The following is a 144,179-nucleotide window of genomic DNA, read 5'->3' on the forward strand; positions in this document are numbered from 1 at the left end:
CTTATCCGATTTTTTTGAACATGCCGATTTTACTACTTGAGCCTCTAGAGGGCGCAACTCTTATCCGATTTTTTTTGAACATGCCGATTGTTCTACCTGAGCCTCTAGAGGGCACAACTCTTATCCGATTTTTTTGAACATGCCGATTGTACTACCTGAGCCTCTAGAGGGCGCAACTCTTATCCGATTTTTTTGAGCATTCCGATTGTACTACTTGAGCCTCTAGAGGGCGCAACTCTTATCCGATTTTTTGAGCATCCCGATTGTACTACTTGAGCCATCTAGAGGGCGCAACTCTTATTCAATTTTTTTAGCATCCCGATTATACTACTTGAACCTCTAGAGGGCGCAACTCTTATCCGATTTTTTTGAGCATCCCGATTGTACTACTTGAGCCTCTAGAGGGCGCAACTCTTATCCGATTTTTTTGAACATGCCGATTGTACTACCTGAGCCTCTAGAGGGCGCAACTATTATTCAATTTTTTTGCATCCCGATTGTACTACCTGAGCCTCTAGAGGGCGCTACTCTTATCCGATTTTTTGAGCATCCCGATTGTACTACCTGAGCCTCTAGAGGGCGCAACTCTTATCCGATTTTTTTGAACATGCCGATTGTACTACCTGAGCCTCTAGAGGGCGCAACTCTTATCCGATTTTTTTGAGCATTCCGATTGTACTACTTGAGCCTCTAGAGGGCGCAATTCTAAACCGAATGGGCCAAAGTTTTGCACAACGACTTCTCCTGTGATCTTCAACATGGATGTTTAAATATGGTCTGCATTAGTCCAAACCCGGATATAGCTCCTCTATAAACCGATCTCCCGATTCTACTTCTTGAGCCTCTAGAGGGCGTAGTTCTTATCCGATTCGCCTGAAATTTATACAAATTAATTCCAATTAATTTAGGTCAGTGTGGATTGTAAATGGGACATATCGGTCCATTTGTTTTGAATATTGGACCCATATAAACCCATCTCCCGATTATACTTCTTGAGCCTCTAGAGGGTGCAAATCTTATCCACTTTTGATGAAAAGAGAACTTTATAAATGCGATTCAGGGTAGAGGGTATATAAGATTCGGCCCAAACGAGCTTAGCTTAGCTTTTACTTGTTTTCCTTTTTTACTCATGTTGCTGCTATTTTATTGCCCACAACTATGATGGTTACATTGAAATAGAGACAACATTATAAATAACATTGTCAGCCACAAAAACAATAGCCCAGTGGTCAGCGTGGTCACCAGCACTACCAACAACCACCACCAGCTAACCACCTGATCATTGGCCAACAGAGTTCATGGTGGGCAGCAGCAGTTAGAGATTTTATTCTTCGACTGTGTCTCAGTGAAGTGAAGGGGAAAAACTCTAGGAGAAATTCAAAGACCCAACAAAAAGTTGGGGGGGCTGTAACTGTGACTGGGGCTGGAATCCAATTTGAAAATAGTATAAAAGTCATTAAAACGCTATAAATTATCTTGCTACAAAATAATATGTTAAATAGAACCCCCCCCCCCCCTGGGGTGCATGCTGCAGTTAACAGTTGCTTATTATGCCGTTCCCCTGCCTGCCACCACGAATGGAAATGGGCGTGTGAGTGGGAACAACAAATAAGCCGGGACGGTTGGTGGTGGCTATCACTCAATAGGTGTATCATAGCAGGCTAAATATGAAGTCTGGCTGATGAGCCAAACGACAAGACAAGACAAGACGAGGCGTATAGCAAAGTTTAATGGTTAACAAAATGACAAAACGACAATCACATAAAAAACAAGACGGCACTTAGAAATTTTTTTTTTGTTTTTTTTTTGAAAATTTTTTAAAAATGAAATGACAAAATTTCGGACTGACTTAAAAATTTACATTTAAAGGTGAGAAATTATGTAAAATAATTAAGAAGATATTGTAACGGACGGACGCTCCATCTGTCGGATGGCCCCCACACTGACAGCAATGCAACACATGGAAATGTGGTTAACATGAGCCGATCTGTCGATGATCTCTAATCGCTATTGCATATAAAAATATTTTCTGTTTTTTTTTTTTTTTATTTTTCGGCAAGTGGAGTGAGTGCATGAGTGAGTGGGGCCTAAGCTCTCGTATGGAGCTGATCACACCATCAACTACGGCACCATACCACGCCAACATCGCCATCGTCATTGCCATGAAAAGCTTAAGGTACCCATCTCACACTAAATAAATGGATGGATGGATTTTTTCTTGACAGTTGGAGCACCATTACATATTGAGCCGATATTGCCGCGGTCGCTTGCCGTCCGTCGTCCGTCGTCCACTCACCCATTTTGGGACCTGTTTAACCACCTGTGTAGTTGGCAATTTGTCAAATTGTTTAAATACATATTTTGAACGATTGACATTTTTCCATTTGTTATTAATTCGAAAATGTCATTATTGGTATTAAATCTTAAATCGTAAAGCCCGTTGCGGCCTCAGCACTCCGCCCACCCCCCCAAAGCCAAAATCCCCCCCTGAGTCTAGCTAATGTAAGAATTTCATGCAATTTTAAGTTAATTTGAAATTATTATTAAAATATAAGCAACGTCAACTTATGATGATGTTGAAATCTCAGTGGGCTATGGGAAATTTGGAAAATGAGGTTAAGGTACGCGATTCAACATGGGGGGGGGGGGGGGAAGAGAAAGTGCTCGATAGCTTCGATGCCAAACCAGAAAAAGGAATATTAAAACAAGTAAAAGCATGGCATGTACGACCGGACCGAAATTTTCCCCAAATACTTCATATTATTGGGTTGCCCAAAAAGTAATTGCGGATTTTTTTAACTTTAATCAAATATACTTTTTTACACTTTTTTTCTAAAGCAAGCTAAAAGTAACAGCTGATAACTGACAGAAGAAAGAGTGCAATTACAGAGTCACAAGCTGTGAAAAAATTTGTCAACGCCGACTATATGAAAAATCCGCAATTACTTTTTGGGCAACCCAATAATATGAAGTATTTGGGCAAAATTTCGGCCCGGCCGAACAACCCAATAGTATAGGTCGGTTGGGGTGTAAATGGGCCATATCCGTCCATGTTTTCATATCGCTGCCATATAAACCGATCTTGAATCTTGACTTCTTGAGCCACTAGAGGGCGCAATTCTCTTTCGATTCGACTGGAATTTTGCATGAGGTGTTTTGCTATGATTTCCACGAACTGTACTAAGTATGGTTGAAATCGGTCAACAACCTGTTAAAGCTTGTCATATTAACCGATCTGGGGTCTTGAGATCTTTGGCCTCTAGATGGCGCAATTTCAATCCGATTTGGTTGAAATTTTGCATGAGGTGTTTCATTATGACTTCCAACAACTGTGCTATGAATGGCTCAAATCGGTTGATAACCTGATATAGCTGCCATATAAACCGATCTGGGGTCTTGACTTCTTGACCCTCTAGATGGCGCAGTTCCTATTCGATTTTGCTGAAATTTTGCATGAGGTGTTTTGCTATGATTTCCAACAACTGTGCTAAGTATGGCTTAAATCGTTCCATAATCTGATATATCTGCCATATAAACCGATCAGGGATTTTGGCTTCTTGAGCCTCTAGAGGGCGCAATTCTTATCAAATTTGGCTGAAATTTTGCATGAGGTGTTTTGTTATGATTTCCAGCAATTATTTTAAGTATGGTTGAAATCGGTAAATAACTTAATATAGCTGTCATATAAACCGATCTTGAATCTTGACTTCTTGAGCCTCTAGAGGGCGCAATTCTTATCAAATTTGACTGAAATTTTGCATGAGGTGTTTTGCTATGATTTCCACGAACTGTACTAAGTATGGTTGAAATCGGTCCACAACCTGTTTAAGCTTGTCATATGAACCGATCTGGGGTCTTGAGTTCTTTGGCCTCTAGATGGCGCAATTCCAATCCGATTTGGTTGAAATTTTGCATGACCTATTTCATTATGACTTCTAACAACTGTGCTAAGAATGGCTCAAATTGGTTGATAACCTGATATAGCTGCCATATAAACCGATCTTGAATCTTGACTTCTTGAGCCTATAAACCGATCTTGCATCTTGACTTCTTGAGCCACTAGAGGGCGCAATTCTCTTTCGATTCGACTGGAATTTTGCATGAGGTGTTTTGCTATGATTTCCACGAACTGTATTAAGAATGGTTCAAATCGGTCCACAACCTGTTAAAGCTTGTCATATGAACCGATCTGGGGTCTTGAGTTCTTTGGCCTCTAGATGGCGCAATTCCTATCCGATTTGGCTGAAATTTTGCATGACGTAATTCGTTATGACTTCTAACAACTGTGCTAAGAATGGCTCAAATCGGTTGATAACCTGATATAGCTGCAATATAAACCGATCTGGGGTCTTGAATTCTTGAAACTCTAGAGGGCGCAGTTCCTATCCGATTTGGCTGAAATTTTGCATGAGGTGTTTTGTTATGACTTCTAACAACTGTGCTAAGAATGGCTCAAATCGGTTGATAACCTGATATAGCTGTCATAAAAACCGATATGAGGTCTTGATTTCTTGACCCTCTAGATGGCGCAGTTCCTATTCGATTTGGCTGAAATTTTGCATGAGGTGTTTTGCTATGATTTCCAACAACTGTGCTAAGTATGGCTTAAATCGTTCCATAATCTGATATATCTGCCATATAAACCGATCTGGGATTTTGGCTTCTTGAGCCTCTAGAGGGCGCAATTCTTATCAAATTTGACTGAAATTTTGCATGAGGTGTTTTGTTATGATTTCCAGCAATTATTTTAAGTATGGTTGAAATCGGTAAATAACTTAATATAGCTGTCATATAAACCGATCTTGAATCTTGACTTCTTGAGCCTCTAGAGGGCGCAATTCTTATCAAATTTGACTGAAATTTTGCATGAGGTGTTTTGCTATGATTTCCACGAACTGTACTAAGTATGGTTGAAATCGGTCCACAACCTGTTTAAGCTTGTCATATGAACCGATCTGGGGTCTTGAGTTCTTTGGCCTCTAGATGGCGCAATTCCAATCCGATTTGGTTGAAATTTTGCATGACCTATTTCATTATGACTTCTAACAACTGTGCTATGAATGGCTCAAATCGGTTGATAACCTGATATAGCTGCCATATAAACCGATCTGGGGTATTGAATTCTTGACCCTCTAGAGGGCGCAGTTCCTATTCGATTTGGCTGAAATTTTGCATGAGGTGTTTTGTTATGACTTCCAACAACTGTTCTAAGTATGGGTCACACCGGTTGATAACCTGACATAGCTGCCATATAAACCGATCTGGGATTTTGGCTTCTTGAGCCTCTAGAGGGCGCAATTCTTATCAAATTTGACTGAAATTTTGCATGAGGTGTTTTGCTATGATTTCCACGAACTGTACTAAGTATGGTTGAAATCGGTCCACAACCTGTTAAAGCTTGTCATATGAACCGATCTGGGGTCTTGAGTTCTTTGGCCTCTAGATGGCGCAATTCCTATCCGATTTGGCTGAAATTTTGCATGACCTATTTCGTTATGACTTTCAACAACTGTGCTATGAATGGCTCAAATCGGTTGATAACCTGATATAGCTGTCATATAAACCGATCTGGTGTATTGACTTCTTGAGCCTCTAGAGGGCGCAATTCCAATTCGATTTGGCTGAAATTTTGCATCACGTGTTTTGTTATGACTTTCAACAACTGTGCTAAAAATGGTTCAAATCGGTCCGTTACCTGATATAGCTGCCATATAGACCGATCTTGGATCTTGACTTCTTGAGCCTCTAGAGGGCGCAATTCCAATTCGATTTGGCTGAAATTTTGCATCACGTGTTTTGTTATGACTTTCAACAACTGTGCTAAAAATGGTTCAAATCGGTCCGTTACCTGATATAGCTGTAATATAAACCGATCTTGAATCTTGACTTCTTAAGCCTATAGAGGGCGCAATTCTTATCAAATTTGACTGAAATTTTGCATGAGGTGTTTTGTTATTATTTACAACAATTTTTTAAAGTATGATTGAAATCGGTCGATAACTTAATATAGCTGTCATATAAACCGATCTGGGGTTTTGACTTCTTGAGCCTCTAGAGGGCGCAATTCATATCCGATTTAGCTGACATTTTGCATGACGTGTTTAGTTATGATTTCCAACAACTGTGCTAAGTATAGTTGAAATCGGTCCATAACTTAATACAACTGTCATAAACCAACCGATGTGGGGTCTTGACTTCTTGAGCCTCTAGAGGGCGCAATTCCTATTCGATTTGGCTAAAATGTTGCCTGACGTGTTTTGTTATGACTTCCAACAACTGTGCTTAGTGAGGTTTAAATCGTTTCATAATCTGATATATCTGCCATATAAACCGATATGGGATTTTGGCTTCTTGAGCCTCTAGAGGACGCAATTAATATCCGATTTTACTGAAAGTTTGCACCACGGCTTCTCCCATAACTTTCAACATATGTGTCAAATATGGCCTGAATCGGTCTATGGCCTTATAAATCTCCCATATTAGCAGATATCCCTATTTTACTTCTTGAGCCCCTAAAGAGCGCAAATTGTAATCGAATCGGCTGTAATTTTACAAAGTATGTAATCCACTATGATCTCCAACGTCCAATTCAATTATGGTCCGAATCGGACCATAACTTGATATAGCTCCAATAGCATAGCAATTCTTTTCCTTCATCCTTTGTATGCCCAAAAAGAGATATCGCAAAAAAGAACTGGACAAATGCGAGTTCTTAGTTCTTAGTTTGCTGCCAACAATGGCAGCAATATTCAAATTTACGATTATTTAGATCTACTTTTAGATTAAATTTTTGCCACTACGTACCAATTGAATTATTAGTGAGACCCTCGAACTTTCTTCATAACTTTGTTGTTAGTATTGTCGCAATTCAATTAATCACTCAAATTGTTTTCTTTTTTTTTTTGGCTTTGTTTGCCTACTAACCTGCGGTCTTGATCACAAAACAAAAAAAAGTATAACGATCATATCTACAATAAGAATTCCTGGAAATTAGATTTGTTTGAATGAAACACAGATTCCAATGGCTAATAATGTTTATCATAATATACGGCACACATATCTTGTGTGAATAAAATTTATGAACCCATTTTTGTGATAATCAGGCGCCCGCCCGACACAAACAAACAACAGATTGTGGCATTTCGTTTTCATACCCATCACCATAGGATGGGGGTATACTAATCGAGTCATACCGTTTGTAACACCTCGAAAAATTCGTTTGTTTGTCGGCTCAAAGATGACTGAACCGATTTCCTTGAAATTTTCACAGATTGTTTAGGTTGGTCTGGAAGGAAACATAGGCTATATAATTTTTTGATATCGGAAGGGGGCGGACCCTCCCCTTTACCCCAAAAGTACCAACCAAAAATAGAAGTGGACCGATCGGGACAATATGGGACTCAAATGAAAGGTATTCAGGAGTAGAGTACGAATTTTATTTTAAAACCAAAGTCCAAGGACCTAGGGGGCCGCCCCAACCCCAAAACCCCTTAAAATAGATATGTTCGACAATCATGACATTATGGGACTCAAATGAAAGGTATTCGGGAGTAGATTGCGAATATGGTGAGAAAGAAGAAATAGGCCTTATGGTTTTTTGATATCGGAAGGGGGCGGACCCTCCCCCTTACCCCAAAGGTACTAACCAAAAATAGAAGTGGACCGATCGGCGCAATATGGGACTCAAATTAAAGGTATTTGGGAGTAGAGTACGATTTTTATATTAAAAAAATAGGTCCAAAGACCTAGGGGGCCGCCCCAACCCCAAAACCCCTTAAAATAGGTATATTCGACTATCATTACAATATGGGACTCAAATGAAAGATATTCGACAGTAGATTGCGAACATGGTCAGAAAAGGAAAAATAGGCCTTATAATTCGTTGATTTTGGAAGGGGGGCGGACCCTCCCCCTTTACCCGAAATAAAAAGTGAACCGATCGGTATAATATGGGTATCAAATTAAAGGTTTTCGAAAATAGAATACGAGTATGGTATTAAATTTTGGGTCTACCTACCCATCAGGCAGCCCTAACCCCGAAATTCCCCCAAACAGACATATTGGACGTTCATGTCAATATGGGCCTCAAATGAACGGTATTCGGGAGTAGAGTATGAATCTGGCGTACAAAATCAGTTTGAAGTATAGGGAGTCAGCCTACCTCCCAAAAATGCCTTAAATGGCCATAATGACTATACTCAAAAACTGCTGAACCGATTACATTGAAATTTTCACAGATTGTGTAGGTTGGTCTGGAGGGAAACATGGGCAATATAATTTTTTGATATCGGAAGGGGGATGATCCTCCCCCTTACCACAAAAACGCCATCCAAAAGCAAAAGTGAACCGATGGGCACAATATGGTTATCAAATCAAAGGTATTGGAGACTAGAAAACGAATATCGTATTAAAATTTTGATCCAAGTACTCAGCGGGCCGCCACAACCCCGAAACTTCTCTAAACAGATATATGCGACGTTCCTATCAATATGGGACTCAAATGAAAAGTATTCGGCATTAGATTACAAATATGGCATAAAAAATGGGCCCGGTTCGGCTAGTTATATATATATATATATATATTCTAGATCGTCTCGACATTCTGAGTCGATCTAGCCATGTCCGTCCATCTGTCTGTTGAAATCACGATAGCGGTCGAACGCTTAAAGCTAGCCACTTGAAATTTCGCACAGATACTTATTATAAATGTAGGGCATTGGGAATTGTAAATGGGCCATATCAGTTCAGATTTAGATATAGCCCCCATATAAACCGATCTCCCGATTTGACTTCTCGAGTCTCTAGAAGCCACAATTTTTGTCCGATTTAGCTGAAATTTGGCATGTAGTGTTTTATTATAACTTTAAACAACTGTGTTTAGTACGGTTCAAATCGGTCTATAACCTGATATAGCTCCCATATAAACCGATCTCCCGATTTGACTTCTTTAGCCCCTAGAAGCCGCAATTTTTATCCGATTTGGCTGAAATTTTGCACATAGTGTTCTGTTATGACTTCCAACAACTGTGCCAAGTACGGTTCAAATCGGTCTATAAGCTCATATAGCTCCCATATAAACCGATCTCCCGATTTGACTTCTTGAGTCTCTAGAAGCCACAATTTTTATCCGATTTGGCTGAAATTTTGCACATTGTGTTCTGTTATGATTTCCAATAACTGTGTTTAGTACGGTTCAAATCGGTCTATAACCTGATATAGCCCCCATATAAACCGATCTCCCGATTTGACTTCTTGAGCCCTTACAAGCCGCAATTGTCGTCCGATTTGGCTAAAATTTGGCATGCAGTGTTCTGTTATGATTTCCAATAACTGTGCCTAGTATGGCTCTCATCAGTCCATAACCTGATATAGCTCCCATATAAACCGATCTCCCGATTTGACTTCTTGAGCCCTTACAAGCCCCAATTTTCGCCGAATTTGGCTGAAATTTGGCATGCAGTGTTCTGTTAAGACTTCCAACAACTGTGCCAAGTACGGTTCAAATCGGTCTATAACCTGATATAGCTCCCATATAAACCGATCTCCCGATTTGACTTCTTGAGCCCTTACAAGCCGCAATTGTCGTCCGATTTGGCTAAAATTTGGCATGCAGTGTTCTGTTATGATTTCCAATAACTGTGCCTAGTATGGCTCTCATCAGTCCATAACCTGATATAGCTCCCATATAAACCGATCTCCCGATTTGACTTCTTGAGCCCTTACAAGCCGCAATTGTCGTCCGATTTGGCTGAAATTTGGCATGCAGTGTTCTGTTATGACTTCCAACAACTGTGCCAAGTTCGGTCCAAATCGGCCAAGAACCTGATATAGCTCCCATATAAACCGATTTGACTTCTTTAGCCCCTGGAAGCCGCAATTTTTATCCGATTTGGCTGAAATTTTGCATATAAGGTTCTGTTACGACTTCCAACAACTGTGTTTAGTACGGTTCAAATCGGTCTATAACCTGATATTGCTCCCATATAACCCGATCTCTCGATCATCCTTGTTTGGTTCCTAGAAGCTTTAATTTTTGCTGGTTTGACAGAAGTTCGGTATCTAGAATAAATTTATTTTGCATAAAATTTTACCAGAATCCTTGGTGGTGGGTTCCCAAGATTCGGCCTGGCCGAACTTAGCACGCTTTTGCTAGCTTAAAAAATTTCTTTTAATTTTTTGTTCTTTTTGTTGCTTTTCTTTTAATTTTTCTGAAATGTTGACAAATTAGGTGGAATGCACTGCTGGTATTTGATGGTTAGCGGAGGTCATTGATTTGTTAAATGCAAAGCACACCATTCGATTATTTGCCCAAGAATTTATGATGGAGCTCCTTAGCGATGGCGTAAGTGAAAGTGTGGCGTGCAGTCATACCCTAGGTATACCTTAAAGTGTGCTCATGATAAAGTAAAAGCAAAAAAAATATATATTGATTGGCCAAAAAATGTAGGCCAAGTGCAAATATTTAAGCATAAAGTAGGTGGCATTTTGAGATAGTATCCACATGTTAATCATTAGTATGGTTAAATAAGAGATAAGTTCGCCAAAACCTCTAAACGGTTTAGATAAAGTGTTAAATTGCATATCTAGCCTTCCAGATGGCTGGATGACGACTGTTCACATCCGCTCTATCAGACAGGTTCTCAAAGAAATGAGAACCTAAAGTGAAACTCCTTCTGACTGCTAGTGCGGGACACACACACAGAAGGTGTTCTATGGTCTCTTCTTCTTCAATGTCCCTACAGCTTCTGCAAAAGTCGTTACTGGCAACCATAAGTCTGTCAGCATGTTTTCCGATTAGATAGTGACCTGCCACGACGGACACAATGACTGAGATGTCTGTTCAAGCCAATGACAGCAAAGCGGTAGACCTCTTCAAATCTAGATTAGGCCACATAGTTTTGGAATGCTCACAGCCCCCTCTATGTGATCATCCACCATTCGTTGTCCTTCGCGCCTGGTCCTGAAAACTTAGCTTACATGTCGTTAGAGGCATATCCACAAATTCCAGTATCCCTGGAATGTGTAGGGTAGTTCCTAGTCTCGCAAGTTCGTCCGCTTTGCAATTCCCTGGGATATCTCTGTGGCCCGGCACCCACAACAGGTGAATTTTGAACTGTTCAGCCACCTCGTTGAGAGATTTGCTACAATCGAGGGCGGTTTTTGTATTCAGAAATATGTTCTCCAGGGATTTAATGACTACCTGGCTGTCTGAGAAGATATTTATGCCAATCGTCGTAAGGACATTATATCTCAGCCATTCCACCACTTCCTTAAATGCAAGGATCTCCGCTTGATACACACTACCGTTCTATATCTTTAGAGTACGATATGACCAGTTCTAGATCTTTAGAGTACACCCCAAAGCCCACCTGGTCGTTTAGTTTGGAACCATCCGTATAGAAGTCTATGTAACTTCTGATGCCAGGGATATCGTAGTTCCAATCGGTTCTATCAGGAATAGTGGTACACTACTTGTTATCAAAAAGCGGCTCAAGTAGAGAGTAAACCACACTGCCTGAAACACTGGATATTGTATCAAGGAAAAGATGGTGTCCGTTGCCGCCACATGACCAAAGCTCCCATACCCTCACGGCAATTTGTCTAGCCACAATATCCAGGGTCTTTAGATGTAACATTAAATTCAGTGTTTCAAATGGTGTCGTCCTAAGTGCGACTGTGATGCACAAACAAGCCATCCTTAGGATCCGATTGAGTATTGAACAGTAGATGGATTTTTGAAGCGCCGTCCACCAGTCCACAACACCACATAGCTTTATAGGTCTGACAACTGCAGTATACACCCAATGCATGATGCGCAGTCTAAACCCCTCACCATTTGCCAATGGCTCTCTTGCAGATGTATAGGGCAAGAGTGGCCTTTCTTGCCCTTTCCAAAATGTTGGATTTGAAGTTCAATTTCCTGTCCAGCAAAACACCCAGGTATTTTGCACTTCATGTAAGAGGAACATTCTCTTCACCCAAGAAGACAGGTCCCACAACTTGTATCTCCTGCTGAAAAGAACTACTTCTGTCTTACATGGATTTACACCTAGACCACTTTTGGTAGCCCACTTGCTGTTGCACGTAGAGCTGCCTGAAGTATTGGGTTGCCCAAAAAGTAATTGCGGATTTTTTTAAAGAAAGTAAATGCATTTTTAATAAAACTTAGAATGAAATTTAATCAAATATACTTTTTTTACACTTTTTTTCTAAAGCAAGCTAAAAGTAATAGCTGATAACTGACAGAAGAAAGAATGCATTTACAAAGTCACAAGCTGTGAAAAAATTTGTCAACGCCGACTATATGAAAAATCCGCAATTACTTTTTGGGCAACCCAATCGCAACCGCAATTGCCAGGTCACCAGCATACACTTTTACACCTTTCTCTTGCAGAGATAATAACCTCCTTTAGGCGTACCTCTGCTGACCCATCTTTTTAGATCCACAGATCCCAACCCTGCCGTGACGCAACTCTTATTAAGTAAGTCATTAATAAACTTTCTTATGGTAGAGTTGATGCTTAGAAACTCCTTTACCTATAGAAAAGGGTACTAAAACTACCCAAGCCCTATAGGAAAGGGTACGAAAACCACCCTTTCGCTATACGAAAGGGTACAAAAACTACCTTTCCCATAGTAAAGGGTGCTAAATTAGCACTTTCCCATAGTAAAGGTGCTAAAACTACCCTTTCCTAAAGAAAAGAGTACTAAAACTACCCTTTGCTAATAGGAAAGGGTACTAAAACTACCCTTTCCTAATGTGAAAGGGTACTAAAACTACCCTTTCCCAGAGGAAAGGTAGACTTTCCTTCAATATGGGAAAGGGTAGTTTTAGTAAGAAAGAGTACTAAAACTACCTTGCCTATGGGAAAGGGTACGAAAACGACACTTTCCCTATACGAAAAGGTACTAAAATTACCTCTCCTATAGGAATGGATACTAAAACTACCATTTTCTTATAGGAAAGGGTGCTAAAACTACCCTTTCCCTATAGGAAAGGGTACTAAAACTACCCTTTCCCAGAGGAAAGGTAGACTTTCCTTCAATATGGGAAAGGGTACTTTTAGTACCCTTTCCTATAGGGAAAGGGTAGTTTAAGCACCCTTTCCTATAAGAAAATGGAATGGGTAGGATACCAAAACTACCCTTTCCCAGAGGAAAGGTAGACTTTCCTTCAATATGGGAAAGGGTAGTGTTAGTATCCTTTCCTATAGGGAAAGGGTAGTTTTAGTACCCTTTCCCATACGAAAAGGGTAGTTTTAGTACCCATTCCTATAGACAAGGTAGTTTTAGTACCCTTTCGAATAGGGAAATGGTCGTTTTCGTACCCTTTCCTATAGAGAAAGGTTAGTTTTAGTACTCTTTCGTAAATGGGAAAGGGTAGTTTTAGTATCCTTCCTATAGGCAAGATAGTTTTAGTGCCCTTTCCTATAGGCAAGATAGTTTTAGTACTCTTTCGTAAAGGGGAATGGGTAGTTTTAGTATCCTTTCATATGGGGAGAGGGTAGTTTTAGTATCCATTCCTTTGGGAAAAGTGCAGTTTTAGTATCCTTTCCTATAGGCAAGATAGTTTTAGTACCCCTTCGTATAGGGAAAGGGTAGTTTTAGTACCCATTCCTATAGGCAAGATAGTTTTAGTACCCTTTCGTGTAGGGAAAGGGTCGTTTTCGTACTCTTTCCTATAGGCAAGTTAGTTTTAGTACTCTTTCGTAAAGGGAAAGGGTATTTTTAGTACCCTTTCCTATAGGCAAGGTAGTTTTAGTACCCTTTCCTATAGGGAAAGGGTATTTTTGGTACCCTTTCCTATAGGCAAGGTAGTTTTAGTACCCTTTCCTATAGGGAATGGGTAGTTTTAGTGTCCTATCCTATAGGCAAGGTAGTTTTAGTACCCTTTCGCATAGGGAAAGGTTCGTTTTCGTATCCTTTCCTATAGGCAAGGTAGTTTTATTACCCTTTTCAATAGGCAAGATAGTTTTAGTACCCCTTCGTATAGGGAAAGGGTAGTTTAAGTACTCTTTCCTATAGGGAAAAGGTAGTTTTAGTACACTTTCTTTTAAGGAAAGGGTGGTTTTAGTACACTTTCCTATAGGAAAAGGGTAGTTTTAGTATTCTTGCCTATAAGGAAATTGTAGTCTTAGTACTCTTTCCTATAGGGAAAGGATAGTTTTAGTACCCTATAAGGAAATTGTAGTTTTAGTACTCTTTCCTATAGGGAAAGGATAGTTTTAGTACTCTTTCCTATAGGCAAGGTAGTTTTAGTACCCTTTTGTATGGAGAAATGGTAGATTACGTACACTTTCCTATAGGAGAAAGAGTAGTTGTAGCACCCTTTCCTATGGGAGAAGGGTAGTTTTAGTACTCTTTCCTATAGGGAAAGGGTATTTTCAGTTCGTAGTAGTTTAAGTACCCTTTCCTCTGCAAAAGGAGAGTGTTAGTATCCTTTCCTTTAGGAAAAGGTAATTTTAGTACCCATTCTTCTGGTTAAGGGTAGTTTTAGTACCCTATAAGGAAATTGTGGTTTTAGTACTTTTTCCTATAGGGAAAGGATAGTATCCTTTCCTATAGGCAAGATAGTTTTAGTGCCCTTTCCTATAGGCAAGGTAGTTTTAGTACTCTTTCGTAAAGTGGAATGGGTAGTTTTTGTATATTTTCATATGGGGAGAGGGTAGTTTTAGTATCCTTTCCTTTGGGAAAGTAGCTTTAGTATCCCTTCCTATAGGCAAGATAGTTTTAGTACTTCTTCGTATAGGGAAAGGGTAGTTTTAGTACCCATTCCTATAGGCAAGGTAGTTTTAGTACTCTTTCGTATAGGGAAAGGGTCGATTTCGTACCATTTCCTATAGGCAAGGTAGTTTTAGTACTCTTTCCTATAGGGAAAGGGTAGTTTTAGCACCCTTTCTTTAAAGGAAAGGGTAGTTTTAGTACACTTTCCTATGGGGAAAGGGTAGTTTTAATATCCTTTCCTATAAGGAAATTGTAGTTTTAGTACTCTTTCCTATAGGGAAAGGATAGTTTTAGTACCCTTTCGCATAGGGAAAGGTTCGTTTTCGTACCGTTTCCTATAGTAACCTTTCTTTTAAGGAAAGGATAGTTTTAGTACACTTTCCTATAGGGAAAGGGTAGTTTTAGTACACTTTCCTATAGGGAAAGGGTAGTTTTAGTATCCTTTCCTATAAGGAAATTGTAGTTTTAGTACTCTTTCCTATAGGGAAAGGATGGTTTCAGTACCCTTTCCTATAGGTAAGGTAGCTTTAGTACCCATTTGTATGGAGAAATGATAGTTTACGTACACTTTCCTATAGGAGAAAGGGTAGTTTTAGTACCATTTTCTATGGGAGAAGGGTAGTTTTAGTACCCTTTCCTATAAGGAAAGGGTAGTTTTAGTATCCTTTCCTATAAGGAAAGGGTAGTTTTAGTACTCTTACCTATAAGGAAAGGGTAGTTTTAGTATCCTTTCCTATAAGGGAAGGGTTGTTTTAGTACTCTCTCCTATAGGAAAAGGGTATTATCAGGTCGTAGTGGTTTAAGTACCTTTTCCTCTGGAAAAGGAGAGTTTTAGTATCCTTTCCTTTAGGAAAAGGTAATTTTAGTACCCATTCTTCTGGTTATGGGTAATTTTTCGGACATCTTTGATAACATTTTCTAAGGAAAACGCTAGTTATCGTACCCTTTTCTCTGGAAAAGTATAGTTTTAGTTCTCTTTCCTCTGGGAAAGGTTAGTTTAAGTACAGTTTCCTTTGGAAAAAGGTAGTTTGGTACTCTTTCCTCTAGTAAAGGTTAGTTTTTTAACTCGTTCCGCTGGGAAAGGATAGTTTAAATACCCTTTCCTCTAGGAAAGAAGAGTTTTAGTGACCCTTCCTTTAGAAAAGGATAGTTTAAGTACCGCTTGCCTCTGGTATAGTTTTAGTTCTCTTTCCTCTGGGAAAGGTTAGTTTAAGTACAGTTTCCTTTGGAAAAAGGTAGTTTGGTACTCTTTCCTCTAGTAAAGGTTAGTTTTTTAACTCGTTCCGCTGGGAAAGGATAGTTTAAATACCCTTTCCTCTAGGAAAGAAGAGTTTTAGTGACCCTTCCTTTAGAAAAGGATAGTTTAAGTACCCCTTGCCTCTGGGAAAGTGTAGTTTTAGTACCCTTTCTTCTGGGAGAGGGTAGTTTTAGTACCCTTTCTTCTGGGAGAGGGTAGTTATAGAGTAGTTTTAATAGCATTTTCTCTGGAAAAGGGTAAATATTGTACCCTTTTCTTAGAAAAAGGGTGATTTAATTATCGTACCCTTTTCTCTGGGAAAGGGTAGTTATCGTAGCCTTTTCTCTGGGAAAGGGTAGTATCGTACCCTTTTCTCTGGGAAAGGGTAGTTATCGTACCCTTTTCTCTGAGAAAGGGTAGTTATCGTACCCTTTTCTCTAGGAAAGGGTAGTTATCGTACCCTTTTCTCTGGGAAAGTGTAGTATCGTACCCTTTATTCTGGAAAAGGGTAATTATCGTACCCATTTTCTCTGGGAAAGGGTAGTTATCGTACTCATTTTCTCTAGGAAAGGGTAGTTATCGTACCCTTTTCTCTGGGAAAGGATAGTTATCGTACCCTTTTCTCTGGGAAAGGGTAGTTATCGTACCCTTTTCTCTGGGAAAGGGTAGTTATCGTACCCTTTTCTCTGGGAAAGGGTAGTTATCGTACCCTTTTCTCTGGGAAAGGGTAGTTATCATAACCTTTTCTCTGGGAAAGGGTAGTCATCGTACCCTTTTCTCTGGAAAAGGGTAAATATTGTACCCTTTTCTTAGAAAAAGGGTGATTTAATTATCGTACCCTTTTCTCTGGGAAAGGGTAGTTATCGTAGCCTTTTCTCTGGGAAAGGGTAGTTATCGTAGCCTTTTCTCTGGGAAAGGGTAGTTATCGTACCCATTTTCTCTGGGAAAGGGTAGTTATCGTACCCTTTTCTCTGGGAAAGGGTAATTATCGTACCCTTTTCTCTGGGAAAGGGTAGTTATTGTACCCTTTTCTCTGGGAAAGGGTAGTTATCGTACGCTTTTCTCTGGGAAAGGGTAGTAATCGTACCCTTTTCTCTGGGAAAGAGTATTTATCATACCCTTTTCTCTGGGAAAGGGTATTTATCGTACCCTTTTCTCTGGGAAAGAGTATTTATCATACCCTTTTCTCTGGGAAAGGGTAGTTATCGTAGCCTTTTCTCTGGGAAAGGGTATTTATCGTACCCTTTTCTCTGGGAAAGGGTAGTTATCGTACCCTTTTCTCTGGGAAAGGGTAGTTATCGTACCCTTTTCTCTGGGAAAGGGTATTTATCATACCCTTTTCTCTGGGAAAGGGTAGTTATCATACCCTTTTCTCTGGGAAAGGGTAGTTATCGTAGCCTTTTCTCTGGGAAAGGGTAGTTATCGTACCCTTTTCTCTGGGAAAGGGTAGTTATCGTACCCTTTTCTCTGGAAAGGGGTAGTTTTAGTTTTCTTTCCTGTCTAAAAGGTTAGTTTTCTACTCTTTCCTCTGTAAATGTTTAGTTTTCTACTCTTTCCTCCGGGAAAGGGTAGTTTTTGTACTCTTTCCTCTAGGAAAGGGTAGTTGTTTACCCTTTCCTTTAGAAAGACGAAAGTGTAGTTTTGTTCCCTTCCCTTTGGAAAAGACAAAGGATATTTGTAGGACCCTTCCCTTTAGGCAAAGAAAGTGTAGTTCTAATACTCTTCCCGTAGCGAGAAGAAAAGGTAGTTTAATTCCCTTTCATCAGGAAAGGAAAAAAAGAATCCATTGTTTTTATACCCTTCATTTTAAGAAAGGATAGTTTAAGAGCCCCTCCCTTTAAGAATGGGTAGTTTTAGTATCCTTTCTTCTAAGAAAATGTTGTTTTAGTACCCTTCCCTTTATTAAAGGCTGTTTTAGTACTTCTCTCTTTTTTTATTAAGGTGTAGATTTAGCACCCTTATCTTGGAGAAAGTGTTATTTTAGCACCCCTACTTTAAGAAAGGGTAGTTTTAATACACCTACCTTTAAAAAGAGAAGTTATATTGGATTGCCCAAAAAGTAATTGCGGATTTTTCATATAGTCGGCGTTGACAAATTTTTTCACAGCTTGTGACTCTGTAATTGCATTCTTTCTTCTGTCAGTTATCAGCTGTTAATTTTAGCTTGCTTTAGAAAAAAAGTCTAAAAAAACGTTTATTTGATTAAAGTTCATTCTAAGTTTTATTAAAAATGCATTTACTTTCTTAAAAAAAAAAATCCGCAATTACTTTTTGGGCAACCCAATATTACCCCTACTTGTAAAAAGGGTAGTTTTAGTACCCTTCTCTGCGATAAAGAGTAGTTTTAGTACCTTTCAATACCATTTCCTTCATTCATGGGTAGATTTAGAACCCTCTCTTGCGTCTGTAAACCGAATTTTTGTCATTTCTAAAACAATCCAAGGCGCTGAAAAATCCATGGTTCGGAAAATTGCATGTTTTTATTTATTGAACATAATCTCCTGTCTTTTTTTCTCGAATGTCTTTCGTTACACTCATTTTATGGAGAAAATTATTCTCGTCCAGTTTTAGCCTTTTTGTGTATACATACCTTTGTATTAGCCTTAATTATATGAACTCAATCTAGATTGAATTTCCAATACCCCTTTTACCCCAATATCGGTTCCCTCGTTTTGATCTTCCCAAAAAAATGAACTACAGATCTGTATTGTACTATAATTTTTTCATATTTATTTTCATTTTGTTTTAATTTTGCATAACCTTTATGTACGGCATTATCGACATCATTATCATCATCATCATCATCATCGACTTGGTAACTTTCATAAGCAGTATTCTTTATATCGATATTAACATCATCATTCTTGTGTAGTTGATCATAAATATAATGAACATTAATAAGATTAATATTATTATTATTTATAGTATTAGTGTTAGTAGTTGCAGTAGTTGTAGTAGTAGTTGTAGTGGTAGCATATTTATTATCGATAAATTGCTGCTGCTGCTGCTGCTGCTGCTGAAGCTGTCTATACATATTTTGGCCAATGGAATAGCCCGTTGCCAATGCAGGTGCAATCTCAGCTTGCTGATGATGATGGTGGTGGGGGTGGTGGTACTGGCTTCGGGCTAATGTCTTCATTGTGGCCTCATCAATGTCATTATTATCGTTGTCATTAACATTATTATTATTATTATTGTAAGCAATGTGAAGCGATTTAACGGAGGCATCATTATATAAACTGCTGTTACTAATTATTATAACATTATGGCTAATATTAACATTTGTCTCCTCTAATTTATGGCTGTTAAGCCTGTTGACATTTAGCTTTCTCATAAATATGCTGCTGCTAAAGCTTTTCGAGCTTTGTTGGTGGCGTTGCTTGGAGGCAACTACAGCTGCTGATACTGCTGCCGAAGATTTAAGACTACTTGGTGTACTGCTTTTTATATTGTTTGGCTTATCTCTTAGGACATTTTTCTTTAATAATTGTCGTATGCTTTTAGTTTGTTGTTGTTGTTGTTGCTGTTTTAGAATATTCATTTTAGAATTAGAGCTAGATTCGTCATCGTCATCATCATCATCATCATCATCTTCAACTTGTTTACTTATTCGATTATTATTTAGATAAATTAGCTTTAAGCGATTTACCAACAAATGCTGCTGTTGTTGAAAATTATTGTCTTCTCTTATGTGTTTACTATTATCATCTAAAAGTCTATTGGAATTATCGATATCAACAACCATCACCCAGCGGTTATTGTTATTGTTATCGTCATCGCTATGAATGACATCCATAGCATAGCTGCTCTCGCCATTGTCATTCGTCTCATTGCTGTTATCATTTGTTTGTTTATCGCCGCCGCCGCCGCTGCCGCCGCCTTCGTTGTATTTCTGCAGCAGAAGAAGAGTGCTCTCATCGTTGTGAGGAGAGGTCGCTTCTCTCGCATCGTTGTTGTCATTCGCATCACTTGGTGGATGTTCGGCTTTTGCTTTGAAAAAAGCCGTTAAGGATTTATTGCTGAGGTCGTCACCATCATCATCATCGTGGCTACTAAGACTAACACGACGATGCTGACGACTTTGCTGACTAGTAGTTGTGTTAAGAATTAGGCTAGTATCTCGTTTATGACGCCGCCTTGCTATATCGGCGCCATTGGAATGTGGGCGAAATTCTTTATGTGAAGCAGGTTTATAGGGAGCAAATGTGTGGGGAGTAGTTGTAGGAGTTTTTTTTAAATCAGTCATAACATTTAAATATTGTTGTTGTTTTTGTTGCTGCTGTTGATTATTATTGTTGTTGTAGCTGCTTTCAAGCGACGATATATTATCATTGAAGTTATTTGGCAAGGCAGGTATTGCATTAACATTACTATGGGCAGCATTTTGAACATGCTGCTCTCTCTCATACTCTCTGAGAGCACCAGCGTCATGAGCATACACCTCATGTCTTAAATTATTATGCCTATGACTATGACTATGATTATGGCTATGGCTATGGTGACTATTATGGCTATGGGTACAACTAGGACTATGGCTATTTTTTCGGCTGCGACTGCTTCGACTATGGCTGTTGCTGCAGCTGCTGTGGTTGTTACTGTTGCTATTATCCTTAGGGGTACTATTTGAGTATTTATGGTTTTTTGGCTGTACAATATGTTCAGGTGTTGTAGATGGCGCTGCAGCGCCCCTACTTGTAGACAACATCATCACTGGAAGTTGTTGTTGTTGTTGAGGGCTATTTGGCTTTTGATGGTAGCTATGCTCATGTTGGTAACTTCTGCGCTCCTCAGCAGGCCTATCATAAAAGTTTGATACTTTACTTTGACGCACTTGCATATCCACAGGCTTTTGTTTTTTCCCAGAGCCCGCCCCACTATCCTCTTCATCATCATCATCATCACCATCACCTTCCTCCTCTTCGGAGTTTTGATTCTTTCTTCGAGCTTTTTTCCGCCGGCTGGCAGCCAACATGGCCACAATATTTAGGGCCGAAGGTGCCAACGAAACTGTAGCCGCCAAAGAGGTGGCCGACACCGAGGCTGAGGCCGTGCTAGAGCTACTGCTGCTGGCATGTGGAGGAAGTGAGGATGAATTTGGGGCTGGCGTTGACTCGGAGGATATTAGATGTGGATTTTCATGTGACTCGATTTGCTTGCGTTTTCTTTGGTTGTGTAGACGCCTTTTTCTTACGTGCTCTTCTCTTTGAAATTTTCGTCTTCTGCTCTCTTCTTCCCCAGCCTTGTGCGTCGGCTGAGGTCGTATCAAGTTTTTTGGCTGCGGTAAAGAGGATGCTTCCGCTTGACGCTCTCCCAAAGACTGCGAAAATCTGTGATGATGTTGGTATTGGTGATGATTACGATGATGATGATGATGTTGTTGATTTCTATGCCTACGTGCTGCTCCGTGTTCCTGTTCCTCACTAGGCCAATTTTCCATTTCTGCAGCTCCAGCCAGATTTCGAAAGTGTTTACGTTTCTTGGCCACATAGTTTGAGGATGGCTCCTCCTCCTCCTCCACATCTTCCTGTTCATGCTTCCTCACTTTTCTCTTCTCTTCTCTTTCGTCTTCATTAATACTTGTGGCAAGCTCCTTATTTCTCACTCTATGATGGATGCGTGTACGATATATTTGTGATTCCTTCGCGGTGTTTGGTGGTGCTTGTGTTGTGGTGGTGCTGGTTGAGGAGGTGCTGCTGGTGGTAAACATAACGCGATCAAAATCCTCTGCATTGATTTTGACAAATTGAAAACAAGCTCGCTTCTTAATATTGGGTCGTTTCATGCGTCTGGGTCCCACGGGCTTAAAGTTGTGTGTAAAACCCACACGCCATGAACTATTATAGGCATTGGCATAAAGAAAATAGCCATGATCCATAGTTTCAATGAAATGACAATTGGGATTTAATTGTTTCTAAATGTAATGAAAACAAAGAGAGAGAGAGGGGGAGAAAGAGAGGAGAAAAGACATGGAATTAGATACATTTGGAAGTAATATATGAAAAAAAATGCTCTGCCGTCTATCTTCCATTCATATTTCCTGCAAATTTTCCTTAGTATCCTCCTCTTAAGGAATTGGTTGGTTTACTACACATTCTTTTGAATAGGGACAGTTTTAGTACACCTTACTCTTTACCTAAGGAAATTTTAGTACTGTTATCTCAGGGAAAGAGTGGTGTTAGTACTCCGCTTGGAAAGATAAGTTTCTGTTCTGTTTTCTTAGGGAAAGGGCAGCGTGAGTGTAGCTTCCTCAAGGAAAGGGTAGTTTTAGTACTGGTTCCGCAGGGCAAAGGTAGTTGTAGTACTGTTTCCGCGGGGAAAAGGTAGTTTTAGTACACTTTCCTTTGAGAAGTGGTTGATTTAGTAGATTTTACTGAGGAAAAGGGTAGTTTTAGTATTTTTTTTTTCTTCAGGGCAAGTGTAGTTGTAGCACTGTTTCCTCAGGAAAAGGGAGGTTTAATTAAGGTTCCCCAAGGGAAAGAATAGTTTTAGTACTATTCCCTCTTGGTAAAGGTAGATTTAGCACATCTTCTTTGAGAAAGTGTAGCTCTAGTGCCCTTTCCTTTGGGAAATGATAGTTTCAGTGCCAATTTTTAATAGTCTATCTTCCTTCTCTTAGAGGAAAGGACAGTTTTAGTATCCCCTCTTTTCAGGAAGAGATAGTTTTAGTACATTTTCATTTAAGATTTAGGAAAGAACACTCTCTCATTAAAATAGGGTAGTTTTGGCACCCTTTTCAAAAAAAAAGGGTAGTCCTAGTACCCTTTCGTTTAGTAAAGGGTAGTTTTTGCACCCTTTTCTTAAAAATGGGTAATTTCAGTCCCTTTCTTTAAAGAAGTAGGATAGTTTTAGTACTCTTTCTTTTAAGAAAGGGTAGTTTTAGTGGATTTTTTAGTTTAAGTACTCCTTTTTTTAGAAAGGGTAGTTTTAGTACCCTTTATTTTAAGACAAGGTAGTTTTAGTACCCTTTCTTTTATGAAAGGGTAGTTTTAGTACCCTTTCTTTTATGAAAGGGTAGTTTAAGCACCTTTTCCTTTAAGAAGGGGTAGTTTTAGTACACTTTCTTTTAAGAAAGTGTAGTTTTATTTCCCTTTGTATGAAAAGGGTAGTTTTAGTACCCTTTCTTTTAAGAAAGCCCAGTTTTAGTACCCTTTCTTTTAAGAAAGCCCAGTTTTAGTACCTTTTCTTTTAAGAAAGGGTTGTTTTAGTACCCTTTCTTTTAAGAAAAGGTGGTTTTAGTACCCTTTCTTTAAGGAAAGGGTAGTTTTAATACCCTTTCTTTTGAGAAAGGGTAGTTTTAGTACCTTTTCTTTTAAGAAAAGGTGGTTTTAGTACCCTTTCTTTTAAGAAAATGTAGTTTTAGTACCCTTACTGTTAATAAACAGTGGTTTTAGTACCCTTTCTTTAAGGAAAGGGTAGTTTTAATACCCTTTCTTTTGAGAAAGGGTAGTTTTAGTACCTTTTCTTTGAAGAAAGGGTAGTTTTAGTACCCTTTCTTTTAAGAAAGGGTAATTTTAGTAACCTTTCTTTTAAGTAAAGTTAGTTTTAGTACCATTTCTGTTAAGAAAGGGTTGGTTTAGCAGGTTTTTAATTTTAGTACCCTTTCTAAGAAAGGTTAGTTTTAGTACCTTTTCTGATGAGAAAGCGTAGTTTTAGTACCTTTTCTTTTAAGGAAGGATAGTTTTAGCACCCTGCTACTTATGCTGTTGCATGGCTTCGAAGCATGGGTACTAGCGAAAGGATATAAGGTAGTACTTGGAGTGTTTGAGAGAAAATTCCTCCGAAAAATATATGGACCAATTTGCCTTAGTGGAGCATATAGACGTCGTATGAATCACAAGCTGTATGAAGATGATAGCAAATAGTCAAACGTATCAAAATACAACGGTTGCGTTGGCTACGTCATGTTGTTAGAATGGATAAAAAAAAACTCTAGCAAGGAAGTCTTTTAAAGGAGAACGTGGTAGTACACGCAAACTAGAACAACCAAGAGCCCGATGGAAAGGTCAAGTGGTGAGAGACACCACGAAACTTGGGATCAGAGATTTTAGAAGGAGCGCAGAAGATCGAGGAGCTTGAAATGCTTTTCTATGTTCGGCTAATGGGACAAATGATCTGTTATGACAGACAATTTAAGTAGTTAAGTACGTTTTAGTACACTTTCATTAAAGAAAGGGTAGATTTAGGGTTGATTTGGTACCCTTTCTTTTAAGAAAGAGTTGGTTTAGTACCCTTTCCTTTGAAATGTGGTAGATTTTGTAACCTTTTCTTTGGAATGTGGTAATTTTGTTACCCTTTCCTTGAAGAGGTGGTATTTTTGGTAGCCTTTCCTTTGAGATGTGGTATTTTTAGTACCCTTTCCTTTGAGATGTGGTATTTTTCGTACCCTTTCCTTTAGGATGTGGTAATTTTAGTACCCTTTCCTTGAAGAGTTGATATTTTTGGTAGCCTTTCCTTTGAGATGTGTTATTTTTAGTACCCTTTCCTTTGAGATGTGGTATTTTTCGTACCCTTTCCTTTAGGATGTGGTAATTTTAGTACCCTTTCCTTGAAGAGTTGATATTTTTGGTAGCCTTTCCTTTGAGATGTGTTATTTTTAGTACCCTTTCCTTTGAGATGTGATATTTTTGGTACCCTTTCCTTTGAGATGCGATATTTTTGGTACCCTTTCCTTTAAGATGTGGTATTTTTTGTACCCTTTCCATTAGGATGTGGTATTTTTTGTACCCTTTCCTTTGGGAAGTGTTACTTTTTGTACCCTTTCCTTGAAGAGTTGATATTTTTGGTAACCATTTCCTTTGAGATGTGGTATTTTTCGTACCTTTTCCTTTAGGATGTGGTAATTTTAGTACCCTTTCCTTTGAGATGTGGTATTTTTTGGTACCCTTTTCTTTAGGATGTGGTATTTTTTGTACCCTTTCCTTTAAGAGAAGTTCTGCTCCAATTTCCTTTGGAAGAGGTTACTTTTAGTAATATTTTCTTCAAGAAATATGAATTTCGGAAGACTTTGCAGTTATAGGCTCTATTTTTTTTTTATCCAGATTGTTGCTTTTACTTACCTTTCCCATTAATTTTTCTTTGTGAAAGCACAAATAGAGGTCGACCTCTTTTACATACAGAGCGATTTTGAAAGTGTCGCTATCGCTATCGACAACACTTTCCATGGTGAAGGATTCTGCAAACAAACAACAAAAAAAAGAAAAAACCCCCAATGAGTTGTAAAATCGATAAATTCCTCAAAAGTCAAGGCATATGAAGTTATTCACCACAATATGTGGTTAATAACTTCATGTGTATATATGAGTGTATGTGTGTGTGTATATATGAGTTAAGTGTGTAGTGTGATATAAATGTGTGTGCTTTCTGCTTTGCTTTGTCTTTTGTAGCATTTTTATAAACACACGACACTAAATTAAAGCGTGATAAACAATAATTGGCGTGCACGCATCTGGTATTTGGTATGAGTGCAGGGTGGCTGGCCAATTAAGTCCATTGTCTGAAGTGGAGTCATACTGCAAAAAAAAACAGATGGTGCTGCTGCTTCGTCTTCCTTAGCTTTACAATTGCAAATGAAAACACATGTACAAGTGGTAACGTCGACACTCATTATAAACTCTCAAACTATGTTTGTTAATCGATAATGTTTTAATGAATTTAGATATAGGTCTAGCAACGAGGGTGGCAAGGGAAGTGTTGAAAAAAAAGTTTGATCATTGTTTATCTTTGGGAAAATCACTTTTAATAGAACTTTCATTATTAGAATTTTAGTTAAACTTCAACGGGGGACTTAAAGTTATCGATTACATGAGAAGCACGATGAGTTTGTCTTTTTTATATGATCAAGGGTCTAAACTAAATGTCTGCTGTTTCGTCTATTATTAGGTCTTCAGGTGACTGTACATTTACTGTGCTCGTGATAGTCACACCACATGCATTCAGACAGCGCGCGCCACTATATCTCTATGGCTTTTGCCATCATCATTTAAGTGATTTAGGGGGCGATTAACTTTTGTAGCCCCCACATGTATTATGAAATTCTTGTAATTGATGACTTATTGTTGTTATTTTTGAAATTGAAAATTATTCGTGGTATATTTGGAAGGAGCTTAGTGCAATTTATATATAGCAAATGACATTCCAAAAATATACATAATGTGAATAAATCCCCTCAAGAAAGGATTTGGGGTTTTATCAAAACATTGGTGTTTTCGAACACAGCGGTTTCCAAGGAAAGTTCAGCAGCAGCGACACCACACATGTGCGCCATACCAAAATACAATGGCGCTGGAATTTTATCAAACAAAAACAATTTTAATGGGTTCTTTATCGTGAAAAAGAGTTAAAATCCATTATCGTTGTTATTTTTCATTCATATTTTGCTTTTATTGTTGGTCTAGCCAGATCTGCAATCCAATGGCCGGAGGCCCCCCTCCCACACCATTAGGGGTTGAAGGGAGAAACTGTTTTTATTTTTTTTCCATTGTTGATATTTTGATTATTTTTTTTTTTTTTTTTTATTTTATAAATATTTACAAAATTTATGAATACTTAGCTATCAATATTTATGGCCATAATTGGCGTAGAGTTAGAATAAAACGCAATTCAGACCATTCGCCACCCTGCCCCATGCAAAATCAAAGAATTTTTGATTGATTTAACAGAAAGGGATTCCAGCAATAAAACTAAAGAAAACTCAAAGGCTATGTCACTTTAAGCTAACAATATATGTAGGCCTTTTTTTATCTATGCACGAATTTTTTAAAGATTTTCTTCTACTCTCTTACTCCCTCCCCCTTGGGCAAGAGAAAAGGCCATTTATAATTTTTTGGACACAAATAGTCCGCACATTAGATAGAAAAATTAATCTAAAATTGATTAATTGCTGGTAAAAAGTGCCGATTGTTATAAATTTTCAATAGCAAATCACTGTGGAATGTCAAAGTCTTCATTATTCTGTTGGAAAATAAATCTTATAGAGGCTAGATAAAGACCATAACATAATTATGCTACTTAAGGGTCTTAAGAAAATGAGTTGAAGGCTTATTTCAAATTTTTGAACTTTGTATTCTCACCACATATCAATAAGAACACGCATGGTAATTATTGTATCAGTGGCAAACAGGGTAACCCTAGAGTCTGTAGACTTGTGAATACAGATAAATGAGAATAATCTAAGAATATGCCGCAAGCAGAATTCTGCTCTCAACGGCATGTTGTTTACGTCGTTTGCATTTTCTAAATATGCATGATTTCTTTTCCCTTGAAGGAAACTATGGCGTAATGCACGTATTTAACGTTTCGGGAGTCTTTCTTTCCTTTATTTCTTTTTTTTTTTACTGTAAATTTGATTTTTTAAATTTTTTCGGCAGAGGTAGCAGCACCCATAAGCTTCACATTTGCTGTAAAATTTTGAGAGCACAAAAATTTATGTTTTTTCAATCCTCTTTGGTAGCTTTTCACGATGCCGAGAAGATCAGCTGACAATAATAAAGGAGAGAGGTGAAAAGAGGTGAGTTTCTTATTCAAGTCTATTCTATTGAGTAAACATTAAAAAACCTAAAAAAGATTTATCGCTCGGCAAAATAAGGCAATCTTGAGGCAGAGAGAGAGAGAGAGAGGGAGAGAGAGGTGAAAAGAGGTAAGTTTCATATACATGTCTATTCTATGGAGTAAGCATTGAAAAACCTAAAAGAAGGCAATCTAGCGGCAGAGGTTGTGCAGAGGATATGTAGTTGTCAAAGGAAGGTGAGTATTGGATTGAAGCTCTTCATATTGAAGGAGCATTGAGAAAAACTGAAAGAGATACAACAAGCTGCTGGGACGGCGAATCTAGTGAATCTATAGACATAGTGTTTGAAAGACCTGAATGAGAATTAATATATGAAAACTTCGAGAAATCAGTTTATATAGCAGCTGTATAAAGTTATAGACTCATTTGGATCATAATTGATAACCCTATTTGTAAATATATGTAAAATTTTTTAAAGAAAAATAAACATTTATTATGCGCTGGCAGTTTAAAAGAAGAGAGGAGAAACTTCTATTGGCAAAAGTGAGTACAAACAGAAGGTGAATTTCTGACTCAAGTTCACCATATTCAATGGGCATTGAAAAACCTAAAAGAGAATTATCGGGCTGCTGAAGAGGGTATTGTAAAGTGTTCAGAGAACATGTAGTGATCTAAGGAAGGTGAGAGTTGAACAGTATGCACTTAACAAGGTAACGCCAAGTGATCAGGCGACATACAAATTAAAAGTTTCGGGAGATCAGTAAATATGTGGTAGCTACATAAGATTATGGACCGATATGGTCCATATACTTTGCAACAATATTGGAAATTAGAGCAAAAAAAAACACATGAAATGTTCTTCTTAGACAAAATTTAACATGAAAATTAGCCCCCTGATTGCTTAAAAGGCCACCGTGACGTAGAGATTATCATCTCTATGTCTATGACGCTACATGGCAGGGTTCGAAATCAGGTAATCGGCAGATTTTACAATCTTAATGATGTTCATGGGGCCTATCCACTACATGTTTTCACAGTGACCTAACCTTCTATTAGTGAATCCTGGATTAAGGTTATGTAAAGCGATCAGACGTCATACAATTTTTGAATTTTCTATAGTGTTCGGCATTGCGGATGTCAACTTAGCTTTGATCTCTTTTAACATTCATTCCTTGTTTACCTTTTGTCCTGTGACATGTTAAATCCCCAACCACATTTTGACATCCCCAATGTTCGTGGGACCTTTCCACTTTTTGTTTTCGACAAGTGACTAAACCTTTTATTATTCAGCCACGTCTAGACGGGAAAATGTCAGAGATACGTAATTTGGGTTATCATAAGATGGTTCACCGAAGCTTTCAAATGTTTTTGATGACAGCCGAGACTGCCATAGACAAGGTCTTCTTTCCAAACCTCTATGAGATAATAAATGGAATTTTTTCCCCTTTTTAAAAGAATTCCCCCAAACTGACCTTACTATATTCCCTCTCCCAACACACCACCTCTTCCTACTTCTCCTACAAGAGAATTCCTACTTTTTTTATCTCTCTCTGTATGTCACTTTTATATATAAGCCCAAAAAATATGACAACCCATTGTATATTAAATCACAAAAATTAAGACAATTTATCTATTATAAGTTCTAAACTGTTTTTTAAAGAATTTTGGGTTTTTACGTTACTTACGCAGAAAAACGAGACCATAAATTCTGTCAAATTTAAAATACCAAATTGTCAGCGACTTATCATTGACGTGACAAAATGGAATACTTTTTTAAATATTTTCTACAAGTATATAAAATTCCCTCAAAAAAAAAAAATGACGCTTATAACATGATGTCAAACTTTCATTCGTTCTTTCTTTTATTTTACGTCACGATGAAGGTCGGTGAGCATATATAACCAATGTGAGTGAGAGAGAGAGAGAGAGAGTGAACTCTACAAAAAGAGAAGTACAAGAAATACTTTCATTAATTACCTTATACATGATAAATAAAATAGCCAACAATAATCGAAATGATGCCAAAAATAGCCATTTTATTGACCATTATCATGTTGAAACTGAAGTACAGAAACAAGACACTCCTGTGGGGCGATAACTGAAGTATTTCGTGTTTGCCACAAGCCACAATACAAGACAAGAGGCCAAGATTAGAGAAGAAGTATTGAGGTTTTTAGTGGTTTTTAGTAGGAAAATTTATAAGAGTATTCTCGTGTTATTTTAATTTATTGTTGCAATCAATCAATACTTAATGAATTCATTGCCCTTTGTTTGGTATTGTACAATAGAATGGTGTAATATTTAAGATTTCTAGTAATAATTGCAGAATTGAAGTGCCACCATAACACTGTGTAAAGGCCCTTTAATGGCTGTGTCTTTGAAAATATACCACTTATTGATGTAGGTCTTAAGCCATAGTGAATAGTTCATCAATCTTGTGTATAATTTGTTTATCCTTTGCAAACAGCATTGCTGCAGGTAACTTCGAATTTTCTATAAAATATTGCCGCAAAGACTTTCTTTACACTTTGAGTGTTAACACTAGGTGTTTAGACCCCTTAACAACATAACGTGTTAAACCCCTTTGACTATTTGTACAGGATCCGTTATAGCTATTGCACACTCAAGGTGTGAGCAAAGAGTTCTACCATATGTTTACAGAGCAACAACAGAGCATAGCCATTCAAAGAAATGCGTGAGAGAGCTCTCACAAGTGTTTGAAGTGAAGAGTTGGGTTATAGCATTACAACACCAACTCTTCATGCTTAACAGTTATGAGAGATCCTCAAGCACTTGTAGTATAGCTATGTTAAATCACTCACACACCTAAACCAAATACCCCTACGTTTCTTAACTGCTATTTGTTTGCTCATTGTTTATATTTTGGTTTACTTCATTCAATGCCTATACATTTATTATTATATTAGTTTATGAGATGTAAGATGTTAGTAATGTGTGCGTGTGTGTCTGTGTATGTGTTTATTTTAAACTTGTATTCTTTTGTTTTGTATTATATTAAGAGGTGGGGTAATAATACTTACGTGCTAATGATATATCTGATGCTGTCACTTTGCCGCTGGCATTTACATGCAATGCCCTCTCGTGATTTTTTAACATTATCACATAATCGTTTGTTTTCTTTGAACATGTTGTTGTTGCAAAAGCAAACATTACCTATAACAATAACCCAAAAAAAAAGAAAACAAAATGGGTGGGAAGAGAAGAAAAAAAAAGAGAGAAAAACCACAATTAATTTAAAATCAATAAATATTCAAGTCATAATATATATTTTTATTATAACAATAATTAAACGCAATTGTTTATAATATCATAAATGCTTGTAATGACTTGGTGGCCTGCTGTCCAAACATTAACGCCCAAAATATGGTTTCAATTCAATTGCTGTTTTTTTGTTTGTTTTTGTTGTTGTTGCTATGCCTGCCCCAATGCTTGTCAGCAATAAGATATCAAATTTCCCCCAAATAAATTGTGTCTTTCATTTTGATTTTTTTTTCTTTGGTATTACGGAATTATGCTGACAATCTGTCTGTTAAGGAAGTTGACAGTTTTCTGTATCTGTCCGTCCGCGACCGACTCTGTACTAGACTTTTGGTCGTTGCAGAAATTTGTTGCAAAATTTTGCTGACTTTATCATTTTTTGTTGGTTTTTGCTTGGCCATGAGAAGGTGGCTTGACTTTAACACCAGACTTTAAGACATCTGACTTATGTTAAATTGGGTGGGAGTGAAGTTGGGGGCTGGTGGCTGGGTAAGGTTGGTCTATTTATTAAAAAAAAAAACTAAATTAGCATACAAGGTACTCGTATGGCTTACCAATTGGGGAGTTATATGGTGAAGCTTACATTATCACAATTTTGTTGGCAGAATAAAGCGTAATAAATTAAAACGCAATTGCAAGAAAAATTTATATAGAAGTCAATTGAACCATAAAGCTCGAAGAGAGAGTTGCAAATTTGTCCATGAACATTCCATTAAGGAACAACAGGGATATTTCTCTCATATCAATAACCGCTGTCCAACAAATGTTTGAACTCAACGATAGACTTTCCAAAAAAAAAATTAGTTGAGATAGGCGGCAAAAGGTAAACCGACTTGCAATTATTTGAGGTGAGAGTATTTACCATGAAAGTTGTTATTTTTTCACGAACATTTGATGATATTTTCAAAAACATATTTTGACTATCATAGGGCTTTTTGTATTGTTCATTCGAGTTTTTCGGCAAACCTTCTATCAGTTAACTTTCGGTTTGATAGAATTCCGGTATTACAATGTACTCGTGAAAATATAAACACCCCAAAATATGAATATTGAACTTTGCGTTCTCACTTATCAACAAATGGTTAAAACTGTTAAAGCGACATAGAGGGTATCCCGCAATCACTAACTAAGGAAAGTGACGTGGAGATGTGCTGGCTAAAACCAAAAGGAGAGAGGGCAACTCTTATTCGCAAAACTAACAGAGAGAGATAGAGAGAGTATGAGCATTAAGAAACATTGAGCTCTAGAATACTCTATACGCGTAAGGTGAGTATATTAATTGAAAGGCCGTCATATTGTGTAAATTGAGAAATCTGATAGAGGGTGCTGTCTCTCTAGAGACAGAGAGTGTTCAGAGGGCATGTAGTTATCTAAGAATGTTTGACTGAAGGCCGTCAGAGTGCACTGTGAGCAATTTAAACAAGTAAAAGCTTGCTAAATTAGACCTGATCGTATCTTGAGAATCAATTAAAATGGATTCTTCTAAATAATTGCAAACCAGCAGAAGCAGCCGCCTCAATTCCAACAGAGCAACAAAGATTGATGCTAATGTGCAGAATGTGAATCCCAATTGTGACCTAGGACCACACGACACATGTCACTTGTTTAATTGCCCAGCCAGACCCAGATCCCTCGGACGGTCGGGGCAATGGACATGGCCCTTTTAGCAAATCTCAATTAAATCATATATGGAATTTGTTTAAGGATATTTTGATGTTGAATAGTCACCACCATGAAAATATTGGATATACACCACCATGGAATATCTCTGAGAATTTATTTGAAGATTGTTGGCATATACAAAAACAGAGTCAAAGTAAGAGTCACTTCCATTAAGGAAGAGGGGCAAACTTCTCACATATCACTGATTGCTGTTCGATTCAAGTTTAAGCTCAATGATAAGGGGCCTTCTTTTTATAGCCGAGTGGGAGCGGCGTGCCGCAGAGCGACCCCCTCCTTGAGGAGAAGTTTTAACATGGCAAAGTACCACACAAATATCGCCAGAATTAGGAGGGGATAACCATTGCTAAAATTTTTTTCTGATTTTCTCTCCAGCATTCGAACCCATGAGTTCAGCACCATAGGCGGGCAAGCTAACCTCTGCGTTACGGAGGCCTTCCAGAAGGTTTTAAAAAGAGTGCAGATTTTATTAAGAATTCCTAATTCGTTTGTCTGTTTGCTCTCTTTTTATTTGACATTTTTTTTTTTTAATTCTTAAAAATTTAACTTTTTTAGGTAAAAAAATTTTTTAATCTTCAAATTTTCTTTTCTAGATTTTTTCTGCTTAATTGTCTTTTTTCATTAATAATTTTGGGCAAAGCTTTAGGCATTTTTCCCCTCTCTCCCTTTGAACCTTTCTTCTTTCCTGAGTGCCCTTTTGAGCTAATGCAAAATGTCATTGCCTTTCCTTTGAAATAACGAAGAAAAAAAAACCAAAATCTGTCTACCACCACCACCACAACAACAACAATAACAACCAAAAGAAAAAGGTAACCTTTTTGATGTTTCGTTGAATGGCGGTAACCCAAAACCATTTCATTGTCGTTAGCCTCAACCATAATCTAATACCAACAATAGCAAAGACCTCAGACCACCAATAACACCACCACCTACTAATTTTAGCTGGCTATGCCCCCCCCCACCCCCACACACACACATACATCATAATCCTTGGCACAGACAGTATGTCTAAAATAATAACTTAAACACACATTTCCCCATTATACCACCACCCCCACGCCCCCTATGTGTAGAATGCCACAAAAAAAAGGCATAAAATGCAAGAGAGCAAAAAACGATTCTGTTTTTTTTGTCTCATTTACATTCTACCGCATCACACATAAGATATAATAAAAAGACATTGAAAGAAAGCCCAAACAAAATTCATATTCATTGGTTTACTAAGAAGTGGGTGTTGGGTGGTGATGGTAAGTTGAGTTGGTGAGTTGAGTTGTATTGCAATGTGGTGTGTTGAACTGAGCTATGGTAATGTTAACCAGCCAACAACAATTGAACAAACAACAATAATAATGACATTTGTGGTCAGCAGCATAGCGTTAATATGGCTTGGGCCAAAGAGGGCACAACAGTCGTTTCAAATATTGCACACAACAACAGTAGAGTAAAATAGAATAGTAAATATTGCAAAAACATGAATAATATTAAACAAAAAAAACCAAAAATAAAAACACAAAGATTTAAAAATATTAAAATACTAAAAAAAAACAATAAAAACATACATTAAATAAAAACAACAAAAATTTGTAACAAAAATAAAAAGAAAATAATTTTCTTTCTTGTGATTTTAATGAAATCTTGCAGATATGTTAAGATCAGTAACAAAAATGGTTAAAAATTGTAGTTACTACAGCCATTAAAGTGCAAATCGGGCGATACATATATATGGGAGCTATATCTAAATCTGAACCGATTTTTATGAACATATTGCAACATCAAATAAAACAACTCATGCAAAGTTTTGTACAGATCGGACTAAAATAGTGGCTTCTATAGCCTTCAAAGGCCATATCGGATAAAAAATATATATGGGAGCTATATCTAAATCTGAATCGATTTTTATGAAACACATATTGCAAAGTCAAATAAAACATCTCATGCAAATTTTTGCGAAGATCGGACCAAAATTGTGTCTTCTATAGCCTGAATAGGACATATTGGATAAAAAATATATATGGGAGCTATATCCAAATCTGAACCGATTTTTATGAAATTTTGCACACATATTGCAAAGTCAAATAAAACATCTCATGCAAAATTTTACGAAGATCGGACCAAAATTGTGTCTTCTATAGCCTGAATAGGACATATCGAATGAAAGATATATATGGGAGCTATATCCAAATCTGAACCGATTTTTATGAAATTTTGCACATATATTGCAACATCAAATAAAACATCGCATGCAAAATTTTGCGAAGATCGGACCAAAATTGTGTCTTCTATAGCCTGAACAGGACATATCGGATGAAAGATATATATGGGAGCTACATCTAAATCTGAACCGATTTTTATGAAATTTTGCACACATATTGCAACATCATATAAAACATCTCATATAAAATTTTGCGAAGATCGGACCAAAATTGTGTCTTCTATAGCCTGAATAGGACATATCGGATAAAAGATATATATGAGAGCTATATCTAAATCTGAACCGATTTTTACCAAAATCAATAGCGTTCGTCCTAGAGCCAAAAAAGCGACATGGGCAAAATTTCGTGAAGATTGGACAACAAATACGATCTGTACCTTGATTGCAAGAATACATCGACTCACAGACGGACAGACGAAGATGGCTAAATCGAATCAGAATGTGATTCTGAGTTGATCGATATACTTATCAATGGGTCTAGCTCTTACGTTTTTAACGTTGCAACCAAATGCACAAAGTAATAACAAACTGTACCTCAGTGGTGAAGTAGGGTATACAAATAAAAAACCACAAAATTAAAAAAAAAAACAAAACAAGTAAAAGCGTCCTAAGTTCGGCCGGGCCGAATCTTACATGGATCAAATTTGTCGAATTATTTTCCCGCTATCTCTGTTGTACTGCTTCAGGCTATAGACTGATGATGTTTCAGGCTATCGACCGATTCAGACCATATTTGAAACGTATGTTGAAAGTCATGGGAGAAACCGTTGTACAAAATTTCAGTCAAATCGCATAATAATTGCGCCCTCTAGAGGCTAAAGAAGTCAAGATCCCATATCGGTTTGTATGACAGCTATATCTGGTTATGAACCGATTTAAGCCACACTTAGCACAGTTGTTGGAAGTGAACCAAAACACCACGTGCAAAATTTCAGTCAAATCGGATAATAATTGCGCCCTCTAGAGGCTAAAGAAGTCAAGATCCCAGATCAGTTTATATGACAGCTATATCAGGTTATGAACCGATTTGAACCATACTTAGAACAGTTGTTGGAAGCCACAACAAAACATGTCATGCAAAATTTCAGCCAAATCGGATAGGAATTGCGCCTTCTAGAGGCTTAAGAAGTCAAGATCCCAGATCGGTTTATATGACAGCTATATAAGGCTATAGACCGATTCGGACCGCATTTGACACATACGTTGGAGGTTATGGGAGAAGTCTTTGTTCAAAATTTCAGCCAAATCGGATAGGAATTGCGCCCTCCAGAGGCTCAAGAAGTCAAGATCCCAGATCGGTTTATATGACAGATATATCAGGTTATGGTTATGGAAGTTATAATAAAACACTTCGTGCAAAATTTCAGCCAAATTTAATGAGAATTGCGCCCTCTAGTGGCTCAAGAAGTCAAGATCCCAGCTATACCAAGTTATGAACCGATTTGAACCATACTTAGTACAGTTGTTGGAAGTCATAACACTGTTGGAAGTCATAAACACGTTATGCCAATTTTTAGCCAAAATCGGATAGGAATTGCGCCCTCTAGAGGCTCAAGAAGTCAAGACCCCAGATCGGTTTATAAATTGCAAATTTTGCCCATGAACATTCCACTAAGGAGCAGGGGCACCGTAGCGCAGAGGTTAGCATGTCCGCCTATGACGCTGAACGCCTGGGTTCGAATCCAGGTGAGCCCATCAGCTGTCAGAAAGAGGTTAGCATGTCCGCCTATGACGCTGAACGACTGGGTTCGAATCCTGGCGAGACCATCAGAAAAAATTTTCAACGGTGGTTTTCCCCTCCTAATGCTGGCAACATTTGTGAGGTACTATGCCTAGTAAAACTTCTCTCGAAAGAGGTGTCGCACTGCGGCACGCCGTTCGGACTCGGATATAAAAAGGAGGCCCCCTATCATTGAGCTTAAAACTTGAATCGCACTGCACTCATTGATATGTGAGAAGTTTGCCCCTATTCCTTAGATCGGTTTATATGACAGCTATATCGAAACATGGACCGATATGGCCCATTTACAGCCCCAACTGAGTTACACTAATAGGAAATATTTGTGCAAAATTTCAAGCGGCTAGCTCTACGGAAAGACGGACGGACAGACGGGCGGGCATGGCTAAAGCGACTTAAAATGTCATGTCTATCAAGAATTTTTATACTTTATGGGGTCTTAGGCGAATATTTCGAGAAGTTACAAACAGAATGACGAAATTAGTATGCCCCCATCCTATGATGGAAGGTAAAAAAAAATTTTAAAAATTCTGAATTCAGAACAAACAAAAATTCTTAAATTTTTCAGTATTCGCATCGGTATCTTCTTAGCGCCTTACAAAAAGCTTAGCATAAACATTTTAAAGCAATTAATTTTAAATCATTTGAATATTTTAATTTAACATAAATATTCGTTACAAGCCACCAAAAAGATTACCGACACATCCGTTGGTTTTTGTTAATTTGATCTAGTTTGCCCAACCAAAGGCGTTCACCAACAGCTTTGTCTTCTTCTTCTTCTTATCTCAAATAAAATGGGAAATAGGAAATAACCATGAAATGTTTGATATGCCAACAAAAAACTTTATGGTGAGAAATTTACTGCTTGTTTAGTGTTATAAAACCATCAACAGCCATGTAAAAAAAAAAAACAAGTCTTCAAATGAATTAATACGAATAATTTTATGTAAACTAAGCCACGGCATTAAGGGCGATTACGAAAGAGAATTGTAATAAACTTTTTTATATACCAGTACATGAGTCAGAATGTAATACGAAAATTGGCTTTGGTGCAGGCCCACCCTCCTTCAGAGACAAAGAAGGAAATCTGGTAACTGTCACAGATAGTATGCTGAGGATATGGAGAGAACATTTTACCCAACTGCTAGTGTCCGACATTGGCGACGAAGAGGATACTGCAGAACCATTCAATGGTGATGCTCTATCGAATGTTTAACTCCCAGTCAGAATGAGGTGCAAGCAGCAGTGACCTGACTGAAAAACAACAAGGCAGCAGGAGCCGACGGATTACCCGCTGAGCTATTGACCTGACTGACCAGAGCAGTGACCTGACTGAAAAACAACAAGGCAGCAGGAGCCGACGGGTTACCCGCTGAGCTATTGACCTGACTGATCTGAGCAGTGACCTGACTGAAAAACAACAAGGCAGCAGGAGCCGACGGGTTACCCGCTGAGCTATTTAAGACCGCAGGCGACACGCTGATAAGGCGTATGCATCAGCTTATCTGGGCAATCTGGCTAGAAGAACGCATACCCGATGATTGGAAATTCAGCATACTATGTCCCGTACCCAAGAAAGGGGCCAAAAGGGAATGTGTCAACTACAGAGGAATAAGTCTCCTCCCCATCGCATATAAGATACTCTCGAGCGTACTGTGTGAAAGATTAAAACCCAAAGTAAATGAGATAATTGGGGCTTTAGACCTGGTAAATCAAACCTAGTCCAGATATTCACACTGCCCCAAATCCTGGAAAAGAAATTTTAGAATTGGGCCAGAAGATAGAGGCGCTTGGAACGCTATTCTACGTTCGGCTAGTGGAACAAATGTTCTTTCATAGCCAATTAATGTAAATTAGGAATTTTGTCAAAATTTCCTTCCTATAGGAAATTTAGGCAAAATTTGATTTCTGCACGAAATTTTAACAAAATCTCATTGCAATAGAAAATTTTGTCAAAGTTTCATTCCTATAGAAAATTTTGTCAAAATTTCCTTCTATAGGAGCATTTTTTTAAAAAGGCCCCTTTTACCCAACCGATCGGGACATTATAGTATTCAGGTGAAAGGTATTCAAGAGTAGAGCACAAATTTCATACTAAAAATTGGGTCCAAGCACCTAGGGGGCCACCCCAGCCCCAAAACACTTAAAAATAGGTTTATTTGACGATCATGAAAATATGGGACTCAAATGAAAGGTACTCGGGAGTAGATTACGAATATGGTCAGGAATTAGGAATAGGCTTTAGAATTTTTTGATATCGGGAGGGGGACGGACCCTCCCCCTTACCCCAAAAGTACTACCCAAATATAAAAGTCTACCGATCGGGACAATATGGGATTCAAATAGAAAGTATTCAGGAGTAGAGTACGAATTTCATATTAAAAATTGGGTCCAAGTTACTGGGGAGCCGCCCCAACCCCAAAACACGCTAAAATAGGTTTATTTGACGATCATGACAATATGGGACTCAAATGAAAGCTACTCGAGAGTTTATTACCAATATTGTCTGGAAGAAAAATATGCTTTATAATTTGTTGATATCGGAAGGGAGACGGACCCTCCCCCTTACCCCAAAAGTACTACCCAAAAATAAAAGTGTACCGATCGGGACAATATGGGATTCAAATAGAAGGTATTCAGGAGTAGAGTACGAATTTCATATTAAAAGTTGGGTCCAAGTAACTGGGCCCAAGCCGCCCCAACACCAAACATGCTAAAATTTGTTTATTTGGAGATCATGACAATATGGGACTCAAATGAAAGCTACTCGAGAGTTTATTACCAATATATTGTCAGGAAGAAGGAATTAGGCTTTATAATTTGTTGATATCGGAAGTGGGACGGACCCTCCCCCTTATGCCAAAAAACACCACCCAAAATGGAACGATCGAGACAATATGGATATCAAATGAAAGGTATTGTAGAGTAGAATACGAATATGGTATTAAAATTGGGTAGTTGGTCACAATTGGACCCAGGAAGTCACCCTAACCGTAAAAATTGTAAAAGCAGACTAATTGAACGTCCATATCAATATGGGGCTCAAATAAAAGGTATTCGGAAGTAGAGTAAAAATTTGCCAAGAAACCGAGCTGGGGAAAACTTCTCACACATCAATGAGTGCTTTGCGATTCAAGTTTAAACTCAATGATATGTGGACCTTTTTTTTATAGCCATGTCCGAACGGCGTGCCACAGTGCGACACCTCATTGAAAATTTTGATTTTTACAAAATTTCTTATAATTATTTGGGTTTTTATCTTTCTTGGGAGAGGTCACATGACCTATAAAATTTTCCAACATTAATTTTACCTAATGTTAAAAATTTGGAAAAATTGCCTTTAAAATTAAAATTTTCTCACAATTTCGTTACTTAGGAAATTTTGTCAAAAATCTGGGGTTTATGGCAAATTTTGCTAAAATTTAATTTTTTCTAGAAATTTTTGGCAAAATTTTTATATTTATAGGAAATTTTGGGCAAATTTTCCATTTTATAGGAAACACTTTCCCCAAGTTATTCATGGTTGAACAGCAGCCACCCTTTTCCATATCACATTTTTAATTTTTAATCCCCATCAACTTCAATATAAAATTCATTTTAAGTTTTTTTAATAACAAATTTGACAATACTCACTATTATAGTAAAAATAATCCTGGCATTGAGTGTAAACTGTGGTAACCTGTAATTAAACAGAAAGAAAAAAAAAACAACAATAAACAATTAAGAAACAAACTCACAATGAACATTTATACAAATTACATATAATTAACAATAAACCGACTATTTATGGCCAATAATAAATGTCCATAAATGTTTAAGAAAACAAAACGAAAAATGGCACACACATATGAGTGGGGAGCTGCCATGCGACCCAGGCATGTATGAAGCGGAACAAGCCAATCAGACGATCATTTGGCTGCGATAGCAAACAAAACACACCCTCAGAAAAAAATTGAAAAAAAAACCAACACCAGACATACTCTGTTACTAAGATATCAAAAATCGTAAAAAAAAACCTAAAAACGTGAGCGTTGAATATTTAACAAAAATGCTATAAATTTAAATAAATACCTTTACTTAATATGATTAGTATTATTTATATTAAATATAATTTAGAAAATACAAAAAAAAAACAGTTTAAAGTAAATGCCGCCGTCTGGCAAGTTTAAATTTGAAAATTTCCATAAAAAACCGTTTAAACATTTGTTTCGCCCAACTCACTTGGGTTGTCTGTCCGAAGCGTTTAAGCATTAAAAATCATTCAAAACCTTGCCTACAAACTATCGTGCTTTGAATTTATTTAATTAAACAACCATTTTTCTCTAAGCGTCTTTTCCCTCTCCCCCATAAACCACCCCTCTAACGCTCCATCCATTTAATACCAATAATTATTTGACTTAGATTGTCAATTATTTGTTATGTCACAGCAAAGCTCAAAATTATAGCACATTAAAATTTGCATAAATCATGGCGACAAAACCCACACCTTGATTTTGTTTTTAAAGCTGCCATATGTTGCAATCATTCCTTGCTCAGTTATTGGGTGTTTTAGTTTTTTTCTCAGCTCATTTAAGTTAAAAGATTTATTGTTATTATGCAATTCCCCCCTATAGATGGCGCTGTGATAAAGTCATTAAAATTGAATTTTGTTAAGCTTCACAGCTGCAATTGTTTTGCATATTCATGCTGGTGACAAAATTATTTTAATTAATCCATAATGATTTATAGGGCAGAGATATTAAATTGGGTGTTATAAGGAAAAAAGAAGAAGAAGAAGAAAACTTTATGGAAATTTTGTCATAAAATACATTTTATGGGAAATTTTGAAAAATTTTACTTAATATATAAAAAATGTTGAAAAAACTTTAAAAGCAATCAATAAAGGACTTTTTTTAAAAATTAAATTCGTATGAGAAGAAATTTTGATAAATTAAAAAAAAAAAATTAAATCTTTTTTTAAAATTTTAATTTTAAAAGAAAATTTTATCAGAATACAGTTTTTGTAGCAAATTTTGTTAAACATTCATTTTTATAGGAATTTTGTAAAAATTTTAATTTTACATGAAATTTTTAAAAAATAAAATTTTTATAGGAAATTTTGTCAAAATTTAATTTTTATAGGAAATTTTGTAAAAAATTTATTTTTATAGGAAACTTTGTAAAAAACTTCATTTTTACAGGAAATTTTGTAAAAATTTCATTTTTACAGGATACTTTGAAAACTTAAATTTTTATAGGAAATTTCTAAATGAAATTTTGACAAAATTTAATTTTTTTAGGAAATTTTGTAAAAATTTCATTTTATAGGAAATTTTGAAAAAATTAAATTTTTATAGGAAACTTTGTCTAAATTTCATTTTTATAGGAAATTTTGTAAACATTTTATTTTTATAGGAAATTTTGTCAAAATTTCATGTTTATAGGAATTTAATTTTTTACAGGAAACTTTAATAAAATTAAATTTTTATACGAAATTTTGTCAAAATTTAATTTTAATAAGAAATTTTGTCAAAATTTAATTTTTATAGGAAATTTTGAAAAAATTCAATTTTTATAGGAAATTTTGTCAAAATTTAATTTTTATAGGAAATTTTGTAAAAATTTCATTTTATAGAAAATTTTTTCAAAATTTCATTTTTATAGGAAATTTTGTAAAAATTTCATTTTTACAGGAAACTTTGAAAAAAATAAATTTTGTCAAAATTTTATTTTTATAGGAAATTTTGTAAAAAATTTATTTTTATAGGAAATTTTGTAAAAATTTCATGTTTACAGGAAACTTTGAAAAAATTAAATTTTTATAGGAAATTTTGTCAAAATTTCAAAATAAAATTTCAAAAAAATTTAATTAGTATAGAAAATTTTGTCAAAATTTCATTTTCATAGGAAATGTCAAAATTTAATTTTTATAGGAAATTTTGTCAAAATTTCATTTTTATAGGAAATTTTGAAAAAATTTAATTTTTATAGGAAATTTTGTCAAAATTTAATTTTTAAAGGAAATTTTGTAAAAATTTCATGTTTACAGGAAACTTTGAAAAAATTAAATTTTTATAGGAAATTTTGTCAAAATTTCAAAATAAAATTTCAAAAAAATTTAATTAGTATAGAAAATTTTGTCAAAATTTCATTTTCATAGGAAATGTCAAAATTTAATTTTTATAGGAAATTTTGTCAAAATTTCATTTTTATAGGAAATTTTGAAAAAATTTAATTTTTATAGGAAATTTTGAAAAAATTTAATTTTTATAGAAAATTTTGTCAAAATTTCATTTTTATAAGAAATTTGGAAAAAATTCAATTTTTATAGGAAATTTTGTTAAAATTTCTTATTTATGGGAAATTTTGTAGAAATTCCATTTTGAAATTTTGTCAAAATTTAATTTTTATAGGAAATTTTACCATAATTTAAAAAAAAAAATTCATATTTATAGAAAATACCAGGCCCACTCCGCAGCGCCTTCTTTAACGCTTTTATACCTTTTATTTGAGCCCTTTATTGCAATGGTCGATATATAAGTCCTATTTTGGTAGAGTTTTAAGATGGGGTCATTTCACCTCCAAAGGTGGATATCGAATTCGTGTCATTGAAGCTCAGAGGTAAGTAAGTACGCCAATGATGCTAAACGTTAAACGAAGTTTAAATCATGGCGAGAACATGTTGAAAATTTTAAGTAGTGGTTATCCCCTCCTAATGGTGGCGACATTTGGAAGGTACAATGCCCTGCATAGAAGTCATGTACAAAACTTCTTCCCATAGAGGTGTGGCACTGCGTAATGCCGTTAAGACTCAACTATAAAGAGGAGGTCTTGAGCTTGAACATGAATCGGACAGCATTCTTTGATATGAGAGAAGTTAGCACCTGGTCTTTAATGGAATGTTCATGGACAAATTTTTACTCTTCTCTCGCTAAACCTTTCTTGATCGTCATGACATTTTAAGTCGATCTAGCTATGTCCGCCCGACTGTCCGTCCGTCCGTCTGACTTCCGAAAACACGCTAACTTTCGAAGGAGTAAATCAGCCGCTTGAAATTTTGCTCAAATACTTCTTTTTAGTGTAGGTCAGTTGGGATTCTAAATGGGCTATATCGGTCCATATTTGATATCCTGAGCCTCTAGAGGGCGCAATGCCTATTCGATTTGGCTGAAATTTTGCATGATATGTTTTGTTGTGATTTCCAAAAACTGTACCAAATAGGGTTTAAATCGGTCCATATCCTGATATAGCTGCCATATAAACCGATCTGGGGTCTTGACTTCTTGAGCCTCTAGAGGGCGCAATTCTTATCCCATTTTTTCTAAAATTTTGCATGAGGTGTTTTGTTATGACCTTTAACAACTGTGCCAAATAGGGTCCAAATCGGTCCATAACCTGATATAGCTGCCATATAAACCGATTCGGGGTCTTGACTTCCTGAGCCTCTAGATGGCGCAATTCCTATTCGAATTGGCTGAAATTTTGCATGATATGTTTTGTTGTGATTTCCAAAAACTGTACCAAATAGGGTTTAAATCGGTCCATAACCTGACATAGCTGCCATATAAACCGATCTGGCATCTTGACTTCTTGAGCCTCTAGAGAGCGTTATTCTTATCCGATTTGTCTGAAATTTTGAATGAAGTGTTTTGTTATGACCTTTAACAAATGTGCCAAATAAAGTCCAAATCGGTCCATAACCTGATATAGCTGTCATATAAAGCGATCTGGGATCTCGACTTATTGAGCCTCCAGAGAGCGTAATTCTTATCCGATTTGTCTGAAATTTTGAATGAAGTGTTTTGTTATGACCTTTAACAACTGTGCCAAATAGGGTTCAAGTCGGTCCATAACCTGATATAGCTGCCATATAAACCGATCTGGGATCTTGACTTCTTGAGCGTCTAGAGGGCGCAATTGTTATCCGATTTGACTAAAATGTTGTACAACGGCTTCTTCCATGACCTCCAACGTACGTGTCAAATATGGTGTAAATCGTTCTATAGCCTGATATAGCTCTCCCATAAACCGATCTCTCTAAAAAATAAAATTTTGACAAAATGTTGACTTTATAGCAACTTTCTCGTCAAAAATTCATTTTTGTAGGATTTTTTTTAAAAATTTCATTTTTATAGGAAATTTTTTCAAAATTTCATTTTTATAGGAATTTTTTTCAAAATTTCATTTTTATAAAAAATTTTGTCAATACCTAATTTTTATAGAAAATTTAGTTAAAATTTCACTTTTATAGCAAATTTTTTAAATTTTTTGCTTTTTAAGGAAATTTTGTCATTTTTCCAAAAATTTTAAGAAAATTAAATTAATTACCATTGAACAATAAATATTCAAAATATTCGGTTTATCTTTCCTCTTTGACTCCATGGCTGTACCATTAAAAAGCCAAACGCCTATTATGTTAATGTTAACATCTCTTAACATAATTCTCAATTTTGTGGTTTTCAAATTTTCTTGTTTAATAAATTTAAAGAAAATTTCCAGTTTTTTTGTCATTTGTTATTTATTTCAATGTTGTTTGAATGTACTTGAGAAATGCGTTAACAACAACAAAACACCAAGCAGTTAAATGATGTTTTGTGTGAAAACCACCACACGTAAATCTTAGACACTGTGTGCTAAAGCCATGTTAACACATCAAGATACAAAAGTACTTGTTCATATATCAATTGAATTTGTTTGTTGTTGTTGTTGCATACATTTTCTACACAAAGATGTTGGCGCTTTGATATTGAAATAAGAAACTGAAAGAGTGGATCGATCCACTTAGTGCAAACACACAAATAGTTTAGATGTTAGTAGTGGTTGTGTTCTCTCATATGTATAATTATCCAAAGTCCAAAACGCACACACGCACACACGCACACTAGCAAAAGGATGATGTCTGTCTGCAAACAATGTGTCTGTCTGCGATGAGAGCCTCATTAAGTGCTGATACGGATGAAAATGAAATGAAATGGTTTGGCTGGCTGGGTTGGCTTATGTATGGATTTCCGTGGGATTATCCATTGAGTAAAGAACAAAAAACTAAACACCCCCATATAGAGCTCCACTGGTCTCGACCTCGACCAAGACAAATATAATAAAATGTGAGGTCCAACAAGGTCTTTGGCAATTTTAATGAGCCGCCCAACCTCTATCTTCTTCTTTTTCGTCTTCTTGGCTTCTAGTCTGTCGTCTGCCGTCTATGTGAATGCCATGCGATGCTGCTAAATTCTATTTGGTTTTTGGTTTTCCTCTAAGACCCACACTCGTAGAAACTTTTGATTTGTGTTCAAGAGCTCTGTAAGCTGGTGCCTGGTGCTTGGGAGTCAGGTGACATTTGTTATTTTATCATGGAATCTTAACAAGTAGACATCTCAATCTTCTTGATACAACACCACTTTGCAATATTTGGCTGGCTCTTTATCTATGGCATTTTCCTCTACAAAAAAAAAATGCAAATTTTTGGCGAATTCCAAAAAAAAAGCCAAACACTCGCACACAAATTGTGGCAGCAGACAAGCTCCTTTTGCCTTAGCTGGCTTTTTTTCGGGCTTAAATTGGCATTCCACAACAATGCCAATGAAAATTGCAAGGCTGTTCGTAATGATGATGGTGTTGGTGCTGGTGATGGTGGTGGTGGTTTTTTTTAACACTTATCCACATGTTTCGCAATTTTTGTCCGTCCTTCTTTCCTTGCAATGCCACTCCAGCGTGAACTGTGAAAAAATGTGGCACACTCCATTGTGCCGCAAGGAAACAAAATGTGATTTCATGCGATTCTTATCATTTTTTTTTCAATTTTGCCTTAGACATACAATTTGTGCCATGGTCAATTTTTGTATTTTTGGCAGGGAAAGAGGAGAATTGACAAGGTCCAAGTCAGCCAGCCACTAACACTGTGCAGGGGAAATACAATAGAACAAGCAGAAAACTGCAAAGGAAATCAAATGATTTCTTTGTGGACAATAGGTTTTTGGAAGAATATAAGGCCAGAAAAAAAAAACTACAAAAAAATGTAAGCTGATTTTTTTTTCTTGGCTTTGTGGTTTAAGGTTATGACGTAGAAATATAAACCAAAAGACCTAGTTCCAAACCCATGAACCATGACCCACTTGACGAGAGTAACTATGTGAATAATTTCAAACGGATAAAATTTTGAAAAAAATATTTTTTAAAAACTCTAAAAAAAAAATTTTTAAACTTCAAAAAAAAAAATTTTTTACATTTAAAAAAAAAAATTTGAAAAATTTAGAAAATTTTTTTTTTTTTGAAAATTTAGAAAAAATTTTTTTTTTTAAAAATTTTGAAAAATTTTAGCCGATGTTTTTTTTGGATTTGTGGTTTAAGGATATGACGTAGAAATATAAACCAAAAGACCTAGTTCCAAACCAATGAACCATGACCCACTTAACGAGAGTGACTCTATGAATAATAAACAAACGGATAAAATTTTGAAAAAAAAAAATGATTTAAAAATTTTAAAAATTATTTGTTGAAAATTTTTTTGGAAAATTTGAAAAAATCTTTTTTGTGAAAATTTTGAAAAATTTTGAAAAAAAAATTGAAAATTTTGAAAAAATTTTTTCAAAATTTTATTTTTCTAAAAAATTAAACTAATTTTTCTACATATTTGGTTAAAAATTAATATTTTTCATAAAAATTTTCTCAACATTTTTATTTTTTCCGAAAAATTTATCAGAATTTACTTTATATAGAAAATTTATTTAAAATTTTATTTTTATAAAAAAACTCATTTGTTTCCTTTAAAATATTTTTATAATTTTTTGTATACAAAATTTTTTCAAAATCTTATCGAATATCGAAAATTTTTTCAAAATTTATTAGTATGAAATTTTTGCCAAAAATTTGTTTTTTATAAATTTCTATGTATGTTGTATTTTTTATGTATTTTATATTGGGTTGCCCAAAAAGTAATTGCGGAATTTTCATATAGTCGGCGTTGACAAATTTTTTTACAGCTTGTGACTCTGTAATTGCATTCTTTCTTCTGTCAGTTATCAGCTTTTACTTTTAGCTTGCTTTAGAAAAAAAGTGTAAAAAAAGTATATTTGATTAAAGTTCATTCTAAGTTTTATTAAAAATGCATTTACTATCTTTTAAAAAATCCGCAATTACTTTTTGGGCAACCCAATATTTTGTTAAAAATTTATTTAATTTTTTTAGAAAATTTTGTCAATATTTCAAATTTTTAGAAAATTATGTAAAATTTTTTATAGAAAAATTTTGTAAATTTGTTTTCATAGATAATTTTGTAAAATTTTTTAAAAAAAAAAATTTGTAAAAATATTTTTATAGAAAATTTTTAAAATTTTTTTTATAGAAACTTTCTTAAATGTTTTTTAGAAGAATTTTAGAAATATTTTGTAAATTTATAAAATTTTTTTATAAAAAATTTTGTACAATTTTTTTATAGAAAATTTCTTAAAATATTTTTATAGAAAATTTTCTAAAAATTTTTTATAGAAAAATTTTATAAAAATTTGTTATAAAATTTTTTTATAGGAAATTTCTCAAAAAGTTTTTTCAAACCGATCAGAGATCTTGACTTTTTGAGCCACTAGAGGGCGCCATACTTATCCGATTTGGCTGAAATTTTGCACGTGGTGTTTTGGTATCACTTCCAACAACTGTGCGGAGTGTGGTTTAAATCGGTTCATAACCTGATATAGCTACGATATAAACCGATCTTTTGGATATTGACTTCTTGAGCCAATAGGGGGCGCTATTCTCGTCCAATTTGGCTGACATTTTGATCGAAGAGTTTTATTATAACTTCCAACTACTGTGCTAAGTATGGTTCAAATCGAACTATAACCTGATATAGCTGCCATATAAACCGATCTTGGGTCTTGACTTCTTGAGCCGCTAGAGGCCGCAATTCTCATCCAAATTGACTGAAACTGTCCACAAACATGTTTGCTATAACTTCCAACAACTGCGCCAAGTATGGTTTAAATCGGTCCATAATCTGATATAGCTGTCATATATTAGCCGATCTTGGGTCTTGAATTCTAAAGCCGCTAGAGGGCGCAATTCTTATTTAATTTGGCTGAAACTGTCCACAAACATGTTTGCTATAACTTCCAACAACTGCGCCAAGTATGGTTTAAATCGGTCCATAATCTGATATAGCTGTCATATATTAGCCGATCTGGGATCTTGATTTCTTAAGCCTCTAGAGGCCGCAATTCTCTCCCCTGACATTCAACATACACGTCCAATATGGTCTTAATCGATATATAGCCTGATACAGCTCCCATATGAACCGATCTCCCGATTATGCATCTTGAACTTCTACAAGGCGCAGTTCTTATCCGAATGGACTGAAATATTTCCCAATGACTACTACGATGGTCTTCAATATTCAATAGTCCGAATCGTTATATCTCCAATAGCATAACAATTCTTATCCATTTTTCCCTGTTTGCCTAAAAAGCGTTACGCGCGCAAAGAACTTGACAAATGCGATTCATGGTGGAGGGTATATAAGATTTTCTATTTGTTAATACTAAAATATTGTAACATCTGAACCTACCTTATGTCTTTTGAAACATTACATATACTCCCACCCAATGCAAATGCAAATTTTGCCCATGAACATTCCCCTAAGAAACAGGGCCAAACTTCTCACATATCAATGAGTGCAGTTCGATTCAAGTTTAAGCTCAATGATAAGGGGCCTCCGAACGGCGTGCCGCAGTGCGACACCCCTTGGGAGAGAAGTTTTACATGGCATAGTACCTCACAAATGTTGCCAGCATTAGGAGGGGAAAACCACCGCTGAAAATTTTTTTGGATAGTCTCGCCAGGATTCGAACCCAGGCGTTCAGCGTCATAGGCGGACATGCTAACCTCTGCGCTACGATGGCCTCCCAATGGCTTTTTTTATTAAGAGAAAAATTTTAATTTAAAATTTTATCCTTCTCTTTTTTGTCATTCTCTTCACAAAATTAACTCATGTGAACCCTCCTAATACCATGTTAATTAACTTGTGCTTCTAATATCACTAATCAATTTCTCTGCCTTCCTCGTTATCCATGGCCATAGTTTATAGTTATAAAAGCCCACAATCGTATACTACTCCTCCCCTTTTTAGTTACTTCGTTTCATTTCCCCTCTCTTCTCACGCGTTCTTCAAATTTATACAATGACGCAACTCAGCTCAATGTGACGTGTTCATTGAAGTCCTATTAATATCGTTTCAATTAAAACTAAACACAAACTTTTGGACTTTTTGGATGGTTTCCAAAAGTCCATGGTAGTACATGGCACAAACAAACCATGTTCAGGTAACCACACTGATATAAATGAGGATAATGCCGCATTACAAATTGCGGCACAGCTATAATTATTTTCAAGATACAAAATAGGCTACGCATGCAAGCGATTGGAAATTGATTAGGCAAAAGTTCAAGGGGTCATTTCGAAAAGGCCATAATGAAGCCAGCCAGACAAATGGTTACACATTTAATCGATGAATGGAGGTTTTGGGGCTAACATAAATACTGAAGCACATGCCATCGACTTTATTTATATAAGCCACAAACCATGGTGCAGTGATGGCAACAAAAACCCATAGAAAAACTTTCAAAGGATACTCATATTATGACATAATAAAGTTGCCCAAGCTGAAGAGAAACTAAACGAACGAAAAGCCCAGTATGACTTTAGTTTGATTTGAGGGTCCTTTATCTTGGGACATTCTAGCGACCGACTCATCGTCAACTCATTATCTATACAAATGCAGGGCAATAAAATGCTAACATCAAAACCTTTCGATGATAGCCATAGACATGAGGGAAAGCCAGCAGTTCAGGCCAATGAAATGGCCTGACCATTGAAATCTTTCTTTTTTTTTTTGAAGCCAAGTATGGGAATTTTGCCAGCAGCAGCAAAAGTAGGAGTTGTAGCAGAAAGGATAAGGGACTGACTGCTTGAATGGTTTCTTCTAAAACAAAAACAAAACAAAAAACCCCAAAAAAGCCCACGAGGCAATGATGTTACGAGGAGTTTGGCAAACAAGGCGCATAGGGTAAACTTTGGGACCCATATGCCATATACAACAACATCTTGCTTTTTAAGGTTTTTCTGCATTGAATTCACACACACACACACCAACACACTTACACAATAAAACAAAAGTTCCCAAGCAAAATACCATTTGAATGTATAATAAAAACAGGAACAATACACGAACCAGTACATGTTGGACTTTAACAACAACAGCAACAACATCAAAAAGGATGATGTCTAAACCGGCCTTAAGGCATTTATGTCTGCCTGAAAAAGTTCTGCTGTTCTTCTTTCTAAGATATAATAAAAAGAAATTCTAGTTACACACACACACATATACAGAGGAAGAAGAAGGAAAAAAATCCAAAGACACAAGAAAGTTCAAATAAATCGGCATACCTACACAGAGACAAGCAACTGATTTTATTCACACATTTAACAAACAAAGCCAAGCACACAAATACAGAGGAGTTTTTTTCTTATTATAGCATTACACTGAAGCGACCCTTATTTTAAGTCTTATGGAATGGCATGTAGCAAGGCTTTTTTTTTTGGCAATTCCTAAATACAACTCAGCCCCAAAAGTGCAAAAACCCCCCCTAAAAGGAAGTCATCATCTTGGTCATGGTTTGTCATTCATTCATGCATTCGCCAGCATCATTTTGCCAAATTGAAATTCTGCTCAAAGTTCAATTGGATTGTTACGCTATCGGCCTTGTGCTGAACTTTGTTTGTTGTTTGTGTGTATGTTCTGTTTTCAGACTCAATGCTTGAATGCTGCCAAAGAGGAAAATCGGCAAGAAAAAAATCAGTTAACAAACAGCAAGCAGAAAAAAATGCTATAAATCTTTAGTATCTAATGGGGAGTTATAAGAAATCTCATTACAATGCCGGGAAAGGGGCAGATAGAGATGTAATACAAAACCCCCAAAAAGGCATACAAATTAAATTATTTAAAGGATTTTTTGTTGAATGAAAAACCAAAAAAAATAAGAAACATCCAATAAACCATAATGAGAATCTTATTTACAAAAAATAAATTTCGATAAATGGTCATATGGTGTGAACCCTCCTTGTGTTTAGAATAATTAAGTAAACCACCAAAAATGGGTTCCTTTTTTAATAAAAGTAAGAATAAAAACTTAAAATTTTAAAAATGCTAAAAATAGGGAGAACTAAAATATTAACTAACATACAGGTAATTGGCGCCCAACTAGGGGCATGGTACTATAGATCTTTACACTGAAAATCTTTCTTTCTTTTAATAAAATTGATGTGTTTATAAAACTTGGTTTTTAATACCTGATTTCTATATGGAAAAAATTATTTGAAAACTGGCGCCCAACTACAATAAATTTGTATGTAAGCGATTAACCCAATATGTAAAAGCATTAAAAGAAATCTTCAAAATTTGTGCCTACAAGCCCACAAATCATTTTCTTAAACAAATTTTCTAACATTTCGAAAAGTGAATATTTTTTGAAAACTGGCGCCCAACCAATTGAACTTTTTACTTTTTACTAGCATAAAAGCCTACAAAAAACCTACTTTTCGAGAAAAATATCTAAAGAATCCAAAAATCATATTTCAATTGCTATTAATATCATATGCTACAAGTGGCGCCCAACTAGGGGCATGATATATTTACTAACTTTTAATAACATTGCAAAACATATTTTTATTTACTTTTAATTTTAATCTTTAACTTTTTTTATTTCAATAAAAATAAAAAAAGATGTATTTTTTATATTTTTTTTATTTTATAAATGGCGCCCAACTAGGGTCCAGGTATTTTTTTTTCTTGTGATGCTTTTGGAACCTCTTAGTGATTGACTAAATGAAGCAGCATTTGGTTAACTCATTTTAGGTTACTTATACCAAAATATCGTTCCCTGTAATTGGCGCCCAACTAGGGGCGAAATATTTTCCAATCATTTTTGCAAGTTAAAAACGCTCATTATAAAGGATAATTTTTTCAACTTATTTAAGAAAAAAAAAGCCCATAGATTTGGCGACCGACTGGGGTCAAAACCCTTTGGAACAATTTTTTACAATTTTTCAAGAGGAATTCTTCATCTGGAAGCATTTGAATCTGAACATTTAAAGCAAAAATACAATATAGAACATTTTCTATAATTGGCGCCCAACTAGGGGCGTGTCATTTCTGTAGAATCTTACAAAAAGCATTTTCAAACTGAATTTAAGGTTAAACACTCCATATATTCCACATATTCAATTATTGGCTCCCAACTTAGTTGGGCGCCTTGGCACCCGACTGGGGGCAATACCCTTGGAATAATTTTTGCAATATTTTTGAGAAAATCTCAATCAAGAAGAATATTTAATTCTAAGTTATTTAAGGAAAATACGCAACGTACATAATTTTCTATAATTGGCGCCCAACTAGGGACATAATCCAATATCTTTAAATGACGAGGCATATTCATGCAATTTTTGTAAAATCTTAGCAACATTCGTTAATCACAAAGCACATCCTAAAGTAAGTCTAAGTCAAAAATAGTACTTATCGTTTTTATTATTGGCGCCCAACTAGGGGCCATATATTTTTAGTTGATTTTGGAAACTCCTAGTGATAAACTTAATCAAGCAACATTTGGAAATATCATTTTAGATTACATCTACCAAATATTGTTTCCTATAAGTGGAACCCAACTAGGGGCGTGACCTTTTTTACCCAATTTTTTAATTTATTAAAGAAGTGCTTGAATTAGGAGAATTTTTTGCAAATATATTTGACACCCGACTAGGGGGCAAAATACTGTTGAACTAATTTTTGCAATATTTTCGAGAAATACTTTTTCGAAGTTATTTAAGGAAAATACGCAACGTACATAATTTTCTTTAATTGGCGCCCAACTAGGGCGAAATATTTTGTGCCCTCTTTTGCAAAATTTTACTGAAATTTCTAATCAAAAAGCATTTTCAAAATTAATTTAAGATTGAACACAACACATATAAACACTTTTTCCACATGTTCAATAATTGGCGCCCAACTAGGGACATACTTTTTTCATGGTACAAGCCATAAACCAATATCTATAGATTACGAGTCATATTTATGCATTTTTTTTGTGAAATCTTAGTTACATTGTTCATCATAAAGCATACCCTAAAGTCGTTGTAAGTCAAAAATAGCATTTATCTTTTTTATTACTGGCGCCCAACTAGGGTCCAGACATTTCAATGTCATTTTCGTAGGTTTATAAAAAAAACTCAAAAAGGAAGCATTTTATTAATTTATTTAAGCATAGAACACACCTTAGAACAAATTCCATAATTGGCGCCCAACTAGGGGCGCTACATTTTTGTAATTTTTTATAGATATTTTACTAAAATTCTTAAACAAAAATCATTTTCTTTAGGTATTAAAGGATTATCGTTCCATATATACCTCTATTATTAATGGCGCCCAACTAGGGGCAAGCTTTTTTGTAATTTTTTATAGATATTTTACTAAACTTCTTAAACAAAAAGCATTTTCTTTAGGCATTAAAGGATTATCGTTCCATATATACCTTTATTATTAATGGCGCACAACTAGGGGCAAGCTATTTTAACTGTTTTTTCAATGAAATTTTAATTAAATTCCTATTCAAACAGCATATGTTGAAATCATTTATGTGCAGTTTGATACTCCCAAACATTTTTACATCCCCATCCCGCCTTCTGAATGGATAATTCATTCATAAAACTTTTCAGTTTTTTTATTAAATAATAAACCTTAACTTTCCTAGCTTGCTATTATCTAATAAACTACTTTAACAATTTAGCAAATGACGCAAATTTTGCCAAAGGCGGAGTTTTGTAAGCCATATAAACCATATAAAAATGGAGATTTTTCGAATTACCTGTCAAAAAAATGAAATTATTCAATACAGTCCAAAGTACAAAAACAAAAATTCAATCATTATTTTTGTGTAGTTCTCTTTTTTTCTTTTTGACTACATAAAAAGCAATTTGTACGACAACTTGGTATTCTCCTACATGAATGGGCGGAGAAGTCACCCGTTCTCCCCTTTATTTTTTTCCAACCATAACAAAAAAAAAAAAACAACAAAACACTCTGAAAACAAGTGTTTAAGTATTGTTTTGTTGTTGCTGGTGCTGCTACTACTGCTACTGGTGTCAATATGGGTGGCATTGCATGTCTTTTGATAATCACGTTTAAATAATATAATTTTACTTTAATTTTCCAGCACGTACAAAGACCATAGAAAACGACAACAAAAAAAATCAAAAAAAAAAAAAAACGATGCGCTATGCGTTAGCGTTTTTAAATAGGTTTGTCCGTCCGACCGTCTACTTGTCTCGGCCTGTGGCTGCATACAGAAAAAAAAACGCATAAAGCTCTTGTACGACATTTTACCCAGTCAAGCCGTCATTAGAATGGCATTAAATGCAACATATAACAAAGTCCATACAAGGTCTCTGCTCGCCACCTATGCGCCCAAAAGTCTATTTGTCCAACTGTCAATGATAATGTACTACACAGCAAGTGATGTAGACTTTTCTCCAAATGGGAGTAATACAAAAATGTGAGGGTTTGACACCACAAATTGTAGAACTTGCATAAGGGCACCAAAAATGCCAAGAATTCTAATAGATTTTAGTTTTTTCTAAAGCCCTAGAAATTGAAAAACAAGCATAGAACCCAAAATTGAAAAGATTCAAAAAACAAAAACTTTCAATGGGGGGTAGTAACATAACCATTTGAGCAAGTATCAAAACTGCTGATGTGTAGGTATGACGGGCTTTTTTTCTAATGAAAATTCTGCCCTCAATGCTCGAGTCTTGTTTTCGTGTCCCTGACAATACCCAAGTCCCTGTTTGCTCTGGCATCTAATCAATATGCAAAACACACAATCAAGAACATTTATTCATCCACACAGCAGCAACAGCAGCAGTAGCAAGGACTAATAGGACAAAAGGCAATGCTCATTTGAAATGCTTTCCATACCCGTCCCCATCACCCATAAATAACATCTTCATCATCGTAATCAATGTTAGTAGCACAGCGACAGCAGCAGTATCAGCTTCATTACCATACATTCTCATGAAAACGACCACATAATTACATATCAATTATATTCCCTTGCCTCTTATACCCCCCCCCCCCCCCCCCCCCCCCGGTTAGACTCCACCAGCAAAGCTCATGATCCTAGAAATGATAGCATGTTCATTAGACAAAAGGTATGCGTTCGTAAAAAAAAAAGTATCATATTACATGACCGCAGCAACAGGGCAAGATACTCTAAAACTAGATAGCGAGGGTCCATCTACCACTACAGACAATAGAACTCGCAGAAGAACTTTTGTGGAATTGGAAAAAATTAATTAAACAACCATAACCACCAAATGGCAATTGAATCTTGCCAAATGGCAGTTGGAACAAATTTCACATGGATAATTGAAATTTTTATGGTAGCTTTAAAAAAAAAGACATTTCATGGAATTGTTATTGAAGGAGGCAGCGATGAATAGAACGAATAAGAAGCAAAAACAATAGGAAAGTTTTTGATTAAAAATCTATGCCATGTAGATGTCATATCAACTGGCATAGAAATGGCGCCAGACTGAAGATAACTAAAGACAATTAACCTTGAATAAGTTTTTATTTCACTCTTATTAAGACCCAGATTGGCCAATATTAGAAACGATATTCGGAAATATGTGAGAAATACGTCCTCTGTCCTTTAATGAAATGTTTACAATTTGCATTTAGACATAATTCTTAAAACCTTTTGCATACTCATTACAATTAGATTTGATATAAAATATTACTACAACTAATACTTTTTGATTGCACACATAAATAAAATTTAATTATTCTGAAAAGGCGCATCATACTAGAACAAAATGGTCCTTAAATATCCTTATATCAATTCGTTTCGAAATTTAAGAAATAAACTTTGTGTAAAGTTAACATAAAACCACTAAAACTCCAATTTATGTATGCACACGTCAATAAAGCTAGATTTGTTTGAAAAACAACATCCAAATAACACTTAAGAAGTCTAAAACATGTTAATATCAATTCGTTTCACATTTATAGAAAATAAAAGATTTTTTAATAGCATAAAGTTGCTCAAAAAAGTCTAAAAATCAAACATTTTGCTTGCACACATGGACGAGATTTGAAAGCTCTGAAAAAAGGCACATAAGTAATTCTAACTAGGGTATAAAGAAGTTCATATCAATTCGTTTCGAAAAGTTAGAAAATAAAAGATTTGTCAAAGTTATGAAGTTGATAAAAACAAACCCCTCAAAATCAAACTTTTTGAATGCACACATGAATAGCATTTATTTGTTTAAAATAAGAGCATTTGTATAAAGCTAATAATGGCTCACAAATGGCCATATCAATTCGTCTAAAAATTTTAACAAATTACAAATTTGTTAAGGTCTACAATATGAAATTTTAAAAATCTAACTTTTTGCTTGCACACATAAAGGAGGCTTAATAAATCTGAAAGGGAGCTCATAAATAAACCAAAGTTAGGCTAACTCTTATGTATATCAATTCATATATTTTTTTAATTCGTCTAAAAATTTTGGAAAATTACAACATTTTTCAAGATCTACTACTGAAAAATTTCAAAATCTGACTTTTTGCTTGCACACATAAAGGAGGCTTAATAAACCCGAAAGGGAACACCTAAATAAAACTATGTTAGGCTAACATATGCCTATATCAATTCGTTTAAAAAGTTTGGAAAATATCGAATTTGTTAATGGTTTAAAGATAAAAAAACTCTACAAATCAAACTTTTTATTTGCACACATGAACCAGATTGGACAGCTCTGAAAAAGAGTACCTAAATAAATCGAATTAAGGCGAACATTTGTTTATATTAATTCGTTTCGAAAAGATAGAAAATAAAAGATTTTTCTTTATAGAATGTAAGTTAAAAAAAAAACTTGAAAATCTAAACCTTTTTCTTGCACACATGAACAAAATTAAATTGATCTGAATAAGGCTATCTAAGTAAGTCTAATTATAGTTTATAAATGTTTATATCAATTCGTTTGGAAAAGTTAAGAAGTAAAGGATTTTTATAAGTTTACGTCTGATAGAAAAATTCAAAAAATTCAACTTTTCAGTTGCGCACATGAATGCGGCTTAATTTCTCTGAAAAAGAGCACCTAAATAAGTCAAATTACGTTGCAAATATGTTTATATCAATTCGTTTTGAAAAGTTAGAAACATTTTCATATATTAATATTGATAACAAAAATTATAACATCAAAATTTTTGTTTGCACACAAGAATGAAACTTGAATAATGTGAAAGAGAGCTCCTAAATAGAATGATATTAAGCTTGCATATGTTTATATCAATTCCTTTTGAAATGTTAGAAAATAAAAGTTGTTTATGGTATAAGATTAATAAATAACGCTGCTAAAAACCAAACTTTTTGAATGCACACATAAAGGAATTGAAAATATCTAAAAAAATAGCGTTTTAATAAAAGTATTTAAGGCAACTATATGCCTATATTAATTCATTTCAAAAGTTTAGAAAATATATGATTTGTTAATGGTTTAAAAATGAACCCAAAACTCTAATTTTTTTTTGCACACATGAACGACAAATAACAGGCCTGAAAAGGGCACCTAAAGAATTCAAAGGCAGTTCTACATATGTTTGTATCAATTCGTTGTGAAAAATTAGAAAATAAAAGATTTTTGTTACACCTTAAAACCAATAAAAACTCTAAGAATTAACCTTTTTTACGTGCACACATGAATGGGGCTTGATAAATCTGAAAGAGAGCACTTAAATAACACTATTTATGCACTACACATGTTAATATCAATTCGTTTCGAAATTTTGGAAAATAAATAATTTAAAATTTTAGAATTTAGATAGAAAAACTACTAAAAACCTAATTTTTTACATGCACACAAGAATCAACCCATATAAATCAGAAAAAGAATACCTAAACAAAACTATGTAAGGCTTACATTTCTCTATATCAATTTATTTTGAAATGTTAGTAAAGAATATTTAATCAAAAACTCTAAAGTTCTAACTTTTTCTTCGCACACATGAATAAAACTTAATTACTCAGTAAAAGGGTACCTAAATAAAGCTAAAAAAGGCTTTCAATTAATCGTATTAATTCGTTTCGCAATGTTAGAAAATAATAAATGGCAAACATTACAAAAATTTAAAAAAATTATATTTTTGAAAGCAAACTTAAAGCTTCTTCTAGAAGGAATCTTTTAAAATCTTTAATTTTCAAACTATACCCCATAAATAACCCCAAACTGTTTCTCTTCTATCTCTAACTTTCTTTCATACGCTACAATAAAAATTTCCTAACAGATGTTGAAAGAATACATTGATTTGACAGGCCCTATTAAATAAACAATTTGTTTCGCAATGCTCAATGAATAACCTCCCTTCCCATTTGTGAGTGAGTAATAGAAAAATCTTTCACCAGGCGTAAACTGCAAGGACTTGTGGTCTCTTGACGCTTACTCTGGCTGTCAGCAGTGTTATCATGTGAAATATCTCACCAATAATTACCAAAAGTGACAAAACAAACAGGGTTGCAACTCTCAGCTAGTCCTCAATATAACTGATCAATTGCTTTTGGCACTGAAAAGGGGCCTTCTGTAGGGAATTTGAAAAAATTGTAAAAAGCACCCCTCCCCCTTACCACCTCTACAACCAACATTTATGTATGATGTAATGTCCCAATACGATTGCAAAAACCAACCCACCCCAAAGTTGGAAAAAAACAGTAAAAATCCCTTTACCTTGAAGCTCTGAGAGAGAGAGTGAAAAAACCACAACTATTTTTTTTCTTTAATGAACAATGGTGTTGTTAAGAGCTGAGCTTCCTTCCGCCCCGATTTAAAGGATTATATTCTAAAGAGTATCCTTTTTCTGGACTTCCCTTTCCATACATTGAGTTATTATCACTTAATACAAAATCCATTTGGGAGGGAAGTTTATCGTGTAACAAAAAAACCACCCTTAGCATTTTAAACAAGCAAAGGATCATCAAACAACACCCCGAACACGTGGGATTTTATTTTTTTTACCGTAAAAGAAAAAAAAAACAAATATAAATTGTTTTAAGGCAGTTACCAAAATATTTTTACGTTGTAACACGTTCTGGCTCGTTAGATTGTAGAGGAAAAGACACTGGGGTGTAGTAGTTATGCTAAGGGTCTTTCTTTCCAATACAAATAAAAATTACATTGCAACTTGTATTGATTATAAGCTGATTTTACAAATGATTGATGGCTGTCTTGCCTTATGGAATGGGATAAATGAATCAAATGCCAAAAAGGGGGAGAGCACGGAGTATCGTCTTTGATGGTAACCCCTTAGAGCCACACAAGTGTTCGATAGCAACTCAACAATGAATTGAACTTCTCAACCCTTGAATAATGAAGCATGACACACTCTCCCTCTCTCTCTCTCTGTCTCTGGTTTCCTGCTTTGACTGTTACTTTTCAAAATTGTATTATCAAGCAGGGGGAAAGGAATCAGTAGGCTCACGTGTTGGCAATTATACGAAGAACACAACTTTTTTTTCCTTAGTCACCCATATATAGAACGTGCGTTTGTAATTCAATATTGGCAAGCGGATAGCTAAACCTCATTGTCGGTCTAAATAATGGCTGATGACAAAATTTTTAAGATTTCTTGTGAAATATGATTATTTTTCACCATCTCGTGGTGTTACCGCTAATAAAACGGAAACCAATGGCTTTTGATAACTACACGATTTTCAAATTGGAAACAGTAGAATGATAAAGCGTTTTCAGCTGGCAACGTCATTAAACTAGTGACGTTGAAATATAAACAACACCAGGCTACAGAAAAAAAATATTTCACCTTAAGGGGAAGGAAAAAATGTATTTAAATTTTTATAGAAAGGGAAAAAACAAAACAATTTTTGTGAGGTCATTGGTGCAGGCCTACATTTAAACGTTTATCTCTTACAAAGGACTTGTAACATCATATTTATTCCTTACGCATTAAATGAATAATATAACAATAACTAATTTAAGCCTTAATTCATTTTTAAATTTGCACACAGGAACGGGACAACCGTACTAGTTAAAACACCTTCAACGTGCAACTGCTGTATACTTCTATTGCCCAATATCAATTCGTTTTCATTGAAAAATTTATGAGAAAAATTTAAATGCTTGCACACATCAATGCTGCTTAACTAATTTAAAACAAGGCATCTGAGTATAACTAAATTAGGCTTACGCATGATTATATCAATTCGTTTTCTAATGTTATAATTAAATAATGTTTAATGGTTGAAAGTTGCAAAAATCAAAACTTATAAAATTCGGACTTTTTAAATGCACTCATAAATGAGAGTTGATTGCTTTGACAAAGAACATCAAAGCCAAACTAAATAGGGTTTGCAATAATCCATATCAATTCGTTTTGAAAAGTTAGAAAATTAATGATTTTCTTGGATTTAAAGTTAACAAAAAAGGAAAACTACAAAAATCTAAATATTCGTTTGCACACATAAATGAGATTTCAATTCTCTGACTTAGAGCATGTAATTAGAAGATTTTTATAGTTTTAAAGTTGATAAAAAAACCTCCAAACATAAAACTTTTTGGGTAAAAATTAAATTTTAAGTTTGCACACATAGATGAAATTTATTTTCACCGAAAAAGAGCATCAAAACAAAACAACGTAGGGCTTACAAAAGTCCATATCAATTCGTTTAGAAAAGTTTGAAAGCAAATAATTTGTTATAGATTTAAAGTTGATAAAAAAAAACTACTTTTTTCACAAAAATCCAACTTTTTGCTTGCACCCATGAATAAGATTCATTTGCTCTAAGAAAGTGCACTTAAGTTAATCTATCCCGGTTTTACATAAGCTTATATCAATTCGTTTTGAAAAGTTAGAAAATAAAAGATTTTTTATAGTTTCAAACTCAATAAAAAAAAAACTTAAAAAAATAAAATTTTTTAAAAAACTTTAAAAATCTAACTTTTTGCTTGCACACATCAATGAGATTTATTTTCTTTGAAAAAGAATATCAAGGCAAAACAAGGTTGTTCTTGCACAAGTCCATATCAATTCCCCTCGAAAAGTTGTTTTAAAGTTGATAAAAAACAAACTCCAAAATTCAAATTATTTATTTGCACACACAAAAGAGATTTAATTATTCTGAGAAAAAACACTTACATATATCTAACTAAGGTTTGCATATCATCTTATCAATTATTTTTCAAAAGTCAGAAAATAAAAGATTTTTTATGAATCTAAAAATCCAACTTTGTTGCACAAAAATCGAACTTGTTGCTTGCACACATGAATGACATTTATTTGTTCTAAGAAGTGCACTTAAGTGCACTTAAGCTAATCTATCTCGGGTTTACATATGCTTATATCAATTCGATTCAAAAAGTTAGAAAATAAAAGATTTTATATAGTTTCAAACTTGATAAAAGAAAAACATTTTTGAAAAAACTTTAAAAATCTAACTTTTTGATTGCACACATGAATGAGATTTATTTGCTTTGAAAAGTAGTATGAAAGCAAAACAACGTTGGGCTTACAGAAGTCCATATCAATTCGCCTCGAAAAGTAGTTTTAAAGTTGATAAAGAACATACTCCAAAATTCAGACTATATGCATGCACACACGAATGAGATTTAATTATTCTGAGAAAAAACCCTTACATATATCTAACTTAGGTTTACCTATGATCATATCAATTACTTTCCAAAAGTTAGAAAATAAAAGATTTTTTATGAATTTAAAAATCTAACTTTGTTGCACAAAAATCCAACTTTTTACTTGCACACATGAATGAGATCTATTTGTTTTAAGAAAGTGCACTTAAGCTAATCTATCTCGGGTTTACATATGCTTATATCAATTCGTTTCGAAAAGTTAAATAATAAAAGATTTTTTTATAGTTTCAAACATAATAAAAAAAAAACTTAAAAAAAAACAATTTTGAAAAAACTCTAAAAATCTAACTTTTTGGTTGCACACATGAACAAGATTTGATAATTTTAAAAAAGAGCACCTAACTCAAACTAAGCAAGCCTTATAGATGTTTATATCAATTAGCACGATTAAATTAAAAAATATAACATTTGTCTATGTTACAAAGTTGACACAAAAACATTAAAATTTTAAATGCACACATGTATGATATTTGGTTCCCCTTATAGTAGACACACCCACAAGCTTTTCAACATCTATCAATGCTTTGCATCAATTCGTAAGGCTTAAATGTATGTATAAAATATCAATGCACACACCAATAAAAATAACGAACTCGTTAAAAGTACACCTTAATCAAACTTATGTACGCCTTAATTTGACTCAATCAATTGCCTTGCATTCAAAAAACAAAACTAGAACAAAATTATAATGTCTGCACACATATATGATTTTAGGTTATACTAAAAACAGGTATGCCCAGATGCTTTTCAAAATTGATGGCAGCTTGTTATCAATTTTAAACGCTGTATTTAAGCCAAAATTTCGAATTTATTCATGCACACATCAACGGGAGGAAATTATTCTTTAAAAGGACATCGAAATGTAACTGCCCTATGCCTTCTATGCTCTGAATCAATTCGTTTTCAAGTTCCATATAACTGGCGCCCAACTAGTGATCTTCAAATTTGATCATATCAATTGGCAAATATTTATATCAGATAGATTTTAGCAATCTTACTAAAGAGATTTTTACCATTTCAAACATAGTTTTTTAAATTTTCAAGTTTATCAAAAAAAAATTTTTTTCTACAACTGGCGCCCAACTGTGTCCGGAATTCATACCTTCAATATTATCAATAATTATCATTTTACCACATATTCACAGCAATATTTCGAACATTTAAGTATTCCAAGAATGTTCGCCCATTGATCGATTTATTTTTAATCTGTGTTCTTCTATCTCTCGCTCTTTCGGCCGCTCTGTTGACTAGTTTAAGTCTAATCTTATCTTGTAAAAAATGCCTAGTTTCTAATACTTCTTCAGTGTTGTTCCAATAAAGAAAAATTTAAACCCTAGAAACCAACAACAAAAATTTCGTTCAGCACTTAAAGTGCGTGTAGATTTTTCTTCAAATCTTGCATGGCTTTTTGTTGTTTTTTTTTTTGTTTTATTTTTGGAGGAAGGTTTTGTGATATGAAGAAACTTAGTAAATTCCTTAAATATTTTCGTAAAGCTATAAATCAATATTTCTGAAGAGCATAGAACAACAATGAGCATATTTAATAATAATTTTTGTTTTTGTTTTTGTTTTTTGTTCTTCTTGTCATATTCTGTTTTGTTTTAATAAATTTGACATTGTCAGTACTCAATCTTAACAAAAACAAGACCCATTCAATTAACGTCAATTTGATAGAGTTGAACAAAAGTGGAATGGGGGAGGAGCCACAAACAACAGAAAGACACCGAGAGCAACAACCACAAAAATATTGAGCACTTACCTTGTTTTTTCAACGTTGTTGTTGTTGTTGATGTTGCTGTTGTTATTGTCTTTCACTGTTTGCTGGCTGGTACGTATCAGAGTTTTATGGCAATAAAACAACATTTCTTTAATACTTCAACTAACTACGCAAGCAAGTCGAAGTCAAAGACAACCCACTCACGTCTTCTTCACATGTCATCGTCTTTGAATCGCTGGCTGGCGTTGGGAAAAAACGCAATTTTTGCGTATTAAGCCCGTTGACAAGTGCAAATGCGGGCATATGATAGTGGCATAAAGGCAGCAGGCACATCATAGGCTTTAGGCCACATATTTCACACCTCGTCAACGACAGCGTCTGCTGCTGCCGAGGTTGACAGGCAACACATTGTCCCGCACGTGCTTAATCATAATTTACACATAATGTTTGGGGAGAAAACTAAGGGCCTGGGCAGTATTGAAAATTGCGGGGATTTTTTTCTGAGAAATTTTACAAAAATGAAAACGCATTTTCTTGTGTAGCAGTTGTTACAATGTAAATACCATACAACAAGAAAACAAGTTTCATAATATGAACGGTAAGAGTTTGATAAAATTGATAATGTGGGAAAGAGAGCAATTCATAATTCCGAGTATACTTGCAAAGTTATCGAAAATTTTTGAATTATCGATAAGTAATAATTGTAAAAATACACTAAAAATACAACATAATCGATTTTTCAAATGTCAAATGGACAAAAGATCGCAAAAAAACTACAAAGTTATGGAAAATATCGAAAATTATCGAATATTATCGGAGATTACCGTATATTATCGATAATTATTTGTTCCTAAACTGTGCCAGAAAGCTATGACAAGAAACATTTGATCTTAACATGCAACAAGAAAACAAGTTTCATAATATGAACGGTAACAGTTTGATAAGACTCATAATGTGGGAAAGATAGCAATTCATAATTCCGAGTAGTTATCGAAAAGCAAAGTTATCGAAAATTATTGAATTATCGATAACTAAAAATTGTAAAAATAAAACATAATCGATTTCTCAACTATCAAATGAACAAAAGATCCCAAAAAAACTACAAAGTTATGGAAAATATCGAAAACTATCGAATACTATCGGATATTATCGTATATTATCGAATATTATCGTATATTATCGATAATTATTTGTTCTAAAACTGTGGCAGAAAGCTATGACAAGAAACATTTGATCTTTTTTAAACAAAATGTGATGTGGTTGTAAAATGTGATGTGGTTATAGATTATGGTGAATTATCGATAACTATTCAGAGCAATAATACATTAGGATACCCATGCAATCAATTTCATAAATACCACATGGTCAATATACTGCGAAAATTTGATGTCGATAATCTCATGTTAATTTTTGAAGTAATTTTCTAAACTTATCGAATATTATCGAAGGTTTTCGTATATTATCGATAGTTAGTTTGTTTTCCAAACAGTATTGAAAATCTATGTCATGAAATATCTGACCTCTTTTAATATGTGCTGTGGTTGTAAATTATCGAAAACTATAGGCCACTAGTGGTGAATATATTGAACTATCGGTAACTATTCAGTACAACATTCCTAAGGATACTCATATAATCAATTCCGCATATAGCAAATGGTAGGTTGACTGCGATAAGTGGTCGAGAATCCTTTATCTTTTTTTACATAAATTTTTCGAAAATTATCGAATGTTTTCTTAAACTATCGATAACTATTTTGTGCAAATATGCATTAGAAAATCCCCATAATCGATTTTATAAATACCAAATAGACGATAGATTCTTAAGTTACTAAGAAAAATTATCGAATATTATCGGTGGTTATCTTGTATTATTGATAGCTATTTGTACCAACATTGTGGTAGGAAGCAAAGTCATGAAATATTTGATTTCTTCTTGATAGTATGTGGTGTGGCTGTAAGTTATCGAACATAAGCGCGAATTATCGATAACTATTAGCGCAACAATACAATAAAAAAAACTACGAAATCCAAATATTTTACCTTTTTTAAGTAATATGTGGTGATTTTCTAGGCTATAAAAAATATCGAGAGCTATCGGTGGCCTTTTTGTATTATCGATAGGTATTTAGTGCTAAAATGCATTAGAAAAACTACATAGTTGCTTATATATATAAAATAGATGATAGATGGCGATGTTACTAAGTAATTGAACATTTTCGAATGCTATCAGTGGTTTCCGTGAATTATCGATAACCATTTTGGGAAATAATACATAAGAAAAACCACATAATCGATTTTATATGCATCAAATAGACTTTAGAAGGCGAAGTTAGTACTAAGTTGTTGAAAATTATAGCATGTTATCAGTGGCTTCCATGAATTATCGATAACTATTTAATGCAAAAGTATCGAGTGTTATCTGTTGTAATCGTGAATAACGATAACTATAACTATTTAGTGCAAAGAGTTACATAAGATAAACTTCATAATCTATTATCAAATACCAAATAAACGATAGCTCGCGAATTTGCTAAAATGTTATCGAAAATTATCGCATGTTATCGGTGGTTATTTAATTTTATCGGTGGTTAGTACTAAGTTGTTGAAAATTATAACATATTATCAATGGCTTCCATGAATTATCGATAACTATTTAATGCAAAAGTGTCGAGTGTCATCTGATGTAATCGTGAATAACGATAACTATAACTATTTAGTGCAAAGAGTTACATAAGATAAACTTCATAATCTATTACCAAATACCAAATAAACGATAGCTCGCGAATTTGCTAAAATGTTATCGAAAATTATCGCATGTTATCGGTGTTTATTTAATTTTATCGGTGGGTATCGAATTTTATCGGTGGTTATCGAATTTTATTGGTGGTTATCGCATATTATCGATAACAATTAAGTGCAGGAAAATTATGCAAGGCAATATTTAATCTCTCAATATATGCTATGTGCATTTTTAATAAATTATTATCGATAGCTTAGCTATGAAAACTCATAGCTCTTCCCCTTATTTTTTACAAAATGGCACATGTATCCTGCATGTTCCTTAGAACTTGGCTTATCAAATCTATTAGCACCTATAAGTGCTCTCAGGATTCACTTGGAATGACTTTAGCATTTCATGAACTTCGTGCATAACTATCTCCAACGATGGCATAGATATGCTGCTTGTAGCTTAGTCTTTATATTTTATAGAAACATGTTTGCAAAAATTAAATTTTATTTAGAAATATCTTTGTTTGAAAACATTTTAATGGCATTCCTTCCCTTTAAATACCTTCGACCATAATAATAAAAGCAAATAATTACAATGAAGACCTATAGCATGGCTCATAAATTGCAAAGTTAGTCCATTTATGACACTTGTACAATTATTTATGACACTCATTAGAAAAAGACCAAAATGAGGAAAGGCCTTGACACCAGAGACAACATCATTCTCATCATCGGGCAACCAAACAATGGCTTTACCTACTAATTGCCTTTGTTGTAGCAAGCAGCACGTGCTGCTGCATCTAAAAATTCCCCTGAAAAACAAAGCGTCAAGTCAACAACAAAGGCCATTATTAAAGGGAAGAGCATTGTTTCAAAGATTTTGAGAAATCATGCGACATGAAATGTCTGTTTCATTAAATTAAGGCCATTTTAGGGATGTGCATTTTCAATAACGTTACCAGTTGGCCGGCGGCGGGTTCAATGATTTGATGGGCTGCATTTTCTGTTCTTTCGAATTTTTGACTACAGTTCAATGGCCTAGTGCATTGTCTTTTTTTCGCCGTACAACTTTATTTGCCCAGTTTAATTGCTCTGCAGAACAAAAAGTGATTGAAATATAACAGGAACTCCCCCAAGGAGGAGGTAAGCTCAGCCAGAAGGGTCACCAACTGAAAATATGCTGAGTGAGTAGTGTTGACCATTAGAAAAATATTTAGAGTGCTAATTTTCTGCTTTTTCAAAAAATTCCTTCATACCAAAATTTTTTATTTTTTAAAAATTTTTTAAGAAATCATTTTATCGATAACTTAAGCCATAATTTCCGTATGCAGTCTTGGAAAAAAATTTTCAAAGTCCCTAAAACGCTTGCACAAATGCACATTTCCTAGGAAATTTAGTAGCTGGATAATTTGCCAACCGAAAACTTTTCCCTCGACACTGGCAACACTACCCTCCTCAAGGGTTCACATTCTCGAACATATTCCCAAAATGGGCAATTTCCGTTGAAAGGAAATGAAACAGTCCTTCCTGCCACATAAAATAAATAAAAATGTTGCCTTTTCGCCATACATTGTCTGCAGTCGCATATAATAGATTTAAAGTCCAAATAGATAGCAAAAAAATCTTTTTGTCCTCGTTTTTATTAAACACTTCAGAATGATTTATAAACCTTCTTCGATTTATAAATGAAAACAAAATTTTGCTTTAAATTTTACACATTAATTTGATTTTATGACGTTGTCAATTTGTAGGGACAGCAATTTCAAACAACAAGAGTAGTAGTAAAAGTGTTCGAGTTAGCCTAGAGTGTTGCTAACCTGGCCATTGTAGTTATAAATTTTAATAAATATTTTCATTTGTTTACGCCTTGAAAAGATTCAACAACAACAAACAACAAAAAAAAATATAAGAAATTTTGTGTTATGTGTGGTTATTGTCGTTGTTGTGATAAATCAAAGTTCAAGTGGTTCAAATTCACTGCCTGTGTGACTGTTTGAGAGGCCGCCAATGTTGTTGTCTTTTGGAATTCATCTTTTTTTGTTTTAATTTCGGCTCAGCGTAAAAAAACATTAAGGTTGTTGTAGTTTTGCTCTCGATGATAAGAAAATCATTAAAAAATATATAAAATGCTGCTCCGATTAAACGTTTTGAAACCGATAACATTTGTTTTGCTTCTTACATAACAAGTCCAACTTGTGGTTACAAGTAGTTTTTCTTGTTATTGTGCAAAAATTGTAAACAGTAACTTTATCAATTTTTCGATAACCTTTTATTATTGTAATATCGATTTTTCGATAACATCAATTATAAAGATCATAGCTTTTTAAAAAACAGAAAAAACCATTGTTATACAGAGCAGCAGTCACATTATCGATTTTTAGAAAAAAATACTAAATGCAACATAGCATAGATTTATCGATAAATGGTTGATTTATTGAATTTTCGATAACGATCTTTTTTTAAAATCGGTTGAGCAAACATAATGCTATCATGTAGTCGAACAGTATATTTATTTATTAAGTCGATGGGAAAAATTATCGATTTTTTGTAAAAATCATTTTTTATAATATCGATTTTTCGATAAAGCAAATTGTTTATAACATTGATTTTTAGATAACTTGCATTTTTATTAATGTATTTATGTTTTGTTATCTATTTTGTTGACAATTCTAGTATTAATTGAGTTATCGATAACGTTCTTACAACAGTGATCACATCGAGTTTTCCATAACTTACCGAAACCCAACCTCAACATCAATTTTGTACACTCAAACAAAATAACATTCAAGTTATCATAAGAATACAAATTTTTACATAAATTTTGAAGTTATTTACGATTTTTCGATAACTTCCATTTCAATAATATTGATTTTAGCCATGACAGCCCATAACGCATGCTTCCCTATATATGAAAATAAAAACTACGTAACTTAGTTATTGTTAATAATGGGCAAGAATTCGTTTCAGTAGTCGACCAGTACCTATATAAATTATCCGATAAAACACTTTCTCAATTAAATGGATTGTTTCGATAACTTTCCATAATTTATGGCAAAAACATTATTGAAAACGTCGAAAAATCATTATTATCAAAATAACGATTTTTCGATAGCATAAGTAATTAACGTATCGATTTTTGGATAACTTTCCGAAAACGAAAACCTATGCCAAATAGTAATTGTTAACAATGGACAAGAATGAGGCCCTAATGCAATTCGACCTACACCTTTGTCATTTATACGATAAATTACTTTGTTGATAATATCGATTTTTCAATAACGTACATTTCTAAATTTTTTTAATAATATGAATTTTTTAACATAAAGACTTTTCAAAATATACATTTATTATAAATTTTTCGATAACTTTCCGAAAACCCAAACACTGATTATTATCAGACTTTCGATAACATAAATTTTTGTCGTCATAAATTCGTTTGTCGTCTATTGCAAAAGTAAATTCCGTGTAATAATCACAAAAATTATTGCAAAAGGGTGCCAAAAAATAAGTATTACTGAAGTGGGATTAGTAACATAATGACTAGTAGAGAAATAATTAATATCAAAATATCTTTAATTTGACTATGCTAGCCGATAACGCAGGTTTTTGTTTTTTGTTTACAGCCAACTAACGAACAACCAGTACAGCAGCTATTGTTTTTATTGGGCACATCGCCAACCTTTAAAGTTCGACCAGGCAATTTATCGATAACAGCTAGTATTATCATTTTTCGTTAACAAATTACTTTCGATATCAACAATTTTTCGATTATCGAGCAAGTAAGTTTAAGTTATCGCCCGAAAAAATAATTATTGTAGACTTTAAGTGAGTAGAAAAAGAAAATCAGTTGAAGAATCTGTTTTCGCTTTCGATAAATTGGCTTAAAATTTAAACTTTAAAAAATTTTGTAAAATCGCAACGATAACCGCGTTTAAATATCAATTTTAGTCTGTGTAAGGATTAAAAAAAGGGGTCTCAGGTCAAACGAGAATTCGCCCTCTTCACTTTAGTCCGTGTAAGGATAAAAAAACAGGTCTAAGGTGAAAAGAGAGTTTGCCGCCCCTGTATCTTAATGGAATGATAGTGGGCAAATTTGCATTTTCAAGGTCAAAAGAGAAGCATAGTTCATTACCCACATCACATTTTTAGAGTTTATATGATTTTCCGCTTTTTGAAGTTAAACTTTTTATTGTTTTTTTACTTCTCTTTTTACACCTCAAAAGCCATACCTGCCTCAAATCAAGCATTTCAAATGTTTGACAAAAAAAATTATCAGAGTTAGGGAAAAATAAACAAAAGTTTGGAAAAATGCACTTGTCGTCGCTGTTTGCAAAATAATAATTGTTTAATTTACAATACGGTGTTGTTGATTTAACGTTTGTTTTGTTTTCATTTCAACGCGTGCTTTTTTTTTTGTTTTTGTGAACGTTTTCAAGTACCCACGAGGAAGCGGTAAGCAACGATTTAGGACAGATATGGCAAGATGAAATGACAGTGGGGGAGAAAATTAAACACACAGAAGGAAAAATAAAAGTACAAAGAACCAAACGCTCCTATGAAAATTTTAAATTAAAATTTCTCGGATTTTTTTTTATTTTATTATGGTATAACCAGAATATTTTGTTTTTTTTCGTAGTGTGGAAGTATGATTTTTTCTATATGTTAACGAATTTTCAAAAATGCTCAAAGTTTTTGCTCCTACTGTAGATTTCCCCATAATCACATACACTTTCACAGTTACTCTGATATGGACTACGAACTTTTGTGTATGTGGTACCTATATAGGTAAACAGTATTTTTTTCTATGAATTGTTTTTAGCTAAAAGAATTTTAATTAATTTTTTTTTAAATAAAACTTCAATAATACTCGCTCTTATTTATTTGTCCAAGTAGAAATGAACATACTATGGTTGAGTTGTAGATAGGTATTTACTACGAATATGTTCATTTATCTTATCGTCGAGAAGACGACAACGTAAAACAGTAGAGGAGAAAACAATGAGGAAGAATTGAGAACAAAACAACAAATACCTGCAACAATGTTCTACGTATATGTGGCCCTTTAGACTTACGAATGTTTAAAGGGCCAGTAAGAGATTTTATTGCAATGTTTGTTGCTGTAATATGTGTCATTACATAACCCCATCGAGTTGTTGACAGATGTGCGATATAAAATAATTAACCTCGAAACAATCAACCAATAGGAATGCAAGATCTTAACTATACTGTGCCTCTCTTACTCTGTGGCTCTCTTTCTCTCTCTCTCTCTCTAACCCTCCAATCACTCAGTTAAAGTTAACTTTGGTAGCAACCAACTAAACTCAGTTGTAATTAAGCTATCGAGAAGTGGCCTAGGTAGCATATCAAGTTAATTTGATTTATTTTTAGATGTTGTAAAGCATGGGTTAGATTAAAAGGTGCTACAAAGTTTTATAAAAATATGTGTATAGATACCAACATGGCTATATATTTAAGCAGAGTTCGTAGCAAATGCTAAAAAAATTAAAAGTCTAATAATGCTCAATATTCCGCTCTCTAGCAGAAGTGTTCTTACGCTCCATATCACATTATGTGAATTCAGAACTTTCTTTAGTTTTAAAATTAATTATTTTTTGTAATCTTTCTACTGCTCTTAGTGTTTTAGTTGAACTGTTGTCTGCCAACACAAAGATGTATGGTCGCCTTAATGTTAGGTCCTCTAAACATTAATATCTCATCGTGTTTTGCTCTCTCTAGTTCTCTCTCTCCCCCACTCCATAAATATATAAAACTAACGGTAATTATAACTAATAAACCGCATGTACATTGAATGCAATGAAAAAAAAACCCATTGATGCGCATAACCAAAACAAATGAACAGCCCTGTGTTCACTGGCAATTCAGTTATTTTCTTCCAAAACAGAGTTGTATACATGATAGTAATTCAGGTAACTCCCACTGTCTGGTGGGAGCAACCGTAGCTCATTGAGTACCACGTCGTACGCTTCCGTGCGACACTTAATGGCTGGTACTATGTCCGTTTTTCACCGTTGAAAACCCTTATTTCACTATTACTTTTTTGAAACATTACGAATACAACGATGATAAAACAAAATTTGTATTAAAATTTTGACATGAGTAATGAGGTAGTGTACTACTGAACAAAATCAGCAGGTTTGTCTGCAATAAAATCTATTATCTAAAAAAAATTAATCGGCAAAAAATATCGCGAAAAGCGAATATAGTACCAGCCTTAACCCGTCGTGGGGGTTTACTTAGAGCTTGTAGTTCTTTTGCATACGACACTGAGTGGAATTTGTTGCGGTTTTTAAATAAAGAATCCTTTACTGAATATTTTTGCAAAAGTAGGCATGGATCTAGGGTGACTTTTTTAAGGCTTTATTAAATGAAAAATGGCCCCCTGGGAAGGTTTTCGTCAAAACCGCTTTACCCTGTAATGTGTTAATAGCGTTTTTCCTCTCGCCAGTTCTCTCTCACTCTACCTCTCCATACATATATAAAACTAACGGTAATTTATCAACAATGACCCTTGTTGCAAAAAATCAAAACAAACTAACAACTCTGGATTTATTGCCAAATCAGCCATTCTCTCCACAAACAGAGTTGTTTAAACGATAGTACCACCAAACTAGGTCTGTAGGTCTATAAACACCATGCAAAGGCTATTTTATTGGCAAAATTTCCTAGAAAAATTGATTTATTTATGCAGCCAAAGAAAAATGCTGGCGTTTCCACCCTATGCTATAGCTGCTAATAAATTTTTACGCATTATGCACTTTGACATGTTATGTTTTATATTTAAGTTTTATGACTGTTTTTTGCATTTTTCCCCTACAACTTGGACATACTACATATATAAATAAAAAGAAAATAACAACAAATAATCGCTGAGTACATAATTTTTTTAGTTTAGTTGTTAACAAATCGTAGGTACTAAAACAATACGACGCCATCGAAATGAGGCCAAGAAATTTACATTCATTCGCATAAAGAGGAAAAACTACAACGAAAATTTTATGTTTTGAACTTTTCATCCATCATAAAAACGAGCCAAAGAACAATAACAAATTATAATAACAAAAACCAAAAAACGGTCAACTAAGCACAGATACAAGAATGAAATGAAATAAAGAGCGCATTCGTATGAAGGAAGGAAGACGACATAACCACATTGGGGCCAGAGAAGAAAACCTAATTATGCATGCATTTGACGACAACGGTGACAGCAGCTCAAAAAAAAAAAAAAAAAACGAAAGACAAAATGGAATGACATGATTGGCGCCATAAAAGACAACATCATGGAGAAAATATGGTCATATATATTTAATGAATTTTGAAAAAGTTATACAAGAGGAGATTTTCCTCTACTACTCCAAAAACAAAAACAAAGAGAAACCCAAAAAGAAGTGGTATGCAACACACGCACTTTGAGAAATGTCAGTTAAAGGCACTATGAAAAAAATCATGATTCATTAATTAAGAAACTATAATAAGATGCAGACTGAGATCATTGGCTTTTAAAGATGAATGAGAAGGGAGTAGTGATGATGTTAGGCTAAAAGGTTAAACACTTAAATTTCAAATTCAAACATATAAATTTGTTTTTAACGATGGCTCTTCTGTTGCCCAGAAGATAGTGTGACTAAAATATGTTAACGAGAATTGACAACCTACAACACTGAGAGCAGCCCCCAAAGCAAGCCTAAGGGCATAGCGACATGTTTTATACCAGTGTACAGTGCGTATATCTCTAGCCCATATTAACACTTAGAAAGTGACACTTCAAAAAATCAACACCCACACACATACACATGCCCAAATGATTACATACCAAACATTTTAGGTTAACTGAAGACTTGACACAAGTTTAACTTAGCATACCCTTTCACAGCTGATTCCTATAACTTGTCAAATTCTGCATTTAAGCATGACAATACATAAACTCAAACAACACTGTTTGGATTTTCTGCTCTTTTGTAGTGATCCTCTCCAGTTTATTCATGCTTATGTACATAAGGTAATATTGTTTTCTTCTTAAATGCCGCTTTTGATGATTCTCTTGGTTTGTGATTTTCATTCGTCACTGCTAGGGTTTTGTGTGAAATTGATTTTCACCTCAAGAGTGCCACTCACTTACTATTCACATTAAATTTTCTCTGGAAAGATGTGGTTTCTCTTTTTTTGCCATATGCTGAAGCATTGATGGGTATTTTTGTACACCATTTATATTGATCAAATTTCAAGGTGGAATTGTGGCAGAGAATTGAGGCAAGTTCCTTTTGAAAACTTTGAAAAGGAACTAACACTAACCAGAAAAGGTCCAAAATAGTAAATTTTTCTAATAAATAGCTGGTTTGGGAGGTACAAGCATTTTAAGTTATCTAATTGAAGCAAAGAAAGTTCGTTCGTTCCCATGCCACTTACATCCACCTCTGCCGACGAAGGGGGTCACCTCCCACTACAGCACACAGCCTAAGTTCGAAAAATGGAGGATTAGGGTAATACTGTTTTAAGTCCATCTTATATCAGTTTCATCTACAGGATTAACTCCAGAATTTTTAAATTATCAGAGGCGCATAAAGGTGAGGGTGATGCATATGGTTGAAACCCAAATCCTGAACCAGATCCCAGCTCAGAATGGTGATACTTTATCAACCAGATGCCGTTATCAGTAGTTTGATAGATGTTTTAAAAAGGATCCGTCTCTCACCAAGGAGTTGAACACTCAAAATATATATTGCTATGCAATGTAACATTTGGCCATGTAGGAAACAAAGGACCTATTACGAGTATAGTCTTGATACTATTACTAGCATAGTGACCTATTACGAGCATAGTCGTGCGTCTACTAAAAGCCCAATTAAAACTCAGTTCGGGAATTTTTGTATATCAACTAGGTCTACTTCCGCCAAAGAGACGCAATTACAATCTTTACTCTGGCCCTACTAATGTCAAACCCTCAGTGGGTATCGGTTCCAGCAGCACTTGGTGTGGAATTGAGAATCGGGAAATTACTATAAATAATGTGCAGAGTCGCAATGAAAAAAATATGTTTTAGATAGGCTCAACCGATGACATATGGTCTTTGGGATTGGCATATGACTATTAGGATAAGTAAGAGAGAAATTGCATAGAGCTTTGCAGTATAATACCATTACAATGTGGTAGTTTTAATAGGTATGTAAGTTGGCTAGAAGGCGAGCCTACGGAACTACTACAATTTTAAGAATCCTCAGTGAACATTCTGCAATTCAGGAACTGCGAGCTATATAGTAGAATTAATCTCCCCATCAAATGGTATCCCCATCAAATGGTATCCCCATTCTAGTAAGACGATTGGATATGCTCTTCTTTGACACTGATTCCAGAAGAAAATCTATTTTAATGGAAATGAAATGGAGGCCACGTACCGCAGAGGTTAGGTTTTAGTTTTTTTTGTCTCTTTAATCTAAAGGTGAGTTGATACTAGCATTTTTAGTTCCAATTAAGGAGATACAAGCATTTTAAGTTATTAGTAAAGATACATTCAAAATTTGTTACAAATTAACTGCAATTTTGAATTTTTAGAATCCACCCTTCTCTACTAATCTATTCACTTCAGATAGCCCTTGCCTTACTTTCCTTCGTCTCATTTTTGCCATGCGATTTCTCCTTGTCTTTTTCTTCTTTGTTTAAATTTTTGCTTCTCTTTCTCTATCTGCTCAGGTTGTTCATAATTTAGCTATTATAAGTGTTTGCATTTAAAACAGTATTTATTGATTATTTTTGTATAGCATAGCCATACTGACCGTTTTGTTTGCCATTTGCTGACGTCTAACGAAGCCATCATTGTCATGTTTTTGATTTTTAGCTGCTTCTGCTGATGATGCAGGTTTTTTTTTTGTTTTTTTTTCTATGCATTTTGTGCACTTGTTAGCCGGATATGTTTTGCATGTGACTTGGCCATAACACACAAAATGAGAAATACAACAAAAACAAAAAACGACAGCCTACAAAAAAAGAGGCAAAGACAAACACTTGTTCTGTCTGTCTAACTGCCTGTCTGAGCCTACAGAGGCTTAGGTCAGCTGGCTATACGAGGTGGTAGCAGTGGTTAACTGGCTGGCCTGTTAGATAGATTGTCAGTCTTCTAAGCCCAAGAGATGTAAGCTTAAGCACGCGGAGCATGCGTAACCCAAATAAAGACCCCGTGGCATGCATGCTTGCCTGCCGCTGAAGAGCCACAAGAAATGTCGTATGTAAATATTATTAACTAAATAAAAATAGACAAAAAGTTTGTCACTAAAAAAAACAAACATTGCCATGGCATGTACGTATGTACATACATTCTATGACAATATACAGTGTGGAGTGTTAGACAGAAAAACAGACGTAAAGTACGGCTGCCAGTTATTACCAAATAAACACAATTATGGCCACATAGACATAACCGCCATCACCTCTAACCAAATCATTTTCCACATCATCATCTTCTTCTTCATTTCTTAACGCCATCGTCATAGACAACGTCATCAATTAGTTGGGGCCTCAACTATAACTATTATGCATAACTGCTATACGTTTGATATGCCAAAGTCTCGTTTTTTTATGGAGGGGGGAAACCATATTTGTTCGATTGTAGCCTATCTTATGAATTTGTAACACTTTCCTAATGTCTAGCCACTAAAAACCAAAATCGAACATATTCTATTCGTTTGTTGCTGCCTTAAATAGTTCTATAAGCATGGGGAGGTTAAAAGGTATTTATGGTTAATTGTTGGGAGGTTTTGTTATCTGGGAGAGCAACCCAAAAAAAAGAAAGGCATAAAATGGTGACAAAAACCCTGCTTCGCGGTGAAAAAAGCTATAATAGACGAGTTTTTTTTTATCAATGGACTTTGGAAATTTCTAAGAGACATATTTAAGGAAGATTAAAAGATTATTTTGAAAGTTGAAATTGCCAGTGAGTCATTACGTCAACTCGGTGTCTTTCTAAGTAGCTAAGTGACGATTTGAAGATGCCTTTTTGGAGGTACCAGAAGTCCATTTTTGTTTATTACGAACTCTGAGCGGCATAGCTAGTGTGGGATTAGTGAGACTACTACTAGGTTAAGTTATAGTGGCAGTCCTTAACAGACTCACTTAGACAATTTGAAGTCCATTGTGATACCACAGTAGCGACAGGCTTCTGGCGGGAATCGTACCCACGACCCTGCACTGGAAATACCAAGAGAGACTACTACTAAATTTGATTATTTTCGTGATGTACTTGCGAGGAGGACTCTTTGCCTGAATAATAAAAGGTTTCCTCACTTGCTGAAAACTGAAAGTGGAAAGGTCCCATGAGAGTCATAAATATGGGAAAACGTAAACAAAAAATATGCATAAGAAAGTACAAGTCGACACCCTAAATGGTCAGAACTTCCAAAAATTCAAAAAATAATATGTCAGCTGATCGGTTTTCGCAACATTGTTTAGCGAAGATTCCGGTCATGGGCTATTTTAGGGAGCCATACCATTAAGGCACACCCGAAAGACTACTGTAATATTATGGCCGAGTTCGAAGGTTTATAAGTTTGTTTCTATATTTCTATCGCAAGGAATCATGCTAACTTGTACTTCACCGTGGCCTCTAAAACCAAATGCAAACCAAGCCAATATATGTAACTTATTGCCAATATCATCAAAAAGCTTGGGAATGGAAGCATTAAAGTAATCATAATTTGTCGAGTTATGTTTTCTAAAAAAATTTTAACCTTTCAGACACCTTAGAACTTTTTCAACTTTGGCTTCAGACATTTGTCTATCGACCTAATTTGGGAGTTACAAGCATTTGAAGTTTCTTTGCTGGAAAATGATCTCAAAGGACATACATACAAGCATTTAAAGTTTTTTTTAAAAGAAAATATATTATCAAAATAATAAAAATTAAATTCGTTACTTAAGAAGATAAAAACATTTTAAGTTATGCAAAATTTCATTTCCAAATTTTAACATTTGGGGCTTGCTTTTAAACGCAATTTTAATGTCATTCAAAAAAAATCCAACTATTATAACTTGTTAATGAATTTAAAACACCTTATAAAATATCAATTGAATTTGCCATGGAATGTTGAAGGCATTTTCATGGTCTAGACTTTTTTCCCAGTTTTGTTCTTTATGTTCTTTTTTTTTTTGTTCAGTTTTGATTAGGTCGGCGCTTTTAGTGGTCTTATTAACAGACAAGCTAAAAACTTCACAGAACAAGTGCGCTATTTGAACCTCCTGTGCCTCCCTCTGCCCCCCTAAGTGGACATGGTACGTGACCACCCTGGCAACCAACATATACTAAATTCATTCCGTCTGACAATGATGATGACAATGGCAACGGCGACAAATACGTCAACGAGTGGAGCAGCAATCTTGAGTATACTTTTTTTTTTGGTTAAAAAAGAAAGGGGCAGATGTATGATGAAATAATAAATGGTCATTAAATACACCCAGGGACAGATAAATGTGCAGACATAAGAGCCCCATTGTTCACATTGACACCAGACGCAAGCACACACCACTCGCTCATACACACACACACAGCAAAAAACCCGCCAGCCCAAGAAGCGGCATGGAAAAAAATTTAAGTCAGCAATTGCTTTTAGCATGGTGTGGTCAGTCGGATACTTCACATTTTTTCTGATGAAATTCATTTATTTAGTAATTTAATTGAATTTTATCGGAAAAATATGCAAATTTTGGCTTAAATAAATTATGTCTCCAAATACTGGCGGTTATTCATGTGCGAAAATTCCTTAAAATGAAATTGACATAGAGAATTGTCAGTGTCATCATATAGAGATCATAAAGTAGTTACTCAACTTCAGCGATGTCATGAGAAATCGATTATTGAAAGGGAGGGAAGGGGGTTGAAAACGTAAAATTGCCTTATCTATAAGCTGTGGGAATTTGCGATACTGGCATTCAAGGTTCAATGTATTTCAAATGTATTTATTGTTTTGTTTTTGATTGAAAATAAGGATCTCATTGATCCAATCCAATTGCCGAAAACAAAAAGTGGAAAGGCCCCATAAACATTTATGATGTCAAAATGTTCGTGTGATCGCTTTTCGTAACCTTATTTAGTGAATCCTGGACCCCACTATATGAATGGTGACTTCGATAAATTGTTATCGATATCAATGGAGCATAAATTTATTGCTTTGTTAGTTTTTTTTTGGTGGAGAGCTTTAGAGGTAAAGCTATCGATGAACACTTCGATAAAATTTATATCGATGGCAAAGCAGGACAATTTTATGGTAATGTTTGTTTCCTTTTGGAGGATGAATGTAGGTGTACATTCTACCATAAGCAAACGCAATATAAACCACATCCGTACATGTCATGTGTAAAGCCATGGCGCTATTTCAAAATTCAAAAAATCATGACAGAAATGTAGCTGAACCCGCCTTTTTCGTCATTCCCACTATGGTCCCGGTAAACTTAAAGGTCTTAGAGCGATAAAGGAAATACATCGCCAAACAAAACTTTCATCCGAAATCACTCATCTTCAGAGGATATAAGAAAGAAAACGTTTACCCCTTGGGAGTCCAGCTTTGGCAAGCATAGCATAGCATGCTCCTTTAGACTGTTGATCGACATTCAATGGTGGTTAAGCGGCAAGAATGAAAGGTTGTTTGAATAACCCCATTATACTGTAATTAGTTTATGCTAATCAGAGCTGTCATTACTTTTTGAATCATCGAGTGGAGCGTACGCGCAGCACCTCGTAATAGGTACTTTTTTAGGTGGAAATTTTATAGCCATTTTGGTTGCTACAGCAGTATTTTCTGTAGTCGAAACCGAGCGACGCACAACGGCAAAACGTCAGAATGCATCATCCTTTTTTTGTTCCTGTGGTATCAAAATGGACAAAATTGCCTGCGTGACACTAATCTTAACTTTACCCTGGCCTGGTTAAGGATATGCAAGCAGTTTAAGTTTTTATAATAGCACATTTCATTTAAGAGATACAAGCATTTTAAGTTGTTCTACACAAAAGAGAATTCATTAGTGTGGAAACCAAACCCTACTTTGGTCCGGTTAAGAAGATACAAGCATTTTAAGTTTTTATGATAGAACATTTGATTTAAGAGATACCAGCATTTGAAGTTATTCTAAATACAAGGGAATTCATTAGTGTGGAAAACAAATTTAAAAGCCCCATAAAGCATTTAGGACCATGCATATTAGAGTAATATCTGATAATCTACTCATCTCCTTGAGTTACTGAATGGTATCTCCAAACTTAACTTATTTAAGCATTTCATCCCACTATGTGGCGTTCCGCAGAGCAATATGTCTCTGCAAAGCAGTTTAACAAGGCTAATCTACTCATAAAATACTGATAAGAGTCCTTGATGACCTATAACTATAGCGCCCAAAAAATCTTTAGCACATGGAAAGTTTCTTACTTTGGCTATTTAAACATGAATCATAAAACCATTTAAAATTCCACTAATTTTTTTATCATTTATAACTGTCTGTATCTATTAATTCTTTAAAGTTCCCACCTATTCAAGCATTTTGTCTGCAGTTGTCTCTGTTGCCCACACTTCCAGTGGAGATTGTTTTCATTAATAATTGATTTAAATGGCAAACAAATTAACACCTTTCCCGATTACTTTTATCGTTTTTATTAATGTTATTAGATTAGCGTTTGGAAGCACTTTTCTGTTTTTTTTTTATTTTTTTGATGGGCGATAACTTCATAGTGCACTGGCACATGGCAAACAAAATATCCGGGTTATGGTAAATACCAAACAAAATCAATAAAAAAAACGAACACTTAGAAATACCAGAAGTAACAGTAAAAAAGAACACCCCCACATAACTCAATGAACGAAGTGTTATTATCAACTCTCACTTACTTATTAGATTATTTAGTTATTATTATTTTCTTTAACAGGGGGTAGCTGATAAAAAAATAAAACAAAAAAAAGATACGACGACACAATTTTTATTTTCATGCATTGTCCAAAAATATGCAGCTGGCTTTAAATATTTGACCGCAATTTTAAAAGAAAATCTAAAAATTAAATATAAAAAATAAAAGCTCTGCACACACACTCACACGCTTCTACCATTTATATCTTTTGAATGTCAATATTTTTATTTTCCCCACCAAAAAAAAAAAAAAAATCGATTATCAAAAATGGTAATCAATTTTGAAGTTTTCATTGACTTTTATAAAACGTTCGATTAGTTGAAGTGGTGCCTTCTTTCTTTTCTTCTTTTTGAAAAGGTAAATTCCAATGCATTTTTAACATGAATTGAGCTTTAGGCATGTGGGTGGTTTCTCTTTATCTGTGGTATTTCTTTAATGATATCAAGATTTTGTTGTTAATTCTAAAACGCAATATAATTTATAGGAAAACTCTTTTAACAATATTCGTACATATTTCCAGGAAATTTCTGCTATCAGGGCAATAAGCCTAGAAATAATACAATCATTAATAAACAGGTATTTGGTATTTATTTTAATGATGATGAAACATATTCGTTGTAGCACTAACAAATTAATTAATACTATTTTCGGTATCAGAATTGGCGTTTTATTTTAGCCAAAACATTTTCTAATTTTGTTTCGGCTATCATAATTTCCGTAGTTTGCAATTCTAATTGTGTAATGCAATCTTAATAATCTCAAATGGGATATTGTGGTTTTCTTTCCATTGGCAACACTTACAAAACAGTAGCTAGTTAAAGGGCATACCCACTTGGAGAATAATCATCATCACTACAAACACAATTGGCATTTCTCATTGTGTAATGCGACCTTAATAACCTCAAACAGGATATTGCGATTTTTGTTTCTTTGGCAACACTTACAAAGCTAACAGTTGTTTAAAGGGCGTGCACACTTAGAGAATAATATTTGAAATAATCATAAAAAAACGATTGCTGTCGTTATTATTTTTTATAAAACTAATAAACACAGAAAAATGTCACTATTTAGTAATAAAATTTTCTTTTAAACATAAGTTGGTTTTTGAAATTCCTTGCTTTTAATTTAAAAATATTTAGTCATCCATGTCCAGAAAATGCTCCTACAATAAATTGCATGTCCATCTGTAATTGCTATTCTTACATGTTATATGGACTTAGTAGAGTTAAATGAGACTTTGGTTACAGTTTCTTAGGGAATCTGTTTGGTAATAAAAGAAGGTATCTTCCTTTTTCCTGTCAAAATGGGTCAGCATAGATACTGTCACAATAACCTAACCTAAACTTAGTCTAGTTTTGGAGATACAAGTATTTTAAGTTACTTTGTTACATTTTTTTAAGACATACAAGTATTTAAAATTTTACAATTAGAAAATTAGCAATACACAACAAATAAATAAAGCTGCCATTAGATGCTAAGACATGTCATATGTGATTTCAAAAACAGCAACTCTGAAAGTTGTACACATGGTGTGACATGTACGAAAAATTTAATATGGTAAATGGATTTTGGAATAAATATGCCACATTTTTGATTACATACGATTAGATACATATCTATACAAAAAAGTACAACACATATAACATATATGCGAGTTATATTCCATCTTTGGGCTGATATTCGTAGTGTACATATTAAGAAGATTAGAGGTAGTGAAATATTTCTTACACCGCTTGAAAAAGCCCAAGCACTTGAATTCTTCCTTCGACATTTCGAATACATGTTTTGACCAATGGACATCACATTGAATCTTCATGTTCTGGGAATGAAGAGCCGCTGACTCCTTGATATCTACACCGTCGATAGATATTGACGATTGTAAAGTGTCAGTGAATCGTTTGTGGGACAACAAACAGCACTGCGTATTGTGTGAATTAAAATCTATTCTATTCATTCGACCCCAATCAGAAATGGACAGCAAATCCTGTCAGAATGTTATGTCCATAATCCGCCTCCTGTATTCAATCTATCAAAGACTCGGCCTATGGTCGAAAAAATGAAAAATGTCATCAGCGAACGATTAGATCGAATTCGAAGTCAGACCCAGTAGATCGTCAATGAAAATAAGAAGAGGGGGAGAAAGGACACAGCCTTGTGGTACTCCTGCGGTCAATCTATATTCGTTAGATGAGAATCCATCTACAACAACTCTTATAGTGCGACTGCTGAGAAAACTCGATATAAATCGAGCGAAATTATTACCGACAACAAAAGCGACAAACTTTTAAAGGAGTGCACCGTGCCAGACCCTATAAAATACCTTGAAAATATCCAGAGCCACGACCTTACTCTCATCGAACTGGTAAATGGAGCGACTCCAACGTTCAGACAGGAATGTCATCAGGGTATTAGTGGAGCGATTTTTGTGGAACTCATATTGTCGGTCGCTAAAAAGACCGTCGGACTCTAAGTATCTCACAAGATTGTTAATTACCATGCTCTCCATAACCTTGGAAAGCGCGGAGCATAATGCTGTTGATCGATAGTTCGCAGGGTCGGTTGCCTCACCCTTTTTAGGGATAGGCTGCACGTTTGCAATCTTCCAAAGCGCAGGGAAAACACCCGCACGGTTGGCAAGGTTGAAAAGATTGCGTAAAGGACGAGCGAGCGTCGACGAGCACTTGTATAAAAAAAAGTGACGACATGCCATCCAGGCCCGGAGATTTATTTATGTCGAGATCTGCAATTTGGTTCCCATTCCATATTTTTTTAGTTTAAAAATGTTACTTGAACGAAGTCTATCAAGTCGTTTATATCCTCCTACAGTAAAATCTTGCATTCTTTAAATGCTATTCTAAATGTATAATGTAGACTTCATAAACTGAAATGAAACTATGTGTGTATTTTTCTTTCTTTTGACAATACTGTTTTTCCAAAATTATACCTATGACATCATTCTTTAACTAAAATTATCACAATGTAAAGGGACCATAAGAAGCCTTCACGTTGTTCTCACCATATAATGCAACCACAAAAACTATATAACGGTACTTTGCCTATTCCTTATTGCCTGGCAACCCTATTATTTTGAAAGTCATATGCAACTTAAGGGACTTTGACACATGGAGATTTGAAAATAATAATGAATATTGACTCAGATATGAATCTTCAAATAATAAATAGCGATAGAGAGAGATATTGTTCTTTATTTTTACTACCACAAGAAAAAGGCCTAAGTCCATTTCGTTCACCTTGCATGCGGAATTCCCATTTTCTGTCAATTGCTTGGCCCCCAGTCCATAGTCTCTTGGTGTGCCATGTGATGGCTAATCTCTTTTTAATCACTTCTATTATGACAATACATACGTACTAAACGTATGTTTCATGGGTAAAAAATTCCAACCAAATAAAATTGATTATGGCGCAATTTGATATAATAATACAATAAAATAAACAAAACGAAAAAAAAAACCAAGTAATAGCCAAATCGATGCAGAAGAGAGGGCTCGTTTATGACCATCCCGTTTAAGCATTATGACTGATTAAATATTACCATAAAATAACATCCGATTTCATATGATGATATTATTGGTAATTAGTATATGTACTACCTAATATTATTGATTAAACTAATAAAAGTATATTTCTGGGAAAATGGGTAAGAAGAGAAAATTTTAATCATGATAAAAAAGCTCAGAATAAACATTTCTAGTTTTACTGCAACCACTTAGTGATATAAGTGACACTTAAGGGGTGTGTCACATTGCCAACAACAATAATGGGGAGCACAGGGTGACACGGCAATCTAATACACCATGTCATGCCACGCCACACCAGGTTTAAGTAATAATAATAATAAACAGTGATTAAGCAGCTTTGACAATAATTCTATGGGGTTGTATGAGGGGTATGGGCTATGATAATGCGCCACAGTAAAACGAAAAAAAAATGTATTAAATTATAATAAATGAAAATAAAGCTGGTGTGGATAAATGTGGTGTGTAATTGATAGTGTTGTTGTTGTTTTTGTCAACATACTGCCTTGTGTTTTTGTTTTTTTTTTTTTTTGTACCGGAAAGGGAAGGTGTTGCAATTGTCAACTTTACTTTAGGGGTTATAAAACAAAAACAAAATGACTTTACTTTCATGGCATGTGCTTTTGAATAAATTTTAGCAGTATTTATTTATCCTCGCTGTGTTTTTTTCTTGCCTTAAATGGTTATCGTAAGGGAAAGGGTTGTTTTTTCCTCATCTGATTTTATATTTGATTTATTTTTAAGCTTGTAAATGACTATATAAAGTTTATATTGAAATTTAATTCTTATTCCTGCTTAGCTCAGGACAGAGAATAAGGTTTCATATTTTGATGAGTTTGCCAAAACTGGTATTGAATAAAAGAAGGCATGAAAATATCTCATAGAGTTGGCAGAGTTTCAAACATAAGGAGAAAATAAAAAAATCTCTGAATTTTCCATTTAAATTTCCTACTATATTGGGTTGCCCAAAAAGTAATTGCGGATTTTTCATATAGTCGGCGTTGACAAATTTTTTCACAGCTTGTGAGTCTGTAATTGCATTCTTTCTTCTGTCAGTTATCAGCTGTTATCTCTAGCTTGCTTTAGAAAAAGTGTAAAAAAAAAGTATATTTGATTAAATTTCATTCTAAGTTTTATTAAAAATGCATTTACTTTCTTTTAAAAAATCCGCAATTACTTTTTGGGCAATCCAATATAACGCAAATTTACTCCTACTTTTCTCAAGCTCTAGACATATGTAGTTTGAGCTTGCATTATAGTTTGGTTATAAGTATAATTGTCAAAAATAAATTAAAAAAATCATAAATGTTTAAGCAATTTTGAAACTCAATGGCATTTATAACCACAAATTGTTATTTATTTTATTTTATTGTTTTATTTATTTTTTTTTTTGTTTTATTTAAGTTTATTTTATTTTATTTTGTTTTATTTTATTTTATTTTATTTTATTTTGTTTTATTTTATCTTATTTTATTTTATTTTAATTTATTTTATTTATGTTATTTTAGTTTATTTTATTTATATTATTTTATGTTATTTTATTTTATTTTATTTTATTCCATTTTACTTTATTTGGTTTGATTTATATTTGCTTAATTTTATTTTATTTTATGTTATTTTAATGTATTTTATTTGGCTTGATTTGATTTTTTTATTTACTTTTCGTGTTTTCATTCTTATCAGAACAACTCTGCAGAAGAATGATCAATAAACGGCAACACTGTAAAATGTTGGTCGTCCGCCTATCTATATTCCTTTTAAAATTCTATATTCATTTGTTAAATATCTCTACATAAATAAATAACTGGTGTCATCACTTATCCTAAATTTAGATAGAAGTGTACGTTTCTACCTCAACTAATTTTTTTTTGTACATTCCATTTATCGTCTGGGCTTTTTTATTGCATAACTCTGTTTTTGGTAGAGAATTTCAGCATAGCTATGATATCTGACAACTCTGTTTTTAAACACAAACAATAGTCCATTGCATAGGTACCGTTAGCATAAATAATTATCGATAGCTTGATGTAATAAACGATAGCTCGTAATACCTAATCAAAGTCGTTGAAGTTTACAGTTATCATGATGAAAGGCGACACTAAACAAAAACCTCATTAACCACAGCTACCAAGCACCAATATTCTTTTGGCAAACTCCTATTGAATGTGTTTTTTTTTTTTTTGCCAAATTTCGATACCCTAATGTCCAGGCGATTACAATTGAATTTCTTCTCAGGTATTTCCTTCTTCAGGTTTATTTTATATGATTAAACCACTGGTGTGCTTGCTGCCTTTATACTTGCTCTTGTTATATTCACATCATTTGCTTATTGTTAGGGGTAGTAGAACGTAAGAAATGGTAAACGGAACAAAAAATCACTTTATGTTCCACTTCGCAGGGCCAGTGTTTGTCTTAGCTTTATGGCAGCAACTAAGGGAAAATAGCAAAGAGCAACGTTAAAGAAATCCAAAAAAAAGAAATGAAAACAAAACCAACAAAATAAACTTTTTGCTTTGTTATGAAACTGAACTCAATGAACAACAACAAATAACAAGAGCAACAACAAGAAAGAAGGGGCAGAAGGCAGAAGCAGCAACAAACAGGGGTTGGTTGCACTTTCATACACTAACGGCATTACATACATTCGAGGTATGGATGTATGTACCGATAACCAGACAGACAAACAAATATCCTAAGCAAAGAGGAGTAGAGTAGTACGTTGTTCTATACAGCATTTTGAGCAAAAACAAAATTAAAAAAAAAACCAAGAATAAGCATGAAAATATGTGTGTACGTATGTATATCCCTCAGTGTATATAACCTCAGTTCGCACGTGTATGCTGTTCTTGTTGGCTGGCATGTAAGTACAAATGTCGCACCATTTCTCTGTCGAGGACGGCTAATGCTTGCGCTGTCACGACCATAATGAAATGGATCTGCATAGTCCATAGTAAATGTTATTATTGCTGTTGTTGTTGTTGCTATTGCCTTTTGGTTGCTGTTGTTGTTGTTCCATAACATAGTAGGACGAACAAAAACAATGTGTATGATGATATGGACTATAAAGCTTCACATAGTATTCGACATACATACATAGGTACAAATGTATGTAAGAACGTAAACCTATGTAGGTACATATAAAAATATGCTAAAATGCATTATATATATGTACACATGTATATGTAAGTTCCTGCATGTCTGTCTCTATGAGCCTATGTTTTTTTTTTGTGCCCATCATCACCAACATAATCATATTTTCATATGCAAGCCTAGCACTTCATTGCAACTCAGTCATTCACTCAGTCAGGTAATCACACAAACAACCATACACACACGTGCTATTCTACGATAAAGCTTCATACTCCGAGTACAAGAGAGTGTTTTCTGGCGTATTATTGTTATGATTATGCTATTTTGATGTTGTTGTTACTTTTTTTTGTTGCCTGTTAGAACTTTTAACATAGCTATAGTTAGTCGCTTGCTTGCAAAGACATATATTACATAGTTACACATACATATGTATGTATGTATGTTTGAGAGTTTAAATGCATGTGTGCTTTTTTACAACTCCATTTATGCCTTGGCTATTAAAGGCCCTAGGGATTTTTAGTGGGGAGTAAGCATCATGCATTCATTATTTGCCAACTTTGCATAACTTTGTTTTCACTTACTCACAGTGTTTGAACTTTCAAATTAGCAACAATAACAAAAACAACAACAACAGCTAAACACTCAGCACCATAACATCATTAACAACAGTCTGTAGAGTGAGTGCATTATAATAAGGAAGCAGCACAACAACAAGACACAGAACTGCAATGCATTTATAAATTGGGTTTTGAGTAGAACAATTTTTGATGAGAAGCTTGGAAAAATGGAATAACACTTTAATTATGTGATTTGGCCCACTTAAAAGTTATGCGACCCCTAGATGATAGATGGCGCATCTAGCCCACTCTAGCCAATAAAGTTTTTTAGTCGTTTTTAATGTTAAATGTTTTCCAAACGATACAATAAAACAAAATAAAAAATAAAATAAAATTAAAAAATTAAATTAAATAAAACAAAAAAATATAATTGAAACAAAAAAAAAATAATTTAAAAAATAAACATAATTAAAAAAATAAAATAAATTAAAAAAAATAAAATAACTTTTAAAAATAAAATAAATTTAAAAAATAAAATAAATTTAAAAAATATAAAATGAAATGAAATATATTAAAAGCTAATTTTCCTTTTTTTAATTTTTATAGCAATTTCTTCTTCAAAAAATAAATAAAATTAATATAACCTGTCTGTTGAAATCACGCTACAGTCTTTAAAAATAAAGATATTAAGCTGAAACTTTGAACAGATTCTTTTTTGCCCATAGGCAGGTTAAGATTCGGCTATAGCTGCCATATAAACCGATCTCTCGATTTTGGCTCTAAGGCCCATAAAAGCCAGATTTATTATCCGAAATTGCTGAAATTTGAGACAGTGAGTTTTGTTGCAACCGATTCTCTCGAAGTTTAGCAGAAAGGATTTTCTTATGACTCTTAATATTACTCGTGAAATCGGTTTAGATTTAAACATAAATTCACCCGAATTTCACATCTAAAGCCTTTGCAAGCGTATTTATCACCAGATCTCCTCAAAAACTTGTCATACGCTTCCAACTTCAAAACGCGTGGGTTTTGGTTGAAATCGGTTCAGATTTGGGTACAGCTCCCATATATATTTTTGAACGATTTTGACTAATTTTGGTTGAAATCGGTCCACATTTAGATATAGCTACAGAGTATATGTATCCCCGGATTTTCACTTTCAGGGCCTTCGCTAACGCATAAATCAACCGATCTTCTCAACATTTTTGCACAACAATATGACTCCTATAATGTGTGCGGATTTTGGTTGAAATTCTACACTTAAATTTCATGTTAATTTTCGTTTCGAGAATTTAGCCCGCATACACAATGTGGTGTAGGGTATAAAAAGGTCGCCCGACTTTAGCTCGCCCTTACTTATTTTTATATAATCTTTTATTTTTTGTTTTTGTTTTGAGTAGATTTTTTGTTTTTCTTAAAAAAAATGTTATTTTTCCAAAAAACATTATTGAAAATTACTTTTTCTATTTTTTTTTTCTCTAAGAAAACATTTTTTCTAATAAAATCATTTTTTTATTTCATGAAATAGTTTTTGTGACAAAACAAAAGCGCAAGAAAACGAAAAAACTAAATTATTTTTAAATATTTTCCAAAAAAAATATGTTGTTTTAAAAATTTTATTTTTTTTTTAATTTTTTTTCTAAAAAATTACTTTTTTTCTAAAAAATTACTTTTTTTTCTAAAAAAAGTATGTTTTCCTAAATTTTTTTTCTAAAAAATATTAATTTGTACTTTTTTTCTAACAAACTTAATTTTTTTTCTAAAAATATAATAATATAAATTTTTTTTTTTCTAAAATAAATTTTTATTAAATATTTTTTTTTCCTGAAAATTTTTTTAGTTTTCTAAAAACAAAATCAAAAAAATCTACATATAAAACTTTAGATTTTTCCTGAATTTTTCAGATTTTTTAACAAAGATATTTAAAAATAAATTTTTATTAAAAAAATTTTTTTCTGAAAACAATTTTTTCTCTATAATTTTTTTTTTTTCAACAATTTTTTTTTTATTTTATTTTTCTTTTTTATATTTTCTTTTATTTTTTTTTAAAAAACTTTTTTATTTTTTTTTTCTACCTAGCAAACTTTGATTTTTCCTGTATATTTTAGATTTTTTAACAAAGAAATTTTAAAAATAAATTTTTTTCTGAAAAAATTTTTTTCTGAAAAAATATTTTTCTATATAAGCTTTTTTTCTACAAAATTTTTTTTTTTTAAATTATTTTTCCTGAATTTTTCAGTTTTTTAACCACGATATTTTCAAAAGAAATTTTTGTTAAAAATTAAAATTCTGAAAACAATTTTTTCCTCTATTATTTCATTTTCTACAAACATTCCTTTTTTTTAATTATTTTCTTTTGTTTTTTTTCAAAAAAAATTATTTTTATTTTTTTTAAGAAAACTTTATTTTTATTTTTTTTATTATTTTTTTCAAAAAAAAATCTACCTATAAAACTTTGATTTTTCCTGAATTTTTCAGATTTTTTAACAAAGATATTTTAAAATAGTCTTCCAAAAAAAAATAAAATTAAATTACCCAACATTTTGCTTTTTTTCTAAAAAAATATTTCTTTTTTAATTTTTTTTTCTAAAAAAAATTTTTTTTTTAAAAAAGATCTTTTTATAAAACTAAAATCTTTCCTGAATTTTTCGGATTTTTTAAAGTCAAAGAAATCACCAAAATCGAATAAGACAATCGGAGTTGAAGGGCTAATAAATAAATTTTCATTTTTCCCAGCAGTTTTTAAAAACACAAATATTTTACCACATTAAGAAAAATTTTTAGATTGGTTAGGTACTTACATCGTATACTTCTGGCCTCATTGTAGCCCCTCCAGTTTAAGGGTTGAGTTTATAATCCCACATAGATTTCCCAATACAAAGCACAAGACATGCAACTCATTGGCCTATGATGATGGCGACGAGGGAGTTCAGCTTCCAAAAGGGCAAATAGAATAAAAAATCCACAAAAGCCAAAAGCTAAGATAAACGGCAAAAAACAGCGACAAAAAGGTAGGTAATATCCGCAGATGTAGAAACCAAGGAAAAAAATTACGATCCAACGCAAAAAGTAATAACAAAAATTGCGTTATTTCAAAGAGTGCTTTTGAGGGTCCCAAAGTGTTGGCGGCGGTCTGTATGTCCAGAGTATAAATTGAACTAAGGAGCTTTTGGGGACCCTGTGTGTTATGTAGTGACTGTCTGGTCTTGTTTCCCCCAAAAAGAAAACGGATGATCTGCAACAAACTCCTTGGTGTTGCGATGAATTGTTGCAGTTGCAGTTGTATGAGGTAAGCCAACGAAGAATGAACCAACGAACGGCTACGCACAGCAAGGACAACAACACGGCACTGACACACACACACACACACACTCACGCAAAAGCAAATAAAACTTTCAAAGCTTTTGTTATAGGCAATTCTCTTGATTTCAGATCAAAAGGAAATTTTTTAGTTAACGGGTTTTCATTGACATCGAATTTTTTTTTTTTGATAAAAGGGATTTTTTTTAAATCATTTAACCAAAACCTTATCACTTTTTCACTTTTGTTTTGTTTTCTTATTTAGAATTTGATTTGTGTTAGCGTTTTAGGGGTTATATTCAATTTATTTTTGTTTTTGCTTTTTTTCCATGCAAGGGTTGCGATTTTTAAAACAAAATCAAGGTAATTTCCATTGGCTTTATTTTTTTTTTGTATTGAATTAAGTGGTTTTGTTGTATTTTTGTGAAATTTTTCTTTGTTTTGGTGAAACCCCACTATTCTAAAATTTTTTCATTTTTTTTGTTGGCATTCTCCGGCCCGTTTTTGTTTTCCACCAATTACACAGAGTATTTTGTGTGTTTTGTTTTAGGTTTTTACTTCTATTTTGTTTCAAATCGATTTTAAATTTCACAATCTTCATTTAAATTATCATTCTTCAAAATCAATTTCATTTACAATTTATTGTGTATTTTTTTTTTTTCAACCATACACTTTTATGACTTTTCCACACAAGATTTATTAGTAGTTGCTGCTGCAAATGTTCTCATTTTTGATGGTTTTCGTTTACCCCTACTTGTGCATGTGTAATGTATTTTGTTTGCGTTTCTTTTTTTTAAATATTTTTGTAATTTTTTTAATAATATTAATATTTTGTTGCTTCTCTAATATTACAAAAACACATATTACAACAAAACAAACAAATTTTAGCGCTTCTCCGATCCTAACACGACGAAAATGTTTATAAAACTAACCATATATTGTCTGGTTAAATATGAACCACCAAGCGAACCCGCAACATCAACAACGAGGTTTCAAACAAGACACGACGAACAACCAACCCATTCATACACAACATACGAACGCTGTGGGAATGTAGAGAGCACAGTGTGACAATGTAGTGAAAAAAGCGACATTGTGAGAGAGTGAAGTGAGTTGCGGAGGGATTAGAGTTGCCATATGGATAAATAATACTCTCCCAAAACAAAGGGTATTCAGAATAATCCATTCAGGATAAATGGGTAGCAAAATCAATTGAGGAGTCTTAGAAAAATTTTAGCCTTTATGGATTGGATTAAAAAAGCAGATGAATAGAATTATTTAGAAGGTCATAATTTGTGCCGAAAAGAAAAGAGAAATTTTTATATGGAGGGAATAAACACCGCTGAAATTTCCTGATGTAATCGCCAGGAATCGAACCCGGGCATTCAGCATCATAGGCGGATATGCTAACCTCTGCGTTACGGTGGCCTCCCATGGGTATCACAGCTGTTGGGCACTATATAGAAGGGCCGTTGGCTCGAAATGGGGCCTGAATCCGTGGATAATCCATTGGCTCTGTAGGAGCGTGATTAGACCAATACTTACTTACGCCTCAGTAGTTTGGTTAACAGCGATGGAGAAAAATTGAAACGTACGGATAATACAACGGGTTGAGAGAACATGGAGACTATTCTCATGGAGACACTGGAGACTATTCTAGATATACAACCCATAAACAGACATACAGATGAAATGTGAGGCAGCCACTGCGGCTAGTGCTTGGAGTGTTTGAGAGAAATATTCTTCGTAAAATATATGGGCCAATTTGCGGTAATGGAGAATATGGCATCGTATGAATCACGAGCTGTATTAACAGCATGACGACGATAGCATAGTGACACGTATCAAAATACAACGGCTGCGCTGGCTAGGTCATGTTGTCAGAATGAATGAAGAAGCTCCAGCAAAGAAGTCTTTTGAGACAAACACCACGGTGATACACGCAAACTGGGACAACCAAAAGCCCGATGGAAAGATCAAGTGGTGTGGGACACCTTAAAACTTGGTCTCAGACATTTTAGAATGAGAGTAGAAGATCGAGGTGCTTGGAAGGCTATTCTACGTTCGGCTAATGGGACAAATGTTCTGTCATAGCCAATTAAAGAAAGCCACTGGGGCTATGAGACATAAGGCGATGGGAGAATGTATAGAGAGAAGATAGAGAAGCAGATCACACCATAGCGGTATAATCAAGGCGACGATAGGAAACCAGGAAGGAATGGAAGAGTTTTAGGATCGAATAACTACGACGACACTTGAGGTCGAGTGGCGAGCAATGCTGTCTGTGGCATAGTCTAGGATTAACGGAACTCTGGTATTGCCATATGGAATTACATGTTACATGGATAGATCAAAGCTAGAGGATAGAATGGACCTGGGGGTATACATTGAGATCCCATGTACTGAGAAGTGTTTTCGACTGCCTGACCATAATACAGTCTTGCAGGAGGAAAACCGGACAGAAACACAGAATGCGTAAAGTGGTATGGCGTTAAACCGAGTACGTTGAGTCTGAACATCTTAGCGGACAGTAAACTGTCCATCAGGGCTATAAAAACCAGGACGGTACGGTCACTAGCAGTCCTGGTGTGTAGGAAGAAGATGTATACCTTCTCTGAGGATAGCACGATTCGCATTGTTTGGATGTCGGGCCATAGCCGAGTAAGGGCGAATGGAAGAGCAGGCGAATGGAAGATAGGACGAAGAAAATCCAATGGGGAGACACGTACCGCGAAAAGACGAGTCTGTTACTGAAAGGAAGTAAGAAGGAGATCAGTACACAAAGGACTACAAGCGCTTATGCAGAATATGTGTGGCAAGTGATAGCATGTGGGAAAGATGTTGGATCATTTTCTGTGTCATTGCCTGGCCTTGGAGACACAATACCTGACTTGAACCGATTTCGGAACGTAGAAAGGAAAAAATTGTTATCCGATCGGACTATAACCTGATATAGCTGCCATATAAATCGATCTAAGATCTTGACTTCTCGAGCCACTAGAGGGCGCAATTCTTATCCGATTTGGAAGAAATTTTGTGCAACCGCTTCTCTCATGACCTTCAACATACATGTCTAATATGGTCTAAATCGATCAATAGCTTGATACAGCTCCCATATAAAGCGATCTCCAGATTTTAGTTCGTGAGCCCCAATAAGGCGCAATTCTTATTCGATTTGGCTGAAATGTTACACAATTACTTCTACTATGGTCTCCAACATTTAATTTAATTATGGTCCGAATTAGACCATAACTTGATACAGCTTCAATAGCATAGCTACTCTAATCTATTAGCCTTTGTTTGCCTAAAAAGAGGTACGGGGCAAAAAACTCTTCAAATGCGATCCATGACAGAGGGTATATAAGACTCGGCCTGACCGAACTTAGCACGTTTTTACTTGTTTTTATTTACAGTAGAAAAGTAAGAAACTTTTGATAAGCAATTAGAAGAAATATTTTGTTACTTCATAATAAAAGAAATAAAATTTAGTTTTTATTGAAGATTTTTATTCCTCCTTATTTATTCACCATTTTCCTACAACTGTAGCCTGATCTTTCAAGTTTTATTAAAAGATTTATTTTTCTTAAGAACCGCAAAATATTTAATTACTACGTTTTTTTTGCCAGTGTATGGCCTGCCTTACCAGCAAAATGTACTCAAACGCTTTTCTTAAAAATCCACTGTGCAAAAACCGGCAATCAACAAACGGTCATTTCGCATTCCAACAAACCGAACCAAACACATGCACACACACACACACTTAAGCATGCTGCTAACCACCCAACAAAATTGGCTTGAGAATTGTTTTTCCGTATAAAGGCACTCACACTAGCACACATTACAGCCGAACACCGACAGATCCTAACGAATGAACGAACGAACTCTCGAACTGTCGCTCTCAACCTAGAAGAAACTGAAGAATGTCAGTGCAAAATACTTTCTTCCTCTAGTTGTTGTTGTTGTTGTTACTACGGCTGCTGCTACTGACGATGACGATGATTATGATGTGAGTGAGTATAGGCACCTATGTTTATGTTGTTATTGTTGTTCATATTAATGACAGTTACACTGTATTTAAGTGGGTGGTGGAGTTGTTATAGCAGTCAGTGTCTTTCCCTCTATCTTCTTATTGTTGTGGCGGTTTACTGCTTGGCCTTTGTGTGTAGGTGTGAGAAAATTGGAAAATTGTTGGCACAAGTCATAATTCTTAATTTTTTAATGTTTTGAGGGGTTTACACTGCGTTTCTCTGCAGACTAACAAAACAAAATGGGTGTCCAACTGAAGGTGTTATAGCCATGGGCGAGACCCAAGGCTTGGGTTAATTGGAATGTTAGTGGCATGGAATTTACAACAAAACTATGTATTGCGAAGTTAATGTTGAACAAATAGTATGCACATAAATATTTAGAACAATATGACAGCTAAGGGAATGTGTATGGTGAGCAAGAGAAAGTTTGGGCAAAGTTTATAAGGAGATTGCACACATTGAGATCATTGTTTAGTTTTCAATGTATATTGAACTGTAATGCGAAAAGTGAGGAAAGAGATCTAAACAAAATTGAGAAAAATAGTCATCGTTTTTGGAATTTAGCGATAAGATAAGCCCAGTTACCCTTGTTTAATGCAGAGAATTCCCCAAAATGTTTAACTTTTATCTATTCTATCTCCTGGGGAAAATTTTACGATCATGGTATAGATTCCCACCTTGATGACGTGTGCTATAAGTAAAATCTCATTCAGCCATTCCTTTAGGAAAATAGCCAAAGGAATAGTTGCACGGAAAATTTCAGAATATTTTTCTTAAAAATAATTTTAGAAAATTTTTAAAATATAAAAAATTACAAAATTTTCAACAATTTATAATTTAATTTAACAAAAATATTTGAAGAAAAAAAATTAATTTTTTTTCTATCAAAAAATTAAAAAAAAATTAAAACATTTTTCATAAAAAAAACTTTACAAAAAGTTTTTCATGAAAATTTTAAATTTTTTTAAATTTTCAAAGGAGAAAGTTAAAAGATTTTCTATACAAAAAAGTTTAGAAAATTCCCCAAACAAAATTCAAAATGAATGTACGGCAGAGCACGGCCGAGGTTCTAGCTTGGACATTCGGAGCAAAACCGAGAACCGTTGCCGTTGTCCAGCGTTCGAAACCATCAATAAAACGCAAAAAATGGACAAATAACATGTGTATACCATGTAAGCAATTGCATTTGTATGGAAAAGAAATCCATCACTACAACAAAGGCCGATGAGGTGGAAAAGGACAGCCAGTATGAAAGGTGTCAAACTTGGTTAGCGGCGTACTCATATCGTAAACACGTTTAAACACGTTTTTGTGGCATATTCAATATACTCGTAAGTATGACCTACCAATGTTTGCCACTTAAAGCCATTGCACCTAATGTAGTTGAATAAGTCCCCTAACCAAGGACGAAACACGTCCCATAATGGTTGGTATGTTGTGATCTCTGGCTTTCTTTTCCATTGCAAAATAGAGGTCAATCATTGGGCTAGTCTCGAAAGAGAAATAAAGGAAAAATTTGCAAATTTTTCTACAAAAATTTAAAAACTTAAAAAATTGAGAAGAAAATTTTGAAGAAAAAATTTCCATAATAATAAAAAAAAATTTAAAGAAATTTTTCAAAATTCAATTTCAAAAGAATTTTCAAAAAAAAAATATTAGAAAATTTTTAATAAAAATTTAGAAAAAATATTTAGAAAATTTTCTAAAAAAAAATGGGTATTTTTCTCAGAGAGCAAATTTGAGCAAAAAAATCATCAATCACAACACATTTTGCGGCTTGTAAGGGCTTAAGAAGTTAAATCGGGATATCGGTTTATATGGGAGTTATATCACATTATAAACCGATTCGGTTCGTACATGGCACAAATGTTGGAAATTATAACAGAACACTTCATGCAAAATTTTAGCCAAATCAGGCAAAAAATGCGGCTCCCAGGGGCTCAAGAAGTCAAATCGGGAGATCGGTTTATAGGGGAGCTATATCAGGTTATAAACCGATTTGAACCGTACTTGAAACAGTTGTTAGAAGTTGTAATAGAACAATATGTGCAAAATTTCAACCAAATCGGGCAAAAATTGCAGCTTTCAGGGGCTCAAGAATTCAAATCGGGAGATCGGCTTATATTGGAGCTATATCAGATTATAAACCGATTTGAACCATACTAAGCACAGTTGTTGGAAGTCATAACAGAACACTATGTCAAAAATTTCAGCCAAATCGCACACAAATTGCTGCTCCTAGGGGCTCAAGAAGTCAAATCGGGAGATCGGTTTATATGGGAGCTATATCAGATTAAAGAATGATTTGGACCGTACATGGCACAGTTGCTCGATGTCATTACAGAACACTATGTGCAAAATTTCAGCCAAATCGTGCAAAAATTGCGGCTTCCAGGGGGTCAAAAAGTCAAATCGGGAGATCGGTTTATATGGGAGCTATATAAGGTTATAGACCGATTTGAACCGGTTTATATGGGAGCTATATCCAAATCTAAACCGATATGGCCCATTTGCAATTCCCAATGACCTACATCAATATTGAGTATATGTGCAATATTTCAAGCGGCTAGCTTTGCGCGTTCGACCGCTATCGTGATTTCGAAAGACGGGCGCACGGACACGGCTATATCGACTTGGAATGTCGAAACGATCAAAAATATATATACTTTATAGGGCCTTAGGACAATATTTCGAGGTCTTATAAACGGAATGACTAGATTAGTATACCTCCATCCTAAGGTGGTGGGTATAAAAAATTAAAAAAAGAATGAATGATAATTGTTCTAGTCGTAAATTTTCGAATATTCAAAGCTAACGTCATTCTGTTCACCTTACTCTTCTTCTTTTTCAGCTCATTGCTAGTATCCTCATCCCATCCTGCTCCTTGAACTAAATTATATGAAAACAAAAAAACACAAAAACATACGAAGAAAGAAAAAAAAAAAAAACTATAGCACTCACACAAATGAAAAGCGTAAAACAAATGACGCAATAATTACAATCACTTGTGTCTGTCATCAACGCCATAGCCATTGCCGGCAGCTTTGTCATAGTAGTCGTTGGTTGTTACAAAAATAGAGTAAGCAGCAGAGCAGTTACTTACATACCTCCACTTACACTTGTGACTGAATGATATAATTTTTTCACTCATGCCAGTGGCTCTCACCTCCTCCTCCTCCCAATGTCCAGGTCAAACTCCAGCAATACCCATCATATATATAATTTCTAATAAAAAAACACAACAACAAAAAGTTACGTCTTCTGGTTATTATTGTTAGTGGAACAAACTTATCAACACTTGCCCATGGCCATGTGTTTGAAGGGATTACTGGGCCCTACTTGTTTTTTTTTTCTGCTTCTTTGGCAAATGTAATGGGGGGCACTTGAATATGAAATTCCTCGAAACTTGACACATTCAGCAGAGTGTGGTTGGTAGCCTTAGTCAAAAACATTACTTTCCACTTTCCCTTATTACACACATGGGTCGAACGCTATGGGAGCTATTTTAGGGTCATTACAGCAGATTAGTTGGTGAGAGAGTGAGGTACAGGGCATTGCATTCCAAGCACACCCAATAATGATAAAATAAAGAAATTTATGTCATTGACCAACACCGCCTTAGCTTTGAAATACCTTAAGAAGCAGTCAGCCCTTCCTTAAATTAAGGACTAAAAGTATTTTCATATTCTTGGGCATCCACATATACGGAAATTTATGATCAAACTTTATTGGCGTACCACAAAAAAGGAGAACATATCCTTTTTACCATAATTGAACGTTTTATATCATTGACCCTCTAAAGCCAACAAGCAGAGTGTATGAGTTAAAAGAACTTACAAGCATGACTTTGCCCTATGCCACCGGCAGGAGGCATAACACAAATAAAATCGTAAAATACACTACCAACACCAACAACATACCATTCAAGTGTCCAACCCCAAACCTTCATATGCATACAACGTGTTTGCAACCATTGGGCATGACTTGAGTATGAGTTGCCTGACGCTGGGCCCAACATGTTTGATTGTGGCACGTTTTAAAGCAAAGGTAATTGGCTTGTGACACTTTTGTATAAGGCATAGCGTTGCCAATCATTGCTAACAAGAAATCGTAAAGCCACCGGAACAGGAAGTATGGCAGATAAAATGCAATTGGATAAGATAAATTTTATTATCAAATAAGAATGTTAAGAAATTTCATAGGGGTTTATTTTAAGCAACAAAAACCACAATCACTAAAAAAATTCTTAAGAAAATTCCAGTTAGAAAACAAATCACAATAATTTGCCAATATTTAATTTCTATTGGAAATTTTTTCTAAATTTCTTTTCTATAGGATTTTTTTTTGTCAAAATTGGCCATAGGGTAATCTGTTTCCATTACAAATAGATAACAAAAAAATCCTTGTTTTTTAAAGTTAGGCCGAAAAATTTGTTTTTTGCTTTGTAACAGCATTTGTATGAATTATTTCAAGACCAAATGAATTTTGCAGTCAAATGCTATTACAAAGCAAAAAACACAATTTTCTGCTTAACTTTAAAAACAACTTTAATAGAAACAGATTAGCCTGTGGTCTGCAGCCGAACAATATCCGATTGTATGAAACATTTAAAGACCAAATAAATTTAGCGCAAAACATGTGAAAATTGTTTTTCTTCAAATATCATTTCTTAAGAAATTTTGTCAAAATTTAATTTCCAAGGAAATTTTGTGAAAATTACATTTGGAAATTTCTATAGGAAATTTTGTCAAAATTTCATTTCTATAGGAAATTTTGTCAAAATTTCATTTCTATAGGAAATTTTGTCAAAATTTCATTTCTATAGAAAATTTTGTCAAAATTTCATTTCTATAGGAAATTTTGTCAAAATTTCATTTCTATAGGAAATTTTGTCAAAATTTCATTTCTAGGGAAATTTTGTCAAAATTTGTCAACATTTCATTTCTATAGGAAATTTTGTCAAAATTTCATTTCTATGGAAATTTTGTCAAAATTTCATTTCTATAGGAAATGTTGTCAAAATTTCATTTCTATAGGAAATTTTGTCAAAATTTCATTTCTATAGGAAATTTTGTCAAAATTTCATTTCTATAGGAAATTTTGTCAAAATTTCATTTCTATAGGAAATTTTGTCAACATTTCATTTCTATAGGAAATTTTGTCAAAATTTCATTTCTATAGGAAATTTTGTCAAAATTTCATTTCTATAGGAAATTTTGTCAAAATTTCATTTCTATAGGAAATGTTGTCAAAATTTCATTTCTATAGGAAATTTTGTCAAAATTTCATTTCTATAGGAAATTTCGTCAAAATTTCATTTCTATAGGAAATTTTGTTAAAATTTCATTTCTATAGGAAATTTTGTCAAAAATTTCATTTCTATAGAATATTTTGTCAAATTTCATTTCTATAGAATATTTTGTCAAAATTTCATTTCTATAGGAAATTTTGTCAAAATTTCATTTCTATAGGAAATTTTGTCAAAATTTCATTTCTATAGGAAATTTTGTCAAAATTTCATTTCTATAGGAAATTTTGTCAAAATTTCATTTCTATAGGAAATTTTGTCAAAATTTCACTTCTATAGGAAATTTTGTCAAAATTTCATTTCTATAGGAAATTTTGTCAAAATTTCATTTCTATAGAAAATTTTATCAAAATTTCATTTCTATAGGAAATTTTGTCAAAATTTCATTTCTATAGGAAATTTTGTCAAAATTTCATTTCTATAGGAAATTTTGTCAAAATTTCATTTCTACAGGAAATTTTGTCAAAAATTTCATTTTTATATCTAACCTATGGGAATTTTTGTCGAAATTTCATTTTTAATAGAAAAATTTTGTCAAAATTTCATTTCAAGTAAATGTAATCAAAAGTGGCACACGTAATAGAAGCTATTTACTTAGAAAAGGGTAGTTTTAGTACCATTTTCCCCAGGAAACAGATTTTTTGTAGTACCCTTCTCCTTGGAAAAGCATAGTTTAAGTAGCTCGTCCTTAAGAAAGGCTAGTTTTAGTACCCTTTTCCTTGGGAAAGAGTTGTTTTAATACGTTTTTCCTTCGCAAAGGGAAGTTTAAATACTCTTTTATTGGCCTTTTCCCTGTGAAAGGGTTGTTTTAGTACCATCTTCTCTGGAATAGAGGGAAAGGGGTACTTTTAGTACCCTTTCCCATTAAGGAGTGAAAAGGTAGTTTTAGTACCCTTTGCCTTAAGAAAATGTAGTTCAAGTACCTTTTTCCTTGGGAAAGGATAGTTTTAGTAATTTTTTTCCTTGGGGAAAGGTAATTTTAGTTCGATTCATTGGAAAGGGTAGTTTTAGTACCCTTTGGCTTGGAAAAAGTGTTAGTACCCTTTTTTCTTTGTAAAGGGTATTTTTAGTAATCTTTCCCTTAGGAAAGTACCTTTTTATTGGGAAAGTTTAGGTTTAGTAGGTGAATCTAGTGTCCTTGTCCATGGGAAAGGGTGGTTTAAGTATCCTTTTCCTTGGGAAAGGTTATTTCTAGTACCGTTTTATTGGGAAAGGGTAGGGTAAGTACCTATTTCCTTGGGAAAGAGTAGTTTTAGTACGCCTTTCCTTGGGCAAGGGTAGCTTTAGTACACATTTCCTTATTTTTAGTAATCTTTTCCTTGGGAAAAGGTAATTCTTGTACCCTTTTCCTTGGGGAAGAGTAATTTTAGTATCATTTTCCTTGGGGAAGGGTAATTCTATTGCCATTTTCCTTGTGGAAGGGTAGTTTTAGTGCCCCATACGTAGAGAAAGGGTAGGTTTAGTACTCTTGGAAAGCGTTAGTTTTAGTACCCTTTTCCTTGGGAAAGTTTAGGTTTAGTACCCTTTTCCTTTCGAAATGGTATTTTTTTGTAACCTTTTCCTAGGGAAAGGGTAGTTCTACTACCCTTTTCCATATGAAAGGGTGGTTTTAGTACTCTTACCTTGGAAAAGGGCTGTTTTAGTACCATTTTCCTTGGGAAAGGGTGTAATGTTCCGTTGGAAAGGTTATTTCTAGTACCTTTCTATGGGAAAAGGGTAGTTTTAGTATCTTTTTCCTGGGGAAATGGTAGTTGTAGCAGCCTTTTCCTTTGAAAAGGGTATTGGTAACACACTCTTCCTTTGAAAAGGGTAGTTTCAGTTCAATATTTCTTGGGAAGGGGTATTTCTATTGGCTTGCCCAAAAAGTAATTGCGGATTTTTTAAAAGAAAGTAAATGCATTTTTAATAAAACTTAGAATGAACTTTAATCAAATATACTTTTTTTACACTTTTTTTCTAAAGCAAGCTAAAAGTAACAGCTGATAACTGACAGAAAAAAAAATGCAATTACAGAGTCACAAGCTGTGAAAAAATTTGTCAACGCCGACTATATGAAAAATCCGCAATTACTTTTTGGGCAACCCAATAGTATTTTTTGTACCTTTTTTATTGGGAAAGTTAAGTTTTATTATTTTTTTCTTAGGAAAGAGTATTTTTAGTAACCTTTTCCTTGGGAAACGGTAATTCTAGTAGCCGTTTCCTTTGGAAAGGGTAGTTTTTGTTTTTTCTTTAAAAGGGTAATTTTAGTACCTTTTTGCTTCGGAAAGTACCCTTTTCCTTGGCTAAGGGTATTTTTAGTACAATATTCCTTGGGAAGGGGTATTTCAAGTACCCTTTTCATTGGAAAAAGGTAGTTCTAGAACTCTTTTCATTGAAAAAAACCGTGGGCATACGGTACTGCCTTCTGTAGCATAACAGGCGATATTCGGGTCGGACGATTTGTAAGGTTTGAACGTATTTATCGTCCAGATTATCATTCCCTCAATCAACGGCAGTTACTCAGCACTGCTTTATATTCGAGGGATATCCGTAACATGGGATATTCATGAGACACTAGTTACATACGAGCACCCCGGAAAGTGAGTTGTAGCCAGGAGTTCGAGAGTTTCGAAATCAGACTCTTTCCTTAAATTCTTCGCAGTACTGTGATTTTGTTTTTCCGCCTTGGGGATAAACACCACTCTGAACTACCTCCATGCCCTAGGTATGTTAGACAGTAACAGGCATGCCCTGAAAATCCGTTCCAGTAAAGACAGAGTGAACCCAAAGGACTTTTTCACCCCCTTAATCCATTTGAAGAAACACACAAATTAAGCCTTTTTGACCGTTCTCAACTGTGTCAAGTGCGGTCCCAATCGGTTTATAACCTAATATAGCACCCTTATAAACCGATCTCCCGATTTGTCTTCTTGAGCCCTGGAAACCACAATTGTGGTTCGATTTGGCTTAAATTTTGCAAATAGTGTTCTGTTATGACTCTCAATAACTGCTTCCATGTTTTTGCAAATTTTTAGGATTTAAAACTTAAATGAAATTTTTTAGAAAATAAATATTTATGTTCAATTACATTTTTATACCCTCCACCATAGGATGGGGTCATTGTCATTCCGTTTGTAACACCTTGATCTGAGACCCAACAGAGTATATATATTCTTGATCCGTCCGTCCGTCTGTCTGTCAAAAGCACGCTAACTTTCGAAGGAGTAAAGCTAGGTGCTTGAAATTTTGCATAAATATTTCTTGTTAGTGCAGGTCAGTTGGCATTGTAAATGGGCCAAATCGGTCCATGTTTTAGTATAGCTGCCATATTAACCGATATCGGATCTTGACTTTTTCAGCCTCTAGAGGGCGCAATTATTATCCGATTTGGCTGAAATTTTGCATTAAGTGTTTTATTATAACTTCCAACAACTGTGCTAACTTTGGTTGAAATCGGTCTTTAACCTGATATAGCTTTCATATAAACCGATCTGGGGTCTTGACTTTTTGAGCCTTAAGAGGGCGCAATTCCTAACCGATTTAGCTGAAATTTTGCATTACGTGTTTCGTTACGACTTCAAATAACTGTGCTAAGTAAGGTTCAATTCGGTCCATAACCTGATATAGCTGCCATATAAGCCGATCTTGATATAGCTGCCATATAAGCCGATCTTCAGCCCATTTGGCTGAAATTTTTGCATGAAATGTTTTGGTTTGACCATAAACAACTGCGCCAAGTATGGGGGAAATCGGTTCATAACCTTATATAGCTTCCATGTAAACCGATTTCGGATCTTGGATCTTTGGATCTTTTGGATCCACTAGAGGGCGCCATCTCGAGAGGGCGGATCTTGACTTCATAAATCGCTAGAGGGCGCAATTATAATACGATTTGCCAGAAATTCTGCATGAAATGTTATGGTTTGACCTTCAACAATTGGGCCAAGTATGGGCGAATTCGGTTCACAATCTGATATAGCTCAAATATAAACCGATCTCGGATCTTGACTTCTTTAATCGCTAGAGGACACAAGTATTATCAGATTAGGCTGAAATTTTTCATGAAGTGTTTTGGTTTGACCATCAACAACTATGCCAAGTATGGGCGAAATCGTTTCATAACCTGATATAACTCCCATATAAAGCGATTTCGTATCTTGACTTTTTAAGCCGCTAGAGGGCGCAATTATAATACGATTTGCCTGAAATTTTGCTTGAAATGTTTTGGTTTGACCATCAACAACGGTGCCAAGTATGGCTTTAATCTGTTCATAACCTGATATAGCTTCCATATAAACCGATTTCGGATCTTGACTTCGTGAGCCGCTAGATGGCGCAATTATAACACGATTTGCCTGAAATTTTGCATGAAATGTTTTAGTTTGACCATAAACAATTGGGCCAAGTATGGCTTTAATAGGTTCATAACGTGATATAGTTCCCATATAAAACGATTTTGGATCTTGACTTTGTGAGCCGCTAGAGGGCGCAATTATTTACTGATTTGGCTGAAATTTTGCATGAAGTGTTTTGGTTTGTCCATCAACAACGGAGCCAAGTATGAGCGAAATCGGTTTATAACCTGATATAGCTCCCATATAAACCAATTTCGGATCTTAACTTCGTGAGCCGCTAGATGGCGCAATTTTAATACGATTTGCCTGAAATTTTGCATGAAGTGTTTTGGTTTGACCATCAACAACGGAGCCAAGTCTGAGCGAAATCGGTTTATATCCTGATATAGCTCCCATATAAACCGATTTTGGATCTTGACTTTTTAAGCCGCTAGAGGGCGCAATTGTAATACGATTTGCCTGAAATTTTGCATGAAATGTTTTGGTTTGACCATCAACAGCGGTGCAAAGTATGATCGAAATCAGTTTATAACCTGATATAGCTCCCATATAAACCGATTTCGGATCTTGACTTCGTGAGCCGCTAGATGGCGCAATTATTATACGATTTGCCTGAAATGTTTTGGTATGACCATCAACAGTTGGGCCAAGTATGGCTTTAATCGGTTCATAACCTGATATATTGTGATTCCCATATAAACCGATTTCGGATCTTGAGCCACTAGAGGGCGCAATTTGAGCCGGTAGAGGGCGCAATGTTTATCCGATTTGGCCGCAATTTTGTATGAAGTGTTTTGGTTTGATCATCAACACCTATGACAAGTATGGCCCCAATCGAATAATTGCGCCAGCCTCTAGAGGGCGCAATTATTATCCGATTTGAAATTTTGCCAATCGACTTCTATTCTTAAATATGGCTTGAATCGGTTATGGACCATATAGCTCCCATATAAAAACATCTCCCAATTGCATTTCTTGCGAAACTATAGGGCGCAATTCTTATCCGATTTGGCTGAAATTTTGCACAATGCATTCCACTATGGTCTCCAACAGCCAGACCACCGCAGTGGGTTATTTCATGTACACCAAGTTATGGAATAGTTGAAATCGCATAGCATTTCTTATCCATTATCCTTTGTTTGCCTATAGAAACATATCGGCCAAAGAACTTGACAAATGCGATCCATGGTGGAGGGTATATAAGATTCAGCCCAGCCGAACTTTGCACGCTTTTATTTGTTTTTCAAATAAAAATGTTCTAAAATTTAAAAATTTTTTTTTGAAAAATTTTATGTAAATCGAATTGTCTTAGATTTGATGTCAATCAATACCATTGCTTACATTATTTTAACAACCCAATGTCTCAACAAATGTTCAAATTTTATACAACCAAACATTAAATAAGCTTTTAATTTAAAAACACAAAGAAAACAACATGTGTTTCTTTAACTATCCATTTGGAAGAAAAAAAGAGTTATAAAATGTTCAAATGAAGGTCATGTATGATCGTAAAAGCGTATCACAAAACTGACCATCGCCTATTTGTTGTGGCCGATAATTATCACTGCGATTAGAGTAGGAAGAGAGTTGTTCTCTTCAAAAACTACAAAAACAAAATGTTTGTAATCGGTCAATTTTATCCATTGTGAGTTTTTAGCTGACATGATAAAACTTTTAATGCTTAGGCTTAGGGTAATTACACCCACTTACAAGTACGAAACAACCTGCTACAAAAACGTCAAACGTTCCAATGGCCTATCTATCTGCCTGCCTGCCTGCTGCCTGCCTTTAAGCCAAGGTGCCATATTTATGGCTCAGTTAAGCAGTTGCATTCAGGTGATAATTATCCAAAGTTGGCGGTAGTCATAAACAAGACTCGAGATGATTATGGGGATATTCGTTGGTGTTGTTGTTGTTATTAATGATTGTCACATCCCATGAAAACGTCTACGACCACCACCATTGCGGCTGATTCTCGGCAGCGGCGGCATGGCATGTGTTGCTGTTATTAGAAAGTTCCATTGAAATAATCATCGCAGCTGTTCGAAAAACGAGACAGCTATGAGGCACAAAAATGAATTTGAAAAAAAAAGATTTAAATAATAATAAAAAAAAATTTACATTTCGATTTAACACTCAAGTGCGAATCACATAACAATACTCAAGTAATCGAATACTGGCTATTTCAAATGCGCCAATTGGAGGCGTATCTTCGGCAAGAGGTGGAAGTGGCTGCCGCCAACACCGCCACTACCATCATTTGAGCAACAAATACAGAGATGACACTCTCTAACAGAAATAAAATACAATATGAACCAATATAAAAAAATGCAATGACCTTTAACAATATTTATCATAAAAATACATTTTTACAAAATTATTGAAAAAAAAATTAAATAAAAATAAAATTTTTACCGAATTTTCAATAAAATTTACTTTTGATAAAATTTTTTATTAAATGGAATTTTGACAAAAATCTTATACATAAAAATCAATTTGTGTTTGTTTGTGTGTTCCTTATAGACTCAGAAACGGCTGATCCGGTTTTCTTGAAATTTTCACAGATGGTAAATTTTTTGATATCTGAAGGGGGGGCGGACCCTCCCCCTTACCCTAATTTTCAGAAACGCCAAATCTCCGAGATAGGTGGTGCGAGGTGGTGCGATTAAGGCGAAATTTTGTGTGCTCTCATATAGTACCCTAAAAATTAATATTTGGTATCCAAATTTCGGATAGGGTACGTGGGGGGGCCGCCCCATCCTAAAACCTACCAAACATATATTTAAACCAATCACGACAATATGGGACTCAAATGAAAGGTATTTGCGAGTAGAATACGAATCTAAAATCCAAATGTGGGACCACGTTTCTGGGGGTCCACCCCTTCCCCCAAAACACCCCTCAAACAGGACTTATTTACTGACCATGGCAATATGGGGCTTAAATAAAAGGTACTTAAGTGTAGAATTCGAATCTGATATCCAAATATGGGACCAAGAGTTTGGGGGGCCGCCTCTGCACAAAAACATCCCCCAAAGGGACAAATTTAGGACCATAGCAATATGGGGCTCAAATGAAAGGTCTTTAGGAGTAAAGCACGAAAATGATATCAATATTCGAGAAAAGTGTCTATGGGGCCACACCAACCCCACAACACCACCCCCACAACACACCCCCACAACACACCCCCACAACACACCCCCACAACACACCCCCACAACACCACCCCCAAAACACCACCCCCACAACACCACCCAAATAGGAAGTATTTGCTGACTATTGCAATATGAGGCTGAAATAAGAGGGTTTTTAGAGTAGAACACGAATCCGATATATATTTTCAAGGCCCACACACTGAGTGGCCGCCCATCCTCCAAAACACCCCCCAAGCCGGTCATGCTTGCCGACTATGGACATATGGGGCTCAAATTAAAGATATTTGGGAGTATGGAGCCACACCACCCCCACAACACCATCCAAATAGGAAGTATTTGCTGACCATTGCAATATGAGGCTCAAATAAGAGGGTTTTTAGAGTAGAACACGAATCCGATATATATTTTCAAGGCCCACTCACTGAGTGGCCGACCATCCCCCAAAACACCCCCCAAGCCGGTCATGCTTGGGGACTATGGACATATGTGGCTCAAATTAAAGATATTTGGAAGTAGACCACATTTCTGATATCAACATTAGGGACCAACTGTCTAGGGAACATCCCACCACCACAATAACAACCCCCAAATAGGACGTATTTGCTCACCAAGACAAGGCAATATGGGGTCAAATAAATGATATATAGAATAGAGCACGTTGTTGATATATTTTCCGGGCTTAGTGTTTTGGGGGAGCTACCCCAATCCCCGAAACACCCCTAAATCGGACACATTTACCGATCAGGTCAATGTGGAGCTTAAATAAAAGGTATTGGGGGTAGAGCAAGAATGGATACCCACTATTGGGACCAATTTTCTGGGGGTCTACCCCTTTTTCAAAATACCCCACAAACAGCAATTTTTTACTGACCATCGCAATATGGGGTTTGATTATCTTGAAATTTTCACAGATTGTGTAGGTTGGTCCGGAAGGAAACATAGGCTAAAAAATGTTTTGATATCGGAAGGGGGGAGGACCCTCCCCCGTTACCCCAAAAGTACTACCCAAAAATAAAAGTGGACCGATCGGCACAATATGGGAATTAAATCGAAGGTATTTAGGAGCAGAGTACGAATTTCATACTAAAAATTGGGTCCAAGTAACCGAGGGGGCCGCTCCAACCCCAAAACATTAGAGGAGCATGACAATATGAAACTCACATGAAAGGTATTCGGGAGTAGATTACGAATATAGTCAGGAAAAAGGAATAGGCTTTAAAAATTGTTGATATCGGAAGGGGGCGGACCCTCCCCTTACCCCAAAAACACCACCCAAAACCAAGAATTGGCCGATAGGCACAATTTGGTTATCAAATGAAAGGTATTGGAGACTAGAAAACGAATATCGTATAAAAATTTGGGTTCAAGTACCCAGCGAGACGCCTCAACCCCAAAACTCCTCTAAACAGATATATTCGACGTTCCTATCCTATGTGGGACTCAAATGAAAAGTATTCAACAGTAGATTTCAAATATGGCATAAAAAACTAGGTCCAAGTAATGGGAGGCTGGAAGTGGACCGCAAAACCATCACAATTTATCGTGGGCGAAGTTACGAATGTCATCCGAGGCGGCAAATCATCTAAGGCGTTGGGACCCGACGGAATCTCTACATTGATGTTGAAGAATCTGGATTCACCTTACTACTGTCCTCAACCTATCTTGGAACACTCTTATAGTTCCCGATGTCTGGAAAACGGACAGAGTGATCCCGCTGCTGAAGCCTGGAAAGGACCCGAGTTTGGGGGAGTCGTACAGACCGATCTCTCTTCTCTCACCAGTGGCAAAGACGCTTTAGGCATTACTCCTCCCGAGCCTCTTTGGAGAATTTTCATTCGGCGAGCATCAACATGGATTTCGAAGACTGCATAGCACAACAACAGCTTTGCATGCCATCACCGCACACATCTACCGTGGCTTCAATCAGCCTATCTTGGAACACTCTTATAGTTCCCGATGTCTGGAAAACGGACAGAGTGATCCCGCTGCTGAAGCCTGGAAAGGACCCGAGTTTGGGGGAGTCGTACAGACCGATCTCCCTTCTCTCACCAGTGGCAAAGACGCTTTAGGCATTACTCCTCCCGAGCCTCTTTGGAGAATTTTCATTCGGCGAGCATCAACATGGATTTCGAAGACTGCATAGCACAACAACAGCTTTGCATGCCATCACCGCACACATCTACCGTGGCTTCAATCAGCCCAGGCCATGTGATAGGACGGTCCTCGTGGCACTGGACCTATCGAAGGCATTCGACACGGTTAGCCATGCCAAATTATTTGAGGACATCGCCAACACCTCCCAGCAGCCAGACTTGAAACGCTAGGTCGCGAATTATCTGTGTGGTCGCCAGTCATTTGTGGAATTTAGGGATAAGAAGTCGAAGCACCGTAGAGTAAAACAGGGAGTTTCCCAAGGTGGGGTGATATCTCCGGCACTGTTCAACCTATCCCCAATTCCTATCCACATCATGGCATCAGGCATCCCACCCATTGTTGACATCTGTGATAGGTTGAAGAAACCTTGTTAACCACGTACGAAGCAATTGACCGCTCTGCAGTTATGCAGCGCCAGTGTGGTCTCATCAGGTTTGTGGCACGCAGTTTAATAATATTCAGATCTGTCAGTATGCCTCCCTCCGAACTGCGACGGGCGTCTCCTCAGTTCTTATGTGTGAAGACATAACTACATGCTGTCTAAGTAATACCTTTTGGACTATTATCGCAGAGACCATCCAAATCATCATCTTGTGGATAGATATCCGCGTGAGGTTCAGCGCTGCAGAGAGAACCTCTAGATCAAAAGGCATATCAAGCAGGTCTAGACAACATTCATGCAGAAACGGTAGCAGATGCGGCAAATGGCTACCGGGTGAATGTAGTCCTTGGAGAACGACCGCCTGCCATTGCACCTGAAGATATTGACCTTCCCCGGTAAACCAGAGTAGTTCTAGCTCAATAACGTTCCGGCAAATGCAGCCGCCTCAACTCCTACCGAGCAAGGATTGATGCCGACTTGCAAGATGTATGTTCCGATTGTAACCCGGGGACCGCACGATACACGTCACCTATTTAACTGCCCAGCCAGACCCAATCGACTCAGACCCAGATCCCTGTGGACGCACCACATCTTAGTCGCAGAGTTCCTGGGTCTTGACACTCAACAGAATCCAGCAGACGAGAGATAGAACACAATAAACTGCTACAACAACAACCAATTATTTATTGACCATCGCAATATGGGGCTTAAATAAAGGTATTTTGGGAGGAGAATATGAATCTGATATCCAAAATTTTGGGCACCGACCCTTCCCCAAAACTCCCCCCAAAGAATACAAATGTACCGACCAAAGTATTTGAGATAAGAAAGAACGAATTTGATAACCAATTGTGGGGCCAAGTGTTTGGGGGACGCCTCATCCCATAAACTCCCCTTAAACCAATGACAATATGGGGTTCAAACAAATGGTTTTTGAGAGTAAAGCACGGTGCTGATATTTTTTTCAGGGCAAAGTGTGTGGGGGACCGCCCTAACCCCCAAAATACCCCTAAATCGAACATACGTATCTACCCATCATGACAATATGGGGCTCAAATGTAAGGTATTTGGGAGTAGAGCACGAAATTCATATCCACTTTCAGGACCACGTTTCTGGGGGTCCACACCACCCCCTAAACCCAGCAAACCGTGGGGGCCTTCACAATCCCAGATTCCCCATGAGAATATCGGGGTAAAATAAAGTCTTTGTATACCCACCATGTCCGTCCGTCTGTGCGTCTACAGTCTTTAAAAATAGAGATATTGAGGTGAAACTTTGCACAGATTCTTTTTTAAGTTCGAAGATGGGCTATATCGGACTATATCTTGATATAGCCCCCATATAGATCGATCCGGGATTTAGGGTCTTAGGCCCATATAACCCTCATTTATTATCCGATTTTGCTGAAATTTGGGACAGTGAGTTGTGTTAGACCCTTCGACATACTTCTTCAATTTGGCCCAGATTGGTCCAGATTTGGATATATTTGCCATATAGACCGATCTCTCGATTTAAGGTCTTGAGCCATTAAAAGGCGCATTTATTGTCCGATTTCGCTAAAATTGGGGACAGTGAGTTGTGTAAGGCCCTTTGACATCCTTCTTCAATTTGGCCCAGATCGGTTCAGATTTGGATATATCTGCCATATAGACAGATCTCTCGATTTAAGGCTTTGGGCCCATAAAAGGCACATTTATTATGCGATGTCGGCGAAATTTGGGACAGTGAGTTGTGTTAGACCCTTCGACATCCTTCTTCAATTTGGTCCAGATTTCGATATAACTGTCATATAGACCGATCTCCCGATTTAAGGTCTTGAGCCATTAAAATGCGCATTTATCGTCCGATTTCGCTGAAATTGGGGACAGTGAGTTGTGTTAGGTCCTTTGACATCCTTCTTCAATTTGGCCCAGATCGGTCCAGATTTGGATATATCTGCCATATAGACCGATCTCTCGATTTAAGGCTTTGGGCCCGTAAAAGGCGCATTTATTATCCAATGTCACCGAAATTTGGGACAGTGAGTTATGTTAAGCCCCTCGACATACTTCTGCAATATGACCCAGATCGGTCCAGATTTGGATATAGCTGCCATATAGACCGATCTCTCGATTTAAGGCTTTGGGCCCATAAAAGGCACATTTATAATCCGATGTCGCCGAAATTGGGGACAGTGATTTAAGTTAAGCTTCTCGAGATTCTTCTTCAATTTGGCCCAGATTGGTTCAGATTTGGATATATCTGCCATATAGACAGATCCCTCGATTTAAGGCTTTGAGCCCATAAAAGGCGCATTTATTATCCGATGTCACCGAAATTTGGGACAGTGATTTAAGTTAAGCTTTTCGACATACTTCTTCAATATGACACAGATCGCTTCAGATTTGGATATAGCTGCCATATAGACCGATTTCTCGATTTAAAGCTTTGGGCCCATAAAAGGCACATTTATTATGCGATATCGCCGAAATTTGGGACAGTGAGTTATGTTAAGCCCCTCGACATACTTCAGCAATATAACAATACTACACGAGGAAGTAAGAGCTTTTGGTCGTTCGTGAAAAGAGTAAAGGGTAGTTCTTCATCTATTCCAACTCTTGTTAAGAACAATCAAACGTTCACTGACCCGGTTGATAAAGCTAATCTGTTGGCTGATATATTTGCAGGGATTTCTTCCCTGCCGGATAGCAATCAACCACTCCCCTCAATCGAAATCTATCTGGCATCATGCCCCAAATATTTTTTCGAACTGGTGGAGTTAAAAGGGTTCTTGAAAATCTAGACGTAAATAAATCCCCGGACCCGAATGAGATATCAACACTTGTCTTACGCAAGTGTTCTCCGACGCTCGCTCGTCCATTACGCAACCTATTCAACATCGCCTACCGTGCGGGAGTCTTTCCGGCGCGTTGGAAGGTTGCGAACGTTCAGCCAATACCCAAGAAGGGTGAGGCAAACCACCCTGCGAATTATCGGCCAATTGCGATAAGCTCCGCTCTATCCAAGGTCAGGGAGAGCATGGTTAATCACCATCTTGTGAGGTACTTAGAAATCGCTCTACCGGCGACCTCATGGCACTTCTGTCGGAACGTTGGAGTCGCTCAATCCACCAGTTCGGTAAGAGCAAGGTTGTGGCTCTGGATATCTTCAAGGCATTTGATGGGGTCTAGCACGGTGCATTACTATCAAAGCTTGTCGCATTTGCTGTCGGTAATGGCTTCGTTCGATTTATTTCGAGCTTTCTCAGAGATCGCACTATTCGAGTCGTTATAGATGGGTTCTCGAACAATAAGCACAAATTGACCGCAGGTGTACCCCAGGGCTCTGTTCTTTCTCCTTCTCTTTTTCTAATTTTCATCAACGATCTGTTGGGTCAGACATCGAATCCGATCTACTCATTTGGGAATGACAGTAATCTCTGTCATTCGTACTCATTCGACCATAGGCCGAATCTTCGAGAGATTGACGACAAGAGGCGGGTTATGGACGACACACTCTGTCAGGATTTGCTGGCCATTTCTGAGTGCGGTCGAATGAATCGAGTAGATTTTAATGCATGGAAGACTCAGTGCTGCTTGTTGTCACACAAACGATTCGCTGACCCCTTACGATCAGCTTTGTCTATCAACGGGGTAGATTTTGAGCAATCAGAAGCTCTTGATGTTCTGGGCATGAAAATACAAAGTGATGTCCGTTGGACTAAACATGTATTTGAAGTGTCGAAAGAAGCATTCAAGTATTTAGGCTTCCTTAAACGGTGAAAGAACTATTGGGTTGCCCAAAAAGTAATTGCGGATTTTTTAAAAGAAAGTAAATGCATTTTTAATAAAACTTAGAATGAACTTTAATCAAATATACTTTTTTACACTTTTTTTCTAAAGCAAGCTAAAAGTAACAGCTGATAACTGACAGAAGAAAGAATGCAATTACAGAGTCACAGGCTGTGAAAAAATGTGTCAACGCCGACTGTATGAAAATCCGCAATTACTTTTTGGGCAACCCAATAGCTAGACTTGTACTTATTAGTAGTTGGACCAAATCGGAACATATTTCGATATAGCTGCTATGGGGCATAAGGTATGCATTTTTTTGACGAAAGGTGGTTTACATACATACCCGAGGTGTTGGGTATCCTAAGTTCGGCCCGGCCGTTCATCTAACATGCAAACTTAAATGACCCTAAAACCCCCGAGCAAATTTATAGACCAATAAAGATCATATGGGATTCAGATAAAGGTATTTATATTGTTATATTTTAACAAAAATTTTTAAATTTTTCCTCTTAATAAAATTCTGAAAAATTTTTTGTCGAAATTTTTTTTCTGTAATCCAGTGTTAACTGCAATTCATAGCCTAATGAACCTTTGTAACATTGAATGGAAAATATTGCCACAGTATTTTGCCTAACCTCGAGCATTTGTAGACATATATTTCCGTTTAAAGGTCATAGAACAATGTCGAGGTTATGCACCGAGAGAGTAATCAATTGAATCAACATCTAGTGCTCGTCTCGGTTGCCTGGATGGGGTTAATGATTCTTGTCCGGATGTGCCTTCAGACACACACAGCTGGACATCTGCACCCCCGCCATTAAAAGGCCAACCAGTTGTGGAGCTCTTGATGGTGTGTTAACTGAAATGGTTTGCCCGTTTGTTGAATATTTTGGGATATGTCGATGTTTGCATTTTGAATTTGTATACCCCTTTTGTAGCAGCCAGCACATATATACACATCCATACATACATACATACTTATGAACATATGCATGTGTGTATGTTTGTATGCCTGTTTATTGGTTAATACTTAAAATAGTTACCTGACTTTGCAAGATATGAGAATATATGTACAATACATACATATATGCATACAAACATATCTACCCCTTTTCGCCCTGCCACCAGTAGAAGCCGCCTGCTGGAAGACTGGCTTGGTTCGTTCAGTGAATTGGAATTCCTTTGTTAATTAGGAACCAACTGAAAATTGTTAAGCCAACAAATAATCTCTCTATTATTATTTTTAATACAACTACTTGGTGTATACATACATATATGTATATGTGTATATTTTTAGGAGACTTTAACAGCAATGCTCAGCAATTCAAAACGGACTTAGCCAACCTGTCGCTCCCCACCATAACCAAACCTTTGAATTTTACTGCCATCAGAAGTCGGTCAGCATTATGATTATGGCATATTTAACTGGGTGGATATGCTCATTTTGATGCATTTAAACTTCAAATTAGATCATTTTCGCACTGGATCCTGAACTGGAATCGCGAAACTATTCTGTGAATCATGGGATCATTGTACCACTGGGCAATGACTTAATTGACACATTTCAAGTTATGATAAGACGCACCCTAATTTTCTGAAACAGTTTTTCCCATAGTTTATTGCTAAACAATTTTTATACCCTCCACCATAGGATGGGGGTATACTAATTTCGTCATTCTGTTTGTAAATCCTCGAAATATTCATCTAAGACCCCATAAGGTATATATATTCTGTCCGTCCGTCCGTCTGTCTGTCCGTCCGTCCGTCTGTCTGTCGAAAGCCCGCCAACTTTCGAATTAGTATAGCTAGCCGCTTGAAATTTCGTACAAAGACTTCTTATTAGTGTAGGTGGGTTGCGATTCTAAATGGGCCATATCGGTCCATGTTTTGATATAGCTGCCATATAAACCGATCTTGCATCTTGACTTCTTGAGCCTCTAGAGGGCACAATGCTTATCCGATTGGAATGAAATGACGTGTTTTGTTATGACTTCCAACAACTGTACTAAGTATGGTTCAAATCGGTCCATAACCTCATATAGCTGTCATGTGAACCGATCTGGGATCTTGACTTTTTGAGCCTCTAGAGGGCGCATTTCCTATCCGATTTGGCTGAAATTTGGCATGACGTGTTTCGTTACGACTTACAACAACTGTACTAAGTATGGTTCAAATTGGTCCATAACCTGATTTAGCTGTCATGTAAACCGATCTGGGATCTTGACTTTTTGAGCCTCTAGAGGGCGCATTTCCTATCCGATTTGGCTGAAATTTGGCATGACGTGTTTCGTTACGACTTACAACAACTGTACAAAGTATGGTTCAAATTGGTCCATAACCTGATTTAGCTGTCATATAAACCGATCCGAATCGGACCATAACTTGATATAGCTTCAATAGCATCGTAATTCTTATCTTTTATCCTTTATTTGTCTTAAAAGAGATACCGGGAAAAGAACTCGACAAATGCAATCCATGGTGGAGGGTATGTAAGATTCGGCCCGGCCGAACTTAGCAGGCTTTTACCTGTTTTTAAATACCTTTCACAGTGGCAGAACCTTTTTATAACCACCACCGAAGGATGGAGGTATATTCATTTTGTCATTCCGTTTGCAACACATCGAAATATCCATTTCCGACCCTATAAAGTATATATATTCTTGATCAGCGTAAAAATCTAAGACGATCTAGCCATGTCCGTCCGTCTGTCTGTTGAAATCACGCTACAGTCTTTAAAAATAGAGATATTGCGCTGAAATTTTGCACAGATTCTTTTTTTTGTCCATAAGCAGGTTAAGTTCGAAGATGGGCTATATCGGACTATATATCTCGATATAGCCCCCATATAGACCGATCCGCCGATTTAGGGTCTTAGGCCCATAAAAGCCACATTTATTATCCGATTTTGTTGAAATTTGGGACAGTGAGTTGTGTTAGGCTCTTCGACATCCTTTGTCAATTTGGCTCAGATCGGTCCAGATTTGGATATAGCTGCCATATAGACCGATCCTCCGATTAAGGGTCTAAGGCCCATAAAAGCCACATTTATGGTCCGATTTCGCTGAAATTTGGGACAGTGAGTTGTCTTAGGCCCTTTGACATGTTTCTTTAATTTGGTCCAGATCGGTTCAGATTTGGATATAGCTGCCATATAGACCGATCCTCCGGTTTAGGGTCTTAGGCCCACAAAAGCCACATTTATTATCCGATTTTGATGAAATTCGGGGCAGTGAATTGTGTAAGGCCCATCGACATCTTTCGTTAATTTGGCTCAGATCGGTCCAGATTTGGATATAGCTGCCATATAGATCGATCCTCCGATTTATGGTGTAAGGCCCATAATAGCCACATTCATTATCCGATTTTGCTGAAATTTGGGACAGTGAGATGTATTAGGCCCTTTGACATATTTCTTCAATTTGGTCCAGATCGGTTCAAATTTGAATATAGCTGCCATATAGACCGATTTCTTGATTTATGGTTTTGGGCCCATAAAATGCTCATTTATTGCCCGATGTCCCCGAAATTTGGAACAGTGAGTTAAGTTAAGCCCCTTGACATCAATATCGCACAGATCGGTCCAGATTTGGATATAGCTGCCATATACACCGATATCTAGGTTTTAGGTTTTGGGGCCATAAAAGACGCATTTATTGTCCGATGTCGCTGAAATTTGAGACAGTGAGTTTGGTTAGGCTCTTCGACGTCCTTCTTCAATTTTGCCCAGATCGGTCCAGATTTGAATATAGCTGCCATATAGACCGATCTCTGGATTTAAGGTTTAGGGCCCATAAAAGAGGCATTTATTGCCCGATTTCGCCGAAATTTGGGACAGTGCTTAGTGTTAGGCTCTTCGACATGTTTATGCAACTTGGCCCAAATCGGTCCAGATTTGGATATAGCTGCCATGTAGACCGATATCTTGTTTTAAAGTCTTGGCCCCATAAAAGGCGCATTTATAATCCGATGTCACTGAAATTTGACACAGTGACTTATGTTCGGCTTTTCGACATCCGTGTCGTATATAGTTCAGATCGGTATGAGGTATATGAGTATAAGGTATGAAATTTTCACCGAATTTTGATGGAAGGTGGTTTACATATATACCCGAGGTGGTGGGTATCCAAAGTTCGGCCCGGCCGAACTTAACGCCTTTTTACTTGTTACAATATAAATTTACTGTCCGACTTAGGCAAATGTTTTTGATGAGAAGGGCACCGTAGCGCAGAAGTTAGCATGTCCGGCTGTGATGCTGTACGCCTGGGTTCGAATGCTGCATTCGTGTTAAGTTCGGCCAGGCTGAATCTTGGGAAACCACGACCATGAATTCTGGTACAAATTTATGCAAAAGAACTTAGCTGAAGGACTGTGCCAAATTTGTGCCAAATCAGGAACAAAATTGAAGCTTCTAGGGGTCGTGAAAGACTAATCGAGAGATCGGTTTCTATGTGAGCTATATTAGGTTATGGTCCTATATGGACCATGGTTAGATTAGGTTTAAGTGGCAGTCTGCCATCAGACTCACTTAGACGTTTTTCGTCCATTGGGATAGACACAGGAACAGAAGAAGGAAGATGCCTTCTAGTTCCTACCGTTGAACCATCCAGATCGCTTTAAAAAGCCCAATAACTTGCGAATGTTCACATCCGCTAAATCAGACAGGGTCTTAAAGAAATGAGAACCTAAAGTGGAACTCCTTCTGACTGCCAGTGCGGAACACACACACAGTGTTCTTTGGTCACTTCTTTTTCGATGTCCTCACAGCTTCTACAAAATTCATTACTGGCAACCTGCAGTCTGTCAGCATGTTTTCCGATTAGACAGTGAACTGTCATGACGGACACAATGACTGAGACATCTGTTCTAGCCAATGACAGCAAAGCAGTAGATCTCTTCAAGTCTAGATAAGGCCACATAGTTTTGGAATGCTCACAAACGCCTCTTTGCGACCATCTATCGTTTATTGTTCTTCGGGTCTGAAAACTTAGCTTACATGTCGCTAGAGCCATATCCACAGATTCCAGTTTCTCTGGAATATGTAGGGTAGTTCCTAATCTCACAAGCTCGTCACAAATCCCTGGGATATCCCTGTAGCCCGGCACCCAGAACACTTGAATTTTGAATTGTTCAGCCATCCCGTTTAGAGATCTGCGACAGTGGAGGGCGGTTTTTGTGTTCAGAAATACATTCTCCAGGGATTTAATGCCTGCCTGGCTGTTTGAGAAGATATTTATGCCAATCGTCGTTACGACATTATATCTAAGCCATTCCACTACTTCCTCAATTGCAAGGTTCTCTGCTTGATACATACTGCAGTGGTCGGGTAACCTTTTCGATATGACCAGTTCTAGATCTTTAGGGTACACGCCAAAGCCCACCTGGTCGTTAAGTTTGAAACCATCCGTATAGAAGTCTATGTAACTTCTATTACCAGGGATATCGTAGTTCCAATCGGTTCTATCAGGAATAGTGGTACAGTACTTTTTATCAAAAATCGACTCAGACTTGGTGTAATCAACGCTGCCTGGAACATCGGATATTGTATCAGGGATAACAGACTGCCCGTTGCCGCCACATGACCAAAGAGAAATCCCCCTTAACCTCGCGGCAGTGGTCGCAGTTATTTGTCTAGCCGCAATGTCCAGAGGTATTAGATGTAGCATTAAATTCAGTGCATCAGATGGTGTCGTCCTCAGTGCAGCTGTGATGCACAAACAAGCCATCCTTTGAATCCGGTTAAGTATTGAGCAGTAGGTGGACTTTTGAAGCGCCGTCCACCAGACCACAACACCATATGGCATTTTAGATCTGACAACTGCAGTATATACCCAATGCATGATGCGCGGTCTAAATCCTCAACTTTTGCCAATGGCTCTATTGCAGGTGTATATGGCAAGAGTTGGCTTTCTTGCCCTTTCCAAAATCTTGGATTTGAAGTTCAATTTCCTGTCCAGTAAAACACTTAGGTATTTTGCGCTTTCGGTAAATGAAATATTTTTTCCTCCCAAGGAGACAAGTTCCACTGTACTTAACTTGTATGTCCTGCTGAAAAGAACTACTCTTGTCTTGTACGGATTTATAGCTAGACCACTTTCGGTAACCCACTTCACTGTTGAACGTAGAGCTTCCTGAAGTATATCTCTTAGTGCTGGGAATCTTTCCCCTAACAGCAATTGCCACGTCATCAGCATAGACACCTTTTTCTTCCAGAGACAATAATATTTTGTTAATGGCTATATTCCAAAGTAGAGAAGAGGTGTTTCTCAACTGACCCATTTTTTAGATCCACAGATCCCAAGCCTGCCGCGATGCATCTTTTAGTAAACAAGTTGTTAATAAACTTTCTTACGGTAGAGTTAATGCCTACCGACTCCAACTTCTTCATGATTGACGTCGGTTTTACGTTTATGAAAGCACCTTTAATGCCAAGATATGTTACCATTGTGTATTCCTTGACAGAGAGAGAACCCTCTATATAGCCGACTAGGACGTGAAGGTGGCCTAACCCTTAATATATGCATGCTGCTGCGGAAACAGCCTCTCTTCAGACAACTTTGCCCTTAGATAAGTTTCTATCAACCTCACAAGAGGATGGCAGATGTATAGTACGAAAATCTTTCGCCTTCGTTTGGTAAGGTTTTCCTGCTTGCGGAAAGAAAATGACCTTCGTGTCCCTCCATGCCACAGGTATATATGACATTAAGATACAGGCAGAGTATATATTCCTAAGCCAGGGAACCAGTCTATCAGACACAGCTTGTAATTCAAACGGTGATACATCATCAGGGTCTGGCGACTTAAAGAAGTCGAAGCTTCTTATCGCCCAAAGGAGTTTCGGCTCAAACACAATTTCCCTAATAGCCTCCGACGACAAGCTCTTCTGGCGTCCGTTGTCCATTGGAGAATTTTCCGGGAAATGTGTATCAACGAGTAGTTCTAATGTTTCTTCACTAAACTTTGTCCATAAATTTTCCGATTTCTGAATATACCCCATCGTAATAGATCTCGAGGACAGAATCTTCCTTAGCCTAGAGGCCTCAGATTTATCTTCCACGGAGCTGCAGAATTCTACCCAGGATTTGCTCTGAGCCTTTCTCGCCCTTACATTTTCTTAGCTTAGCCTTTTAGATGTCCCATTCGTGTGGTGTGGCTTTCGCTCTGTTGAAGAGTTTTCTGTAGTCCTATCTTAGACCAGCCATTTCTGGGGTCCACCACAGCGATCGCTGTTTGTCCCTTGGGTTGACACTAGGACATGCTGACGCCAGCGGGCCATTCAGGGCCTTCGTGATCCGCTTGACCATTATGTCTATATCCTGCGCAGTTACCACTTTTTGGTCTAGAAGGACTAGACGTGCAGAATTTGTGCCGAAATTTATCCCAATTTGCCTTTCTTCAGTTCAGCCGAGGGACCACTACTTAAGTATTTTCTCCAAGTATGAAACTAATATAACGATGATCGGAGAAGCTATGGTCATCCAACACTTCCCAGTCGCATATTCTTCCACTTATATCTTTCGATACAAAGGTGATATCTAGTACCTCCTGCCTGGTCCTGGTAATAAAGGTCGGTTTATCCCCTTTATTACAGATCGTCAGATTGCAACTTATAATATATTCGAGAAGCAGCTCACCCCCTTCGTTGACATCCGGACTTCCCCATATCTGGTGATGAGCATTAACGTCTCTTCCTACAGTGAGGTTCTTCTTCCCTACAGAAGCGGCTGCAATCAGCGACTTAAGATTTGAAGGCGGAACTCTGAGTCGTATGCCATATATAATGAAGCCAGCCAGTAATGAGACTTGCTTATTTCAAGGCTGGCTACTAATTCTTGAGTGCGTAGCGACGGAAGAAGAAAAACACTTAGACTACACTTTGCAAGAATACAGGCTCTGTGTCTTCCATTCCCCGTACCCTTAAGTAGTTTAAATCCCGGAATTCGTAGTCCACAAACCGGATCATAGTAAGGATTTAGAGCTTCCACCAGTGTTGTGTTAGCCTTGTCTTCTGATTCCACCAGGAGTTTATTCTCACAAGATTCGTTAGAAATTGTCATAATGAGCTTCCGTATGCATCCAGCGGCAGGTGGGAAAGCTGTGGAACCACTCTTCCTCACGACACTGGAAACTTGCGGTGTGGACGATTTCTCCTTAGATGCTCCACTAACTGCTACTCTCGAAGTACTTTCTGAGTTCCGTGCTTCCCCGCTGGGGCACACCTTCAGCCCAATCCAACTTTATGACCCACCAACAGAGGGCTTGTCGGGTGCCGTTTGGCATCCCCTGCTGTCTCGATTGTGGCAGAGGAATTTTCAGTCTCCTGCAATCCGCCAGACTTTAGCGATGGGGTCGATAGTTTCGCAGACAAGTTTTCAGCAACAACTGCTGAATCGTCTCTTGATTCCCCAACCTCACCGCATCTATAGACCTTCAGTTTCAACTTGTTGAATCCGTAGGAACAACTCGTTCACATCCGACATCCGGATGTGATCCGGTAACCATCAGCATTATGCAATCTACCAATCTTCCAGTCGGTGGTTGAAAGATTGGGATTACATACCTTTAGTCTTCCAAGTGTGGATTCAGGATCTGTGGGAATCTTTCTTCTTGACTAAATTCAGTGCTGTGTCTAGCCAGATCTCACCCATCTTTTTAAGGGCGCAACGATACATTTCAATTAAGCGTTGATCCCCGAAGACAATTAGTTTGTATCGGCCCCGATACCACCCTGCATCGTCACAAACTGGAGGAGTCCTAGGAAATTCCTCTAGAACATCGGAGTATACTGATGACAGTCCATTGACTATCCCACTCCAATTATTCCTAGATATGCAGCCCTGTTCTTCTTTCTTGTCGACAACTGCCATCACCAAACTGTCCCCAGCGACGTTAACAAAGGTTCTTGGACTCATCTTAATATTGTTCGCCCTAGTACTTTTAGGCATGGGATGGTGACCGCAGTTTTTTGGCTGACTGTGGTGCAGTTTCCGAATCTAGATGTTTAGTCTATCGGGTAGCCGGCGCAGCGAATTCCCGAGCCCAATTTAGGGAGTCTCTCTCCCTATTAGTGAGAGTCTTAGGATCATTCGCACCAAGCCACTCAAAAAACCTGAGAGCGATGCGTCTTTTATTATTCCAACCTCTTAAAGAGCGTACTATCGATGGCCTGGGCAAATTATAGGCATGTGAAGAAAGAATAGGCTCGGCCTTGTCCTTAAGACTCGAACCAGGAGTCTTCGTCAAAAGCCCCTGCTGACCAGATCTGCCGCTCCACTGGAAACAGACGCAGATCATCAACCGCCTAATTGATACCTCTATCGCAGCTATACTTGAGTGACTTTCATTTTTTCTTTCAAAAATAATGACCTATTACGAGTTATTGGAAAATTCTTGGGGAATGAAATAACAAAACGTCCGCTCCACTCAACGGTTCATACAAGAAACAAACGAACAAATCTTTTGCAAAATTTATTCCACTTTATCCTGTAAACTCGACGAGCACTAAGAACTGTTTGTGCACTGTTTGTCGAAGGAATTTTCGTTCTGAACGATTTCTGACGGTCTTTTAGTATGGATTTTTTTTGTTGAACGATTTCTGCACTGTTTGTCGGAAGGAATTTTTGTTCCGAAAATTCAGAAAGAATTCTGAACGATTTCTGACCATCTTTTCGTATGGGATTTTTTTTTTTGAATTTTTCTTCCGACAGTTTGGAAGAAATTCTAAACTATTTCTGCACTGTTTGTCGGAAGGAATTATTGTTCCGACAGTTCAGAAAGAATTCTGAACAATTCCTGACCGCCTTTTCGTATGGGGTTTTTTTGAAATTTTCTTCCCACAGTTTGGAAAGAATTCTAAACGATGTCTGCACTGTTTGTCGGAAGAAATTCTCTCTTTTCGTATTGGATTTTTTTTTTAATTTTTTCTTTCGACAGTCCGAAGGATTTCTGGACTGTTTGTCTGAAGCAATTTTTGTTCCGACAGTTCTGAAAGAATTCTGAACGATTTCTGACCCTCTTTTCGTATGGTTTTTTTTATGAAATTTTCTTCCGACAGTTTGGAAGGATTTCTGGACTGTTTGTCTAAAGGAATATTTGTTCCGACAGTTCTAAAAGAATTCTGAACGATTTCTTACCGTATTTTCGTATTGGATTTTTTTTTTTGAATTTTTTCTTTCGACAGTTCCGAAGGATTTAGGGACTGTTTGTCTGAAGGAATATTTGTTCTGACAGTTCTGAAAGAATTCTGAACGATTTCTGACCCTCTTTCAGTGTGGGTTTTTTTTTTTTAAATTTTCTTCCGACAGTTCGGAAGGATTTCTAGATTGTTTGTCGGAAGGAATTTTTGTTCCGACAGTTCTGAAAGAATTCTGGACGAAGTCTTGTCGAATGTTTTCTTTTTTGTCATTTTTCTTCCGTCAGTTCGGAATGAATTCTGAACGAAGTCTGAACTCCATGTTTGATGTTTGTATAGGAAGGGCGGACAACCTGCTACGGTTCGATATCCTCGCCGTAGCTGTTGAATCTTTGGAGTCCATTTTGAGCCTACTCCTGAAAGATTTGAACATTTTTACGTAATAAAAATATCTGTATATCGTTCGATATACAGATATTTTTCTCTGCTCAACGGTTACATATCTTTATTTGTTTACCATTATGTGGTCAATGAAAATATTCAGTTCAGTTGGTACGAAGTTTTGGAAGGTACATCCGATTTCAATACACAAATTACTTCAGAAATCTTTACGAAGTTTCGGAAGGTACGTCCGATTTCAATATAAAATTACTTTCGAAATCATTCCGAATTCTTTACGAAATTTCAGAAGATACATCCGATTTCAATACGAAAATACTTCCGAAATTGTTTCGAATTATTTACAAAGTTTCAGAAGGAACATCCGATATCTATACGAAATTACTTCCAAAATCATTCAGATTTCTTTACGAAGTTTCAGAAGGAACATCCGATTTCTCTACGAACGTTCCAAAATCATTCAGAATTCTTTAGGAAGTTTCGGAATTCAATTCAATTCATTTATTCATTCAATGATTTTAAGTTCTACACACCATTTATTTACAATACTTTATGAGATCTATCTTAATTTAGATATTACAGTATGTAATTCTTGCGCATTTCTTTTAGGTACTTGGGATTTCCGACAATGAATAATAAGTTAAGGTAAAAATTGGGGTAGAGAAACCTTAACTAGTAAAAAAGAAGGACTTTTCAAACATAATTTGGAAAGTTAATGCTTATAACTAGATTATTTATATACAATAATCTACTCTCGAGAGAGAGGTGTTACACAAAACCAAGTCTACAGTAGAAGGGGTTCTATTGTTTTGATGGGGATAGAGAGTGGGGTTGTCAGGATGAGAAACAAAGAAGTTGCACTGTTGTTGTAAGGAGTTTAGAACGGTGCCTGCTCGATTATTTGATTCACACCTCCATGCAGTCTGTTTAGAGTTTAAATCACCAAGTAGAATAAATTCTCTAGAGCATTGGGTTAAAGCTATCACGTCGTTCCTAAAGTTAGTTGTATACAACTGGGGCAGTAAGCAGTGCATAAAACTGTACGACTCTGATTAATTATAGATTCTCATTGTATGTGGTACGCGTTAATGGCAGAAGTCTGTGTTCGATAGACCTATGAATCAAGAGAGCAACACCACTTTCTCTTGTGTCAGTTCCATCGTTTCTGTATAATGTAGTATGGTCTATGGTCAGAAGTGCTCTTCAAGTGAAACTTCAAATTGCTTGAGAGTTGTACAGTTAGAAATTCCATTTGAATTTTAGTGAAGAATGCGGAATTACCGATTATTTAATGTCATAAGCGTGACATTACTACATACATTTGCTGTACCTTATTGACTAGGCATTGACTAAGCTCACTAAGAGCTAAGTTGAATATATCAAATAACTCATCGATAGAGAAGAGATGGTTTTTAGTGTTATCTCTTATTTGTGCTGCATAAGAACTTTGTTCATTGCGATAACTATTAAAGTTGTTGGACGGGGTACTGCTGGTGGTAGGTTGCTGCTCCGGTACATGCGCAGTTCTACGTGGTGGTGGAGGTGCTTTTCTCTTACGAAAATTTGTAGCTCTCTTCTTAATCTCTAAATAATGAGCACGGTGTGGGCAATTGATGTCATTGGCGGAATGATCAGTTCTCTCATTTCCGTACTTTTTTCAAATGAAAGCAAGAGAATGCTGCAGGTCTCTTGTCATTTTTGAACGGATTTTACTCTGTGGTATGATTGATCGCACAAATCATGCATGGGGCGGGCGTTTTTTGCAGTGCTCGCCTCCGTGGCCATACATTAGGCAATTCCAGCACTGCATTGGTTTATTCTTTTGTTTTGTTTTTTATTTTCTCCACGACGCATCAACATTTCTAATTGCGTATATGTTTTGTAGATGTGCCGGGTTAAAATTCTTTCATACAAACTGTACTGAGCTATACTTTGTATATATCTCTATCACAGAGGTGGGATAAGGTATTCAATGATTTTAGGCGTTGGCATTTTTGGCAACCCTTTGCTTGTCCACAATGTTTGATTCATTGGCCACTTCCATGTCATCAGGAGTGGATAAAACACCATATCTGTTTCGGCACATAGTGGTGGCTCGATCAGAACCTGTTGCACCCCCAAACATAAACATTGAATGGGTGCGTTTAAGAATATTTGTCTTGCACTTGAAATGAGGGCCAGACCTGGCCGGCTCTCGGGCCATGATCGACTGTTTAACTTGTTTTCCAAATTTGGATGAAACTCACGTAACCAGTTTTAAGCTAGAAATAGGAACTTTAAACCAGAGTTTAAGGGAACACAGATTATTTGCTTTAATTTTTTTACGAGTTCTTTCTGACTTTTCAGAACGAAAGCCGAAAATGAACTGGAAGTTGCGGAAGAAACATTCGATTTCTAAGCGAAATTACTTCCGAAATCGTTCAGATTTCTTTACGAAGAAATAAATGTCCTTTCCCGAATCTCCTAAGGTTTTTTTTTTAGATTTCATTCCGAAACCAATACGAATTCGTTCCGATTTCTCTCCGAAACTTCGATGTTTCGTTCCGAAATCATGTCAACCACTTCATATAACTTTCGTAAAGATTTCGTCACGATTTCGAATCCGAAGTTCGTAACGATTGGTTTGCTGGATTTAATGGAACTAGGTAGACTAGCTTTTTTCTTTCTATTTTGTTTGTTTAAAGTACATAATAAAAATTTTGGGTTACCGACATTATATTATTAAAATGTAGATAACAGAATTAATAAAAGTTTTAAAAAATAGATTTACTTGATTACAGTTAAAGTAAAAAGTAAGAGGAAATTAAATGATTCGATCATGTCATTAACGGAACAATAAATAATGTAGTGCAGTACTTGAATGAGAGAATATTTGCTAATTCGACTTACCAGAACATTTTATCTATGGCTGACCGCAGGTCTGTAGTCGTTGCTAGATTCTGGATGCTTTGCAAAATTTGGAACCAAAGCAAATATTCACTCTTGACAAAAAAAAAAAGTATTTGTTGATAAACAAAAATGTAGCCTAGTGTTAATTATAGTTGTTGGTCCAGATATTCTTGAGGTCCTTCTGACGCGTCACTCGTTTCAAACTGTATTTTTGATTATTTCCTTTTGGTCTTTTTATGCATGGCAAATAGTTATCGCAACTTCTAGTCAAGAACTAAGTGTTGTGTATGTATTGGTCAATAGGAAGAAATACACCACCAATTATGTAACACGCATACGCCTACGATGGTGTGTCAAACACGACAAAAGGTGAGAATATTCAATGTTCAGGCGATGCTTTTGAACTTGACTTCTTCGCGAAAAAACTTCAAATTTAAATTATTGGGAGGGCATATGAGAGATGCACGCTTCCAATTCCTGAAAGCGGGAAATATGCCTCTTAATTATCGACATATGTATAAACCTCCCATAAAGTTAGCTTCCGACTTCAACAGACTAAATGAAATTGTTTGGCAGCGCAAAACTTTCGACAATTATTTGAACGATGTGAATAAATTGAACTTTTCTTTTCAAATGAAAAATTCATATAAAATATTCGAAAACAAGGGCACAAACAACAGAAGTGAGTAAGAGAAATAGCCCAACGTTCTTCAACCAAAGCAGGAAACAAGTTATAGATAAAACGCTTGTGACGAAGTGCAATTTATTTAAAACCTTTAACTCTTCGAACAACTGCAGGGTAAATTTCCAGATTGTATGATGAAGGCAACACCTCTTCAAAAATGGCCCGGGTCTTGGTCTGATGGTGCGTAACCAAGGGGTACAATCTTACATTTGGGCGCCAGGTGAAAGCAGGCCAAAATCCAGGGCTATCACGGACACAAACAACAGAAGTGAGTAAAGGGATCATAAAAACAACAACAACAAGCTCAAAATCTAGGGGTATCATAGGCACAAACAACATAGTTGTGTCACTTTTTGAGGTGAGTAAGGAGGAGAATAACCCAACGTTCTTCAACCAAAGCAGGAAACAAGTTATAGATAAAACGCTTGTGACGAAGTGCAATTTACTTAAAGTCTTTAACTCTTCGAACAACTGCAGGGCAAGTTTCCAGGTTGTAAGATAAAGGCAACACCTCTTCAAGAATGGCCCGGGTCTTGCTCTGATGGTGCGTAACCAAGGGGTACGATCTTGCATTTGAGGACCATGTGAAAGCATACCCAAATCCAGGGGTATCACGGAAACAAACAACAGAGGTGAATCACTTTGTGAGGTGAGTAAAGGGAATAGCACAACGTTCTACAATCAGGGTAGGAAATAAGTTATATTGGGTTGCCCAAAAAGTAATTGAGGATTTTTCATATAAACGGCGTTGACAAATTTTTTCACAGCTTGTGACTCTGAAATTGCATTCTTTCTTCTGTCAGTTATCAGCTTTTACTTTTAGCTTGCTTTAGAAAAAAAGTGTAAAATAAAATTTGATTAAAGTTTATTCTAAGTTTTATTAAAAATGCATTTACTTTCTTTTAAAAAATCCGCAATTACTTTTTGGGCAACCCAATAGATAAAACCCTTGTGATTATGTTAAAGTCTTAAACCGTAACGCCTTCATCTAGAGCTCCTTTTCAAACATCTGCAAGACAAATCTCCGAGGAGGAAGCCGTACAGAAATACCGACAAAGAGAAGTGCAGCGAATAAATGCAGGGGATGGTTTCCCCTGAGGGAGGACCTATATCAAAAGCAAAAAGACTGGAAACCGCAGGTGATCTTGTTACCAAGTGCCTGAAAGAAACCTTGCGGAGTATAATGGTGGACACTGGAAGTGAAGGTAAGGCAAACGAAGAAAACATATTAGAGAGCAGGACCGAATATCTTGAAGCCCAGGCTGGTTCAAGAAGAAGACGAGGAGAGCCATGAGGAGTTCCTGAACGAAGATGAGATACTTTACTTATTTTATTTCGCCATTAGCCGAATGTATAATAGCATTGCAAGCGCCTCGATCTTCTGCTCTCATTCTAAAATTTCAGACATCAAGCTTTTGGTCGTCCCAGCCTCAAAAGACTTCTTTGCTGGAGCTTCTTCATCCAATCTGATAACATGACCCATGACCCAATGCCGCCGTTGCATTTTGATACGTGTAACTATGCAATCGTAGTCACATATTGGGTTGCCCAAAAAGTAATTGCGGATTTTTTAAAAGAAAGTAAATGCATTTTTAATAAAACCTAGAATGAACTTTAATCAAATATACTTTTTTTCTAAAGCAAGCTAAAAGTAACAGCTGATAACTGACAGAAGAAAGAATGCAATTACAGAGTCACAAGCTGTGAAAAAATTTGTCAACGCCGACTCTATGAAAAATCCGCAAGTACTCTTTGGGCAACCCAATAGTTCATACAACGCCTCGCGATTCATACAACGCCTATATTCTCGATTTTACGAAGAATCTTTCTCTCAAACACTCTAAGCACTGCCTCGTCTGCTGTCACAAGTACCCATGCCTCAGAACCATATAACAAAACGGGTAGTATCATGTCTTGTATAGTGTGATCTTCGTCTGTCAAGAGGCGGTTTTGCTTCTAAACTGCCCACTTAATCCAAAGTAGCATCTGTTTGCCAGTATTATTCTTCGCTTAATTTCAAAACTGTTGTCATTCGTTGCGGTTACGACAGATGGCGCCGGTCTATATGGTTCCACGGTAGGAACTAGAAGGCATCTGCCTGCTTATGTTCTTGTGGTATCACATTAGAGAAAACGTCTAAGTGAGTCCTCAGGGGAGGTTTCCCCAAAAAACTCATGCTCATTGCAATTTTGATCTCATTCTAGTTAGACATCATTAAACAGGAATTCTCGTCATACATTTGTAAAAGGAGGTCTTTCCATATTGCCATTCTAGTATCTCCCCATAGGGTAGATTTTCCTAAAAGTTTCCTGAAGTTAGTGCAGAATAACCTGCGTCACTCAGAGGCAGCCACAGATGAGCTAGGAGAGATAAAGTTCGTCTTATACCCTAGTAATGACTTCATTCGCATCGAACAAGCCTTTTAAACTTCTGCGAAATCCGACGGACTCTTTACTTTGCCAAAACACAAACAAAAGTCAAACAAAAACAAACAACAAAGACAACATCATTAAAGCAGATTTGATTGGAGCCTATTGGCAATTAATTACAGCAAAATTTGTATTGGCGCAGCGACATGTCGCTACTATTTTGCTCATAGAACTGAGTACTACCTCTACGGCTTGTGTTCGCATTATAACCGTCACAATTTTTTTATAATGCGTTTTGCCAGTTGTTCGCAAAATATCAGTACTAGGCTTCAACCAGGAAATAACGGACCTGCTCTCCGATAATGACAACGCCACCCAAACAGACTTAGAGGAATCGTTGCCTGAAGTTAGTGCAGAATAACCTCAGAGGCAGCCACGGATGAGTTGCTGACAAATATGGAGAGAGATGGCACTAATGTGGCCCTCTTGCCGGTACCGTGGTTACAAGGTTAATGGACTCTCCCCAACAGCAGAAGGTAAGATTAGAAGCTGTTTCGTAGCCAGTAGGGATTTGAACCTAACTCTGATTTCTCGTTTCAGTGATGAAAACTTAACAGTGATGGCCTTGGAGAGACCACGCAATGCATTGGTGGTTCTGGCCTTCCTGAACCCACTATACGAACCCTCAGCTGGTGCGAGGACAAAGGACATGACCTGGTGCTAGGGCGCGACGCCAATGCACACCACAGTCTCTAGGAAAGCACAGACATCAACAAGTGCGCTGAGTCACTAGGGGCAATGCCCCTACTTTCTACAATCGAATCAGGGAACAAGTTATAGATATAACGCTTGTGACAAACAGTAACTCGGTACGTAAAACCAGCCACTCATGGTAGTCACCAGAGCTAAAGGTACTCAGGAGGGAGAGCAGAAGGCATTTTAATAGAGCCAAGAGGGAGAAGACCTCAGAGGACAGGACCAAATATCATGAGGCTATTGGCAAGTTCAAGAAGTAGACGAGGAGGGTAAAGCGGATTTACTGGAAAATTATGTGGAGAATTGGAAAGCACTAATGAGGCACCTAGGTTGCGCACAGTACTCTCGAAGGATCTTAGCATGCATAGCCCCTGAGAAGGGAGGACAGGACTTGAACCGAGAGTGGTCAGGAGACGGTGGAACTTCTGATGGAGTCGCACAGTACTCTCGAAGAATTTTAGCATGTATAGCCCCTGAGAAGGGAGGACGGGACTTGCACCGATAGTGGTCAGAAGACGGTGGAACTTCTGATGGAGTCGCATTTTAATCAAGATATTGCAAAATCTACATATGTGGCCTTGTCGGATGACCTCATCGGGGACATCGTCGACGAGGAGAAGATAGTGTGGGCAGTCCGCGCTTTCGAGCCATTTAACTCGGCTGTACCTGATGGTATTTTCCCAGCAATGCTGCAGGAATCACTCTGCCCTGGCTAGAACGGATTTTCCAGGCGAGCCTGGCATGGTCCTACGTACCAAGGACATGGAGGGAGGTCAGGGTAGATTTTATCCTCAAGGCGGGAAAAATAAACCATAATACGGCAAAATATCATAGGCCCGTTAGTCTGTCATGGAGGCCACCACAGCGCGGAGGTTAGCATATCCGCCTATGACGCTGAACGCCTGGGTTTTAATCCGGGCGTGATCATCAGAAAAACTGTGTGCGGTGGCTTTCTTCTCCAAACGCTAACAAAATTTGTGAGGTACTGTGTATGCCATGTAAAAACTTCTCTCTAAAGAGGTGTCGCACTGCGGCACTCCGTTCGTACTTGGCCATAAAAGGAAGGCCCCTTATTATTGTTTTTAAGTTGTAATCGGACTGCACTCATCGATATATGAGAAGTTTGCCCCTTGTTTATTAATGGAATGTTCATGGGCAAATTTGCATTTGCAGTCTGTCATCGTTTTTGCTCAAGGCACGACCTGAAGGTGAGAGAGGGACTGACGCCGGAGAACTTTAATGGGGCACAACAGGCATACCTTAAAGGCAGGTTGATGGAGGCGGACCTCTTCACGAAGTGGTACGAGAGGTCGAGACGAAGGAGTACACTATAGCAGCCTTCTTGGATACTGAAGAGGGCCTTCAATAACATGGAGATAGGATCAATAGTCACCACTTTGGACTAATCTCCCAGTGGAACAAATAATATGCCTAGTGGCAGAATTAATAATGCGAACCTGGCAGACAGTGTGGTCAGGCGACAAGAGGAAGGGCCCAGAGAGGGATGTTATCGCCGTCGTGTTGGATATCGGCGGAGATGGCACAAAGATGATCGCTTATGCTGACGTTGTTGGTACGAGGCAGGTTTCTGTCGACGATTAGAGAGATCATGGAAAGGTCACTGGGGAGATTGTCGCGTTGGGCTACCAGAAATGGGTTGAGGGCCAACCCAATGAAGATAGATCTGCAGCCTTTCACTTGTAGATACAAGATGCCGGAGATTAGACTCCCTTTGTCGAAGGAGGCGAAGTAGCCTGGCATAGACCTCGATTAAAAATAGTCCTGGAAGATGATTACGGAGGAAAGAAGCCGTAAGGCACTGAGCGCTTTTAACTCCTGCAGGAGGATGTTTGAAGTCATGCACGCCTATGACGCCGAATGCCTAGTTTCCAATCCCGGTTTAAAAATCAGAAAAATTTTCGGCGGTGGTTATCCCCTTATCGTGTCGTGTTAAAACTTTTCTGCCGTACGGTTTCGGCATAAAAAAGCAGGTCCTTTATCATTGAGATTAAACTTTAATCGAACTGCACACATGTCTATGAGCGAAGTATCCTCTGTTCCTTTATGGAATGTTCATGGGAATTTTAGTATTTAGTAGGAGGATGTTCGGCAGGAAGTGGGGGTTAAACCCCAAGATGATTTATTGGATGTATAAGGCCTTTGAGAGAACAATACTGACCTATGGGGCACTGGTATGGTGGATGACCGTGGTTAGGAGAACTCGTACAAGGGAGTTCGCGAAGGTCCAGAGACTAGCCAGAGTCGGTGTAACACGGGCACTGAGATCCCCACCGCAAGTAGGTCTGGAAGCGATGCTTGGTATGCTGCCCATTGGGGCCTATATATCGGAACTGCGCCGCCAAGATCGGGCTTAGACTGAGGGAGCTCGACATGCTGCAGGAGGACAAGAACGGCCATAGTTACATTCTGAATGTTATGAATGCTTAGGGTAGATTGAGGAGAATCTACGATTACCTGGCACCGGTCCGATTGGGATAAGGAAGATATTATGGTAAGAGATTTACCGCCCTCAAAACACAGTTTTATGTGGGCACTATGACGGCGCTCAAGGCTTTGGGTTCGGGGACGATGAAGTCTTGGTGTGTGGCGGACTGTTTGGAGTCCCAGTGTAGGATGCGAGTACACTATGTGATGCTGACCGTATATAAAGGGATTCCGGGAAATGAGCCATTTGTTTTCCCGGGAGGGAGGAATGGCAGGCAAATGTGTTTGAGGAAGATGAAACCTTGATCTTCAATGATAGCTCCCAGATGGAGTCAGGGACTGTTTGGGGATCTACATCAACGCACTAAACTTTCTTATAACTCCGAGACTGCAGGACGAGTGTAAGGTCTTTCAGGCAGTGGTCTGTCCATTACAGTAGCCGCAAGAGAAATTCTGGTAAGAGATTTACAGCCCTCAAAACTCAGGTTTATGTGGACACTATGGCGATGTTCCAGGCCTTGGGTTCCACGACGATGAGGTGGTGGTGTGTGGCGGACTGTTTAGAGCCTTGAATAAGATGCGAGTACACGATACGCTGACATGGGATTCTCGGATATGAATTGATTCTAGGAAATTAGAGGCGAATGAATTTGACAGGAGGGGTTCGTCTACGCCGGGCGGACCGATTACCGGTCATGCACCCTACGTGCCATTTGTCGAACTTCTAAAGATAGGGATGGGACTCAGCGGATGGTTGTCGGATCGCTAAGGCACTCTGGCCTGTCATCGACAGGAGGACGATGAAGAAGATACTGGCGTTCGGCGAGAGGTCGCTGAGTACCTACACTGACATGGGATCCCTGACATGAAGCGATTCCAGGAGACGCAAGAGCGGTCAAATTTGCCAGGTTCGTCTGCGCCGGGCGAACCAGTCACTGGTCTTGTCTACGTGCCAATTGTCGTAGAAAGCCAGAGCGGGTTTGGTGGCGAGATGGGACTCAGGCACTAAGGTGCCTGGCCTGTCACAGACAGAAGGAGGATGAAGGAGTTACTGTCATTTGATAAGAGGTGCCTGTGTACCTACGCTGGCATGGGTTCCCGGATATAAACGGATTCCAGGAAATGAGGGAACGGACGAATTTGCCAGGATTATCTGCGTCGGGCGAACTATTCACTGGTCTTATCTACGTGCCATTTGTCCAACTACTAAGTATAGTGGAGGAGATGGTCAGAGCGGGGTCGGTGTCGAGATGGGTCTCAGAGGATGGTTGTCGGACCGCTAAGCCGCTCTGGCCTATCATCCACAGGAGGAGGATGTAGGAGTTACTAGCGTTCGATAATAGGTCACTATGTACCTTAACAGGGGTCACAATCGGACAATGTATTTGGTACAGTGGCGCATGGCGGCGTGGATGGTAATACCGCACCATGATTTCTGCAAGAAGGAGAAGGAGAATACTATCAAGCACTTCTCTCTGTTCATTTCTAGGTCTGCAGATACGCAGGGTCTCCTTTCTGTGGAGGCGGTTCTCCTGCGATCTGGGTGATTTTGCGAACGTACCTTTAGGACTCCTCCTGAAATTTGTGGACGGGATGGGATGCTCTCTTGATCGTCATTACATTTTAAGTCGATCTAGCCGTGTCCGTCCGTCTATCTGTAGAAAGCACGCTAACTTCCGAAGGAGTAAAGCTAGCCGCTTGCAATTTTGCACAAATACTTCTTTTTAGTCTGGGTCGTTTGGTATTGTAAATGGACCAAATCGGTCCCTGTTTTGATATAGCTGGCATATTAACCGATCTTGGATCTTGAGTTCTTGAGCCACTAGAGGGCACAATTATTATCCGATTTGGCTGAAATTTTGTATGAGGTGTTTTATTATGACTTCCAACAACTGTGCTGAGTAAGGTTGAAATCGGTTAATAACCTGATATAGCTGTCATATAAACCAATCTGGGGTCTTGACTTTTTGAGCGTCTAGAGGTCGCAATTCTTGTCCGATTTGGCTGAAATTTTGCACGACGTATTTCGTTATGACTTCCAATAACTGTGCTGAGTATGGTTGAAATCGGTTAATAACCTGATATAACTGTCATATAAACCAATCTGGGGTCTTGACTTTTGGAGCGTCTAGAGAGCGCAATTCTTTTCCGATTTGGCTGAAATTTCGCATGACGTGTTTTGTTAGGACTTCCAACAACTGTTCTGAGTAAGGTTGAAATCGGTTCATAACCTGATATAGCTGTCATATAAACCGATCTAGAATCTTGACTTCTTGAGCCACTAGAGGGCGCAATTCTTATCCGATTTGGCTGAAATTTCGCATGACGTGTTTTGTTAGGACTTCTAATAACTGTATCAAATATGGTTCAAATCGGTCCATAACCTGATATAGCTGCCATTTAAACCTATCTCGGATCTTGACTTCTTGAGCCTCCGGAGGACGTAATTATTATCCGATTTGGCTTAAATTTTGTACAACGGCTTCTTACATGACCTTCAACATACGTGTCAAACATGGTGCGAATCGCTTTATTGCCTGATACAGCTCCCATATAACCCGATCTCTCTATATTACTTCTTGAGACCCTAAAGAGCGCAATTCTTACCCGAATTGGCTGAAATTTTACACAATGACTTATACTATGGTCTCCAACATTCAATTGAATTATGGTTCGAATCGGACCATAACTTTATATAGCTCCAATATTATAGCAACTTTCTTTTATCCTTTGTTTGCCTAAAAATAGATATCGGAAAAAGAACTCCACAAATGCAGTCTATGGTGGAGGGTATATAAAATTCGGCCCGGTCAAACTTAGCACGCTTTAACTTCTTTCTCTTCTCTTTCTTTCTAGGGTATCATAATGAGCTAGACTGGACTCCGAGTGAACTCGCTTACAGTAGGCAACCCATTCAACCTAACCTAACATTTGACAGCTGAAACTTCATTGAACAACTTTCATAAACTAAACCTCTTAGGTTTTAAAAAACTTCTTTGTGTGGCTTAATATTCTTCATGACCTTGACTATCTTAGGAATCTACCCAATGTTGTTCGTTCAGAAACTTGTTCTTGTCCTTATATTGCGTTGCCCAAAAAATAATTGCGGATTTTTTAAAAGTAAATGCATTTTTAATAAAACTTAGAATAAACTTTAATCAAATTTTATTTTACACTTTTTTTCTAAAGCAAGCTAAAACTAAAAGCTGATAGCTGACAGAAGAAAGAATGCAATTACAGAGTCACAAGCTGTGAAAAAATTTGTCAACGCCGACTATATGAAAAATCCGCAATTACTTTTTGGGCAACCCAATATGTATTTTTTTTTTTCTTAGAGAAACTCCTGTAGATTCGACAAAAACGCCTTTGATTTCGAAAGATTCGGAAAACCCAGTTTGATTAAAAAAAAAACACCCTTTGGTAGTTAAGCACACTTTAGTTCCTATAACAACTCCTATGGTTTCCTATGCAATTTCTTCAGGAAGGAATTCTTATAGTTCCTCAAGATCCGCAGATATTCCTTAGGACTTTACAAATTGGATTAGGTTAGGTTAGGTTTAAGTGGCAGTCTGCCATCAGATTCATGTTTTAGACGTTTTCGTCCATTGTGATACCACAGGAACAGAAGAAGGAAGATGCCTTCTAGCTCCTGCCGTTGGAGCATCCAGATCACCTTAAAAAGCCCAATAACTTGCGAATGTTCACATCGCTAAATCAGATGGGTTCTCAAAGAAATGAGAAACTCCTTCTAACTGCTAGTGCGGGACACACACACAGAAGGTGTTCTATAGTGTGTTCTTCCTCGACGTCCCCACAGCTTCTGCAAAAGTCGTTGCTGGCAACCTTCAATCCGTCAGCATGTTTTCCGTTTACACAATGACCTGTCATGACGGACACAATGACTGAGACGTCTGTTCTAGCCAATAGCAGTAAAGCAGTAGACCTCTTCAAGTCTAGATGTGGCCACATAGTTTTGGAATGCTCACAGCCCTCTTTTTGTGACCATCTATCATTCGTTGCCCTTCGGGTCTGGTCCTAAAAACATGTCGCAAACAAACAGGATTACCTCTTAAGATATTCCTCCAGTCTGTAAGAAACTCCTTGAAATCTTTCGAAAGTTCTTAGAAGTTAAATAAGGCATTTAGATCCTCAATAAAACCCCTTAAGATCGCTTAAATGGAGGCCACCGTAGCGCATAGGTTTGCATGTCCGCATATGACGCTGAACGCCAGGGTTCGAATCCCGGCGCGAGACCATCAGAAAAAAATTTTAGCGGTGGTTTCGCCTCCTTATGCTGGCAATACTTGTGAGGTACTATGCCATGTAAAACGTCTCTTCAAAGAGGTGCCGCACTGCGGCACGCCATTCGGACTCGGCTATAAAAAGGAGGCCCCTTATCATTGAGCTTAATCTTGAATCGGACTGCACTCATTGATATGTGAGAAGTTTGCCCCCGTTTCTTAGTGGAATGTTCATGGGCAAAATTTGCATTTGCAAGATCGCTTAAAAATAAAACCTGTAGCTCCTTAAGAAGCAATTGCAGTCCCTACAAATTCCCCACAAGAATTCCTTTAAGAATCTCTGTTAGTAATTGCAAATTCTTTAATTTTCTCAGTAAATGCCCATGTTTGTTTCGATTTACCCAAACAAAACACTTGGTGTCAATGCTATGGTGAAAGGTGTTATCTGCTTTCCTGAGAAAGCACATACCCGCTTACTTTCGTAACTTTTAATTATGTCAATTAATTTAATCACGTTTTGGAGTTTTTGTTTGTGATTTTTTTTTTTGGAATCGACATTCAATAAATTTAAATATTTTGGCATGTTCCTTTCCATTTGGATATTGGTTTTACCTCGTTCTGGGGGCATTCTTAGGTGTCTGCAATGCAATACGAAAAGACCAAAAACAAATAAAAACGTTTTATCTTAGATTTCAATTAACGTTAAGGTCAACACTCCAACACCTTTTTGCCCGTGCTCTTCTTCTCGCATGGTCACTATTCAGTGAGCAATGCCATGGCAATAAGAGATGCAGGGACCCTTAAAGTGCCAATGATGACGTCGACGACAAGGGAAAAGCAAAAAAAGAATCAGAGCATTCATGACTTAAAGAAGGTATATCATGAGAAATATTTTAATTAAAATTCCCCCAAAAATACAGTAAAAACTTCAAAAAACATACACACTCATAACTTCTGTGGCCCATGCACATGCGTCCACATACCTGAAGTTATGTCTGGTGCAAATAACCTGACTTTGTTTTCAACGGAAACCTTAAAGTCCACATATATAATGGCAAACAAAAAGAAGAAAACAAACAACACACAAGAAGTGGGCGTAAAGAAGAATAACCAACCAACCAACCATACCGACATTCAGCCACCAACCACTCAGTCCACCAGTCATGAAACAAAGGGTCCGGTACAAATAACATAAAACAAAGCTATATAAACACACGCTCAGTACGTGTATGTATGGATCCAAGCATAGATGGATGGCGGAGCATAGCAAGTGAGTGAGTATCCCTGGCTCTGTAACGGCAAGCGAACATTCAAAAAAATAAAAAAAATTCGATTTCGAAAAAATTACGCGTTTACTTCCAAGGAAGTGTAACATGGGAAAAAACGCTGTTAAAGTGCAGGCGCATGCGCAACGCCTACACCCGCTTTGTGTTCGTTTCGTTGTCGGTGGCTAAAATACTTTCAGCATAAGATAAGATTTTCAACAATGATGGGAGACACAGAGACCAACTGCAGAAGGAAAATTTTGAAAGGTGTCACGCTACAAAAAAGTGATGATCTCTAATCTAATTCAGGTCAGAGAAAGGAATATCCAAAAAAACATGTGAGCTGCAGTAAGGAAAAAAAATCCGACTGAGAATGGGGGCAGAGTAGTATATCTGGAGTGTTTCTTTGACAAACTACGAACATCATAATCCTTAGAGAAATTTTCAAGAAATTCTAGGGCTTAATAGGAATTGAACCTGTCTATAGATAAGGGTGGTTTTTCTCATTAGCAATATTTGTTCCTTCGATATGCAGCCTCGGGGAGGCAGTTTCCAAAGGAAATCAAGGTATATGAAAAAGACGTCCGGAAGTCAGGGGTTCTGTACGAAGCCAGGGTTTCCAAGGAAAGCAAGGGATTCTAAAGCAGGTCAGGGTACTCTAAGAATGCCAGGGTTTTCTAAGAAAGCCAATTTCCTAAGAAATGCAGGGTTTCAAAACAAAGAAAACTAGGATCCCAAGGAGATCAAAGTTTATAAGGAAAGCTAGGATTTCCAATTGAAGAAGGATCGGGTTTCCCCAAAGAAGCCATAGTTTCCAAAGGAAGCCAGGGTTTCCAAAGGAAGCCAGGGTTTCCAAAGGAAGCCAGGGTTTCCAAAGGAAGCCAGGGTTTCCAAAGGAAGCCAGGGTTTCCAAAGGAAGCCAGGGTTTCCAAAGGAAGCCAGGGTTTCCAAAGGAAGCCAGGGTTTCCAAAGGAAGCCAGGGTTTCCAAAGGAAGCCAGGGTTTCCAAAGGAAGTCAGGGTTTCCAAAGGAAGCCAGGGTTTCCAAAGGAAGCCAGGGTTACCAAAGGAAGCCAGGATTTCCAATGGAAGCCAGGGTTTCCAAAGGAAGCTTGAGTTTCCAAAGGAAGCCAGGGTTTCCAAAGGAAGCCAGGGTTTCCAAAGGAAGCCAGGGTTTCCAATGGAAGCCAGGATTTCCAATGGAAGCCAGGATTTCCAATGGAAGCCAGGGTTTCCAATGGAAGCCAGGGTTTCCAAAGGAAGCCAGGGTTTCCAAAGGAAGCCAGGGTTTCCAAAGGAAGCCAGGGTTTCCAAAGGAAGCCAGGGTTTCCAAAGGAAGCCAGGGTTTTCAAAGGAAGCCAGGGTTTTCAAAGGAAGCCAGGGTTTCCAAAGGAAGCCAGGGTTTCCAAAGGAAGCCAAGGTTTCCAAAGGAAGCCAAGGTTTCCAAAGAAAGCCAGGGTTTCCAAAGGAAGCCAGGATTTCCAAAGGAAGCCAGGGTTTCCAAAGAAAGCCAGGGTTTCCAAAGGAAGCCAGGGTTTCCAAAGGAAGCCAGGGTTTCCAAAGGAAGCCAGAGTTTCCAAAGGAAGCCAGGGTTTCCAAAGGAAGCCAGGGTTTCCAAAGGAAGCCAGGGTTTCCAAAGGAAGTCAGGGTTTCCAAAGGAAGCCAGGGTTTCCAAAGGAAGCCAGGGTTTCCAAAGGAAGCCAGGGTTTCCAAAGGAAGCCAGGGTTTCCAAAGGAAGCCAGGGTTTCCAAAGGAAGCCAGGGTTTCCAAAGGAAGCCAGGGCTTCCAAAGGAAGCCAGGGTTTCTAAAGGAAGCCAGGGTTTCCAAAGGAAGCCAGGGTTTCCAAGGAAAGCCAGGGTTTCCAAAGAAAGCCAGGGTTTCCAAAGAAAGCCAGGCTTTCCAAAGGAAGCCAGGGTTTCCAAAGAAAGCCAGGGTTTCCAAATAAAGCCAGGGTTTCCAAAGGAAGCCAGGGTTTCCAAAGGAAGCCAGGCTTTCCAAAGGAAGCCAGGGTTTCCACAGGAAGCCAGGGTTTCCACAGGAAGCCAGGGTTTCCAAAGGAAGCCAGGGTTTCCAAAGGAAGCCAGGGTTTCCAAAGGAAGCCAGGGTTTCCAAAGGAAGCCAGGGTTTCCAAAGGAAGCCAGGGTTTCCAAAGGAAGCCAGGCTTTCCAAAGGAAGCCAGGCTTTCCAAAGGAAGCCAGGCTTTCCAAAGGAAGCCAGGGTTTCCAAAGGAAGCCAGGGTTTCCAAAGGAAGCCAAAATTTCCTAAGAAATCCAAGGATTTCTAGGGATATCACGATTTGCCAAAGAACCCACTAGTACCTATTGAATACATGGTTTCCTAAGGAAGCCAGGGTTTCCAAAGGAAGCCAGGATTTCCTAAGGGAATCTAGGATTTCCTAAGGGAATCTAGGATTTCCTAAGGGAATCTAGGATTTCCTAAGGGAATCTAGGATTTCCTAAGAGAATCTAGGATTTCCTAAGGGAATCTAGGATTTCCTAAGGGAAGCTAGGATTTCCTAAGGGAATCTAGGATTTCCTAAGGGAATCTAGGATTTCCTAAGGGAATCTAGGATTTCCTAAGCGAATCTAGGATTTCCTAAGGGAATCTAGGATTTCCTAAGGGAATCTAGGATTTCCTAAGGGAATCTAGGATTTCCTAAGGGAATCTAGGATTTTCTAAGGGAATCTAGGAATTTCTAAGGGAATCTAGGATTTCCTAAGGGAATCTAGGATTTTCTAAGGGAATCTAGGATTTCCTAAGAGAATCTTGGATTTCCTAAGGGAATCTAGGATTTCTTAAAAGAATCTAGTATTCCCTTAGGATATCTAGGACTTCCTGTGGGAATCTAGGATTGTTCTCCTAAGAAAATCGAAGATTGATCTCCTGAGAGAATCCAGCATTTCCTTAGCGAATTTAGGATTTCTAAGGGAATCTAAGATTTCCTAAGAAAATCTGGGTATTCCTAAGGGAATCTTGGATTTTCTAAAGGAATCTAGGAATTCCTAAAGGAATCTAGGAATTCCTAAAGGAATCAAGTATATCCTATGGGAGTCTAGGATTTTTAAGGAAATCTAGGAATTCAGGATTTTTTTAGGGGAATCTTGGATTAATCTCCTAAGGGAATCTAGCACTTCCTAACGACTTCCTAAGACGATTTAGGATTTCCTCAGGCAATCTAGGATTTTCTTATGGAATCAAGGGACTCCAAAGGGAACCTAGGATTTTCCTGGATTTCCTAAAGAAATCTTTAATTTTATGAAAAAATTTTGGATTTTCTAACAAAATCTAGGATTTTCTAAGGGAATCTGGGATTTACTAAGGGAATCTAGGAGTTCATGAATCTAGGAATTCTTGAGGGAACCTCAAATTTCTGGTAGATATTTTAGATTTCCAAAGAACATCTAGGATTTTTTAATGGAAACCAGGATTTCCTATAGTAATCAAGGATTTCCTAATGATTTCGATGATTTCCTGATGGGCTGTAGAAATTCCGTGGAAGATTCTGAGTTCCTTAGAACAAATATATGGTGTTTCCCAAGGATTATCTAAAAAGCGGACTTTCCAATAAAAGCTTGGGTTCCACAAATTAATGGCGACTTAAGAAAATCTAGGATTTCCTAAGGAAATTTCATATGCTATTCCAAAAACATCTGATTTTTCTAAAAAAGAAATTCAGTTTACCAAAAAAAGTTCTGAAATTCCAGATTTCTCAAAGAATCTGAAGAAATCCCAACGAAATTTCGGACTTCCTAAGGTACTCTCAGATTTCCTAAGGTACTCCCAGATTTCCTAAGTAAAGCTGAATATATTCTCACTGCTTTGTAGATTTTCGTTTATGACAGTTCAACAAATGATTGTTCCACTAATGGATTATACATAAAAATACTCCAACTCCATACTGTCGATGTCTTCCTTGTCTTCCCACGATTATT

The 144,179-nt window shown here is 36.4% G+C and overlaps 1 protein-coding gene across 1 annotated transcript; it reads right to left on the minus strand.

The window, feature by feature from the left end:
* Positions 1 to 18,608: 18,608 nt before the first annotated feature.
* LOC106082389 (GATA zinc finger domain-containing protein 14) lies at positions 18,609 to 92,859 on the minus strand. Its single transcript, XM_059369731.1, has 5 exons — positions 91,438 to 92,859; positions 40,010 to 40,055; positions 30,509 to 30,641; positions 25,018 to 25,133; positions 18,609 to 21,872 (listed from the first exon to the last, which is right to left on the minus strand). Coding segments are annotated over exons 1-5 (3,561 nt in total). The 5' UTR covers positions 91,440 to 92,859.
* Between the last annotated feature and the right edge of the window lie 51,320 nt (positions 92,860 to 144,179).

This window comes from Stomoxys calcitrans, chromosome 5 (genome assembly GCF_963082655.1).
Source record: "Stomoxys calcitrans chromosome 5, idStoCalc2.1, whole genome shotgun sequence".
In the NCBI taxonomy this organism is placed as follows: domain Eukaryota; kingdom Metazoa; phylum Arthropoda; class Insecta; order Diptera; family Muscidae; genus Stomoxys; species Stomoxys calcitrans.

Excerpts from the sequence above, each read along its gene's own strand:
- LOC106082389 (XM_059369731.1), bottom strand. Across the intron at positions 30,642-40,009 it reads GGATTATTTTTACTATAATA|GTAATGTTTGCTTTTGCAAC; the intron begins GTGAGTATTGTC and ends TTATTGTTATAG. Across the intron at positions 25,134-30,508 it reads ATCAGATATATCATTAGCAC|AATCCTTCACCATGGAAAGT; the intron begins GTAAGTATTATT and ends GTTTGTTTGCAG.